Source organism: Micromys minutus (assembly GCF_963924665.1).
Source record: "Micromys minutus genome assembly, chromosome: 11".
In the NCBI taxonomy this organism is placed as follows: Eukaryota; Metazoa; Chordata; class Mammalia; order Rodentia; family Muridae; genus Micromys; species Micromys minutus.
The window spans coordinates 24,264,197-24,408,375 of record NC_137980.1 but is presented as its reverse complement, the minus strand read 5'-3'; the positions used below and the strand labels follow the sequence as shown (position 1 = coordinate 24,408,375).

Sequence of the window (144,179 nt, the reverse complement as noted above, 5' to 3'; positions counted from 1 at the left end):
ATATTTGTGTGTGTGTGTGTGTGTGTGTGTGTGTGTGTGTGGCTATTGTGAAAGGTTTTGTTTCCCTGATTTTTTTCTCAGGCCATTTGTCATTGGTGTATAGGAGGGCTACTGATTTCTGTGTGTTAATTTTGAATCTTGCTACTTTGCTAAAAGTGTTAATAGACTTCCTGGCAGAGTTTTAGGGTCATTTATGTATAAAATCATATTATTCACAAATAAGCATACATTTATTCCTTCTTTTCCTGTTTGTATTCCCTTAATCTCCTCAGTTGTCTAACTGTTCTAGCTAAGACTTCCTGCACTGTATTGATTAGGTATGTAGAGAGTAGACAGCCTGTGTTCCTGATTTTAGTAGAACTGCTTTAAGATTAAGTCCCTTTGGGTCGATGTTGGCTGTATACTTGCTGTAAATCTCTCCTCTATTATATTGAAGTATATTCCTTGTATTCCCAGTCTCTCCTCTTTTTTGAAACTCTTGGAACTGAAAGTGTTTTGAATTTCACATTTGGAAATATTTGCATATCATATAATGAGATGTCTTCAGCTAGAAACATTAAATTCCTTTATGTTCTATGTATGAACAATGTATATACATATTCACAAATACAGTTTTATACAGTATTTTAGTGCGTTTGTATTTTGCCACATTCTGTTCCCATAAAGTCAGACACAGAATTTTCCAGGTATAGTGTCAGGTTGAGGCTCAAACTTTCCAGATTCTGGAGCATTCAGTCCCTACAATGATGCTCAACCTGAGGCAGTGAGTGCGCAGTAGAATAGTGGATAATGTGTGGGCTGGGACCTGGGTTTGGTGCTTTTTTAGAATGTGACTGTGAATCTAGGTGGAAAGAGCATCTCAGGCCTGACTCTGTTAGCTCAGAGCCTGGACAACCAAGAAATTAGTGAAAGATATTGCTAGTCCAAAGAGACAGAATAGGGAAAGAAAATGAGGTTGAAGGATCAATAATCTGGCCCTGGAAGTATTTGGAACAATTTAGTAACTGTGAAGTGTGTGAGTGTGAGTGTGAGTGTGTGTGTGTGTGTGTGTGTGTGTGTGTGTGTGTACACTTGTGTACCCATGCATGTAGAGAACAGAGGGAAACCCTGGGTATAATCTTTATGAATACTATCCACCTTGAGATAGGATCTCTCATTGGCCTGGAGATCACCAGTTAGGCTAGAGCAGGTGTGCAGAGAAGCCCAGGAATCTTGCTTTGTTCACTTCCCCAGCACTAAGATTACAAGCAGGCTCCTTTCACCTCCCACTGCTTTTTAATGACAATATTTGTATGGCAAAGCACTTAACTGATTGAGCTATCTCCTCAGTCCCTACAATTTGATTTCTTCCTTTTTAATGACGATTTAATTTTAATTTAATTTTATTTTTATTTATGTATGTGTATGTATAACTTGAGCACAGGTACCCACACAGTCCAGAAAAGGATATTGGATGCCACGGAGCTGGAGTTATGTTGTGAGCCACCCAATGCCAGTGTGAGGAACTGAACTCAGGTCCTCTGGAAAAGCAATACATACTCTTAGTGACTGAGCCATTTCTCCAGCTCCTATACTTTCTTATAATAAATGTTCTGTGTCTCCATTGTCTGATGGATAGCCACCAACCATATGTAGCCAGATGTTAGGCAGTTAGAGGTAGCTAATAATATGTATGATCATTTATAGTACCCTATCAGTCATCAACACATCAATTTAGGATTGTGTGTGTGTCTCTGTATTGATGGGAATATACATCAGGAGCTCACATGCAAGGTAAGTGCTCTACCACTATGCTCGTACTTCAGCTCCTGATACAGGTTTGAATGGAAATAGAGATAGATTTATTTTTAAGAGAAGTTGATAAAAGGACTTTTAAAATAGATTTATTAATATAAGAACTTGGGGCTGGTGAGGTGGCTCAGAAGGTAAAGACACTTGCTGTTAAACCTGCTGATCAGGATTAAGCTTCCAGAATCCACATGATGGGAAGAGAGAACTGGCTAGAGGTTGTCCTCTGACCTGCACAAGCGTGTATACATGTATACTTGCACAGTCATGCATATGCTCATATAGTAATAAATCACTTTTAAAGCTGGTTGTCTAGGCTTCCTTCTCATTGATACTTGAAAGTGTACATTTTGAATTTAACACTTTGCAAGGGGTCATATTTCCCCTAAGAGACTGCTTCTGCTCACCTTGTATTGTAAATAGATAAATGCACTTCACAAAAAAGCAGCTTCCATTCCTCTACAAACACCAGTAAGAGTACCAGAAGGCTCAGGCCTGTCAGCCCAGTACTTAGGAGGCTGAACAGAGGATTGCTTTGAGTTTGAGGCTTGTTTGGGCTTCAGTTAGACCCCATCTGAAAGGAAGAAAAAGAGAGGGGGGAGGGAAGAAGGAAGGAACGAATTAAATAGATGGCAATTGGAGGGTAGAAACAGAAAAATTAGGACTTCAAAACCATCCTAGACTATGTACTAAGCTTGAGGTAAGCTGGGACACGTAAGCCTCTTCCCCCTCAACCCCCTTCCCAACCCACAAAGCTAAGTTTGGTGGTATTTGCCCATGGTCCAAACTCTTGAGAGGTAGAAGCCTTAAGACTGTAGGATCAGGAGTTCTGGGTTTGCCTCAGCTTTATGAGGCTACGTTGAGCTACATAAAACCTTGTCTCAAAACGGAAAAAAAAAAAGAAAGAACCCATATATCAAGAGAGACTGTGATATTTGCATACTAGAAGATAATTGCAATACATAACAACAAGAGCTTTGTGTGCAAGATCTGTGATGATAGCGACCGACAGCACGGTGGAAGTGTGGCTACAGTACCTCACATGTGCTTGGTGGGCAATACCCATGTAGCCAGTAAACCATGGGAGCTTCCCATGGGTCAGGGAAACCCCAGTTAACACCCACCTCACTCTAGCCTCTGTGCGCGTACCAGTGGCTGATGCGGAAACAGAATCAGACGCTACTGTGGAGATGAAGTGGCTAGAGATTGGTTTGCACAGTATAGAAAACAGGTGGTATCTCCTTAGGTTGAATTCCTGCATATGATTTAGTAGCCTCACTTTTGAACACACATGGCATGTACATATGACTTGGTGATGTCACGTCTGGGTTCATACATGGCATAAGTATTCATACATTACATGTTTTTGACAAAAGTGTCAAACGACCCTAACGTTTCCAATAAAATGAATGAGGTGGATGTGAACGGGACATGCTATAATAAATAACAGCTATACTTAGGATGCTGAGGCAGGAGACTTTCTGCAAGTTTGAGGATGGTCCTGGTCTACACGGTGAGACCTTGCTCAAGGAAAACTAAAACAGGAAAGAAAAGAAAATTTCTCCTGTAGTGAATTAGTTTAAGTGAGCAAAGCAATTCCTGAATAAGCCTTATAAACATAGTAGTGAGGGAAGCCAGGTGAACTACAGTTCTTAGTAAGTGGTGCTGTGTCCCTCCAGGCTTGAAGCGCTTCCGGTTGTAAGACTGATATGACCTGAAGTTAACTCATTTCAGCAGAGTGGTATTCCATCTCACTGTGCTTCAGAAATACAGGGAACTTTCAAAAACTAAAGCTGATTCTCATACACTCGAAAGAAAGAAAAGATATATGGTTATCATGTGATCGAGCCATCCTCCTGGGGCACTGAGCTTATATGTCTCTGTTGATAGCATAAATATCCATGTGTGCACTGAGCACTGTGTACAGTGCCCAAAAGGCAGAAGCAGCTTGCATGATGCTGATGGTGAAGGTAATATGCAGTGCCCACAATGGAATATCATGTAGCTTTAAAAAGGAAGAAGGGGCTAGAGAGATGGCACAGTGCTTAGGAGCTCTTGGTGCTTTCAGAGTTCAATTCCAAGTACCCATTTTGAATGTCTCATCATCTGCCTCATCCTGGTATCATCTAATGCCTTCTGGCCCTTGTCTGGCCACTGAAGACACCTGTACATGTAACTATTTATCAAACACACACATACCTAATAAGTGATCTAAAAATTAGAAATGTTTCAAGGAAGGAAATGGAGGCTGGGGTCACATGTAGGTCAGAGAATGTTTCTTACCAGCTAGAACATTGTCCTGAGGTCAGTCTACAGCACCACAAAAGGGTGTGGGGGTGGGGTGTTGGCTGGTACACACCTGTGATCCCAGTCCTCAGGAATCTGAAACAGAAAGCTTGCAAATTCCAGGCTGACCCTGGCTACATGGCAAAGGAAAGAGGAGGAAAAAAATATGACATATTCTGCAAACATGGATAAACCTTGAGGATTTTGAATTAAGTAAAATAAGCCATTTATTTAAAAAGATAATGTGCTCACAAGATGGCTGAACAGGTAAATGTGTTAGCTCCCAAGCCTGGGACCAACATGGTGAAGAGAAATGATTTCTACAAGTTGTCCTCTGACCTCCACATGCATGTGCATTTGTGTGTGTGTATGCGCGCGCTCGCACGAGTGCATTTTGTAATGAGAAAATAAGGTGAATGCTGTGTGATCCCACATGAAACGTCTGGAGCGGTGCATTTCACAGAAACAGCCAGCACTGGGCCTTGTGCTGCAGGCTGTAGCCCCAGCTCTCAAGTTCAAGGCTCTTCTGAGCCTAGTGAGAGCGACCTGGCTCCTGGAATTACAACAGCGGCAGAAATACAAGTTGTGGATGCCAAGGGTGGGATCGGGATTGTTCCTCGGATGTAGAATTTGAGTTCTGTGAGATGAAGAGACAGCAGACTGGCTTCAGGAAAACATGAATCTATGCAATTATAGTGAACTAAGGACTTACACAGTTATGATAGTCTATGAGTGGATTTTACACGAGTCAAATGGAAGCAATTACTGGAAGCACTGATGTCATATAAATGGCTCCTGGCTTAGCCTCAGCACACACTGCCACTTCTTATCTTGCTGACTGACTGGAGGGACTGTATCCCCATTCCTAGAGTCTGAGCTCTTCATATCTGCAATAATGCCATCTAAGCACCTCAGACACAGCAGTGTCACCAAGGAGCAAGACCACAGCACTCGGTTCTCTTTCTGTCTTCATTTTACTTATTTTAGTTATTACTGCTGTTGGTGTTGAGGCTTGGAATAGGTCCTAGGCCTACATTGCTGCGGCTGAGGTATGCTGCTAGGACAAATTGTGGGTGTTGATGAATTGGAATTTTAAATAAATTACTTTATTTAAATCACAAGAAAATTTCCAGCGGTTTGGGGGGGATTAGCCAAAAACTCCTTCAGTCTTCCCCTGTGTTGAGTGAACAACTATGGGACACCTAGACCTTTAACCTTCCTGGTGCTTCTTTTTCTTAGGAATTTGTAGACTTTCCCTGCTAAGACCTCAATTTGTATTTTTGAAGAACAGAAAGAAATTCTGTGAAGTGTTGAAATAATTTAAACCATCTAAGACCAAGACATACACAATGAAACAATGTATACTATTTGTATAAAAAAGGTTAGTATTTGTTTAAAAATTTGTTGTTTGTCCTTTTTGTTCCTAGCCCAAGATGTGATGGATTTTTAGAGAAGGGGATGGTTTTGTTTTTGAGATAGGCTTTCACTGGGTAGCCTTGGTTGGCCTGGAACTCTATATATAGACCAGTCTGGCCTTGAATTTACAGAGATTTACTTGTTTCTGCTTCCTGAGTGCTAGACTAAAGGTGTTCACCACCACGCCTGGACTTCTGTAAATGATCATTTAAATAAAATGTGCAGTTCCTTAGCTGTGTGCCTATAATCCTAACACTCAGGAGGTCAAAGCAAGAAAGTCTTATCTGAGGTGGGCCTGGACTAAATACATAGTAAGATGTGAGACTCCTCAAAACAGTAGCAACATAAAGCCAGGCTTGGTGGTATACTACTTTAGTGAGCTCCAGGCCAGCCCAGAAACATAGTGAGACCCCGTTGAGAAAACAAAGAAACAAAAGCTACTTTTTCTTCTTGAATAAAAACTGTTTGGGTTCTTATAAACAGCTATTTTAAGGTTCTCAGTTTTGTTTTGTTTTGTTTTTCCAGGACATGTCCTGGTAGACAACTTTAAAATACCAGGATCTGAAGTGGTTGAGAATGTCTCTGCCAAGTCGACAAACAGCCATTGTTAACCCCCCTCCACCAGAGTACATAAACGTTAGGAAAAATGGGCGGTTGACAAATCAGCTGCAGTTCCTACAGAGAGTTGTCCTGAAGGCTCTGTGGAAGCACAGTTTCTCCTGGCCTTTCCAACAGCCCGTGGATGCTGTGAAACTAAAGCTGCCCGTAAGCACTTTATGACACATTAATTTTAAAATAACTTTATTTTTTAATTCATGTATGTATGTGTATGTAGACATGTGTGTGCGTGCATGTGTGTGTGCGCGCGCGCACGCAAGCATGCGCACATTTTAAGATACCTGTGTATGTCAGAGGACAGCTTGTTTGGGGGGGCATCAATTCTTTCCCTCTACCCTGGGTTCCAGGGACTGAGTTCAGGTTGTAACACCCATGGGTTAGTACTTTCCCCACTAAGCCATCACTGGCCCAGATCTCAGGTGCTTGAATCTAGGCAAAAGGGAAACCTTCTAAGGAGCCCTTAAACCACATGGTAGTGGACCAAAAGGAGCAAACTCAGTATCCGGATTCAACCTATGGAGACTTAGTATATTTTTACATAAAGCACCTCAATTAGGAATGGGCATCTGATGAAACTGTCACCAAGATGCAGGAGCCAAATTCAGCTCCAGCACCTGCAGGTGTCAGAGCCCCCAGCCTGCACGGTCTCGTGTGGAAAGTGGGAGATGGGGGTCATGGAAGATGCTACGTTCAAGCCTTTCTCAGATAATACTGGGAAGTGCAGGCTGATAAATCCCTTCAGAGAGAAGCTTTGGAGAAAGCAATTTTAAATTGTAAAAATCATATTGAAAAGCACAAGCATTTACCACATGCTATGGTGTATGTGTGCAGGTCAGAGGTCAGCGGTCAACTTTCAGGACTTAGCTCTGGTCTTCCACCTTACTGTCTGTGGCTGAACCCTCTGGGCTAGCTGGCATTCTCTGCCTCCCACTTCTCCATGGAGTCCTGGGATTGCAGATGTGTACCTCCACATCTGGTCTTTTGTGTGGCTCCAGGGGTACAGCTCAGGCCCCTGTCCACAGTGTGACATCATTTACTTCTTCAGCTGAGCCGGCTCCCTGGTCCACAATCTGTGACATCATTGATTATCTGCTTGGGTGTTTTACATGTCAATTTTAAAGAGAAACTCCTACACGTGTCTATAAGAAAAGATTAGTTGGGGCTGGAGAGACGGCTCAGTTTTAAGAGCAATGATGCTCTCCCAGAGGACCTGGAGCGGTTCCCATCACCCACATGGTAGCATACCCTGTCTGCAACTCAGTTCCAGAAATCCAATGAGACCTGAAGGAGATTCAGGAGGAATGTCAGGGGTCCAGTACCCTGTCTGTGCCCGTAGGCACCAAGCACACATACACTTCACAAGATTTACATGCAGGCAAAGCAGTCATACATATAAGATGTTTAACTTACTAATATTGTAAAATATACATAATTACATACTTGATTGATTATTCAGGACCCCGGAAGACTTCCCTAAGAGATCTCTCCTTCACTCACTCCCCAAAATGAAACTTAGAGTTCTGTATGTTGATATTCTCGTTGGACAGTTCAAGATGAATCATGTGCGGTTTCTTGTTATAACATGCCATGGCAGCCTTCTGATGAAGAGCAATGGCCCAGTTTACCTCCTCTATGCAGGCATTTTGTGTCACACATCACATTCGACTTGAAGTTTTTAATCATATAGTAACAGAATAATTTATGACACAGTCAATGAATCAGGGAACTGGGATATTCCCCTGAGTCTGCCAGGTTCTATAAATACTGCCCCCTCCTTAGTACCTTCCTTTTATATTTTTTCAAAAACATATAATTTAAAATCTTGGTTTTTGCCAATATTCTTAGTCTTTTTCATTATTTATTTGCATGTGTGCAGAGATGCACCAAGACAGGAACATGGAAATTGGAGGACAGCTTTGGGAATCCGTTCTCTCTTTCTACCATGCAGGTCCTGCAGTGCCAGGTCAGGTGGTTAGGCTTAGTGGTGAGCACCTTTATGGTCTGAGCAACCTGTCAGCACCTCCTGCCTTGCAGTCTTTAGAAGCTTTCCCTTTTCTCTGAAGAGTAAGGTTGTTGACAACCAGCCTGGGCTTTAGCCTGGCTTTTGTTACTAAAGGCTCTGGCTTCCAGGCTATTGGCAAAGGTGAGAGTTTGAACTCCCTAGATAGAAGTGTACAGTTTTTATAAATGGTTTAAATCAATAGTTGTAGAGAATTTCATTTTTACATGTAACGGTACTATACTGAATAAAAGACCTCAAAGCATACTAAACAAGCATGCATACTACTGAACTATATCTCCAGTCTGCCTTTAAAAATATTAATTTATAGTGGTGCTGAGGATGGAGCCCAAGATCTTGTGTATGTTATATGAGCTCTCTATCTCTGAACTACACCCTCAGCCTCATTCTAATAATAAACTCATTCAAACCTACAGGACTATTATACCATCATAAAAACCCCAATGGATTTAAATACAATTAAGAGGCGGTTGGAAAATAAGTATTACGAGAAGGCTTCCGAATGCATAGAAGACTTCAACACAATGTTTTCAAACTGCTACTTATACAACAAGGTATGGAGCTGTATCACACTGCCTCTTCTGCACTGTTGTGTGTAACAAGTATGACTTCAGAGTCCAGGTTCTGATTACAAGTGCTTCAGTGTTGGTTTTGAGGGAAGTGGGGAGTGGCAGTTTGAAACATGGTTTCCATATGCTGACCTCAAACTTGAGATCCTCCTGCCCCAGCCTCTAGAGTGCTTGACTTATAGGCATGCCCATCATATTTGACTTACATATTTATATTGCATATGCTGGTTTTGTAATGTTTTATTATTTTTCTCTTAGCGTGTGAACATGTATAGAGGTCAGAGAGCAGTTTTTAGGAGTTGGTTTTCTCCTGTAGTGGGTTATGGGGTGCGACTTAGGCTATTAGGCCCATATGGCAAGTGTTTTTACCAATTCTGAGCCATCTCACTAACCCTAATCTGCATATTTTAAGAAAAGTGTTCTTACTGGATTTCATAATTTTCATAATTAATCTATTTGCTCAACTTGTTTTTCAGCCTGTTGGCTGTATTTTGCCTAAATAGCTGAAATGGGCCAAAGAAAAAAATGAAATACCAAAGCCAGACTGTAACCCAGGAGGCTGAGGCAGAAGGATTTTGTGAGTTTAAGGACAGTTTGGGTACAGTGTGAGATACTGTTTCAAGAAGAAAAAGAAGAAGCACTGGTTGGCTGGCTCTCTGTGGCCACTGTTCAGGGTTTCCTCTGTCCTCTTGATGTCTTCTTAGTCATGGCTGAGCACTGATGACAATTAATCTTGGTTAATTTTTCTAGCTATAGCCTAAGTCAGAAACTTAATGACACATCTTGTGGTGCTGAGGATGGAATTTATTGGACATTCATCTTCGTATCTATGGTAGAAATGCTTCAATGTCAGACTGCAGCATTCACCTTACTTAGAAGTGCTTTGTTTTTCCTTGGCAGTACAGTAAAGCTAGGGCTCACTATAGGGAGTACAGGCTGTGTAGAGCCATTGACTCCCTCAGAAGAGTGTTGCTCAGCAGTGCTAGCCTATTCAAGAGTAGAAATTTTAACTGCAGGCTCCTTTTTGTATTGCTGGGTTGGTTAGATCACTTTTCTTTGGTGTTCAGAAATATTTTTGAAAGGTGGGGTATTGGATGCTAGAACCTAAGTTCTTTCCTGCTATACTACCTTCTAAATAGAAGAGTGCTATGGTATATTCTACAAAGAAATGGGGTGCAGCAACCGCTCTATGTATTCTTAGCATATTTTTTACATGTTTTCTAGCCTGGAGATGACATTGTTGTTATGGCCCAAGCTCTAGAGAAGCTATTTATGCAGAAAGTATCTCAGATGCCACAAGAAGAGCAAGTTGTGGGTGGTAAGGAGAGAATAAAGAAAGGTAAGGACAGAGTGTATTGTTGTCTGTGCACCTGTGTGTGCATGCATGTGTTAGAACAAAACATAAATAAAATTTAAAAAATAGAATTCTTCAAAAGACATGTAATTTCCTTTTGCTGTCTAATTGCTCTGGCCAGGACTTCCAGTACTATGTTGAATAGGTAGGGGGAGAGTGGGCAGCCTTGTCTAGTCCCTGATTTTAGTGAGATTGCTTCAAGTTTCAAACTGTTTAGTTTGATGTTGGCTATTGGTTTGCTGTATAAAATGCTTTTATTATGTTTAGGTATGGGCCTTGGATTCCTGCTCTTTCCAAGACTTTTAACATGAAGGGGTGTTGAATTTTCTCAAATGCTTTCTCAGCATCTAGTGAGATGACCGTGTGATTTTTTTTGTTTGAGTTTGTTTATATGGTGGATTATGTTGATGTATTTCCATATATTAAACTATCCCTGCATCTCAGGGATGAAGCCTACTTGATCATGGTGAATGATTGTTTTGTTGTGTTCTTGGATTCGGTTTGCAAGAATTTTGTTGAGTATTTTTGCATCAGTGTTTATAAGGGAGGTTGGTCTGAAGTTCTTTCCTTGTAGGGTCTTTGTGTGGTTTAGGAATAAGGGTTAGTGTGACTTCAAAGAATGAGCTGGGTAGTATTCTGTCTGACTTTATTCTGTGGAATAGTTTGGAGAGTACTGGTACTAGGTCATCAATAAATGTCTGATAGAATTCTGCACTGACCTATCTGGCCCTGGGCTTTTTTTGGTTGGGAGGCTTTTGATGACTGCTTCAATTTCTTTAGGTGCTATGGGATTATTTAGATGGTTTATCTGGTCCTGGTTTAATTTTGGTTTCTGGTATCTGTTTAGGAATATAATTATCCATTTCCTCCAGATTTTCCAGTTTTTTTGAGTATAGGCTTTTATAGTGGGATCTAATGGTTTCTTTAATTTCCTCAGTTTCAGTTGTTATGTCTTCACTTTCATTCCTGATTTTGTTAATTTGGATACACTCTCTTTGCCCTCTAGTTAGTCTGGCTAAGGGTTTATCAATCTGGTTAATTTTCTCAAAGAACCAGCTCTTGGTTTTGTTGATTCTTTGAATGGTTCTTTTTGTTTCTACTTGGTTTTGTTTATTCTTTGAATGGTTCTTTTTGTTTCTACTTGGTTGATTTCTGTGCTGAGTTTGATTATGTCCTGCCTTCTACTCCTCTTGGGTATATCTGCTTCTTTTGTTCTAGATCTTTCAACTTTGCTGTCTAGTTGCTAGTGTATTCTCTCTCCAGTTTTTTTTTGGAAGCACTCAGAGCTATGAGTTTTCCTCTTAGTACTGCTTTCATTGCATCCCACAGGTTTGGGTATGTTGTGCTTTCATTTTCATTAAATTCTAGAAAATCCTTAATTTCTTTCTTTATTTCTTCTTTGACCATGCTATTGTTGAGTAGAGCATTGTTCAGCTTCCATGTGTATGTAGGCCTTTTGTTGTCTTTTTTGTTATTAAAGACCAGCCTTAGTCCACGGTGATCTGATAGGATGCATGGGAGTATTTCAATCTTCTTATATCTATTGAGGCATATTTTGTGACAGACTATATGGTCAATTTTGGAAAAGGTGCTGTGAGGTGCTGAGAAGAAGGTTTATTATTTTGTTTTAGGATGGAATGTTCTGTAGATGTCTGTTAATTCCAATTGGTTCATAACCTCTGCTAGTTTCACTGCATCCCTGTTTAGTTTTTGTTTCCATGATCTGTCCATTGATGAGAGTGGTGTGTTGAAGTCTCCCACTATTATTGTGTGTGGTGCAATGTATGTAGGGTTTCTTTTATAAATATGGGTGCTCTTGTATTTGGAGCATATATGTTAAGGATTGAAAATTCATCCTGATAAATTTTCCCTGTAATGAGTACAAAGTGTCCTTCCTTATCTTTTTTGATAACTTTTGGTTGAAAATCTACATTATTTGATATTAGAATGGCTACTCCAGCTTGTTTCTTGGGGTTGTTTGCTTGGAAGGTTTTTTCCTAGCCTTTTACTCTGAGATAGTGTCTGTCTTTGTCTCTGAGATGAATTTCCTGTATGCAGCAAAACGCTGGATTCTGTTTATGTCTCCAGTCTGATAGTCTATGTCTCTTTATTGGAGAATTGAGTCCATTTATGTTAACAGATATTAAGGAATAGTGAATGCTGTTTCCTGCTATTTTGTCTGTGTGTCTTTCTTCTTTTTGTTTTCTTGCTTAGTTATTTTCTTGCTTTTTCTAGGATGTAGTTTCCCTCCTTGTATTGGTTTTTTCATCAATTATTCTTTGTAGGGTTGGATTTGTGTTCAGATATTGTATAAATTTAGTTTTGTCCTGGAATATCTTGGTCTCTCCATCTATGGTGATTGAGAGTTTTGCTAGATATAGTAACCTGGGCTGACATTTGTGTTCTCTTAGTGTCTGTATGATGTCTGTCTAGGACCTTCTAGCTTTCATAGTCTCTGTTGAGAAGTCGGGTATAATTCTGATTGGTCTGCCTTTATATGTTACATGTCCTTTTTCCCTTACTGCTTTTAGTATTCTTTCTTTGTTTTGATTATTATGTGTCAGGAAGAGTTTCTTTTCTGGTCCAATCTGTTTGGGGTTCTGTAGGCTTTTTTTTGTGCTCATGGTCATCTTCTTCTTAAGGGTAGGAAAGTTTTCTTCCATGATTTTGTTGAAGATATTTACTGTGCCTCTTAGTTGATATTCTTCGCCCTCTTCTATTCCTATTATCCTTAGGTTTGGTCTTCTCATTGTGTCCTGGATCTCCTGTACGTTTTGTGTTAGGAACTTTTTTGGTTTTTGCATCTTTTCTGACAATTCCTTCATCTGTTTGGTTGTGTTTTCCTATAGTTCTTTGAGTGATTTTTGTGTTTCCTCTTTAAAAGCTTCTATGTGTTTATGTGTGTCCTCCTGTGATTGTTTAAGGGAGTTATTCACGCACTTCTTGAAGAACTCCATCATCATCTTGAAGTATGATTTTAAGTCTGAGTCTTCTTTTTCTGGAGTGTTTGGCAATCCACTACTTGCTGTGGTGGGAGAGCTGGGTTCTGATGTTGCCAGGTTGTCTTGGTTTCTGTTGCTTAAGTTCTTTCATTTCCCCTTGCCATCTTGTTATCTGTGATTATACATGGTCTTGTTGTCAGTGACTGGCACCTGTCTCTCCTGTGGATCTGAGGGCCGATGGGCTCAGGAAGAAAATTGCTTCTGAGTGTTCGGCTTTTAGTGGGCAAGCAGTGAGTTCTGGTAGCAGTGACTCAGCTCTGTTTTTGTGGGCTCAGGTGTAGAAGTTCTTGTGAGGCTGTTCTGGGAGCTCAGCCCTCTGCCACAGGTCTTGAGTACTACTGGCAGGGATCTGGCACTTTCTCTAGGCCAAAACAGACCCTTTTCCAGATAGCACAGTACTTTCTGCTCTCTGAGAACTCCCAGTGTGCTCTCCCTGGGCCTATGTGCCAGGCTCCCCTCTGGTCCAGGTGTATGAGGGCCTGTAGAGCTGAATTTCAAGCACTGCCTTTCCAGGGCAGACCCCGGTTTCCACTAGCAAAGGCCTGTGCCTTACTATGGGCCTGTGCGTTTAGTCTGAGATCACGGGCTTTCCAGGTGAATCCCAAGTCCCTCTGCCAGAGGCCCAGCCCTTACTGTGGGCCACAGGGGCACATTTTCCATGAGCTCTGCCTAGCCCTCTGTACTTTGGTTACTCACAGCTCAATCTCACCAGGCGGTGTCCCCAGATCTCTGATGTTGTAGGTGGCAAAGGGCCTATGGAAAGTGCGCATAGGCTTTCTGGGCAGATCCCGACTCCCTCTGCCAGAGCTGCACTCCCTTTCTTAATTTATATTTTGAGATAGGGTTTCTCTAAGTTGTTCAGGCTGGCCTTCAACATGTGGTCCTTCTGCCTCTTGATTGGCCAGGATTACCAGCCTGCAACACCATCTCTGGCTATACTAAAATTTTTTAGATATGATCATATTATTTATACAAAAACACTTAAAGTTAATCTTAATATTAAAATAGGTTACTATAGAGCATCATCAAGTGTTGATTGATTTTTGTATCATTAAAAATATTTATCTTTTGTGTTTTACAAATGTTATATAATGTATATATGCTATATAAGTTATATGGCTAGAATACAGGAGATTATAGTGGGTCTTGCTAGGCGTTATTTTTATTAATGGTACTATGTACCTTTTATTGTTGACATATTTTAAGATGGATTATGCCTACTTGTAAGGGTTTTCTTGATCAGTCATGCATGATACTCACTATAATCTCCTGTATTCCATTTATTTAACTATAAATTGTATAATATTTGAACTGAAAAGACACTTTTCAAGAAAGGAAATATGAGGTACCACATGTGTGCATGTCCATGGAGACCAGAAGAGGTGTCAGGTCCCCTGGGCATGGAGTTGCAGATGGTTGCGAGCCACACCTGGGCACACAGGGGATCATATAGTGGTTTCAGTCATTAACCATAGCTCCAACTCCTACATATTTAATTTTTTTCCACTCTCCATTCATCCCTCCCTCTTTTCCTTTTTTTCTGTTTTTGAAGCAGAATGTCATATAGCCCAGGCTAGCTTCAAGCTGACACTCCCTGTTGGGGAGAATGGCCATGAGCATCCAGTTTTCTGGCCTCCACTTCCAGTGTGGGTATAAAAAACATCATGGCAGCTCTTACATGTCACCGTCTTTTCCTTCCTCTTTCCTTTCTTAAGATTTATTTATGTATTGTGGTGGCATATGCAGGTACCTTCAGAGGCCAGAAGAGCTAAAGTTGCAAGCAGTTGTAAGTTGCCAGATGTAGGTGCTGGGAACTCAAGCTTTAGTCCTCTACAAGAACAGGAAATACTCCTAACAACTAAGCTACTTCCCCAGCCCCTTGAATGTTTTTTTAAAGAAGCATTTAATTTTTTTTCTTTTTCCAAGAGTCAGGATTGAAGCCAAGGTCTTGTGTACGCTAAGTCTTGTGTATCACCAAGCTATATCCCAAATCCTTTTGGTTTTTCATCTTGAGACAGGATCTCATTAAGTTGCCCAGGCTAGCCTCAAATTCACACACCTGTGTCAGCCTCCTTTTTAGGTGGGATTACTGGCATATTACAAGTTCACTCAGTAAGATTTTGTTCTTTTCCTGGTTATGGCATGTTAATTGTGCAGTGTCTGATGTCTCTGCTTATAGCCCCTTCCTCCTTACTCCATCTCCCCACATCCCTAATGGTTGTCCTCTCACTCCATGGCCTGCCCCCAACCCTCAGCAACATGGTAGTTCTATTTTTAGCTTTTTGAGGAAGTGTTGAGTGGATTTTGAGGTAGACATGCTAATTAATATTCCAGTAGCAGGCACAGGGGCTCCTCTCTTCCTCATGGTCATTTCTGCTCATGCTCTTGGTGACAGCCATTCTGGCTATGGCTGTCCTTGAGCTCCTGATACTCCTGCCTCAGCCTTGCCCAGAGTTGATGGCAGGCATGCATCATCGTTCCCAGCTCTTTCTTTTAAACATGTAATTGTGATTGTCATTTTTCTTTCTAACCTTTATGTATATATGTTTAGGTCTGTATTTCAGTGTACACACATGCATTCAGTGCCGGTGGAGGCCAGAAGCATGCATTAGATCTCCTAGAGCTAGACATGCAGACACATGTGAGTTGTCCAGTAGGGGTGCTGGAACTCAGTCTCAGTCCTCTGCAAGAGCAGCAGGTGTTCTTAACCCCAAGGCCCAACTCTAGCCCCTGATTTGCATTTTCTTGATGGCTAGATATTGAACAACTTTTCTTGTATTTGCTAGCCTCATATTTCCATTCTTGACAAGTGGCTTTCAGTCCATCTCTCTATTTATAGCTGAATTATTCGTGTTAGTTCTTAAAATATTTTTAAAATATTTATTAAAAGCTATCTGTGTGAGTGTGTGCACTTATGTGTATGCTTCTGTGTGCCGTGTGTTTTGGTATCTCTCTTTAGAATTAGATGACTGTACCTATGTAGTTTATTTCTGGATCCTTTATCTTATTTTTTGTTGTTCTTTAGGTTTTATTGTTACTTGCTTGGCCTTCAACACACCTGGCTTAAATTTAACTTTCCCCAAATTCTACTTTAGAGATTTTGATATTGGGGTTTTTTCAACTTTTAGCCTTTTTTTTTTTTCTTTTTAATCTTTTGGGGATTCAGTGTCTTGGACATATTCTTTTGGGAATTATGACCATGTTGTCAGCAACAGTGTGCTGGGCTTACTTTGCCAACGGAATTAAATTAGAATAGGAAATGAAAAAATGGTGTTTTATACTTATCAGGAATTTGACTCTGGTTCATATTTCACTAGATATCCAACAAAAGATAGCAGTTTCTTCTGCTAAGGAACAAACTTCCTCCAAAGCATCAGAGAATGTGTTTAAGCAGCAAGAGATTCCTTCTGGGTTTCCTGACATCTCTCTCTCTCCCTTAAACATGGCACAAGAAGCTCCCCCGGCCTGTGACTCACAAACTCTGGTCCAAGTAAGTTTGTATGTGTGTGTGTTGTATGTTGTATATGCACAGGTGTGAAGTGTGTGAGCCTATTGATGCCCAGGCAGACCCTTTTTCCTAGAGACAGTCTTCCATGGAGTCTGGAGCTCGGCTGGCAGCCAGCAGTCCCAGCAATCCTCCAGCTCCTTCCCTCAGTGCTGCAACAGTGTGTGTTGCCGTGCCTGGTTTTGACATGAGTGCTGGGCGTAGTCGGGTCTTTCTGTATGCAGAGCAAGCATTGTGAGCTCCTCAGCTTCACTTTGTTTTACTTCTAAAATGTTTATACTTTCAAAAAGTTAATATGAGAATTGGTTATCATCATGGAGTCATTTGAAATATTTTGTGTTTTTACTTTTGTGCATGTGTGTGTTTACGAATGTGTGTCTGTATGTAAGTCACATGTGTATGGGTCACTTGGAGGACAGAAGAGGGTACAAAATCCCTGAAGTGGAAATTACAGGGGGTTGTGAGCCTGTTCTGGGTCACCATGTCTGCCCATCTACTTGCTTGTCCTGGATAGCAACCTAGGATATTAACCAAATAATAGAGATTTCTTAAGTAGAACTTGGACCATTTTACTATCTCGATGGTATTGCTATCAAAAGCTGTTCACATGGCAGAAGGATCACCACTTGGAGAACTGTCTGGAATACATTTGAGAGAGCAGCCTGGGCCACAGAGTAAAACAAAGCAAAACAAGTTGTCCATAGTTACATTGGAGAGGTTTTTTTTTTTTTTAATGTAGCAATTATAATAGTTTCTTTGTTTTGTAACATCATGGTCCATGCCACCACTTCTGAAATCTATCTTTTACACTTTAAGAGTGTCCATCAGCTAATTTCATGTTCTCAGAAATGTAGTTGGTATAAACATCACTTTGATTTTCCACCTTTCATTGTCTTTAAGATTTGTACAAGATTTTGGGGCCTGTGGGAAGAGAACATCAAAGCTATTTGTTCTGTCTGTAAAAGAGGAATTAACATTTACTAGTATTTACTACATGAGTGTGAAATCCTCTCATTTAACTTGGTGTTGGTAATTGTTTCTTTTGTTTTATTAATGTATGGTGCCTCCTTGAGTGTGCTTCTTGTTGAACTGTTGTTTAGATTACAAAGGGTGTGAAGAGGAGAGCAGATACAACAACTCCTACCACTTCCATAGCTAAAGCAAGTAATGAATCTTCCACGCTCAGAGAAATGAAGCCAGTGAATCTGCCAGTAAAGGAGAACACAGTAAAGAATGTTTTGCCAGACTCTCAGCAACAACACAGAGTTTTAAAAACAGTCAAAGTAACGGAGCAATTAAAGCACTGCAGCGAGATTCTTAGAGAGATGCTTGCCAAGAAACACTTGCCATACGCCTGGCCTTTCTATAACCCTGTGGATGCTGATGCGTTGGGACTCCACAACTACTATGACATTGTCAAAAATCCCATGGATCTCGGAACGATCAAGGTAAATACTGCCTGAGTGGGAAGAGCTTTCTTTTCTTATCTTGATTGTCAAGTATTCCACCATTGCAAAGAAGTGGATCTAATGTCCAGGAAATTGTGAAGAGAATTACATCTCCAGAATACTAACACCTGAAGAGGACCGCTGGGACATCTTAACACATCTTCTTGTTTTTCCTGTAAACATATCCTGGCAGGCTAGTGGAGATTGAAGTAGGGTCCTCAGTCTTACACAGCATCTCCTCGGCCCGGGCTCTCTTTTACAGCACAGTTTTGTTTCATTATTTTTAGCAATATAGTAAAGTTTGTTAACATGTTACTAAACTTTGTGTTTGCCCTCATTTCTTGTATTGTGCTGTCTCCCTCCAGGTTTGTTCTGTTAGTTAAAATTCAAAAATTCAGTGGTTACTTTTTATGGATTTATAGATAGTAAACTCAGCTTATATATAGAAGTATCTTGAATGATTCTTTAAACATAGAATTCAAAACATCAGTCATTTTCTCTCAATACTTGGATGACATTCCAGCATCTCTTTGCTGTCAAGCAACGTGTCATTCATTTGTATATAACTTGTCTTCCTCTCTCTAGCTTGGTATTTATGTCCATCTTATACTGGACTCAGTCTGAGCGTCCATGTCATCGGTTTTTCATTGTTATATATTATAATAGTACTGTTTTATTTTCCAATGCATGCAAACTGAGACCCAAAGGTTAAAGAGTACCATTTGGCCAGGCAGCGGTGGTGCATGCCTTTAATCCTGACACATGAAAGGCAGAGGCAGGCAGATCTCTGAGTTTGCAGCCAGCCTTGTCTACAGAGCAACTTCTAGGATAGCCAGAACTACACAGAGAACCCCTGTCTCAAAGGCCCCCCTCCCCAGAGAGAGAGAGACAGAGACAGACAGACAGAGACAGAGAGACAGAATATCATCTTAAATAGCTATATGTTAAGAGAGGTAAATAAGAGTTTGTATTTATAGTGTATTTCAAAGAGAGAAAGTAACTTGTAGAATAGCCATAAAGTAAAGAAAACAATTCATAACAGTATCTTAGCATATAATTAAAACATAAGAAGGATGTGATGGAAAGGAGAGCAGGTCTTAAGAAAGCTGCTGCAGAGAAGCAAGATCTCTGTTAAACATGAGAGTCTCAGCCTTAACTCAGGATTTGTGGTATTTTCTCTGGGAACTGGGTACACACCAGTTAAGAAGCTGTTAAAGAGTTCCTGGAACAGGAAGATGTCCACTTTAATTCAGGTCTGAAATCATTCTCAGTTGTCACTGATGTGACTGTTAGAAATTACACTCTTGAGACAGAGTGATGCCTCAGTGCTTAAAAGCACTGTCTGCTCTTGTAGGGGACCTGGGTTCAATTCCCAGCACCCACACAGTGGCTGGCAGCTGTCTTTCCTGAAAAGTTTCAAAATACTCATTCCCTCTGTCTGGCCTCTTTGGATATCAGGAGGCATATATCCACAGGGTGGATATCTATGAGTTCAAGACCATCCTGGTCTACATAGTAAATTCCAGAGAAACCCTGTCTCAAATAAAAACAAAACAAAATGATGGCTATGTTCTGCATCATCTCAAGTTTTGCATTTTCTGCCCCTGCCTGGCTCAGGATTCACCCTCATGATCCACTGGCCCAGGGTCCATGCCTGGTGGATGCTGGGGTTATAGGCTTGCACAATTACACCTGACCTTGCATTTCTTTAATTTAAAACGAGCCTCATGTAATTCACCTGTTTGTTGGTCTGTGGATTGTAACTCACCCCCTTTACTTGTAGCTTTTAAAATCTTTTCAGTGTTCTCTTGCTGTAGAATTTCCATGTCAGTCTGGAAGCACTTCTCTGTCTGTTTTACCCATAATGCTCCTTTCACTCTCTTTACCTGTAAATGCTCATTGGTTTCTTTTGTACGTGTAAGATTTGATAAATATAGAACAATGTTTAATATTTGTTTAAAAATGTATGTAGTGATGTTCCTCACTCCCTCCCGTTTATTTTCTTTCTGGTTGCACACAAAGAAGTGGGTTCCTGTGACTCTCTTTCCTTTGTTTCCCTTTATTTGTTTGTTGAGCCAGGGTCTCATGTAGCCCAGGCTGACCTCAGACTTACTCTGTAAGTGAGGAGGGCCTTGACTCCTGATCTTCCTGCTGGGACCTCCACAAAGCTGGGTTACAGACATGCACATGTGTTGGCCATGGCCTCTCCATACATGTACATCACTGCACTTTGTTCTTGTCTGCCACCCCCATGACTCCTTCTGTTTTGTTCATGCCCTTTATTCCCATAAATAGGACCCTTTTTCCTTTCATAACATATATTCTGTTGTTCTCTTTGCCTTCTCTCTTTACTGCTCTGTCTACTTTCATACTGTACATATATCTTTACATATATGTACATACTACATATATATACATATATGTGTGCAAAAATTTAAATCTAGATTCCTCACATAAAAGAAAACATATTTGTTTTTCCAAGTCTGTCTTATTTCTCTTAACATAATCTCAGTTCTGTTTTCCTTCAAAACTTAGTTTCATTCCTCCCTAGAGCTGAATAAAATGTCATTGTGCGTGTGGCACATCTTCATTAGTCATCTGATGGTGAGCATCTTAGCTGGCTTCACATCTTGTCTGCCATGCACTGAAACAGCAGTAATCATGAACATGCGACTGTCTGATATGCTGATTGAGAGCCCTTTGTGGACTTAGGTGCTGGACCCCATGTGGTAGTTCTGACATCTTTAAAGGACACCCACACTGATTTCCAGAGAGCCTTTACCGATTTGCATTCTCACCAGCAATGTATGAGTACCACTGTCCTATATCTTTCCCAGTATATGCTGGTTCCCCTCTCTTGATATTAGCTATTCTGACTGCGGTAAAATAGAAAAATCTATGTAGTTTTTATTTTTGCATCTTAAGAAAGATAAGAATATTGAACACGTTTAACTATCTATTTTTCTCCCTTTAAGAACTGCTTATTAAATTCACTCGCCCATTTTAAATGGTGTGAGGTCTGTTCTGTATGTGTACATATATGTGACAGCTCTCTATGGTTTCTAACCCTGATCCTCTTCTTGAGGTCTAGTGTATGGTCAGCCTAGACTCCCTTTCGTTCCATAGGCCATTTCTTTATTCTGCTGATGGTTTCTTTTTTTGCTACATAAAGTTTTTAATACCAAACAATACAACTTATCAATGCTTGTTTTTTATTTACTGAGCTGTTGGAATACTTTTTTTCAGAATGCTTTTTATGGTTATGTTTTGAAGTGGGGCTTCCCTCCACACACACACACACACACACACACACACACACACAATTCCCCTTCATCATTGGTGTGCTAGAAAAGTTAGTTTTGTATGTTGCTTCTGTATCGTTTACTGTGTTTGTCAGCCCCGAAGGTTTTCTAGTAGATTTTTAGGGTCTTCTGTGTACAAAGGCAGGTTTTGTACAAGCAGGGGAACCCGACTGTCCCTTCCCTTGTGCTGTCTTCATTTCTTTCTGTGTTCTCACTACTCTAGCTGGATTGGATAGGAGTGAAGAGAGGGTTCCTTAGTCTCACTCCTGATTTTAATGGAAATTCATGTCCCCCATGTAGCACAGAGCTGGTTGTGCATTTGTTGTATATGCATCTTAAATGCTGGGGTGTCATCTCTTTATTCTTAGTCCATGGATTTTACCATGAAAATGTCGGGCTTTGTCCAAGGCCTTTCTCTATCTCTCAAAATGGTGTGGCCTCCTCATCCTCTCTACTTTTCCTCAGTTGCTAGCTATCCTCTCCAGGTCTGTGGTCCACTTCTTTCCCTCACTCTCCTGGTTTTAAATCTGTAAGGTCACTGATCACTTTTACTGGTACACCTTTGAAATCTTACAACGTTTAACTCCATTCCATGTCTTTGAATTCAATAGCTAAGGAAAGTTGTGCTCTTTTTGGAGGAGTCACCTTGCTTTCTTATGGTTTTGGGAGAGTGTGTGTTTCTGTGTGTTGTGATGTGTATATCTGTTTGTTTGATATAACCCTGGCTTAATTTGATTTTTATTTTTCTTAATGAATAGTTTACTCTTTAGACCTTAATTCCACTAAATGAACACAACTAAAACAGAACACAACTTTTAAACATGATATAAAGAAGTATAGTGAAAATTGATTAAAGCTCACTAATATACATTCATAGCCAGAAAACAGAAAATGGCATAGTGCCAAAGTTTAGAAGGATGATTAACTGTGAAGCCAGCTGATGAATAAAGCTATGGCAGGAAGTAGAGAAAGAGGGAAAATAGAAAGAAGCCAGGATAGAAAAAGAGAAACAGGAAAGGAAAAGAATGTTCTGAAGGACAAAATACATATTAGTGGGAAAATAAACATGAAAAAAATTATAACAAAGAAAATGTAATATAATGTTATATAATGTGAGGAGATCAGAAAATGAGAACATTTGAGTTGGGACTTTTTAAATACATAAATCAGGTAAGATCAGTCTCATTGGAAGCAGAATAGGAAAATGTCAAAAGGGAGACTAAAAGAAAACAAAATAGATTATTGAAAATAAATTTAAAAATGAAAGCTTTTCTTGACAATTGAAGAAATTATAGGCATAGAAAGGTGGCTGTTGGGTCACTCATATTCAGACCTTACAACCTGAGTTTGGCCCTGGAACCTGAGTGGGAGACAGAGAAAGCTCACTTCTGTGGCTGTCCTCTGACCTCCATAAGAGATTCACTGCACACATGCACATGCACAGGCTGGGGAGGGGCAGGGTAAGAAGACAAAGTCTGGACTTCTTTTTTGACTCTTCAAAACTGGAGATGGCCACCGACATGCACAGGTCAGTTGAATGGATGCTGGGCTGGCACCAGAGCCGCCTCCACTTTAGCTTTGCTCAGCTTGTATATAGGAGTCTATGGACTGGACATGTTCTCCTGTTCTCTGGAAGATCCCTAGTTCCTGGCCCCTGGAAGAGCTAATGTTCTGACCAGAGTTTCTTCCAAATACAACGGGAGAAGGCAAAGCAACCAAAGTGCTAAAATCTGCCAAGGCAGACCTGTCTTTAGTTTCAAAGTCCACGAGAATTAGTCACTGCAGGGGGATGTGGCTGCAGGCATCAGGTATGTCTGTTGCAGCTGCAGAAGTCTTGGACCAGATGCATGAACCTCCTGGCAGATAGGTGGATCTACCTATTGACCTCAGGCTTGGGGTGTCCGCTCCAGTTAGTTGGTTGATGAGGCCATCTCCAGGACCCTAGGGTGTTTTCTACCCTTATGGCCTAGGCAAGACTCCTGTCTCTTTGGTTTGTCAGGATCTTGATTGCCTATTTGCTTCCTCACATTGTGTCTGTGATAGACTTAATTCAGGCTCAAAAGGGACCCAGGCCACAGCTCTCTGAGCCAGGAGCTCACCTTCTGCTTAAAAGGTCACTGTTCCAGCAAGGGCCACAGCTGCATTTGAGGTTTGTGAGAAGTGTGGGTTTGTCCTGTGGGTAGAACCACCTGTATCTTTCTCACTGGAGCTGCTGGCTTGTCTTTTGGATGTAGATTCTACTTCTTCCTCAAGTAGGAAACCATAATGCTGGTCCTGTGTCTGGCTTCAGGCTCTTTTTGCTCTTTCCCATCTTGTTGCCTACCTGTTTCTCCATATTTCTAAGCTGCCCTTTAAGTCCATTTCTGAATCTTCAAAATTCTTCCTTTCTTTGGAATGAAGTCTTTTTAAGAATTTGTTTTAAATCTCCCAACATGCACAGAAGCAAATGTCTAGGCTAACATCTTACCCAGATGTTGAAATATTTTCTCTGTGCTATTCATTTCCCAGTACATGTAAATTGTTTCATGTGAATTGACTTTAGTTGTTTGTGAATCCTTCGAATTTTTCCTTAACTCAGGGGAAAATGGACAATCAAGAATACAAGGATGCATATGAATTTGCTGCAGATGTCAGATTGATGTTTATGAACTGCTACAAGTATAATCCTCCTGATCATGAAGTTGTCGCGATGGCTAGGATGCTTCAGGTGAGGTTTTACTCACTCCTGAGCGCTCATCTTTCCATAGTATATATGTATATATAATATTTCTGAACCATAACTCAAGAGACAACTGTTAACCTTTGTTCTTAATAGTGCTAAACAATGTATATACCTATTACTGAGGGGTTTACTTAAATAATATGTATACGTATTACTGAGGGGTTTACCTAAGTAATATGTATACGTATTACCGAGGGGTTTACCTAAGTAATGTATATACGTATTACCGAGGGGTTATCCTTTTGGCTGTAAACTTTAGCAGCACAGGTTTTAGAGGAAGCTGCCTACTGTGTGAGAGAAATGGATGAATTGTTAGTGAGAAGAGGGTAAGAGGTCCCTGGTGGGACTGACTGAACCCCGTCCTGCTTCAGGAGAGGGCCCAGTCTTGAGTCACTGAAAGTTAGAATTGTACATGACATGGCTGACCTTAACTACCCTGCCCTTGAACAGAGGTTGACCCTGCCAAAAGACATAGCAGAAGTGTGCTGAGGCCCACAATGTGTGCAGACAGAAATATCATGTTATACTTCTTCTGGTGTGTCTTAAAGAAGTCTGCCCAGACGTGTCCATGTGTACTTTTAAAGTTGTTCTTGTTGCATTAAATCAGAAACGGAGAAAATCAAACCAGGTGGTGCATGCCTACAACCCCAGCACTCTGGATGTGGGCAGGAGGATTTCAGGTTCCAGGGCAGCCTGGGCTACATGGTACACTCCAGGCCAGCCTGGACATGGTAAAACTCTGTCTCAAAATAAACCAAAAAATGTGAACAGGTTAATTTTCCATTATAGGATGTTTTTGAAATGCATTTTGCCAAGATTCCTGATGAACCTGTTGAGAGTATGCATGCGTGTCACCTTACAACAAACAGTGCAAAAGCCCTCCGTAGAGAGAGCAGCAGCGAGGCCTCCTCGGGGGACTGCTCTTCTGAAGACTCTGAGGATGAACGAGTACAGCATCTTGCCAAGCTTCAGGAGCAGGTGGCCGTATATGACGCAAGTGTTGATGGTCCCCAAGCTGCTAGTCTGATGAAATTCTTGCAGATTTACAGCTGTTATATTTACAGCACCTAATGTGTCTAGCCTTAGTCACATCACCTAATGTCTATAGCTTTAGTTACTTTTTGACATATTTGCCATGTTTAATATTTCCTACCTAAATATCTATATGCTTTGTAAGTCTAGAGCACTATAACCTCCTCTCCCTCCTCTTTTTCCTCTTTCTCCTCCTCTTCTCCCTCCTCCTTTTCCTCCTCCTCTTCCTCCTTCTCTTCCTTTTCTTCCTCCTTCTCTAACTCCTCCTCTCCCTCCTTCTTCTCTTTGAAACTGACTCATATACCTGCCTTGTCATGAATTTCTGCTCCTTCTGCCTCCACCTCTCGAGTGCTGGAATTGTTGGTGTGCACCATGATGCCTGGGAATTATTTACAATTCTATTTGCATTTCTAGTCTGAGTACTTGATTCTTATTGAAGTGATTTATGGTATAATGTGGAATATTTTAAAAACGAGGTCACTTGCTACTTTCTGTGATAAAAAAGTAACTTTTCTGAGGTCGTGTCTGAAGACTAGGGCTGGAGAGATGAACTATCTCTCCAGCAGTGATGAGCACTGGCTGTTCTTCCAGAGTCCTGAGTTCAGTTCCTAGTGTGTCAAGCTATTCACAACCACCTGTAACTCCAGCTCCACAGGCATCTGTGCATATGTGAACACACACACACACAGATACACACACACACACACACACACACATATATATATATATAATGCATCTTATATAATATATTATATATATCCTTTGAAAGAAACTTTAACACTGAGAAATGTTAAATATTCTTGGGCTGTATTGATATTATTTCTATACTATATTATACTACACAGTTTGCTTATTTTTTTTATTTGTATGTCCTTCAAAACACTGAACTTCCAAAATAAAGCAAAATCCTGAAGGAAACAGAACAGGAAATGAGTTTCACAAAGGGTGGCGTGACTTTGGAGTGACATGTTTTCCTGGTGTCTTTAGTGCTTTAGATACATAAATGTTTAAAGGCTTTTGTTTATTTTTTTCCTTTCCCAGCTTAATGCTGTTCATCAGCAACTACAAGTTCTGTCCCAAGTTCCATTGCGTAAGTTGAAGAAAAAGAATGAGAAGTCTAAAAGGGCACCCAAAAGGAAAAAGGTTAATAACAGAGATGAGAACCCAAAGAAAAAACCTAAACAAATGAAGCAAAAGGAGAAGGCCAAGAGCAGGTAAGCATGCTCAGTGAATGGGTCTACCTAGAAGGCGAGCTCAGTGAAGGACCACACATTTAGTCTATGTAAGGTCCTGGTTCTTTCGCCCTGCCTAGACTAATCAATTGATTAAGATAAAACTAATGCCTGTGTGGTGAGGGTTCATTGTATAAAATTCCCACATCAATAAAAATATGTTTTAAAAATAGGAAACAAATATATAATTTTGTTACAGTCAACCAAAGAAGAAGAAGCCACTTTTGAAATTGGAAGAAGAAGACAATGCGAAGCCTATGAACTATGATGAGAAAAGGCAGCTGAGTTTGGACATAAACAAACTGCCTGGAGACAAGCTTGGTCGAATAGTTCATATAATACAGTCAAGGGAGCCTTCCCTGAGAAACTCCAACCCTGACGAGATCGAGATCGACTTTGAGACTCTGAAGGCATCCACACTTAGAGAACTGGAGAAGTATGTCCTGGCCTGTCTCAGGAAGAGGTCGCTGAAGCCCCACGGTAGGCCAGGCCCCGCCCAGTCTCTAGGTCCCACCCCACTTTGCCTCTAGGCCCCGCCCCACCTCCAGGCCCCTCCCTGCACTCACGGTTGCTCCTCCTCTCACAGCAAAGAAGGTTGTCAGGTCTAAAGAGGAGCTCCATTCTGAAAAAAAGCTGGAGCTGGAGAGGCGGTTGCTGGACGTCAACAATCAGCTGAATTGTAGGAAACGGCAAACGAAACGTCCAGCAAAAGGTAGGTGGCGGTTTCTCCCGCCCACCCGTGAGCCCTGACCGCTGTTAACGCTCCCTCTTTTGCAGTGGAGAAGCCTCCGCCGCCCCCGCCCCCGCCGCCGCCCCCGGAGCTGGTGAGTGGATCCCGTCTGAGCGACAGCAGCAGCAGTGGCAGCGGCAGTTGCAGTAGCAGCAGCAGTAGTAGCAGCAGCAGCAGCTCGGGGTCCGCGAGCAGCAGCAGTGACTCTAGCTCCTCCGACAGCAGCGATTCGGAACCAGGTTAGCTGGCTCATAGGTGTCGCCGTGGTGGGGGGAGTGGCCTTTTCCTGTTGAGAATGTTTAGAGGAGGACCTGTGCTTTAGAAGCTAGCATCCTTAGTAAAATGCACCAAGAGCCTCACTCTTTCCTTAAAAGAGATACCATGTTGAAAGGACGTGATTGGGCCTGCTTGGGAGGTCTCTTAGGAGATGTAGGAGATTGAGATAGAAAAGCAGTGAGTGCTGCTTTCACTTCTTAATGAAAACATTATTTGGGACATCTCAGTGTGTTTGTTCCCAGTGTACTTTGGGTCACTCTGATGTGAAGTATGTCCTGTTTGGACACTGCTTTCTAAGTTGAACTGTCTTATTAAGAAGCCACTCACCCCAAAATTTGTATAGAGTATTTTTTAAATTTATGTTTCTTAACTATAGATCATCACCTTTCATATAGAAAAACATAGAAGTACCACATTTTCTTGTGCAGTTTGTCAGTTGTATTAAACAAGGTGGCTCATGTTTTCTTTGGTTTTCCATTACTAGTTGTATAGCCGCCGTGCGGTCGTGTGCACGCCATCACTGGTGCTCCATTTTAACCAAGCAGCAAATGCAGAGCACGGGGCAGTTTGTTTTATTGTTAATGGGATGTTTCTTGTGAGGTTAAGTTCTTTTTAATTAAAAAGAACCCCACAGAAACTCCCGTGTAAAGTTTTTTTTTTTTTTTTTTTTCAGTTTGTAGTCACAGTCTGCTTCCAGTAATTCTGGTTTCCTTTGGTTTAGTTTTATTTATTTATTTACTTATTTTTTTTTTTTATTTATTTATTTTGTGGAGCTAGTCACTGCATTTGGTTTTCACATTTCTGAGTATGTAGTGTGAACAATTTTGTAAAATTTTAAAGAATTTTTACTTTGGTTAGAATTTGTTATTTTAATACATTTAAAAATCATTTTAGAGTTCTTACTATAAAGTATTTCTTATATTTGACTTCTAAGCATAAAACAATACTGGAAAATATCCAAGTTGCATTTAGTATTCTAAATTGTAATTAACCATTGTAATTTCATCTAATAAAGCATTTGTGGCCTAATAAGTTACAGCACCTTGTCTTTTATTTGTAGGATAAAACTATTACTCTATTAGTTGAATTTAACCTTAACAATTTTAATAAATGCTTTGAGTGTTAGAAAAAATACCACATAGAGATTTTTGGTATAGCACCTTCTTTCCTTCCTTCATTCCTTCATTCCTTTGTTCCTTCTTTCCTTCCTCTTCACTGACTGTCTTTGGTTACTGTGTAGCCTGACCTCACATTGTAGGCCAGAGTGGACTTGAACTCAGCAATCCTTCTGCTTCTGCCTTCCAACAGGTGTGCTGTTCCACACCAACTCTTGATATAACATTCTAGTATATTACTTGAAGAGAACAAAATGTTTATCATCGTCTATATGTTCTTAAAATGGTACAGCTCAAACTCAGAATTCTAATCCTAAAAACATTGCTGAATTTGTATCTGAAGACCAGCATTCATGGTTAGTGTCATGTTTTCCAGAGAGCTTTGCTCTGGTTCTGTGGTGGCAGGACTAAGACACCCGTGCATTCCAGCACCGAGCCATGTCCTCACTGGGTTTCCTGGGTTGGTCTGGCACTTGTGCTTTAGCCTAAGCCATTCTTGAACTTGCAGAACAATTTTGTAAAGTTCAACAGAAGGTTTGTTTTGGTTAGGATTTGTCATTCTGATATGTTTTTAAAGACATCGGGAGCTTTATTATAAAGTATTTCTTATATTTGACTTCTGAGCATAAAAGAGTACTGGAAAAATTCCAAGTTACATTTATGACCCTCAAGCAATAGGTTGTAAGCCTGCACATGTAGATTACTCTAGAAACTTTAAAAATATATAGTTAAAATAAAAGCAACAAAGTGTATCCTCTCTCTTGGCACTGTAGTGTGAACCCAGGTTTTATACAATATACAAGGAAATCTATTCAACCACCCAGGTACATGTGCTCCTCAACTCTGTTTGTTTGCTTGTGTGTCTGTTTTGACCATCTTACAAATCATTTGTGACTTCTTACACTGAGATCAGTTTGTCTTCACAGTAGGCACTGAAATTGTCTTTTGCTTTTGAGATGGAATCTCACTGTGTAGCCCTGGATAGACTCAAACTCCTGTTCTTTTAATACTTTAATATTAAACTGATATCTAATAACTACTTCACTAATACTAAATACTTTAAAATGCCATACAACTTATTAATTTCTAATGTATAAACTAAGAACATTTTTACTTCCCTGAAAATAACAATAATTTTAAGTAGGATTATAAGTTAGAGAGAAAAGATAAGTCAGACCCCCATTAATGCAATATTTTTGTAAAAAATAATGAAAGCACCTCTGTCCTTGATAGTGTATACAGCAGTTTCGAGTAGTAGATGACAAACATGTTGCCAACTTTTATTGTTTGGTGGAAATGGGTTATTTACCCCCTCAGAAAGTGAAAATTGGGTATATTAACAAAACATCAAATAAGAATAAAGCCAGGTTTAGTGGCAGGTACTTGTAACCCCAGCATTCAGGGAGCTGAGGCCAGCACGAACAAGTGATAAAACCTTGTTTCGATAAAACAGAAATTAACTGAAAGTGTCAGTAAGATGCTGACTTTATAATTGATAGTAATTTGTTCAGAATGGATGCAGGTGGGTATCATGATCCTGAGAGTCTAGGTAATAATAGAAGTCAATTTTCTGAAAGCTTTGGGGACAATATATACTTTTTTATTAAACAGCTAATTATATTTTTAATTTATCTACATTTTAATGCTTGTTATACTGGGTTTGTTAACATTTTATTGGCATATGTTAATTCTATTTAACAATGGTTTATTTTGATATTTTTCTACATGCACATATTTTGATAATACTCACCTGTGTCCCCTTCACTTCTGTTCATTCCCTTTCTTTTTCCAACCGCTGCCCCTTCTTTCTATCTCTCTCTCTCTCTCTCTCTCTCCCTCTCTCTCTCCCTCTCTCTCTCCCTCTCTCTCTCTCTCTCTCTGTGTGTGTGTATGCTTGCATGTGAGTATGCATGAGTGTGCTTGTGCATGTATGCTTGAGTGTGAGCTTGTGCGTGTGTCCCAGTGAGTGCCATTGAGGATGAAAGCTGGTGGTTACCCACTGAGGAATGTTTCTTCCCATGTACCAACTGCTAACTGCCTGTCCATTCTCAGTTCAAGGTGGGCCCACAGCTTCCCCCTCCCTGGCAGTATAAAGGTATCAACAGCTCAGTCCTACAGCAGTTTTTCCCTGGATAATTTTGGCTACTAGACTATAGCAATTTTGTTTTTGTTTCCTTTAGTCCAAACCTTTTAGATGTTGGGTATCAGAACAGGCAAGGGCAGATTCCTCTTGTTAAGTGTCTGTTCTTGCTGTATTGTGGGTTGGTTTCTCTGAAATAGTGCTCTATTTAGGTGTGGCAAGATTTTTAAAAATGATGTCCTAGTTAGGGTTTTGATTGCTGTGGTAAAAACACCGGCACCAAAGCAGTTGGAGAGGAAGGGTTTATTTGGTGCACACTGCCACATGGAAGGGAATCAGGACAGGAACTCAACCAGAGCAGGAACCTGGAGGCAGGAATAGCTTAGTCAGCCTGCTTTATTATAGAAAATAATAATAATGACCAGGGGTGGCACCACCCACAGTGGGCTGGGCCCTTTCCCATCAGCCACTAATTAAAAAACACTCTCTATAGGCTTGGCTGCAGCCTGATTTTAATAGGGGGTGTTTTCTTAGTTGACTTCTCTCCAGTAACTGTAGCTTGGTCAAACTAACATAAAGCTAGCCAGCACAGGCACTACTGAAATCACATGAGTGTTTTATGTAGCTTCAGGGCTGTTTGTTCTGAACCACCCAAAGAGCTACTGCCCATTACATTGAAACTTCCTTTGTACATTTAAAAAAAAAAAATGCTCATTTTCACTTGGCTAAGAAGTACTAATTACACAGTACAGATTTCCAAGGAAAGTCTTGCTAAAAAAATCTAGGAAAGTCATTTAATTATCATTCCAAGCAAGATATTTTATTTGTCTCAAGAAAAAAAGTTGCAAATGAAATCCCAAATCTTTCTAAAATAAATATGAGAACCTGCAGACCAGACTGCAAATTTTATTGCAAATTTCCATGCAATTTGATCATTTAAATTTTTTTGACTGACATCAACATCTGCAAACAGTCATGTACAGATAAATCAAGAACATTTATTAAACATTGGTACAAATATAAAACCTTTAAGTTCATTTTTTATGTCTGTCAAAGTACCAACTGTAAGATTCATGATATGGATGAGACTTCAAAATAAAATTAATTCTGGCATAGCTTGTTTGGCTGCCCTAGTGCTCAGGTAGGGGCTGTTCAGACAGTTGTGACATTCATCATGCTTGGGTGACATGATAAAGCGGAATATATTTGAGTTATTGAGATAACCCTATGGCTCACTGGCCTTAGCACTTTATCTAATAGTACAGAATAGTTTATTTAGGGCATGTGGGAGGGGAATTGAGGAAGTAGAGACAGAGGGAGGGAAAGGAGGAGAGGCCAGCCATGAACAGATGGAGAGAGGTGGGGGAGGGGACGGGGAAAGGGACAGAGAGGGAAAGGGACAGAGAGGGAAGAGGAGGGAAAGACGAGCAAGAGGGCCTCAGCCCTTTTATCCAGGCCTATTTCACTTCTGATTTGCACACTCAGATTGTGACGGCAGGCGGTCATCCTTGAACAAGTTCTAGGCCAGCCCAAACTGCATAATATGTCCTGACCAGGAACATTAGAATGGACTAAAAGCTTTTTATAATACTATGTCTAAATCTGGATTTGAATGGGCAGGGTGACAGGCATGATTGATGCTCTTTAAAATATACCAGGAATTGGAGGTGATACAGCCACAGAATGGTTCAACAGTTTCAACAGTTGAGAGCCCTGAATGTTCTTCCAGAGGACCTGGGTTCAGTTCTCATCACCCACATGTGGCTCATACCCATCTGTAACTCTGGGATCTGATGTCCTCTTCTGGCTTCTGCAGACACCAGGCTCACATGTCACACATATGTATATACTGGCAAATAGTCATATGTAGGAAGTAACCAATATTTAAGGCTTCTAAGGTGCTTATTATATTTGAGAATAACTGTAGTTGTTTGTTGTTTTGTGGCTTTCCCTTTTCTGACTCAAGTTGAAATCTTTGTAGAAGGAGCAAGTTTTATGACTAGTTTGTTCTTAATGTTAAAGAACTACTAAACACAAGGAAAATGGCTAAACGTTCTTTAAAGGAACCAAATTGCTTAGTAGGACTGGTTGTCAGTGTTTGTAAACCACTAGAATGTGATATGGACAAGTCCCTCCATTCCTCAAGGCCTGCTGTCTCTGTGGAGTGAGATGCAGCTGCATTCCAACAATTCAGCCCTTCATTTCTGCAGACGTTTAGAATGGATCTGATTCGCTGCTCTAATATCAGAGATGTTGCTAACTATCTCTTCTGTGTGTGACGTCATACTCTGGCTTTGCGTTGTGGTGCCTCTTGGGATTTTACTCCAAACTGGCTTGCTAGTGACATTTGGTGTCTCTGGTGCATTGGCATTACCTATCAGTACCTTGATAGTTAAATGGGTGCTTTTTACCTTTTAACTGACTCCTCACCAATTTCAGCTTTTTTTTTTTCAACTCTAGTAAGCTTTTTGTGTAGTTCAGAATAGAAACTTTGTAACAAAAATTTTAAATTAAGTTTTTGAGAGATGTGAAATTCAAACACAACATGTATCATACGCGTTTGATTCATGATTTATGTTCATTACTAGATGTGAGTTTCTTAATGTAGGCATAGATATAGTCAGAGAAATTAGTGTTAATAGATAATGTCTCCCAAATCTGGTAGATCTTTATTATTAAATGAAATATGTTAAGCTTAATAGTGAAAATGTGCATATATGTTTTAATTCCTAAAACCAGAAATGCAGTTTACTTCGCCATGGTCCAGGGAACTAATTGCCAAGATTAAAATCAGAAGCCAAGTACTGAACCATAGGCTCTCCTCACTTACTTGCTTATGTGTGAATAAAGCTTTCAAGTATTAAACCGCTGTAGTGCAGTGCTAAGCACGCTGTATGAATGAGGTAATGTTGAAAGTCTTGCTAGTGTCTTCAGATCTCGAGGTTCGAATTTTTATAAGCCTAAGTGTTAGTTTTATGTGTCATAAAACTAAGGAAGATATCCTTCAGCTTTTCTCAGCAGAACACCAATATACCATGTCATTTTTATTTCACCAAGGTGTTTGTGTTGTCGGACATTGTAGTTTAGGTGCATGCTTGAATAAGATATGTTAATGAATATGTATGTTATTATATTAATGAATGTGCTTTTGTTTTTTGTTCAAAGCTGAAACTGTAGTTTCTCCTTTAAGTGTGAAGGAGTCCTGGATCTCTGCCCTGTGTGTTCAGTCTCTCCCCATGACCCATCTACCCAACCCCAACACTAAAATCAGTCTTGGCTGAGTGATACTGGTTCATGTCATTTTAAATACTTGAATTCTTTAAATTAAAGCGCAGCTTTGAGTGCCATTTAGCAATGTTAACAGTGTCGAGCATCACATATTTTAAGAGAGGAAAGAACAGTAGCACATCCAGTGGAGACTGATGGCATTTCAGAAGGCAGAAGGTAATTATTAAATTAGAATGCTTTAAGTTTGAATAACATTTGATGTTGACCAGCCTTGGTACCCTTGAACCTGAACCAAATACTGTTCGTGGTTCATGACAGCCGGCTTGGAGTGGTGGGTCCAGTCTTCTGCGTCACCGCCTGGCATCAGCCTGTGCTGGGGAGGTTGGCACAGTAAACAGAAGGAATCCTGCCGTGCTACGACGGGCTTCTTATATTTGCCTCTACTTCCAATGTCAGCTGCACAGATATTTTGGGGGTAGAGGAGGCCCTGAGAAACACTGGTTGTCTGGGGGCCTGCAGGTGATAGAGAAGGCTGCGCACAGATTGAGCCGCTCACACAGACCATGCTCAGCTACGTAGTGAGTTTGAGGCCACCCTGGGCTATGAGACACTGTGAAAACAAACAAAGAGAAGACCTATCTGTTGTCATCTAGTTCAGACTGCCAAGGATGTTTCAGGCAGATGGTCATTATCGTAGGGATCTTGGAGTTCAGTAAGGACATCAGATGTTTCACATATAAGAAATGCACCACTGTGCCCTGGCATATAATAACTAACGTGAATTTCTCTTGTGGTCAGTTCTCCGTGATTTTACCTAAGCCTTATGGGGCTTCACTTACGGCTCATTCGATGGTGTAGTTAATTGGTGCCATGTCTAAAACTTTGAGCTCTGTTTGTGACTTTCTTTTCAAATGCTCCCGGAGCTCCTTACAGTCAAAGAGCACACTTGGATTTTTGACTGAACATAACCCAAAGTGAAATTTCTGAATGGGTGTTTATTTCATTCTGAACAAAGAAGTTTGGAGAAATAACTTTTCCCATTTAAACAAAAGTAGGCTAATTTAAATAGGGCAGAATCTGTGACTTTAAGAATTTTGTATTAAAGACATTCTTTTGAAATAAGCTTTTTCTTTTCCCCCCACTAGCCTCAGTGATATTTTCTTCTTTTTTCTTGGAAAATAATAAAAAGGATTATGATTTTGATGTATGTATGCATCTTTCAATCACATCAACATTTATATTTATCACTATATATTTTCTGTGTTGAAAACACTTAAAAGCTACTATGTTAGCAGTTTTCAAATATGTATTATATTACCAACTATAGTCACGTTGTCACAGAGCTCCTGAACTTGGTCTCTTGTCTACTTGAAAGCTTTACCTGTGATTGATGTCTGCTGACTGGGGGTCATTCTGGTGGGTTCTTAGTTTCATGTTGCTTTAATTCTAATACAGAAAAACTAACTTGGTAGGGCTTTTCTTTTAAGCTTAAAAATGTTGAAATAATTATCTATATATGTTTTCAGAAATATTTCCTAAATTTACTGGAGTAAAACAGAATGATTTACCTCCAAAAGAAAGTACAAAGGTAAGTTGAGTCTTTATTCTTAGCAGTAAAACTGGGTGTGTGTTGTAATAGCCAGTGTAGTAGTCAACTTTCTTTACAGTGTCTTTTTCAAGGTTGGTAAGTGTGGTTTTGCACATAAATAGTGTCCCCACTGAGGAAGCAGAGGAAGGAGGAACACAGATTTAGGCTAACCTGAGCTATATAGCAAGAGACTAAAAATAAAAGGGAAATAAAACATTTCTTATTTTGTTTCTATTAAAAAGTCATTGTTTTCAGTCATTAGCTAGGTGTTCAAAGACTTCCTCCCAAAGGCCATTGACTATAGACATGACTTGGCTTCCTATAAGTCAAGCAGTTTAGTAAAGTAAGTTTTAGAAACTTCAGCTCAGCCTAAGGCTGTGAATGTAGAGGAACTTCCTTGGTATAAATACTGGGTTGTGAAGGGTCCTGTGTAAAACTTCTAGACAAAAACTAAGAAGAAGGCAACCCCCAGGGCTCTGGAGATCCAAGATCATAGGCATCCAGCAAGGAATTTATTCCTCCTAGACCTTGCCCTTCTCATCTACAGGGTCTGCCCTAGCAGAACTGTGTGACTTCAGGTGTAATGCATTTTCTAAAGGTACCATGAAAACATCGTTGGTCTGCTGCTTGTGTCTTGTGTTCCAGTTCTCTAAATTATGCCTTTGTGTGGTTAGAGTCTAAAGGAGAACTTGATCTTTGTCTAGCAGTTACAGTCTTCTGTGCAAGGCATAGCCTCTGCTGAAGCTCCCCTTGCTCAGCAGAGCTCAGCGCCATGTGGAGCTCCGGGGAAGCACTCCCAGCAGATGCTTGGTAGCCAAGTGTCACAGCATCTGCAGGCCACGGAGAACACTGCATCTGTGCAGACTCAGCCTCTTTCAGGTAAGAAACACAAGTCAGCCTTTTGGGCTGAAAATGGACTCTGGAGGCCATGTGTGGGGACACAGTGGTGACGTCAGAGTTAGACACCCAAGGATCACTGGATGAGCCAGGTCCAGGAAATGCTTTATATGCATAAGCTCTCACAATTATGCAAGCTATGCGAAATTTGGTGTGGGTGTATAGAAAAATCTTTCCCTCCCCAAGCATAACCATATTTTAGCTACTTTGGTAAACACTGCTCTCCCGCGTGGAAAGCAGGCTGCAGTGGAGTGGGGGCATAAAGCAGGTTTTCTGTTTTCCTTTTTGTCAGAGGCAAACACACTCCAGCCTCTCCTTGACCTCAGTGTGTACCCAGGGATGGCCTTGAACCCCAGCCTGGGAGGAGCACAGAGGTCTCGATTCTCTTGTTGCTTCTGGTGCGAGATTCCATGCTGCTCTGTTTTGTCTGTAACTCAAATTATAGCTCATTCTTGAGGAGAAAAAAATGGAAATCAAGAAAAACATGGATTGAGTACCATGCTTGTAGCTCAGTGGTAGAGTGTATCAGCATATATGAGGTCTCTAGTTCAATTCCCAGTTCCCCACCCCCAGAATGCAAAAGACCCTACAAACTGAGTCAACCATAAACCAGAGAGAACGAGGCAGATTGGTGGACCAGCTAAGGCAGGTGGAGTGTGTCATAGGACGAGCATTTACCTCCTGTGAGAAGAATGAGAACGTAGGGCTTTTCTGGGTCACCATTTCTTTCAGACTACCATAGCATTTTGACTTTTAATTTTTATGCAACAAGGAACTTCAAACAGAAACGTGACAAAAAAAAAAAAAAAAAAAAAAAAAAAAAGAAAAAAAAGAAAAAAAAAAAAAAAAAAAGATCAAGAAACCCACAGGCGTGCATGAGCCTGAGGTTCAGTTCCTAGCACTGGGGAAAGAGCCGATAAAAAATTTATTTAAAAAAAAAAAAAATTTGCTGCTTACTAAATAGTGGGTTAAGTTGGAGATATTCTGATTAGTCAGTACCAGGTAAGAAAGCTGAGTTTGTAGTCTAAGTCAAGGTTGCTACAACCAAAACTAATGCTGTGAGCATAGGAAGGTGGTTTTGTAGCAGGAGGTATGAGACTTGAGTTGACCTGACGCACAATCTAACAGCTGGCAGAAGTTGAGGTAGAGCTCATCTAGCTTTCCAGCTGGAACCAGAAAAATCAGATGTGGGCATCTGGGGTTAAAGAGTCTAACATCATTTAAGTGTTGCCACAAGTAATGAAGATAAATTGGTTGTAATTTAGGAAGCTATAGGAAGGGAAGGAAGGAAGGCAGGCAGGCAGGCAGGAAGGAAGGAAGGAAGGAAGGAAGGAAGGAAGGAAGGCAGGCAGGAAGGAAGGAAGGAAGGAAGGCAAGCAGGCAGGAAGGAAGGAAGGCAAGCAGGCAGGCAGGAAGGAAGGCAGGCAGGTGCAGCATGTAATACTAAAAACAACCTACCCTACTGATGGCTAGGTGGTGGCTGGCAGCTCCGTCTGTTCCCAACTGGTTCCCTGACCTGGAATTGAACCTGGGCTGTGGCAGTGAGAGTGCCAGATCTGTAAAGGGAAGCTAGGGGTAGGTCTTGAGAGCAGAAGGGGAGACAATGAGATGTTTCAGTGAGTGCTCAAAAGAAAGGAAAAGTAAAAGGTGGAAAGACACCTCTCAGGCAAGCTGAGCACTGCACCATGAGGCACTGTGTTGGTTATGGTAGGTGGTCAGCATGGGCTCACAGACAGGAAGCACACAGGAACAGAGGTGAGGGTTCCAGAGAAAGGAGAGTCATCACTTTCATGACAGTGTTGCTCCCAGATGGACCCTCACTGCCATTCGAGGTTTCAGTGACCCTGTTCTCTTCATCATCCCGCTTCTCTGAATGTTTCCTGCAGTTACCTTTGCTATGACTGCCTTTAGATACCATTGATTGATAGCCTTAACTTGTGGGGTTTTTTTTTTTTTTTTTTTTTGAGACAGGTTTGTACTGTGTATGTAGCCCACATTATTCTCACACTCACAGTCTGCCTACCTCAGTGTCCCAAGTGCTGGGAAAACAGGTGTGTGCCTCTGGTATGGGCCAGCTGCTCCCTTTCTATTTAAGTACAGAGCATTCCTCTCAGACTTGCTGGCCTTCCGTGGTGTGCTGACCACAGCCGCCCTGCTTACCCACCTGTGATTCTCTAGATAGACGGAAAGGCTGAGTGACAACCTGCTGGAGATTGCATCTGGGAAATCTTTGGGGTTTTGTTGTTGTTTGCACAATTCAAATATATCTAACCCCATGTATGTTTATAAAACGCTAGTGAGATCTTTATTTAAACATCACATAACCACTGCAAATCATGTAAAAACAAATTCCTGCTTTTCAATCCCCAGATTTTAAAAAGGGCTTTATTTACTATTTAATTCTTATGTTGTATGTGTGTCTTTCTGTATGTTTGTCTGTGTACCATGTACATGCCTAATGCCCACAGAGCCTGGAAGACAGGGTCATAGTCCCTAGAACTAGAGTTATAGATATGTATATAAAGTTATATACATCACTGTGTGGGTGATGAGAACTGGGCCCCAATCATCTGGAAGAACAGCCAGTGCTTTTAACAGCTGAGCCATCTGCAGCCTTCCAACATCCAGATTTTAATCTTTCCCTTTTATTTAGTGATAACGATAACCACACTGTTATCGTTATAGTTGAGAATCATTCTAGAATTTTTACTTTCTACACACACTCTACTTCCTAAGTCTGGTGGCAGCTCAGAAGGAATGTAGTTCTGCACTTTCCTTTCCCATCCCACCTGAGCTTAAGAAGTGCATGTGTGTCGGATGTCCAGGGTCGTGTGAAGTTCTCATGTGTTGGGTGTCCAGGGTCTAAACATAAGGTCTTGAACCCTTACCTCCTCTGACAGTGTCACATTATCTTTGTGTTCTGTTTCTAGCTCTCATCAAACCTCATCAGATCTGTCCTGTCACACCTCCTCCAATTCACTTGAACCTCTCCCTGCATGTCTCCTCCCAATTTCATATCTTCCTCTTCTAAATTGACAGAGTCCGGTCAGTGCTGACTGCTGTGGGGTGCACACTGACAGATGGCACCCATCAGTAGCCACATCACCAAACAATGACTCTACAGCAGCGGCTATCAACTGCCCATAGCTCCTCTGCTAGGGGTGGGGCTTGTGAGCTCCTGTTCTCTATGCTGAATGCTGACCAGCTTGATCTTGTGCAGGTCTTGTTCAGATAACCATTGTGAGCTTGTGAATGCAGCTTCTGAGTCATGTCTAGAAGACAGTTGTCCACTGTGCTCCTACCCATCCCTGTCACTACCTCTTCCATGCCACTCCCTGAGAAGGAAATTGGCATATAATCCATTTAGAGCTGAGCGCTCAGAGTCGTGTATTCTCTGCACTTTGAAGAATTATATGTCTTTCTGCATTGCTGCCCACTACAGAAAGACTTCCTGACCAAAGTTGAGAGCACATATCTATATGTATAAACATAAATAATGAGAAGACATTATGACCGTTTAACACGATATCTGTAGGTTCTCCTCTATGGTCTTCGTTATTCCCAACCATGAATTTTTGACCAAGTTTACACTGCAAGATATGAACAGACATTAGATAACAGAGAGCTGCTGGTCGCCCCCGTGACAGCCACAGCACCAGTTGGCACATTCTGCCTGGTAGGTTGGTAGTATAGTATCCATTGTCCTAGGCTCTCTATTGGCTGCCGAGATAGTGTCATGTCCTGCCTCTCTGGAAGCCTTTCATTGGCTTACCAGGGGGAAAGCAGAATTTTTATGGCTAGTTTAGCCTCTGGAAGTGAAACCAGCCTACAAACTGGAGAGCTCCTTATCATGAAAACAGGCCTGCTCAACATCATAGTATGCCAACCCTTCATGGTCCCAAAACAACAACAATGACAAAAAATCCAAGGTCACTTCAAGTGAGAAATGCTTACTTTTATACTATAACCCAACAGATAACATAACAAAGGCATATTGAAGCTTAGTTATTTTACTTAGTCCACATATACATATATATGTAGATAGACATATGTGTGTCTGTGTGTGTATGTGTGTGTGTGTCTCCTTATTTTGTTCTCTTTTTCTTTTTTCTTAATCAGGATCTTATAAGTAGTACAAGCAGACCTTGAACTTATGGCCCTCCTGCCTCAGCCTCCTGGCTATTGGGATCAAAGGCGTATGCCACTATATCTGGCTATTTTATTTTTATGATGTCTGACGTGGAAGGAAAAGAGAATTAAACTCCAGATCAGTACCCTGAAGTACTTGTATTATTCCTTTCTAAAGAGTATGTGCTTCTAGGTGATTGCAAACGAGTATTGAATGGCTCCCCTGTGGTGCACACCTCTGCTGAGAGTCACACAGTGCCGGAGCCAGACTGGCATGCTCCTGTGCAGAAGGTAAAATAGCGTGATTGTTCGAAAATGTTGAGAGGACTTGGGATTTAATGAGATCGTCAAATACTAACTTAAATAAGATTAGATCCCTACGCAGAACTTCTGCTTGTGTATCTCAAGCCGCTGTAATCAGTATCTTCCTTTGAGTGTGGCTGTGCCATCAAACTGTCTTTTAGTTTGCATAAGAGACCATTCTCCAGTTATAAGGAATATTAAGTTGAAAGTCACAATTTAGTTTCTGGAAACAGAAAATTTTTACTAATTTCTCAGTGTTTTGGGGACATTTACTTGGTAAAGCATTAAGAAAGGGGCAGAATAGAGAAATGTGTACAGACTTCAGACTACAAATACAGAGAGATTTATCTGACTTGTCAAAGTTGAATAAAGTGGCAAAAATGTGCCAGTCTCATATTTAAAAAGAGAGAGAGAGAGAGAGAGAAAGACCATTCTCCTTCAAAGCACACACTGGCAGCTCTCGACTTTTAGATGTGTGGGACTCTTTAACTGTGAGGTCCTGTTCCAGGCCTTAGAGACTAATTTTTAAACTTTGAATACACTGCATCTTTTCTTCTTCCTCTGTACTCAGAGCAGAAGCCTCGGCTTTACTTTTTCTTTTTAAAGGTTTATTTTATGTGTGTGAGTACACTGTCACTGTCTTCAGACACACCAGAAGAAGACATCAGATCCCATTACAGATGGTTGTGAGCCACCCTGTGTTTGCTGGGATTTGAACTCAGGACCTCTGGAAGAGCAGTCAGTGCTCTTAACTGCTGAGCCATCTCTCCAGCCCCAGCTTTACTTTTTCTTAAGATAATTGTCTGGGCAAATTATCTAGCAGTTTAGCCTGTTAACATGCAGAAGTAAACTACATTGAAATCGTTTGTAACCTTGTTATTTTAGTTTGACCTTAGATAGAGTTTAAATATCTGTTTTTCCCAACTAAAGTTAAAGTCCATGAAGACTTTTACAACCTTAGCCTGCTCTATTACCAAGTCAGAAGATAACATTTACCTTCCAAAATCCGATTGACATCTAACATAAGCTGAATCAATATTTGTCATTTTAGGATATAAAGATTAAGAATGCAGACTCTTGGAAAAGTTTAGGAAAGCCCGTGAAAGCATCAAGTGTACTGAAATCTTCAGATGAGCTTTTCAACCAGTTTAGAAAAGCTGCCATAGAAAAGGAAGTAAAGGCTCGGACACAGGAGCAAATGCGGAAACACCTGGAACATAATGCAAAGGACCCAAAAGCATCTCAAGAAGATCAGAGGTCTGTGGCTTACTGGTGTTGGTGAGGCCTTGGGGGGCAAGGGAATGTACTTGCCTTTTGTCAACTTAGTGTGGTTTAGTTGCCTAGTAGAACACACAACAGATTGTTGTTACAAAAAGTATATCTTATATTTCTTTAAATTATTGTATCTACTTAGTAGAAGACAGAAATAGCAAAGAAATCAAGCTAGTAAAGATGTAAATGTTACCAAATTATAATGGCCTTATTTCCCAGAACTGTCTTTCAAGTTTTTCCATTCTACTGTTGGAAGACAATGCTGTGTTGTGTGCAGGGTTTTCTAAACCTTTCCCTTTTGTTGTTAATATATTCTAACCCATGTAAAACCTGTCATTCAGAAGTAAAGTTCAGGGCTTTAGAGATGTATATAGTTCAGTTAGTGTAATGTTCACTAACGTGGCCGAGGTCCTAGATTTGATTCCCAGTGTGGTACTCGACTGTAATCCCAGCAAGGGGAAGGCAGGAAGATCAGAAGTTCAAGGTCATCCTTAGCTACATAGGGGCCACATAAGATCCTGTCAAAAAAGGAGGAAAAAGAGAAGGAAGAAAGGGAAAACAAGAAGGATGCCTAGACAGTCGGGAACCCAGGACATGGATTTCTGTTGTTTAATTGTGTCTTTATGATAAAAATTGTAAGGATTTTGAAACCTACTTTCAGCCATCCTATTTCTTTAAGGGAGCTTGGAAGTGGATTGACTCTAGAATCTTTGTCAAATAAAGTGCAAGGCAAGTCTCACGGAGAAGAGCAGAATGAACAGCAGCCACCATCACCATCGGAAGCTCAAGACATAAGCAAGCCATGGCTTCTCAAAGACCGGAACTTAGCAAGGGAGAAAGAGCAGGAGCGTCGGAGAAGAGAAGCGGTGAGTGCATGCTAGCTCGCTAAGCCTAAGAAAGGAAGGGCACATCCACCCCTCATTTCTACAGTGAGCACATAAAGGAAGCAACTGGCTTGTACAGGAGGCTCATGGTTACTACCCTAAGAAACCGCAGACCCATCAGACAGGGCATGCCTTCCTGGTCAGTGTTTCTCTAGGGGACAGCACATAGCATACAACTCTCCTCAACAGCAAGGACTCGGGTGATTCAGCTTCAGAGGCTGTCATTCACAGGCTCAGTGCAACTGCACTTGGCACTGTCATGGTCCTACTGTGTCAAGTGTTGCATGACATGTCTGTTTCCTCCCGTCTGAAAACACCATTCCAGGCAAATCTTGCTTGATGAACCCATGAGTGTAACTGGAATTGTTCACAGAAGCAGGCGTGGGTGAGGGTCATGTATAGGAAAATGGCAGCTTTTGGGCATCTGTATACTTCATTCTCATCTCCAACAGTTAACTGCTTCTGTATCCCCAGAAAGGGGAAGTATCTCATTCACCTTTGAGCCTTCTCCCCTTCCATAAGGAAGTGCCCAATCTTGTGAGGGTCCCATGTGTATAATGCTGCTGCTCTGATTTTAAAGGGCAGTCTGCCATGCCTAGAGGAGACAGACTTCAACAGCAGTATCAGCACCAGCATGTCACTGTAACCCTGAGTTCCCTAAGGCCATAGTGTGGGGCTGGAGAGATGGCTCAGTGGGTAAAGCACGCACTTGCTGTGCAACGAGTGCAGATCCCAAGAACCAACCTAAATGCAGGGTGAGCATCTCCACAGTCTCCTACAATCTCCACACTGGAAGGTTTGAGACAAGAATCAGCAGAGAAAGTGGCTAGCTAGACACGCAGAACCAATAATGAGCTCTGGATTCTAGAGAGACCAATCTCAATAGAGTAGATGGAGGGCAAAGCCTTTCCCACAAACCTGTCAAGTAGTTTCCCTTTTATTTTCATGACTTTCACAAAAATTGAGTTTCCGCACAATCCATTCTTTGTTTTCAGAGTCTGGTGTTTGCTGAACATGATGGTTTCCAGTTCTATTGGCTTTCCTGCCCACACAGGAATCCACTCTTCTAGTAGCTGAGGGATACTCCACTGTAGATATTGACAAATGTTGTCTATTCATCTGTTAATGAGCACTTAGCTACTGTGAATAGTGCTCCAGACTGTGGTGGATGTTCATGTGTCCGTTATCTAGTGATGCTGATTCCTCTGGGCATATGCTCAGGAGGGCCAGGACTGTAGGCTTATTTTTTTTTCTTTTTTAAGAACATCCAGACTAATTTCCATAATGTTGTTACTAATTTATATTCTCAGCATTCCTTAGGGCTCTCTACATACCTGCGATCTTGCTGATTGCCATATGACTATGGTGAGATGGAATGTCAGTGTAGTGTTGGCTCCACAGTGGTAGAAGAGGCTGAGCGTTGGTTCTGCATTTGTTGCCATTCAGTCTTGTTTCATCTTCTCCTTTATGGGTTAGATGGGCTTTCCTCATTCGCACATTCAATTATTTGTCCTTTTAGTGTTTGATCTGTCTGTTCTGAGTGGCAGTCCCTCATCAGATAAATAGCTGGCAGGTTTCGACATTCTGTAGACTGTCTCTCCACTCTCATTCCCTGTGCTTACTGATGTTCAGTTGTTGGTTTAAAGCAATTGTGTTTGCCAGGCCTTGCCAGAATTCCCAGGCTATAATCCTGAACAGTCACTGTCCTGTGCTTAAATCTTGAAGCGTTCTGTTTGCTATGATACTCTCAAGTTCTTAAGTCTGTTCATTTTCTTCTCATTCTAGACTTTGTGTTAACTCACTGATCATTTGAAAGTGAATTGTTCAGTCTGCACGTGTTTGTGCAATTTCTCTTGCTACTCACTTTTAGTTTTAGTCCATTATGATCTGATTAAACACAAGAGATTATTCCATGGTTTGGTATTTGTTAAAATTTTCTTGGTGGCCTAAAATGTGATCTGGTTTGGAAAAGCCAGTTAAATGAGCAGGTATGAAAAAGAGCACATTTTCTGTTGCTACTGGATGGAGTGTTCTGTAGATCCCGAGTTCATTTGATCCACCTCACAGTTTCACTCTGAAGTTTATGAATATTTGTCTGAAGGATCTATTGATGGAGTTACAACTGTAATTGTGCATACCTATGTTTAAATGTTTCTTCTTAGTTGTGGTATTTATTACATGTTAACTTCCTAGGAAACAACAAATGAAAATCTGCCTACCTTGCTCTCTCCTTTCTTTCTTCTCAGAGAGGACCTCAGCTATGTAACCTAAGTTGTCCTGGAACTTCCCGTGCTCCTGCCTCAGCTTAAATACTAGGATTAGAAGCCTTGGCCTCAATCAGAGATGACCGACATTAAACAGTGGTTGCTTTACTCTTTATAGTGCTTTGGATCAAGCCAGACTTTTACACCTGTTATGAGTGTGACCCACATCTTCTGTTCAGTTTATTGTAGAACACTGCCTTGGTAGAACTTCTGCCAGGGTAGACATGTTCTGTTGTTTGTTTTCAAATATTTGTGGGATTTGAAGAGAAAGTTTTGGGATGTATCATGTAATAGAGACTCACATGGTATCTTGTTGAGGCAGACTTATGTGGTGTTTTGCTGGGGCAAGACCCATGGGAGGAAACATGGTGTTTGGAGAGAGTATCAGTAGAACTCAGTAGACAGTGATTAGAAACCTGCAGTTCTAGCCTTGCAGTGCTTCACTGGTCTTGAGTCTTCAGTGATTGTTTCTTCATTGAGAGGAACATGGCAGAGAACCGCTAGTTCTGGTTTTTCCCAGACCCATGCTGATTAGGTGAAGGCCTGGCTGTTTCTGCTGGATCATGTCACCGCTGTTGATTTGTGTTTGGTATCCTGGCATCACTAACTAGACTGTTGGTATTCTGACAAATGGAAATTAAAGTCACCTCACAAAATTACCTCTAAACAGGTCCACATCTCCTTGTCCTGTTTACCATCTTTTCTCCCCTTTCTTTGGATGGTGGGCTGGAAGGGTGGGGGTCAAAATGTTTAAGAACACTTATTAGAAGTAGGTTTTAAAAAATCTAAGCCTACAGGGATTGTTTTTCTTTTGGAAAGGTAAATGGGGAACTTTTTATTAAAAATTCTTGAGTCCTCTTGTTAAGATTTACAAAGTCCGGACTTTCGTCACCTTCTAGTACTTTTCCTAGAGTTCAGTGTCCCCTAATAACCCAGCTTGGCCTGATGGCATTGCCAATATCCTAAATTCTTCTCAGGACATTTAGCAGCACCCCAAAGTCCACATCACGTCAGTCTCCATCATCAGCCCTGTAGTCTTCCTACACAGCCAACAAAAACTCCAGTTCACATCCAAGAAGCCAAATGACTAGCTACTAGGGCTTTTACATCTCACTGACCTATGACTGTTCGGAGGGACAGAACCCTTTTACATTTTCCTGTTTGCCATTACCTGTGATAGAGAACCTTGAAGGCTGTCATTGGAAGTGTGTTCCCTTGCTAGTGCATCCCCACTGCCCTTCACATGTCACTCATTCCCGTGTACAAAGCTTGTGCTAAATCTATACCAAATACTGAAGCTTTCTCTCAATGAATTCCAGAGTTGCACGACAAGAGAAGTATAAGAATATAGCAACCACACTTCCAGTGATTGACCATGTTTTCTCATGTTAGCTCATTTCTCAAAGATAGCTAATATGTAAATGAGCACTGTTCCTAGTACTGTCCTGCAGTGTGAGCATATTCACATGAAGCATGTTCATGAAGAACACACTTGGGTAGAATGTATTACAATTAGTGCCAGAATCAGTGAAAGCTCATAGCTTTTAGATTTATATATTATGGTTCTCTCACAGGGATTGTATTGCTTAGGATTACATTAAACTTTAAAAATATTTGTTTTATTTATTTATTTATGTGTGTGATGCACATGAGTACATGTATGTTTACAAGTGTGTACGTGTGTGTGTGTGTGTGTGTGTGTGTGTGTGTATGTGTGTGTGTGTGCCAAGAGTCCAGATGAGTCAATCTGCCTGGCTAGAGTTACAGGCAGTTGTGACCCATCTGACACGGGTGCTGAGAATTCGGGTCTTTTGTCTGTGCAGTGCACACCCTTAACCACTGAGCAATCATTCCAACCTGGTTAAAGCAATTTACTGTGTCTAGTGCCTAGTGCCTCCTAGATTACAGGATTAAGCAAGGCAGCGTACTCGAACCAAGGCTGGCCTTGAACTGAAGATCTGCCTGCCTCTGCCTTCCAAGGGCATTTGCCATCCCCACCAGCTTCAGCTTGCAATCTTAGCAACACTCCCTAAGTACTGAGAGAGAGGCTCTTAGTGGAGAATTGAACTTCATATTCACTTTCTTGTGGCATTTTATCACATGGATAATATATTTAAAGGAATCATCTATATTTTTAATTAAAAATTATAGATAAGGTCATTAAGTTAGTTATTTATATTTTGCATGAACCTTTTTCAAATATATAACTATGTGTATATAGCTGTAATAAAGTCATAAATCTTAAACTAATTAGAATCTTTTCTTTTCTACAGATGGCGGGTACCATTGATATGACTCTTCAAAGCGACATTATGACAATGTTTGAAAATAACTTTGATTAAAACTCAGTTTGTAAATTAACTATCAACTTTAAATGAAAGGTAAAAATGTTTGCAGTGCGTGTGCTACAGTGATTACTCAACACAAGAATGTCAATCACAAACTGTGCTCTGACTGCCCTAAGATAATTAAATATTTTTCATTTACATTTTTAAGAAATATATTCTTTTAATGACATAATTTATAAAAAGTTTTGTAATTTTGACCTCTAAAAGTGGATAGATTTTATTCATTCTAAAGAGGACTGTCAGTGATGTATTATAGTCCTGATCTAAGTCTAAAAGGGATCATCTGATTGAAGAAAAAGGAAGAATATATAAAAGTATATAAAACAGGTTTTGTTGAATTTTTAACTTTTGCTGTTTGTGTAAACCTGTTTGTTGGTTTGTGTCCTTGTTTGAGACAGTGTCTCATATACACAGGCTGGCTTTGGTGAACTCAGCAGTGTTGCCAAGGCTGGCCTTGATCTCCTGATTCTCCTGCCCTTAGCTCTCACGTGCTGGACTCCAGAAGTGTGTCATTATGCCTGACTGAGTTTTTTACTTTTCAAAGAGATATGTGTCTGCTGTCAGAATTCTAACAGAGCTTCTAACAAGTAATATTTGGTTTCCATGTGAGTCATGATGTGTCAGATTCTCTGCTGGTTCCATCCAAAAGCATTTCATACTGCCTTTTGTTTTAAAGTAATATTAGCTATGATTTGAAAGGTATTAAATTTTAAACAAAATAATAGTAAATATTGTATATGCAAGCTTCTGTAGGAATGTGTCAGACATTTCTTAAAATGTGTAGGTGATAGCAATGAATATTTGCCTAGTTAGGAGAATTATAGCCTGTGGAACATTGATGTTTTGTCATTTTTCAAACTGCATTAATGTCTAAGCCATGTGTCTTCTCTTTTAAAAGTTTAAACCTTTGAACATTTGAAATATAGCCTGATTAAGGCAATACTGTGATATGATCTAGAATACAAATTCAAAGTGTGTCCAGACAGGGCAGTGTGCACCTGCTGTGACCCCAGTACTTGGGGTGGGGGGCTGAGGCAGAGAAGGAGGCACTGCTGATAGCTCAAGGCCAGCCTGGTTCACATAGCAAGCTTCAGATTCTGGTCATAGCCAGACCTTGATCAAGAAGAATCAAGAGACAGAGACAGAGAATAAGATGGTATTGCTTTCATGAAACAGCCAGAATTAAAGTGATAGCTATTTTATTGTACCTATTTTCTACTTTTTAATTAAAATTTTTATACAATATATTCTGATCACAGTTTTCCTGTGCTCAACTCCTCCCAGATGTTCCCGCCCACATAACTACACTTTCTCTCTCACCGGAAAACCGGCAAACAAACCATAATGTAAATAAATAACAAAGAGAAAGCACAAGAAACATACACACACACAAAATGATAAAAATACAAAATCAGAAACCATAATATAAAAGTAAAGGACCAGGGAAAACCCAAACAGACAATATCAGACAAAAAGCCAAGGTCATTTTGCATTGTCCACTGACTGCTGGGTCTCGGTCTCTCTTTAAGAGTGGTTAATATGCCCAGCAAGACTTCACTGAAGAAACTAATTTTTTCCTTTACAAGCAGATGTCATTTGCAGCTAATTTCTTGGTTATGGGCAGGATCTGTGTCCACTCACCCCTCTCAGTAGTAGGACCCCATCAGACCTTAACCAGTGAGTTTATACATGTCAGTCCTGTTGTAACCAGAGGACACTGCTTCCTGTGGTCATCCATCACCCCTGGCTCTTACAATCTTGCTGCCTTCTCTTCCATAGGTCTCCTTGAACCTTGAGGAGAGGGGTTTGATGAAACATCCCACTTAGGACTGAGTATTCCAAAGTCTCTCCCTCTCCACACATAGTCCAGTCGTGGATCTTTGTTAGTTTCTGTCTACTCCAGGAAGAAGTTTCTCATGTGATGGCTGAGAGAGACACTAATCTATGAGTATAACAGAATATCACTAGGAGTCAGTTTATTGCCATGTTCCCTTAGCAAAACAGCACTGTGGTTTTCTCTTAAGCTCATGGCCTATCTAGTCTTAGGCCAAGCATGGGTTCCATTTCCAGGATGGGACTTAAATCTAATTAGAGAATGATTGCTGTTGTGATTTGTATGTGCTTGGCCCAGAGAGTGGCACTATTAGGAGGTGTGTCACTGTGGGCATGGGCTTTTAAGACCCCCGTCCTAGCTTCCTAGAAGCCAGGCTTTTAGCAGCGTTCAGATGTCTGCCTGGATGCTGCCATGCTCCTGCCTTGATGATAATGGACTGAATCTCTGAACCTGTGAGGCCCAATTAAATGTCATTCTTATGAGTTGACTTGATTATGGTATCTGATCACAGCAGTAAAACCTTAACACAAATAATTGCTCACAGCATATGTTTATTTTATTGCACCAGAATATCATGCAGGGATTCTATTATTGCAGATCACTATCCCAAGCTCTGTCCTGTCCACTGAGTCTGGGGTTTATCCTGCACAATGTCAGGAACATGTGTGGTCTCAGGAACATGAGTGGGTTGGCACTTCCCAAAGGAGCCATATTGGGAACAGGGTGTGTTGTAGGATGCCTAAACCAAATGAAGGAAACATCTCTGTAATCAGTAGAAGGCACAGAAACAACCCAAAACTAAAGTTTGATTTATTTATGTATACTAGGCTTTTGTGCATGGTCTTTGTACCACTGGCATGCCTGGTACCCATGGAGAACAGAAGAGGGTTACAGATCCCCCAGAACTGGAGTTATGTATGATTCTAAGTTTCTGTGTAGGTGCTGAGAACTGCCCAAGTTCTCAGTAAGTGCTCCTAACTGACAGGACATCTCTCCAACATCAACAACCTATAATTAGATATTAAAGAAGTATCAAGAGGGGAAAAAAAAGACAAGGCCAAATGCTATGAGTGTTCCAACCAAATGTTCTGAGAATAAAATAAGAGGCTATCCAACACTCAGCTCACAATGGACTACAGACTACAAAGGGAGATGTGTGCCTCAGCAAATCACCAACATTTACCCAGGAGACCATATATATGTGTGGTGCCTGCTGCTGATACCACCGATGAAGGTGCATCACTGCAGTAGGAGGAAAAGGTTCCCAAAAGAAGGCAAAAGAGTCAACTCATTGAACATGGAAAAGTTGAGCTGCTGTCTTCACCCTTCCTTCTAGTGTCTTTGATGCAGAAAGATACTGCTACCAAAAGAGAAACATAGACACCAGCCCAGCCACAAAAACCTTTCATCTGCAGTGTTACCCTGCCTGCAAGATGTGCTAGGGCAATGGTGGCACAAAGGTTGTGGGAGTAACCAACCAATATCTGATTGACTTAAGACCCACTCCATGGGGCTGGTGAGATGGCTCAGCGTTTAAGAGCACTGACAGCTCTTCCAGAGGTCATGAATTCAATTCCCAGCAACCACATGGTGGCTCACAACCATCTGTAATGGGATCTGATGCCCTTTTCTGGTATGTCTGAAGATAGCTACAGTGTACTTATATGTAATAAATAAATACATAAATCTTAAAAAACAAATAAAAAGACCCACTTCATGAGATGGAACTAGACATTGCTTGTATGACCAAGAACCTGTGACTAGGTATCTTAGGGGCCTAGAGGAAACCCACGTATACTCTTTTGGAGGGGGTAAAGTGCACCATCCACAGGGCTCTTCACGTTACATGTGAAAAATGTTACAAAAATCACAGCCATGTCTCAAAAGGCTTAAGAAATCACTTACTCTGAGCCAAATACAAGTGATCAAGGCTAAGAACATGGATTCAAGTTACCCTAATTAAGATTCTGCCAACATGAAAGCCGTCATCGCTCTCTCACAGTCACCAAAAAAAGCAACCTCAGGTCAAGGCTTTCCTCAGTGTGTCAGCATGAACTTGGTCACATAGCTTGCAGTGTGAGGGGCACTCTGTTACAGGTTCAGGATTTACGTCATTCTCTGTCACTGGTTCAAGTCTTACGTCATTATCTTGTGGCTGGTCTTGTCAATACAGTCCAAAGGTTTTTTACCTGGTAGTTGAAAGGATTTTAGGTCAGGTACAGAAATGGGCAATGAATGCCTTTTAAAGTAAACTGAGGTCTTCCAAGATAATTTGTTTATGGATCTTCAACATTCTAACTATTCATAATAAAAAATTCTACCTAGAGCATCAAGCCTCCCTCTCCTCCCATTGATGTCAGATAAGGCCATTCAATGCTACATATGTGTCTGGAGTCCTGGCTCCCTCCGTGTATACTCTGGTTGGTAGTTTAATCCCTGGGAGCCCTGGTTTAATCCAGTTGATACTGTTCTTTATATGGTGCTGCAATCCTCTTCAGCTCCTTCAGCCCTTCCCCTAGCTCTTCCATTGGGGGAGAGGGAGGATGGGATGGGGTGTTGTAGAAGGGTAACCAGGAAGAGGAGTATCATTTGAACTGTAAACAAATAAAATGATTAATAAAACTTTTAAAAAGAAATTATTCTACTTAGCCAGTCATCCTGGTAGGAACTTTTGAATTTCATGAGCATCCTAGAAGTGCAATGCAGTGCGCTACCCACTGTACCTCAGAGCCATCTGTATCATGACAATGTACTACTCATTATATCTCAGAGCCATCTATCTGTATCATGAAAGGATTTTAACATATGTGGCTTCAGTCTGAATGATTAAAGAGCAAAGCAAAACAACACATACCCTAAGCCCCTGCCTGGTAAATAGACCCCAACTATATGTCAAAATTTTTTAAAGGTCTTATTTGATTGGTTATTTTAAGACACTTTTGCTTATCATAAGCTTGTGTTAGGTTATTGTGACTATTCCCTGGCCTTCTTCTCAACCCTGTTGGTTGCATCATTTGACTAATCTCAAACCTTCATGAAGTTTGTTCTGCACCAACAACACTGCAATTAAGAGCACTGACTGCTCTTCCAGAGGTCCTGAGTTCAATTCCCAGCAACCACATGGTGGTTCACAACCATCTGTAAATGGGATTTGATACCCTCTTCTGGTGTGTCTGAAGATAGCTACAGTGTACTCATATAAATAAATTTTAAAGAAAATTTGCAATATTATAATTGCTGCCTCTTTACATTTCTGACTATACACTCAGATGAGCCTTCCTGTGGCCACAAGTCTGAATTTTTATGATTTGTTCATTGTCTCTGGACTGTCAGCTGTACTTCACACCTCCACTCCCTTCAGGGGAACCACACAACACCCACCACCACAGAAACTCTGTGCCACTTACTTCTTTCTGCTGTAGCACTGAGATAGCCAGAGTCACCTTGGGAGAGTTTCAGAAAGAGGGGAGGACCACAGCTGCAAGGGGAAGACCACAGCTGCAGGGGAGGATCACAGCTGCAAGGGGAGCATCACAGCTGCAGGGGAGGATCACAGCTGCAAGAGGAGCATCACAGCTGCAGGAGAAACATCACAGCTGCAGGGGAGGACCACAGCTGCAAGGGGAGGACCACGGCTGCAGGAGAAACAGCACAGCTGCAGGGGAGCAGCACAGCTGCAGGGGAGCAGCACAGTCGAGGGAGGGGCATCACAGCTGCAGGTATCATTGTGTGCCCTGCTGCTTCTTTTTCCTCCATTGCCAAAGTCCTTCCCGGGGTTAATTACCAGCATATGAGTTGGTTTTTCTGAAGATGAAGGAGTAAAAATTACCATTTCCTTTTTTGTGTTGGTTTCTCACTTTTTTGGTCCTTTTAAAACTTTTTTTCTTTAGAACATTTTTTAAGTTATTAAGACAGGTCTGAAATTGTAGCTCATCAGTGAAGTGCCTAACGTACAAACCCCAGGGTATATAGAGACAGAACTCTCCCCTTAAAGCTTAAAATTCAGAAATTTCTAGTGCAGTCACTATAGGAAAAATAGACTATTATCTGTAATTCTCTGTTTTATTATACATACATTTACATTTTATGTTACAAACTTTTTTCTGTATCACATTAGTTTGTGTATAATTACGTAGAGGTAAGTAGCTAAAAATTTACTAAATCTGAAATCATAAGTTTATACATGAATAGAGTCACCTCGGGAGATGGCTCTCTCTCTCTCTCTCTCTCTCTATATATATATATATATATATAGAGAGAGAGAGAGATAGATAGATAGATAGATAGATATAGATATAGATATAGATAGATAGATATAGATATATAGATATAGATATATCCAAGTATAAAGTTTATTCCCTTTTTAATAAAAATATTTTAGAAATGACTTAAATATAAAATGTAGAGACATTAGGAAAGTTTATCTCCTTGTATCCCAGTTATAGGAGAAAAAAGTTAATGTACTGTCTGGTGAGATTATAAACCTCATTCAAATATGGAAGCACGGGGATCTGATTGGCTCTATTTTACAAATACAGTGATTTTGCTGTGTCATGACTGCCACGTAAAAACATAGCTTTTGCCTTAGGTATAAGAGATGGTTTGTTCTAGAGCCCAATATGAATCTCATGACCAGGGAACTTGCCCAAATGTCATGTCCCAACATGGAAACAGTATCTGAAGTGTTCATATTAACAAAGTCATAAATCAAAGAATCTTTCAAATATACTGTTGAGAACATCAGATGGCTCCAGCAAAGCAGGAAAATCTCTGCTGGCCTCAGATGCCATGTGCTGACAAGCTTTGGGCTTCTGGAACCTCTACCTCCCAAGAAGGCTTTCGACTGATAGTCACAGGTAGATCAAACACAAAGGCAGCAATTAAAGGTTCTATAAAACCTAAGGAGTACCTGATCCTCCTGCCTCTGCCTCCCAGGTGCTGGCCTAGCAGGTGTTCGCCACCACACCTGGCTTCATGTACTTTTGTACACTTAAATTCTACATGTGCTTTTATGTAAAATTTCATTCCTATTAATCCATTCTGTCTCTGGTATGAGGTAGACAGACATTTGCATTCCTCTCTTCCAAATCACTTGTCCTTGATGGGGCCACAGCATTTGTTAAACTTCTGTGTTGAGTGACTGCTATTACCTAAGACTTGTGGTCACTTTATCTGGCATGTAGTAGTCAGATGAATGGAAACACATTGGGATTTTAAATCAGAGTAGATTAGAATTAAGTTTAGAGACTTGCCAACTTTCTTTTCAGTCTTATATGCACACCCTGCCTTGTAACTCTTCTTCATTTCCTTGAGGATTTTGTCTTAAAAGAGGCAAAGGAGTTGTCACTGGTGAGATGCTGGAGAAACCGGCATCCTCTTGGGGTTCTTAGACTCATTCTGAAGCACAAGGGCAGTTTATTAGAGTTTACAACAAAAGCTCAGAGCAGGAAAGCTCTCAACCTGCCTCCTATTTATATACGTATCAGGTTTATACAAACATACTCACGAGGAGGAAAGGTACATGGGTATGAAGAAGCCACAAGCTGGGAGAAGAGTTTTGGGAAAGTAGTAAGGAAGCCATACTTAGGCACTGGCAGCATCCAAAAGAAAAGAGAAGGAAATAGTTCCGACCTCATTGCTACTGGTAAGGAGTTGAGAATTCTGGAGTGAAGAGTACATTCTCATTTGAAGGTAGACCTGCCTTCCCAGGAGCTGTCCCTTAACCAAGTCTCAGGCAGGCCACACTGGAGGAGGCCAGGGCCTACCTTCCAGATAGCTTCTTATAAAATTAGGTGCTTGGAGTCCAGGTCTCCCAGAGGCTGAGGCATGGTCACCACTGATTAAGATCCAGAACTTTCCACCACTGCAGATGAATGACAACTTAAAAAACAAAAAGCTATAAAGAGAAACAAAGTATAATTTGTGCCCCCTCTTCCACCCACTACCCCTTATCCCCTCACCCCAATACCTACTCCTCCCATCCCCAGTACATTAGTAGAACATTGATTTGTAAAGTGTTTAAAAGAACAAGACCTTTTGGGCAGGAAATGGACAGTTTGGGAAAGGAAACAGACTTTTAAAATTGACTTTATTATATCTTTTTGGCAAAACAACTAAAAGCATCTCCTTAAACTTTCTATCAATTACTCTAACTTCCTCAAAGTATTTGAATCAAATCAAGAATTTTATAGTCATTAATTTATCTAAACAACATATCATGAAAGTTCCTCTTCATGTTGATCTATAGGAAGTTTGCCCAATAGAGTGGGCTGATACCTGGAATTGATCATAACAGACTGTAGGCAGAAAGGGTCTTTCTTTACCCAGCCAAACTATGTCAGAAAAATGACATATACAGCAATGACAAACATGAGAAGGCATAGCAGCAGCAGCAAGTAGCAATTCTGGGATGAAGCCTCTGGGGTTGTGACTTCAGGGTTCACCCACCACAGCCATGCAAAAAGTGGGCCGTCTCAGGAAGCTCACTTGCCCAAGGCAACTCCTTCTTCATGGTGTCTGCCAGGGGAGGATGGAAGAAAAGAAAGTTTATCGGAGCACAGCTTCATGCACTTACTTATACTCTCAGGTTGCTTTTGTGTTTAATGATGAAGTTGGCTCAGTAGGCGTCTTAGTTGGGGTTCGCTGCTGGGAAGAGACACCATGACCATGGCAACTCTTACAAAGGACAACATTTAATTCTGGCTGGTTTACTGTTTCAGTGAGAAACTACAGAGGGTGGGAAGCATAGTGGTATGCAAGCAGACGTGGTGCTGGAAGATTTGTGAGTTCCACATCTGTACCCACAGACAGTAGGGAATTGTGCCACACTGGGCATAGCTTGAGCATAGACTTCAAAGCTCACCCCACAGTGACACACTTCCCCCAATAATGACATTCTTCCTGATAATGCTGCTCCCTATGGGTCAAGCATTCAAACACACACGTCTGGGGGAGGCCTTATTCAGACCTATTCCTCTTCACAGTAGGAAACACTGCTTGCTACCTAGCCTGACCTCGGAGTTTGATTCCCAGGTCAAGATGTGGGAAGAGAAGACATACTACCTCAAGTTGTTCCTGACATCCTCACAGATGCCTACAGACACACTATGTAATTAAAAAAAAAAAAAAAACAAAATGTTTACTATCCCACCTTTTACTGTGTTAGAATGTGTTAAAAATTTTGCCATCCACTGGTCTAAAGGACAGAGCTAAAAAACCTAACACACATTTAATGAGAATCCCTGATAACAACCAGGAATAAGAAAAGTCTTTTTTTTTTTTTTTTTTTTTGAGCAAACAGCAATTAAATTTTCTTAAAATTGAGAAAAAAATTGAATTCTTGTAGACATCTTTATATGTGTGATATGTTTTTTGTTTTTGCTTTGCTTTGTGCATGCAGGTTGTGTGTGTGTGTGTGTGTGTGTGGTATGTATGTGTGAGGTGGTATGGGGGTATATTCATGGTGTGTTTTGTGTCTAGTGTGTATGTATGATGTATATATGTGGTATGTATGGTGTTTGTATGTGGTGTGTGTATGTGTGTGTGTGATGTTTGGTGTATGTGGGTGTGTGAGGTGGTGTAGGGGTGTATTGTGGTATGTGTGTTTGTTATCTGGTGTATATGTGTGTGTGTGCATGTGTAGGGTAGAGATGTGTGGTGTATATCCTCTCTTGATCCTCTTGAGTCAACCCAATGGTCCCACGTCAAGCTCAGGGTGCTGGGATTGAAGGTGTGAGTAACCACGCCGGGTGGAATTTTTCTATTTTAACATTTCAATGTTATAACATTCTGAAACTGTGAACAATAAAACCACATCTGAGACATTTTTCAGTGGCCATCACAATGCCATAAACAAAATTTTGTAATCAAGCATGGAAAATGGCTTCTTAAGAGATAGTATTTTAATTTAACCAAATAAAAATGAGTTATCAGCAGCAGTAACACTAGAACAGAGAAATTCACACTTCAACATTTGGGAAAAAGTAAAAAAGTCCATCAGCCTGAAATGTGGAGGTTTTTGAGAGGTCGTTTTTTCCAGCACCAAAGCCTGTGCTTCTCTGGTTCTGTTTCTCATTGTTTACCTGAGCACGGCTCCTCCTCCAGACAGCATCCTTAGGGTACATCGTTACCAGTAAGGTATGCTAATCACGGCTGCTGTCCCCGATGATTGACAGTTGGTGCTGCCTGCTATGGTTTCTTTCTGCCCTGTTCTGAACTGTCTGTCACAGGACAGTATGCACTGACAAGGCCTAAGTGTCAGATTTTAGTTTTTGCATGAGGGGAGGAAAAGCTGTGTGCAGTTCACGGCTGACTTGTGGTTTCTTCCACACTGCAATCATAGTTCTCTGAGTATATAGTAAGGATGACAGGCCTCTGCTGGAAAATGAAAGGTGGAAGTGTGTGTCAGCTTGGGATGGTGAATTTAGTAATAGCATCAAAACGACAACGGAACGCAGGCCCCATCTGTGATGGAATCTCCTGCTCTTGAGATGTATGCCACAGTGCATCAGATGATCAAACAATTATTTTGTTTTGTGTCATAGCAGAGTAAACACAGATTTTTTTTTAATTTTTATTTTTTAAAGAAAAGTGGGAGGCCAAGCATGATGTCATATCCCTTTAATCTAAGCACTCAGGAGGCAGAGGAAGGCAGATCTCTGAGTTCAAAGCAGGTGGATCTCTTGAGTTCCAATCTGGTCTGGTCTACAACTCAAGTTTCCAAACAGCCAGGGCTATACAAAGAAACCCTATCTCAAAAAACCAAAACAACAACAATAATGAAATAAGAAAGAAAAGAGGAAAGTGGGAAAGAACTCTGAAGAGTGAGAACAGCTCCAAGAGAGGAATCCCCTTCTCTTCTCCAATTGCTGTGATTACAGAAGAGCTTATTGGGGGGGGGGGGATTCCAGTTTCAGAGGCAGGCAGGCATGTCACTGGAGCAGTAGCTGAGAGCTTACATCTTGATCCACAAGCATGAGACAGAGAGACCTAGGAATGATGTGAGATTTTGAAACCTTAAATCGCACCCCCAGTGACACACCTCCAACAAGGCTACACCCCCCTAACCCTTCCGAAACAGTTCCACTGACCGAGAACAAAGCATTCAAGCATCAGCCTATGGGGGCTGTTCTCACTCAAACCACCACACCCCTTATGGGAAGGTTTTTAGTCACACTCACAACCCTCTAACCACAACCCATTCTCTTGGCTACACCTGCCCAGATGCCTGGAGAATTGAGAGCAGCAATACACAGGCATTGCTAATTCTGAGCCAGATGCAGGCTGCAGGAGATTCACGTGGATAATGAACATCGAGAGGCGCCCAGCTTCTTTGGTATTGAAGGAAATTACACTGAAGTGTGGCAGTGATCTTAACTCGCTAATTTAGCTAAAATATTTCTATCAGCATGCATTGGAAAGAATTAGGGGGAAGTCACGCACCACCAGGCCAGACTGAATACACATTGTAAAATATCCCTTTTCATAAAATCAAATAGTTGTATGATAAACTTTCTGTTAGGTTTGTAGCAGTTCCTGCTAAGCATGTGCTCCCAAAGAAACCACTAACACTAGGAGATATGTACATGAACATAAAGAATGCATACAAACATGGATCATAAAAAGAGAGAAAGAGAGGAAAAGACAAGACACAATCCCAGTACTATAGGGACTGTCCAATGGGAATGCCTGGAGTGGACACCCCCACAATGGAGCCAGAGAGCCATGGCAAAGAGAAAGAAGGGGAACAGGAAGGGGAAGAAGGGAAGACTAAGAAAGAGTGAATGTTTCTTAACTGGGGTGGGGGGGCTGGGATGATAAAACTATTGTGGAGTCTATGCCAGTGGAGACAAGAAGAGAGAGAGGAAGAGGAAGGTTAAAAAGAAGATAGGGGTGCGTTTGCTTCGGTCTAAAGTGCCTTTTTGCTTTTGCTGGGCTGTTTGGTAACTTTGAACCCAGTTAAGGAACAATTAACGCCCGTAAGAGACTGTCAGGGGTGCCCATCTGAAGAAATAATTACCCCAGTTGGGTACAAAAGTCCCTGCTGCCCACCGAACGTCCGGGAAAAGGTCTGCAGCTTCTGGGACCCAGGGCGCTGAGACCTGTTTAGAGCCAGGTGCTTCAGCGGGACCCCGGGATGGCCTTCGGCGTCGCCTTCATGTCTCTCAGCTCCAGCGACACTGCACGGGAGGACAGCCCGGGCCTCGCCCTGCGCGGTCCCCGAGGCCCGGGCGCGCGGCGTGTGCGGGGCGAGCGGGCGGGCGGGCGCGGGAGGGACGCCGCAGCTTGGCTCCCGCAGGCGCCCATGGCCCCGCCGCGCCCGCCCCGCCTGCTGCCCGCGCTGCGCGCCCTGCTCTACTGGTCCCTGGTGTACGGCTACTGCGGGCTGTGCGCCTCCGTCCACCTGCTCAAACTTTTGTGGAGCATCGGTAGGGCTCCGGCGCAGACCTTCCGCCGGCCGGCCCGAGCCACCCCTCCCGCGTGCCTGAACGACCCCTCTTTGGGGACCCACTGCTACGTGCGCATCAAGGTGAAGGCAAGCGTGGGCCTGGAGACGGGGGAGGGAGAGGGACGCGGGTGGAAGCTGTGGAAGCCCCGGTGCCTAGGGCGCCGGGCCGATTATTCGGAGATGCGTCCCCAACAGCTGCGGGCACCCGGAGGACCCCGGGGGGGGGGGGGGGGGAAGAACCTGGCCAGGGGTTGTTCCGCCGCCGGTCAGGATCGTGGCTTTCGGCTTTCGACTCCCTCCTTAACCTGTGTGTGTTGGGGGTGGGGGGCGTATTTCAGAATGTTGAATTTCTCTAACCGGATCCTCCTGCTGAAGCAACTCAGTAATTCTGCTCCCTTTCCGACTGCAAGGAGAAGCTGTCTCCTGTCACCTTTTTTTGCCTTTTAGGGCTCAGATCAGCTGCACAGTAATGCTCCTGGCGATGCCCTGCTGTACAGATTTTTGAGATGGAGCGAATGGACAGTTCTTTGGAAAGTCATTTCTAATCTCAGATGACCTAGGCAGCACTAAACGATAAGAAACGGTTTGTGTTTGTGAGGAAGGAAGCAGGTGCAAGAAGTCAGGAATAAAAGAAAATGGAACACAAAGTAGGTGACCACTTCCTAATAGCTTTATTCGCCGTGCTTTTAAATAAGTGTCAACCATGCCAACAGATTTTCGTTGTCCGTGCTCGTCCCAGCTTCTGTCACAGCCCACAGACGTTCTATTTCCTGATGCCAGGTGGTGGAGTGATACAGTCTCCGTGACGACCTACAGTCTGACTCACAAGCCTTTCAAAGGCAGCATACAAGGAGATATTTGTGTTACTGAGTCCTGACGTTTTTATCAGCAGCTAAACTCACCAGCAACTGGGATTCAGAAAGGCAAGAGGAGCCTGAAAGTGATGTAAGAATTAAGTACGTTCATGTTTTGAGAAGAATTAAAAGGAGGAGGAGGAGAGAAAGAGGAAGAAGAAGGAAAAAGAAGAAGAAGAAAAAAGAAGAAAAAGAACAAGAACAAGAAGAAGAACAAGAAGAAACCACAAAGGAAAAGAAAACACAGGTCAACAGACTTATAATTTAGTATATCATACTAATTATCAGCCTGGCATATACCCAGTGCGGTAAAATCTTTATTAAATCCAGTCTGTTGACCGTAGCATTTCATTTCCCAAGATTCACCATCACTAAAATAATTTTTAAAAAGATAACAGCAAAGTCACATTTGTTGACTCTGTCCAACTCAAGGATGAAACACAGCTTATGACTCTTTCCGAGTTCCTCAGAATGCCTTTTTCTCCCCAGCAGTGGAAGGAAAAAAAAACACACAGTGGTGACTCCGGTCACCTGGATACATCATTCCGCTTAACATCTGTTTATTTAGTTATATGGAGGTCGCACTGGCCACACCAGGCAAGGGCTCTACCACTGAGTTACATCCTTAGCTCTCCCAAGGACCTTCATGATTTAGATGACTTACTTGGGCCTCATTCCGGGGAAGGGATTGCAGCGCTGGGAATGAAGCTCAGGTCTCAAGCCTGAAAGGCAAGCACTTTGCCGCTGCTCTGCAGCCTCAGCCCTTGGGCCCATTTTCTCAAGTCAGGTGATGGAGTCGAGGGGAATGACATGCCAGACGCTCACATCTGAAGGCCAGAGACAAAGTCCATGCTCAGCTCTGACTTGTACTGTCTTTCATACTTCCGGGGATCTTGCTTTTCTCTCTTCCTTTCTTGCCTGTGTTCCCAAAGCCTTGGTGTCTGCAGTATTCTTTCTCTTGTTCCAGTTCTCTCCTTTTCCGGGGAGAATCATCTCCAGAATGCAGCTCTGGCACACTCCACTGTTAGAAATGCAGGTGTGATGGAGGGAACAGGCAGCAGAGAAGAGCATGTATGAAACACTTGAGATCGCAGTGTGGGAAGATGCCTAAAAATAAGAGAAGAGAAGGGGGTGTGAATTACACAAGTGATACCGCAGCTCTTGACGGGGTGACTGAGGGAAAAATGTGAGATAGACTTAGCAACACTGAAATTCAGATCAGAATTATTTATGTATCCTGCAGGGGATGAAATGTGACACCTCACTAAGACAAAAGCTACTTTGTAACATTGCTTCAGAAGCTCAAACTAGTCACATGGGCCTTGTCACATGGGCCTTGTAGCAGAGCAAGTAAGAGGGGTATTCTCAAGGGAATACCCACAGGGTGAATTGGTCTGTTTATCCTATTGATAATATGGTAAGTTAATATTTAGTGATTAAGTTAATACTTAGAATGTGTTTAGTGACAGGGCAGTACTAAATGTCTTAGTTTTGAGATGCCTGTTATCACATCTCCATCTCCTTCCAATGTCAGGACTCAGGGTTGAGATTTCACTATGTCGCTGCTGGAGAAAGAGGCAAACCCCTCATGCTGCTGCTTCACGGATTTCCAGAATTCTGGTAAACTTACCAACTAACTTGTTTCTTTTAACAGTTAGCATTCTGGCTTAGTTCGTTTGATGCTTCTGTAAGGAACAGGGTTTTTTTGTTGTTGTTGGTTGTGGTGGTGCTGGTGGTGTTTTTGTTGTTGTTTGTTTTTGGTTTTGTTTTGCTTTTGTTTTTTTGTTTTTGTTTTTGTTTTTGTTTTGTTTTGCTTAGTTCTGGAGGCTGGGAGGTCCAAGATCAAAATCTGGTGTGAGCTGCCATGTTGAATTATCACAAGATGGATGGTAGAAAGGCAGCAAACAACAGAGGGTAAATTTGAGGTTAATCCCATGAGGTCAGATTACTCATGACCTAACTCTATTATAACTGCTGTTAAATGTCATAGTTTTACAGGGGAAACATTCTAAGTATAGAACACATCATAGAATCCCTTTCTCAAAATGGCAGATCATTCCGCAGGGTGATAACTCCTGAAGTCACAGCAATACTTTCTCTCCTAATCTAAAAATATACACACATATATAATCATCCTAATTTTTTGAGACTGGCTGTTGCTGTGTAGCTCAGGCTAGCTGTCTTAGTTTGGGTTTTGTAGCTGTGAAGAGACACCATTACCAAGGCAACTCTTATCAAGAACATTTCATCGGAACTGGTTTGCAATTTCAGAGGTTTAGTCCATTATCATCTTGGTGGGAAGCATGGCAGAATCCATAGTGTTGGAAGAGCCACAGACAGCAGAAAAGGCTGTGTGTTACACTGGGCTTAGCGCCAAAGCCCACCTTCATAGTGTCACACTTCTTCCAGCAAGGCCACATTTCCTAATAGTGGCCAAGCATTCAAACACAAGAGTCTATGGGGGCCATACTATTCAAACCACCACACTGGTCTTGACCTCATAGCCCAGTCCTTCAGTCTCCCAAGTGCTAAACTTACAGGTGTGCACCACCACCCCTAACTCTGCTTTTTCCTCTGAAGATTAAAAAGGTCTTCTAATGTTTTAATTTTCCGAAATTCCGAGTTATAAAACATCTCCCGCAGAGTAACTGCTGTGGATAGAAGACAATCCTGGGGGAGGGAGAGAGACTGAACAAACTGTGGTCTTGGAGTATGTGGCAGGGAGCTTTAGTGTCAATTGTCATGGAGCAAAGAGAGGGAGCCCATACCCATTAGTGCATATGTATGTAGGCTCTATCAAAGGCATAGTTCTTTTTTTTTGTTGTTTTTGTTTTTGTTTTTTTAAGTAAAAAGAAAGCCTATAGCAAGACATTCTCAGATAGTGGTTACTATCTGAGCTTATTTGTGTGGTTAGGATAAAATACCAGAACAGAAATTTCCTTTCCACATTCTAGAGGCAAAGATGCTGAAGGCTGAGCCCTTGGAGATTCCATGTCTGTAAGGGCCTAGGACCTGACTTTAAAATGCTGTCTGGTTGCTTTGTCCTTCAGAGGGCCTACTGTCATATCCTTGTGTGATAGAAGGAAGAACAGGGAGAAGGGATTGCTTAACTCTCTTGAGTCCTTTGCTGGGTTTCGTTGTTAGTATCATACAGGAGAGCTCTGACCTCATGACACCCTTTAAAAGCCTTTGTCTTGATACTGTCATTTTGGCAAATTGCTTCAGTACATGAATTAAAAGATATTTACCCAGGCAATTGCAATTATGGAGGGAAACATTGCCGGTTTTCTGTCGATCCCAAAGGACCCGAGTGGAAATAGATGAAAGTAACATCCAATTATTAAGAAGATGTAGCATATATAAAAGAGATAGAAGATGCTGTGGTGAAAAGAGTTTTTTTTTTTTTTTCCATGGCAGATGATGTTAGGGAATAGATAAAAAAAATTCTCTGGGTGACTCAAATTGGCTAATGTTTGAATCTAGAGTTTGACTATTACAAGTCCTCACCTTCTTTGGAGCCTTAAAGACTTGTGTCCCCCAAAGTCCTGATTTTAAAATGCAGCTAACTCTGCAAGCTCTGGAGGTTCTAGTAAGAAAGCACAGCTTCCCTTATACTACTGACTGAGGAAAAGCCCTCCTCCAGGGCTTGTCTCTTCCACCCAGCATGAAGCTTCTGGAGCGAAGAAGGAAGAAGTAGATAGATACCACCCCACCCCACCCCACCCCACCCCACCCCACCCCAGCCAAGCATTCCAGCCACATCAATGCTAGTGACAAAAGAGGTGAGGTCTGTCACAGCCAGACTGCTCTCACAACCTCAAATGCATCTAGCTCTGTGATGAATATAAGGAATATCACCTTCACACAATTTAGTCATTATTTTATAAATGAAAGCAACTCTGTGGACAAGTGTCTTGAGAGTGTTGTTGTCCAAGAGAGATTGGCATGGAAGAAAAGAACTCGGGATGGCAAAGTGCTATCCACTACTTAATTCTGATAGTGCAAGAAACCTATAGATGAGAAGACTTTCCTACTTAAGGATTTCCACCCTGCTCTAGATTTAGCTGCCTGGATAAACATTTTCATCTGTTCTTCCATCTGGAGACAACCTAATTAAGAAGGAGGAAAAACTCCCAGTGCAATTTGCAACATGTATAGAGACTCAACCTCATGGAGTACATGATAGGGCCACTTACTATTATATGTTATTCCAAAGCATTCATCACATTTGCCCAGAGTAGCAAAGAGTGAATCCACTTATGACTGAAGGAATGTCCTGGTTGGTATCGTCAACTCAAAGAGAGAGCCTGAACTCAAGAATTGTTAAGATCAAATTACCCTCACATGTCGGTAAGGGATTTTCTTGATTGCTAATTGAGATAGGGAGGAGGTCCCAGCCCACTGTGGGCGGCACCATCATTAGGCCGATGGGCCTAGGCTAGATAAAGCCAGTTGACTATGTGAGAGGGAGTGAGCCTTTCTCCAAGGTTTCTGCTTCAGTTCCTGCCCTGACTTTCCTCAGTGGTAGACTGTTACCCGGAACCATAAGATGAAATAAACCATTTCCTCCCCCAAGTTGCTATGGTCAAAATGTTTTTATCACAATGAAAGAAAAGCCAAGTAGAATAAGAACCCTGTGTATCACTCACAATATTCCTGCAGAGACATTGTGAGAATAGAATCAAAGACCCTTTGTATGGCCTCAGAAAATACTCAAAAATCTGTCCCTGAGGGGCCTGGGAAGATGCTCAGGTATGAGGGCCGGGGGATCCAGCATCTCTCTGATCTCTGCAGGCACCTACACTTACATTGCAGACAGCTACACAGACACGAAAGTAAAGAAAAAAGAACACTTTACAGTTACTTTTAAAGCCCAGAAGCACCACGTAGTGTAATCTGTTGTCTAGATTTACCGCTGTCCCCCGAGACAGCTGAGAAGCTGTCTAGATTTACCGCTGTCCCCCGAGACAGCTGAGAAGCTGCAGTAGTTAACGTGCACTATCGGACGGGGCACAAAAGCAGTAGAGTCTGCATCTGCCGCCTTGAATCCAAAGGAAACATTAGGAACGATAATGCGCATTTGTGGGAACTTTAGCTAAATCAGCCCAAAATATGGCTGTTTGTCAAAGGATGTTTTTTCTCTCTCTCTCTCCCTCTACCTCAATTTGCATCTCTTTTAAAAATATTTCCAGCTGACCCAGGCAGTTTCTGTGAGTCACCTCTATCTCCAGCTGCCTGGAATGTTTGTGTCAACACTCACAGGCAGAGGCTCCTCTCGGCCTGAGCTCAGCACAGAGGGTGTAGTACTGTCACCAGTCCAGAGGACAGACAGGATGCCCCACACCTCAAAGTGCTGTGCCTGGGACACCAGGATCCTGAACTGTTTTAACAGAAATAATAATGGAAGAGGTTGTCTTGATGTTTGTTTTTCTGCATGATCTCTGCTATTGTCTGAAACTGTCCGAAAAGCTAGGTGTGATGACATGTGCCTGAGATCCCAGGGTGGGGGTGGGGGAACCGGGGGAGGGACAGGCCAAGACCTTTAAAGGAACCTGAGACCAGCTGGGTCTACAAGGTAGTACCAAAGAAAGAAAGTTAAGAGCACTGACTGCTCTTCCAGAGGTCCAGAGTTCAGTTCCCAGCAACCACATGGTGGCTCACAACCATCTGTAATGGGATCTGATGCCTTCTGGTGTGTCTCAGGATAGCAACAGTGTACTCATATACATAAATAAAATAAACAAATATTTTAAGAGGAAGAATGAAAGAAAGAAACAAAACAAACAAAACCACACTTCTTGTTTCAGTGTGTAAGGACTGTTTCTCTGATGTGTGACAGGGGCTATTTTTGTTTTGTTACTGAAGCCATTTCTGTTTTAGTTTATGGCTGAACTGTGAGTCAAATGAGTTACTATGTATGGACTGTAGAAAAGGAATCATTTAAAATTGTTCTTTAGGGACTGGGAGAGGCTGAGTAGGTGCTTTCTTTGTGAGCATGAAACCCTGAGTTCATGCTCTAGGATTGATGTAAAAGAGCCAGAACTACACTTAAAACACCAGCCATGCAGAGACAGACACCGGTCACATGGGATTCAATGACTATCCAGCCCAGCTAGTGGGAGACCCTGTCTCCAAATAAACAAACCAAGGTAGGGGCCACAGAGATGGCTCAGCAGTTCAGTGCTTTTGCTGCTCCTTCAGAGGACCTGAGTTTAGTTCCCATCACACATATTAGAGCACTCATAAGGACCTGTAACTCCAGCTCTAAGGGATCTGAAACCCTCTTCTAGACTTCACAAACACCTTAACTCATATGCACAATCCCCTAAACACACACACTCACACACACACTCACATACACTTATACACATACTCAATTTAAAGTAAATCTTTAAGCTATGTGTATACATGCATGCATATATATATATACTTACACACACATATATTTATGTACATACACATATATGTGTAAATATAGGTGCATGTATGCAAGTAAGCATGAATACTTGTGGAGTAGATGAAACAGGTGGCTAAGCCCATCTAAAATGTGAGCGTGTTAATGTATAAACAAGAGGGTTAATGAAAATGTAAATGTGTATGAATGTATCTGTGTACATATTGTTTGTGTAAAAGTTTTTCTTCTTTGAGTGTGACTTTCTTTTCTTGGTTCAATAAAAGTTAATCGCTCCAAACCTCCCTCTCACCTGCCCACAGAGAGGTAAGGTTTCTCAGCAAGAGAGAAAGTAAATCCTCTACTGAATTCACCACTGCTATACAGCATATGGAGGATGTACGTATATACGTATATGTCAGATGATACTGATTTGCTTAGGCAGTCTGCCAAACTGATGACATGTGGCATGCTCCAGGGCCCTGGAATGAGGGAGATGTTCCAGTCCCAGAAGTTTGGAGGGAAGAGTCCAACTTCCAAATTTAGATTAGAGAATTGATCTCGCTGGGGCCTCCAAATGTTAATTCCACAGATGGGAGGTGAAAGACTACCAATACAAGTCATGCCTAAATTACTTAAAGCAAGCTTTTCCTTTTATTCATGTACATGGGCTGTTTCTCCCAAGGTGAGGCTCAAGGGATCAGCGTTGGATATGGAGAAGATACGGTATTTTATATTGCAGAATTAGAAAGTTTCCAAATGGGGATTTGGCAGGCAACTAGGGGACATACTAGGAGCAGAATATAAACAGAATATGTCGGCCATAACAATCTCCTGAAACAAACACATGGTACAAGGTGGTCATAGTAAAGTAATCTTAACAAGGTGGTCAGATCAAGTTTTTTAAACAAAGGCAGGGTTGCCAGTTCCTGGAACAGGCATTTCAGAATAAGCTGGAGGCATGATTATTCAAACACCAAAGAGGCAGAACTTTATTGAGAATAATGAATGATAAAGAGGGGTGAATTTGGCTTCAGATACAAAGCCAAGACATTATACATTAAAAATTGTAAAGCTAGAGCTCAGAAGAGCCGCTGCCCACACCCCTTCCTTTCTAGCCTCTGCTTCAGACCCTGCAGCCCCCACAATGTTGATACCTAAGAAGAATCAGATTGCCATCTATGAACTCCTTTTTAGGGAAGGTGTGATGGTTGCCAAAAAAGATGCCCAAACACCCCGAGCTGGCAGACAAGAGTGTGCTCAACCTTCAAGTCATGGAGGCCATGCAGTCTCTCAAGTCTTGAGGCTACGTGAAGGAGCAGTTTGCTTGGAGACATTTCTGCTGGTACCTTACGAATGAGAGTAACTGATAATGTCTCTGAGATTACCTGCACCTACCTCTGGAGATCATGTCTACCACCCTGCTCTGCAGCCATCCTCAGACTGAAGACTGAGGGGCCTGGGCCCAAAGGTTCAGAGAATGAGCCTCCCGCAAGATTCACAAGAGTGGAGGCAGACAGAGATACCTACTGAAAGAGTGCTGTGGCCCCTGGAGCTGACAAGAAAGTTGAGGCTGGGGCTGGCTCAGCAACCGAATTCCAGTTTAGAGGTGGCTTTAGTCATGGATGTGGTCAGCCACCTCAGTGAAGTTGGATATTATGTTGTATTGAATAAACTTTAAAGAAAAACAAAAACAAACAAAAATTTGTAAAGCTGACACCTTCCTGTGGCGTCACACCCTTGTTTTAAGGCACTGTCAATCCACATTGGAAGGTCCTTCCCTCTGCTGAGTGACAATCTGATCTGACACCCCTGTGTATGCCCTACCTCCGCAGTCCAAATATGTTTGCAGATGATAATTTCTCATTGGGTGTGTGTCAGCTAATGTTGCAGTACCTGCAGATGCTTTTTTTGGAGTCCTACAATACAAGTCAGTCACCCTGAAAATTTGGTATCTTCCTGTGTTATACCAAAAATAGCTTTGCTTCTTTGAGGAAGAAAAATACCTAAGTCTCTGTGTTTTTAATTAGTTACGTGGCTTTCTTATTAAGAGTGAGGGCTGGCTGGGATATCATAACCCCTGGAGCTAGAGTTACAGACAGTTGCCAGCTGCCCAGTGTGGGGCTGGGAACCAGACGTGTACCCTGCAAGAGCTGCTACTGTTCTCAGAGGCTGAGCTCTTTCTCCAACCCTCACACACTTGTCTTACATCATTATTTTATTGGATTCATTCAGTTTTAGTTGCGATCTTCAGACTCGTCCAAACCAGAATCTCAGCTGCTGAAATTACTAAAAACAAGATGCTGAGCTCTTTGAATGACCCCTTGTTGTGAATTCTGGAGACAGGATGGAGATGAGCTCCTAATGGTGATGGTCAGAGGCACTTCCTCACTGGGCTCTTTTTCCAGTCATAGCATACAACCATATTATATAATGAGATATAATGAGAAAATCTCTTAATAAGAGATTTTCCACTGTTGCTTTAATTTTTGAGACAGGGATTCAGGTAACCAGAGTTCACTATGTAGCTGAGGGTGACTACGAACTTCTTTTTTTAAAAATACTTTATTTATTTAATTTTATGTGTATAGATATACATTGGTGAAATATGTTTGCACTGCCTGCAGAAGCCAGAAGGGGGGGTCAGACTTCCTGGACCTGCACCCACAAGCAGTTTTTTAATATAAAATTAATTTATATGTATGGCTGTTTTGCCTGCACACATACACACACATATGAGCACCTGATGTTAGATTCCCTGGAATGAGAGTTAAGAGCCACCATACGGGTGCAGAGAACAACACCCAGGACCTCTAGAAGAGCAACCCATGATTTAACCACTGAGCCATCTCTCCAGCCCTGTCACTTCTTTAACAAGTAATTTCTGATAGTTTTCCACTTAGGAAGCCTTAACTGTCCAGGTTTGCTAGTTGGTTTATGAGGAGGCATGTCACTATGTTGACCCATCAGAATGGCCTCAAATCTCTGAGTAAGCTGGTTCCTGTCAGTGTCTGAGGAGTGCAGTGCCTTTCTCCATGCCTTTTAATGCCATTCTTGATATGAGTTAACATTTATTTATGTATGTTTGTGTGCATGTGTGTGACATGGTACATGCATGGAGGGGAGAGAAAAAATATGACAATGGGTGTCTCTTCTTGCCACATATGTTCTCAGGATCAACCTCGGTTAGTTAGGCTTGCTGTGGAAAGCAGTTCTAACCACTGAGATATCTCCCTAGGCCAATGTTCTTAATGTTTGTTTTTCCCTTGAGGTATTCTTGGCGTCATCAACTGAGAGAATTTAAAAGTGAATACAGAGTCGTTGCACTGGATTTGAGAGGTTATGGAGAGTCCGATGCCCCTACTCATCAAGAGAGTTACAAGCTGGACTGTCTAATCGCAGACATAAAGGATGTTTTGGACTCTTTAGGTAGATTTGTCTTTTTAAAAAGTGTGTGTGTGTGTGTGTGTGTGTGTGTGTGTGTGTGTGTGTGTGTGTGTGTGTGTGGTGTATGAATGTATGTACAAATATGTATGGAGGTACCTGCAGAGTTCAGAAGAAATCATTGCCTTCTCCCAGCAGCCAGCTCCTCCCCATCACTATCTATCAGTTGCTAGTAGCTCTTCATAATGGATACAGCCACATTGGCCACTCCATCCAAAGTACTTTTGTTGGGTGGACTGTGTGCAGGCACCCACAGCTGCAGTGTTCATAAGTGCAGTGGCTGTGCCACGTCTAGAGGGCAGTATTCTACCGGGTGGCTCTCCATCCTCCAGCATTCATACTCTTTCAGTCCCTCTTCCTTGATATTTCCTGAGCCCTGGGAGAAGAGGGATTGACATAAAAGTCCCATTTAGCACTGAGTACTCAACAGTCACCTATTCTCAGTGCTTGGCACAGCATCTAAAGTACAAACAAGAAGTAACGGACTAAATAGCTTGTTTTTTTTCTTGAGACAATATCTTATGTAAGCCAGGCTGGCTTTGGACTCCTGCTTCTGTCATCCAAGTACTGGGATTATAAATTTGAGCTACAGGCCCTGTTCAATAAATATTTTTAAAGTGTATAACTTATCAGGGATATCTGGTAAGATAGTGATAAATAGTTTTAGAAATGTAACTGTTTTATGTGAGATAATGACTTCACCTGTTTCTTTACAATGACATCAATGTGTTTTTCTTGGTTATAGGATATAGCAAATGTGTCCTGATTGGCCATGACTGGGGAGGCATGATTGCCTGGTTAATTGCTGTCTGCTACCCTGAGATGATAATGAAGCTCATTGTTATTAACTTCCCACATCCAAGTGTGTTTACAGGTGAGTCTAAACTTTTACTAAGCCACTTCTGCCAATGTTATAATTCTTTTAAGCCCAGATCTCAGGGTCCCTATAGACCACCAAAGACCACCAGAAATTTAACTCATATGCAAAAGCAAATAGTTTTTATTCAGGCTTGAGCTCAGACCCTTCAACCTCTCCAACACAGTGGATCCCAAAATAGAAGGTACTGAGTTGGTACAAGCCTTCCCTTTTTATCATGGTTGCAGCATAGTAAAGGACTTTTCAACTTGACATATTTGGTTGACCTTTGCTTGGTATATCTCTACTGGTTCATAATGATTTCAGCTTAGTATGAACAATAGTTGCTAGCTTAATCAATCTATTTTGAGACATTAGGTACTTTTCCCTAAGAACTGATTGGTTGTTGCTAAGGGTATAGTAGCTATTTGTTTAGCAGGATTGTGGTTGTTGCCAGGGGGACATGATTCCTGGGACAAATTGGAGGTTTTCCAGTAGCTGAATTCATTCTAAGGGCAAGTTAATCATAAAATGGAATCTGAAAGCAAAATGTGATTTGCAATGTTAAGTTGAGTCCTTCAAATTTACCATCACCATTGACACTTTGGATTCAAACCAGCAAAATTTGGTTAGCACAATCTTTTAAAAGTTAAATAAAATCTTGGTATGGTCAGTGGTCATATCTGTAGTCTGAGTACTTGGAAGGTCAAACAGGAGAGTTGGGAGTTCAAAGCCAACCTGAGCTCCACAGTGAGACTGGGACTCAAGAATAGTTGGATAGATAGATAGATAAATAGATAGATAGATAGATAATAAATAAATGTAACCAATTAAACAAAGATAGTACATGATACATAGTGTTAGATAGCTTAATTTGTTGGGTTTTTTTTTTTTTTTTTTTTTTTGATAGTGCCTTACTTTGTAGCCCAGGCTAACCGGAGCTTTCAATATTCCTGCCTCATCCTCCCAAGTGCTAGGATTGAAGGCAATTTCCATCAAGCCCAGGCCTTACTGTGTGTGTTTATGTATATGTGCTAATAATGTGTGTGAATGTGTATGTGTATGTGAATATGCTCATGCATGTGTGTAATTGTGCGTATGTGTATGTGTTCTGTGTGTGTGTGTGTGTGTGTGTGTGTGTGTGTGTGTGTGTTGTGAATTAATCCCGTTCTCTATAATTGCTAGTGAGGCACTCTACCACTGAGCCACACACTACCAGCCTAATACTTTGATTTTAAAACTTCCTGAAGAAAAAAAAAACTAAGAAAATTTAGCTTCATATTTGGTTATGTAATTTTATTCTTTTTTGGACACATTTCACTTAACTTGGATAGGGAGAAGAGGGAGGAAATCTGGTGGTAGTGCTTTGAAAATTATAAATTCTGGCAGAAATTAATTCTCTTCTTTTCTGAGACCTTTAGCTATTGAACACAATAGTAGTCTTTAGAGCAGTAATCCTCAACTCTTTGAACTCAGGAATTCTTTATGCTCTTAAAATTATTAAAGACCCTGAGGAGACTTGATTATATATGTTATACCTATAAGTAATCATGACTTAGGAAATTAAAATTGGGATATTTTAAATATATTTATATGTATCCATTCATTTTAAAAACCTATTACATGTTCACAATAACACTGAATTTTGATGAAAACTAACTAGAATAAACAAAAGTATTAACTGCACTAAATCAGTTTTAGTAAAAAGGAATATTTCACATTTTATAAATCTCTCATTCTGGCATAGCAAAAGGCAGCTGGGTTCTTCTCTCTGCTTTTGCCTTCAATCTGTCGCAATACGTTCTTAAAACAGGAGTGTGAGAAGAGATCTGGCCTCACACGAATCTGTCTTAGGAAAAGGACGAGTATTTTCATATTCCTATCTTTCCCCTCTACCCAGCCAGGGACCACGCCCACGCCCAAGTTCATGACCAGTTCTTCTTTATTGGTTGTTGTTACACATACATGTGAATGAATAAATATATAAACACAAGCACTGAGTCTGTTGAGTGTTGCCATGTATATGTTTCTAGGGCTGACTAGTTGGCGTTAGATCATGGGACTTATCCCCAGAGAAAATTAACTCTCTCTGAGCAGTTGTAGCTCTTCATTGAAGGGTGAGGCCCCATGAGATTTCTCCTAACTAAACTGGGATGGCAACTGTTGGAATTGTTCAGGTCTTGTGAGGTTCGCATATTGTTGAGATCTCATGGGTGTAGCTTCCCTGTCATAGCTTGAAGGTAGAACATCACAGCAGACCTCCTGATACTCTCTCTGGCTCTCAAAAAACTTTCTATCCACCACTCTGCCTTCCCTAACATCTCTTGAGCCTTAGGTGCAGGAGCTGTATTGTAGATGTTATTACTTGGGACTGAGCATCTCAAGGTCTATTTGTTCTCTGCGTTTTGACTAGTTGAGGCCTTTTGTAATGGTCTCCATCTTTGATGAGGTAAGAAGTGAGCCCTGTGCTTGTCTGTGGGTAAAAAGAATGCAGTTAGGAATTTCACTGGGTTGGGAAAGTGGCAGCGGTAGGCTCTCCTCTAAGATCCACAACCTCACTAGCCATGTGTATTTGGCTAGAAAAACTAGAGTGCTTTAATAACTAGCAGAGTAATCCAGGCTTCCTGCTCCCCAAGAAGTGAAATCTTCAAAGAGGGAAATTTTCTGTTCATTTGAAATACTATACATTTTCTAAACACTGGAAATACTGACCAAAATAAAAGAAAGGGGGTATATGGAAGCCTTGCTTGTGGGTTCTTTAATGGGATTGTCTAAAAGGGAAATGGGTGTAAGAAATTCTCTCAATAGTAACTACAGCTCTTGGATAATGTCTAACATAGCGCTTTGATTTCAGAGTACATACTGAGGCACCCTGCCCAGCTGTTGAGATCTAGCTTTTATTACTTCTTCCAAATACCACGATTCCCAGAATTTATGTTCTCAATTAATGATTTCAAGGTAAGTAATAATAATAATAATAATAATAATAATAATAATAATAATTCTTTATGATAAATATTTTAATGATAATCCATCTTTAAGAATGAAAAATGAAATAAAATAGTAAAACTTTAATTAGTAGGTTTAGTTATTGTTCAATTGTTGTGAGGAGACACCATGACTAAGGCAACTTATTGTTGAAGAATATTTGATTATACTGTGAGCCATGAAATTGTGTTATTAATAGGCAAAACCTGTTTTTACTTGTGATGTGGCTCAGCCCTTGCACACACATTTAATCCAACACCTTCCTGTTTATTGTAAACTGGATTAAAGTCAACCAACCATAGTTCAAAAAGGTGGAATAAGCAGCCAGTTGACAGGAAGTGATCATAGGAAAACAACATAGTAAGAAGAAGTCAGGAGGATGGATAGAGAGATGCACAGGAAGTAGAAGGGACGGAACATTCAGTTTGTAGGGTTTTTTGAGCCTGTGTGGGGAAGGAGGTTTACTCCATTTGGGATGTCAGCTGTAGAGAAAGGTCAGCTGGGTGCTTTCTTTGCCTCTGAACTAGCATGCTTTTCCCCAGAATATGGCTCCCAAGTCTTTATTAGCAAAATTGGACATTTGAGATTTTGTTTTTTAAAAAAAAAAAGTATAAAATACAGCATTGAATTGGGGACTCTTACAGCTTCAGAAACTCAGTCCATTGTCATCACAGCAGGGAGTAAGTGGCAGCAGGCAGGCAGGCTTGGTGCTGGAGCAATAGCTGAGAGCTTATATCTGATCCATAAGTTTCAGGCAGTGGGGTGGGGGCTGGTGTGGGCTTTTGAAACTTTAAAGCCCACCACACAATGGCACCTATTCCAACAAGGCCACACCTCCTAATCCTTCCCAAACAGTTCCACCAACTGGGCACCAAGCATTCAAACACATGAAGGTATAGAAGCCATTCTCATTCAAACCACATAGCAGGTTTAAAAGACCTTTTACCAGGCCTTTATCTTTGTATCTCATTGATATGTTTGAAAGCCTAGTTGTTTAGCTTTGTAGCTTGTTGTTACCATCTAGAATTTGAATCCAGTAACTTTCTCCTTTTGTTAAAGAATTAAAAAGCAGGGGGAAAAACTTTTGACAAGACAGGCATCAACAGAGAAATCAAACTCAGCAATCAAGAGCAAACATTAGCCCCTGAAGGTATTTATTGGGAATGAGGAAACACACACACAGCAGGAATACAGAGGGGAAAAAAAGACAGCTTGGGAAACCAAAACCCCCATCTTTCTGGAATGTTGGGGTTATTTAAGTCTCTGAAAGGTCTCCCTTCCATAATTTAGGGTAGGTCAGTTTGAAGACAGGCAGAATGACTGGTTGGCCCACATCTGGTGTTTTTAGCTGCTAGGTTTTTGTGTCCAGGCCGCAAGGTAAGAAGCAGCTAGCTAGCTTGGAAGTTCTGTTGTAAATATGTTGAGCAGGTCCATCAGCAAGGCAGGAGAAAAAGCCCTCAATTTAAACTTGATTTTTAAGACAAGTGGAGGGGGAGGGGGGATGGGAGCGGGATGGGGGATGGGAGCGGGATGGGGGAAGGGGATAACATCTCAAATGTAAATACAGAGAGTATCTAATAAAATAAAAGAAAAAGAAAAAAAAGAGTGACACAGAGGTATTGCAATAAAAAAAAGAAAGGAAAATAGTATTTTGCAAAAATAAAAATAAGCTTAATTTTTAAAATTTAAGTTTAATTTTTCAGGCTGTTTTAAATTTCTGGGCTCAAAAAAACCTTCTGCCTCATCCTCTGGGGAGCTAAGACTGGGGAGTCCTACCAACACACTGGACTGTTAAAATTTTTAAAAATTGGTTCAAATCTCTTGTTTCTTTGCTTTTCTTTTAAAAGGGGGCACAGTGGCACATAGCTGTAATCCCAGCACTCAGGAGGCAGAGGCAGAAAGATTTCCACAAACCTGAGCCCAGCCTGGCCTACACACCGAGTGCCAGACTAGCCAGATGCTGTCTTGATAAACAAACAAGCAAATAAAATTGAAGCAATTAAGTTGCCTCCTCTGAGAGAGGACACACTCCCTCCCTAGCTGCTTCAGTGTGGTACCAGGCTTTCCCTGTGTTAGAGATGCTGGTCTAGAGGCTGTTCAGGTTTTAACTTGACGAAGATTTTTCAAAGGAGATCGTGTGTATTTCCTCATGTGTCCTCTCAGTTAAATCGGTTGTGTCTGGCTGTCTCCATTCTAGTGACATTGGGCTCCTGAGCTGTTAGTCCAGCCACCGTTTCCTGTCACTATGTCAGGTTTATGTTGTTATATAAGGTTCATTATTTTAGCACAGTCTGCAAAAAAATGGTGGTTTTCTAATAACGTCATTCTTTCTGCTTTTGATCAACTGGGATTTTTTTTTTTTTTTTTTTTTTTTTGCACACCTTCTTTTTTGGTGGTTAAGTACAAAATGACAGTATAATTGTTTTGTGTGATGAGTATATATTTGATATGACAATATAAAGCAGTCATTATTGTTTTTGAGGCCCCCATTATTCCATACCAGCCAAGTGGGAGCCCCTGCAGCTTGGCTTCTGTTTTGTTGTTGTGTAATCCTTTAAAATGATAATATTTAGTGTTTTACTTGTGAACCTGTTACTTCCTGTCCCGCTCTGGAAGCATTCATTTATTCAAGGAACTCACTTATCTTAGTGGGAAAGGGTGTTTAGAGACCACAGTTTGAATGTCAAGGTGATCATTGTTATGGGGTTTCTAGATGCTTCCATCATACACAATCTGTATACAGTTTTTAGAAAGAATAAATGATTCGTGAACTCTTACTTGTATTTCCAAAACAGGCTTAAGGCAGGATTAACTTCTTTGATATTATATAAAACATTTGTAGCATTCCATATCAGGACTTAAACAGAGCATACTCAGAGCAAGACTGAGTCTGTCTGGTCTGTCTGTCTGTCCACCCTCTGCCCTCCCTCTCTCATAGGAGACCATTTTACTTACTGTCGTTTATCTCTCTCTCTCTCTTTTTTTTTTTTGTAAAACACAACGTAGCCTGTAATGTGTACATGTGTCTGTGTAAACAGTTGTAAACTTGTATATGATGTAGCATTTCAAGAGGAGACCAACTGTTTTTGACTTAAATTATATGGTAGATCATTTGTATTGATTAATGTATGTTGAAGCAACCCTGACACTTTTGGATGAATCCAAAGGGATGGATAATCTTTTGGATGTGTTGCTAAAATTCTGTTTAAAAATATTTATTCTTTTTGAGCCTGTGTTAGTAATATTGGCTTATAATTATCTTTATCTCAGGACTTTGTCAGGTTTTGATATAAATAAAATATAATAAATGAAAGTAAAAAAAAAAGAGGAGATCAAGGGTAAGATCACAAGGAAATACAGGGAAAGGACTCAGCACTCACAAACAGGATATAAAGTTAATTGTTTCTCTAATTTCAACCAAGTCATAGGGGTCTTTTTTTCTTGAGATGATAATTTAATAATATTTCTCCCTTCTCTCTCCTCACTGAAAAATCTTCCCATATACTTCTCCCCACTCTTCTTGAAATCCTTAGCCTCTTTTTTCACTATTATGTGTGTATATACATATATATTCCTACATATAACCTATTCACTACATATAATATTATTGTTCGTATGTATTCAGGGCTAACTATTGGCACTGGATAACCAATTCATGTGCTTTTCCTCAGGGACAGCCACCTCTCCTGTCCCCACCTTTCCTCTGATGCCTAGAGTTCTTTTTGTAGTTGAGGCCCCGTGGATTTTTCTCCATCTGCTGTGCTGTGCCCATCAGGGTTAGCCTGGGTGCTGTGCCCATTGGTGTTAGCCTGGTTCAGCTCATGTTCTGGAGATTATGTTGGTGAGACTTATGGGTGCAGCTTCCGACATTACTGGGAGACACAGTCTCGCAGTAAACTCCCTGATCCTCTGGCCCCTAAAATCTTTCTGCCCCCTCTTCCGAACTGTCCTTGTCACTGAGCCTTGGATGTGGAAATATTTTGTAGATGTGTCCACTGGGACTGGGCTCCATAATTCTGCATTTTGATTGGTTGTAACTTTCTGCAGTGGTTTCCATCTGTTGCAAAGAGAAATTTCCTTTAAGGCATGAAGACTATACTTACCTGCAGGCATAAGGACAAATATTTATATATTGTTGTTAGGGACTATGCTGGTTTAATAAAGTAGAAGTTATAGATTCTCCTCTAACAGCCATGACTTCACCAGCACTGAGTTAGCTAGGTTTCCAGTCCCAGCCATGGTATCCCTCTTGTTGAACCCATCTTAAGTCCACTTGGAGAGCAGTTGGTGACCAGCAAGCAGGGTGTGAGTGACATTATTGGGCCCTTACTTAGTATTAGCTTGTCACCCTGATCCTTTGTGTGCTTCATAGGTATCATTGCTGGGTTGGACTGTTGGTGGCTTCCCTCCTTTGGAAGCTTGCATGGTACCAGAAGGCATCATGCAAGCTCATCCTCAAGGAAGGGCATTTGGGTCAGGTTCTGGCCTAGGGATCTCTGAATCCTGTTTCTGAAGTACTGGTGTCTTCTGCACTAAAGATTTACCTTTCATCCTCTGGGGCAACCAATAGCCTGAGTAATTTGGGGATCTCTTAGAGAACCTTGGGCAACAATTTGAAAGTGGGCTTCTTGCATCTGGTATTAGGATTTTTGTGAGGTGGTTGGTCCTTGACCCTTAGAGGGAGCATTGTCAATTCAAATCCAAGTATATGTATGTGTATTTATACGAAGGATTATATGTACTATGGGGTTTTTGGTGTTTGGGCATCTTTTCCAAACATCCTTATTGTTGTTTGATCCACCTCCTTCTTCTGTACTGACCTCCCTTCCTCTCCCTAAAAAACACCTCCTGTTTCATTTCCCAGTCAGATCACACATACCCTGCCATTCCCTTCTCTATTGCTCAGTGACTCCCCTATCCCAGCGATGGTCCTGTTTTCTTCCCCTTGTTTCTACAGCTACTACACCATATACATTCACACCCGATGATTTGGAGCTAGGAGCTTCCAATAAGAGAACATGAGATGTTTGTTTTTCAGGGTCTGAGTTACCTCGCTCAATATTACTTTTCTTTTTCTAGTTCTGTTGGCTCCCCCCACCCTGTGTGTGTGTGTGTGTGTTTGTGTGTGTGTGTGTGTGTGTGTGTGTGTGTGTTGAAAAAGTACATAAAAATTCAATTGATAATGGGCATCTAAAACCTTAACCAAAGCTCCAGGGCTTCAGAATGTCCATTGTAACTATGTAGAAGTTCACCAAAATACATAGTTTGAGGAGGAAAGAGTGCTTGTAGTGGCTTCCTTAATCTAGCTGGTGATCCTTTTATTTTTGCGTTTATTACAATAAAGTGATTCCTTACCCTTATACCCAGTGGGCAGTAGACAGTAGACACTAATATCTACCCTAGTGTTCTGTTCCTTTTGTTCTTTTTTTCACCCAGTAATGTAGCCTAACAATCGCTTCAGGTAAGCATATAGAAATAGTCTCTATTTTTACATGTGGTACTCAGGGCACTTTGTACAGCCAAGTGTGACTGAGCTGGAATGTATTCAGTAAGCACTCAGTTGATGGGCACCGGTCATTTTCAGTTACAAACACTATAATTAGTCACCTCATGTTTATGCCATTTCACATTCTTGCACATGTATTTTTGTGTAGAAGGACTCACGTGTGAAAAGCCACTCCATGTTTATTAGTTGTGTGTAGGGTGGTGTGAAAGTGAAAGAAGAATTTTCACTGGTCAGCTCTCTTCCTATATCAGATGTGTCCTGGGACTCGAACCAAGGTCCTTGTGTTTGGCAGCAAGTGCCTTTACCTCTGAACTACCTCAGGAGCCTCTAGGACTCACATTGTAAACACATAGGACAATGGCTCTGAACAGGTTGTCTGTGTGTTGGGAAATGATGGTGTAGAGCAATGCTCTATGAAACAAGGACGGAACACGGGGCAATTTAAAAGCTCGAGGTGGGGATTTTAAAGCCAAGGAACAAAACCGACTGGAAAACACCGGCAGAAGTGGTAAGGGCACTAACAGCTGTCTCCCCCATACTCCCACCTCTCTTAGGAGACTTCTGGGAACCGAGGTATGAACTGGGCTGGGAAGTGAAGTGTGTGCGGCTATGGTTTGAATAACTTTGGAAAAAGGATTTTTCTGGTCACTAAATAGTAGCTGAAATGTGAAAGAAGGGTTTGGCAGGGGAAACTACCTGGTAGGGTCTTAGAGACTGCAAATCAACTACCATATTCCCCACGTCAGCTACCATAGTCCCACATCAGCTACCATATCCCCACATTAACTACTATACCATCCTCCCCCATGATCTGAAACAAGGCTCATGAAATCCAGCATGACCTTGACTGAACTGGGGTGTAAAAAAGATGATCTTGGCTTCTGATCCTCTTGACTTTACTTCCAAAGTGCTGGGATGACAGGCATGTGCTACCCTGCTCAGTTTAAACATTAGGCTTCAAACCACAGTTTTGTGTGTGCTAGTTTTGTGTGTGCTCCAACTGTCAGCGTCCAGCTTCCTTTAAAGTGAGTTTACTATCAGATAGCTGCAATTTTAAATTATCCTCTTTTGCTTACTAGGCCTTGAAACACCTGTTTACCAGTCGGAGCACTGGCATTGGAAGGAAAGGACGCCAGCTGACAACAGAAGACCTAGAAGCTTATGTTTATGTCTTTTCTCAGCCTGGAGCACTAAGTGGTCCAATTAACCATTATCGAAACATCTTCAGGTCAGTATAGTTTCTGTTGGTCAAGTAAAATACTTCAATCTAAAGAGGCAATACCTTGTTATTTTAAATTAAGTTTATCACTTATTTAGAATGTCACACACCTCTCCCCCCAGACTCATCATATTCTGTGTGTTCATGCACATATGTGTATGTGTGCATGTGTTTTGTGCATGTGCATATATGCATGTGTGTATGCATGCCTCTGTGTGTGCATATGCATTTGTGTGTATGAGTGTTTCTATATGTGTTTGTACATATACATGTGTGCTTGTGTGTATGTGCATGTATGTGCATCTGTGCCTGTATATCTCTGTGGATGTCTCTGTGTGGGTGTATCTGTGTGCATGTGCATCTGTCTGTATGTGTGTGCATGTGTGTGTGTCTGTGTGTGCACACAAATGTGTATGTGTGTGTCTCTGTATCCGTGTGCACACATATGTGCATATGTGTGTGTCTATGTGTGTCTCTGTCTGTGTGTCTGCATGTGTGCCTGCATGTGTGTGTGTCCTTGTGTCTGTGTGTGTGTTTGTGTGTGTGGCGATGTGCCCATACTACACAGTGCCTATGTGGCAGTCAGAGAGGACAACTTGGTGTCAAGCCTTCACTTTCTAGCACTTTGTGTAAAGCAAAGTCTCTTTTGTTTTTCTGCTACACGCCCCAGATTAACTGACCGGCAAGCTTCCAGGGGCTGTCCTGTTTCTGCCTCCCATCTCTCAGGAGTGCTGGGACTATAAATATTTACACTCCTTGTGTGCCTTTGCATGAGTTCCGTAAGACTCGAACTCAGGTCCTCATAGTCGTGTAGCCAGCACGGAGCCATCTTCCAGATCCAATCTTAATAAGTTTCTTTCATAGAAAATTTAAAACATAAACATTGGAGAATACAAGGTCCCCATGTGACCACCGCATGTTTTATCCATAATTCTAGTCTCTTATTCTTTCCTTTTGAGTAGATTAATTTTTATTATATTGTAATGATCATGTATTAACTCAAGACACATGCTTAAGAACATCACATGTCCTGGATTGCCAGCACTCAAGGTACAGTGCTGGGCAAAACAAGACAAGGATCCTGATCTCATAAACCTTGGCAGAGGAAACAGACATTAAGTTAATAACCGGTCATTAATCCATGGTTACAAACCTACAGAGAGGCTTTGGAAGAAACAGCAGGCCAGGGAGAGTGGACAGGAACGGGAAATGGCAGGGACTAAAGCTGTGTGGGAAGATGGGGGTGTGACTTCATGCTGCACAGTTAAGGCTGGTGTGGCAGAAGTCTGGGTTGGGAAGACAGGAAAAGTGTGGCACTAGGGGGAAAAGATTCGAATATTTTTAGTATCTTTAAACCAGTATGCAGAATAAAATTTAAAAGGACCAATTCAAAAGGAGTCAGAGAAAGAGGGGAAAGGCAAAGAAACGGAAATGAACAAAGACAATGGTAGCAGCCAGGGATAGTGATGCCAGCAATGGGAAGACCAAGGAATGAGGATCACGAATTCAAGGCCAACCTGGGCTCCACAGTAAAATCCTGCCTAAACAAACGAACCATTCACTAAGTCAGTGTCTTGGTTTCTTTACTGCTGTGTGATTCAACACTCATGCACGCCATTTAAGGGGAAAGGGTTTGTCTTAGCTCACAGTCACAGGTTATAGAGATGATAATCACGACCAGAAAGTCAAGGATTCAAGATCCCACCCCCACCCCAAGAAAAGTGTGTTTTAAGTGGCTGTAGGAGGAAAAGCAAATTTACCTTTCTGCCCCTTCTGAAGGTTTTTGCTTTGTTTTTAACTCTACTTGTTCACTAGGAATACTTGCACCTCCAGAAGAAAACACTGTGAACTCCCAGAGACACACAGTCAGCGAATGCCAAATTCCCTTGAACAAACTTCAGTTTTGTAAAGGCTAAATACAATTGGGTTTGTGTGTGCTGTAGGTGTGTGTGGGTGTGAGTGAGTGAGTGTGGAGGACTACACAGGGTGCTGCTCCCAGCAGCCATGCACCTTGCTTACTGAGGTGTTTCTTACCGGGAAGCAGGGGCTTGATGATTACACCAGGCTGGCCGGTCAGGAGACCCAAGAGACCTTCCTGCCCTGGCTCTGCAGACTCTAGTGCAGGCTACCCCCCTCTGCTTTTCACCTGGTGCTAGAGATCCAAGTTGGTTCTTTATTGAAAATGGCTGTGACATGGTAATTTCAATGAAGAGTTGCCTTGGGTCTGGTTAGAGCAGAATTATCAGGTTCCTTTATTGTTTTCCTCCTTTAGGTGCTTATTCATTTTTTTTTAGATGGGGGTCTCAATTTTTGGCCCCTGCTGTCCTGAAATTCTGTGCAGCCCAGGCTAGCCTGGACCCTGCAGTGATGGCCTGCCATTACATCTCGAGTTCTGTTCACTAACACACTCAGAATGTTGGAACAGTTTTAGTGCCCAATGCAGCACTTCACAATTAGTTTTCATTTCCACTTCCCAAGGGAGCTTCTCAAACATTTCCTCCAGATTCACCCTCCCAAGAACCAAGTTCCAGCCCTTTAAGCAGAGATAGCATTATCTTCTGTGAGGAATGCACACCCTCCACTGAACGTTATGAAGAACAAGACTCAGATTTTCCCAGTGCTTTTCAAGCCTCTGTGTTTTGGTTTTACAGCTGCCTGCCTCTGAAGCATCACATGGTGACGACGCCGACCCTTCTTCTGTGGGGAGAGGAAGATGCGTTTATGGAGGTCGAGATGGCTGAGGTCACAAAGAGTTATGTTAAAAACTATTTCAGACTCACTATTTTGTCAGAAGGTAGCCACTGGCTTCAGCAAGACCAGCCTGATATAGTAAACAGACTGATTTGGGCATTCCTGAGGGAAGAAACAAGGAGAGACTGACTTTATCTCCTCCCAGGAGTCTTTCATGGAATCTCCAAAAGCCTCCTAAAAACCTGTTCATCAACTTATGTTTTACTAGAAAAAAAAATACAGGTTTTAATATGCTTGATTATAAATAAATATAGTGACACGTGGTACTGAAAAACTCTGTGTAATTCCTTTCCATTACATTTGCTCAGAAAAAAAATCTGCTTTAAAATGCACAATTGTACAAAAGGTACCTGGAGAAAATGGCTCATACTTGGTTCCTTGTTTTCTTTATCCTATTAACACATGGTATTACAAACACTCGTGATATGATCTGGGCCACGGTATAAAAGGTGGATCTGTGATAGCAAACATTTTAATTTCATTGCTAAAACATTGTTTCTACTATATTTTCTAGACATTAAAAATTCCTGCATCAACTCCTGTGGCTTTATAATCTATATCATAGATTATAATCTGAATAACTTGGCTAGATGAGTCTTTCTGGAAATGGATCTTAAATTCTATTTATGATGAATGATTAAACTCTATTTGAAACTGGTATATGCTACCTCAACCCAGTAGGAAAACATCTTTTTACCTCTTTGGTGCAGTAAGAAATTAATACTATAATTCATTTGAACACTAGAATCCAAGCTTTACAGGCAAGATTTTTTTTAAAGCTGATGTACATTGTTTAGAATAACAACCTGCTGTACTGTAGGTATGCAGACAATTCCTTATGAATAAATGTAGTCCCAAGACCCTTAGCGGACCCCAAACTGCAGATGACCCCAACCCTATATGATAGACACTTTTCCTGTCTTAACTAAGCCCGTACCATGTACTGTGGCTGTGATTCTTTTAGTCTGAGGTGTGAGGATCAAATTAGCACAAATCTCTTTTCCACTGTTTTCACAGCATACTTTTTTTTTTCATTCCTCATGGGAAATATCTACATTTTAATTAAAAGTAGTACTTATGGCTTCTCTGGCATTTTGAGGCCATTAGTGGGTGAGATTAAGTAACACTGAGCCATATGTGGATTTTCTTTTGCACAAGGGAAGCACATCAGGACAGTCAGTCTGAGAGCTTGAGTGGACAGAAGCACAATGTGCAAGCCCCGCCCACACGGCCTGCTCTCAAGCCCCGCCCACACGGCCTGCTCTCAGGCCCCGCCCACACGGCCTGCTCTCAGGCCCCTTCTCACGCCCTGCTCTCCTGGACAGAGATGATCTGCATCCGCAGGTGGAATGAAGCTGAACAGAGGGAGATTTCATCACACTGCTCAGAATACTGTACAACTTAAAACACTTATGCATAACACAGAACACTGTGATTTTTTTTTAAACCTCATATGTTTAAATCCTGGTGGACCACAGTAACTAAGACCATGGGTAAGGGTCAGGGACTGACTACTCTGCAATACAATGTTATAGTCAAGTATTATGCCACATCTGGCACATGGATATAAAAGAAAGATGGCATGAGATCTGTTTCTTAAGAAGCATCTACAGGATGCAACTAAGGAAAGCCAAAGGAATAGAAAAGTGTGATGTATAGTAACAAGCCGCAGAAGGGGAACAGTGCGTCTCCAGACACCACTGCCCACTGGCTCGGGATATTCTTGCTGGCAAGTCACATCTCCTTAGTGACATTTCCTCCATTACAGACAGTCCTCATCGTGACAGAAGAATGTGGAATGTCCTCAGAATTCTCATTGTGCCATAGTAACCTCTAGTTGCAATAAACTTCAATTGCTTACAAACCATATACTGGGGCCTCGTCTCAAACGTGCATGGTAGGAAGTGTCGCCAATCTAAAGATGTTAGAGCAAGTTTAACCTGTAACTTTGCAGATCCCCCCACCTTGCATAATGTCAGCACCTGGAAGGGACCTGCCACTGAGATCACCTTGCTTGTCAAGCTTTGGTACCCATAGCACTTCCTGTTGTGCGGCTAACCTGATACTCACCAATAATGTGAACTCAGGGACCTAAACAATCACTTTCATTCTGGAGAGAGGAAGTCAGATTACTGATTAGTAAGCACAGCAGGAATCCTCGATGCAGCCTAGCCTGGACTGTGAGTGCTTCCAGATCTAGCAGACAGCCTCCATCACACTAACTGGGCTCTGTGACTTCCCAAGGACAGACTGTGCTGACACAGTAAAGTACGTCTTGTTTTAGTCAAGTTTTTTTTTTTTTTTTTTTTTTTTTTTTTTTTCAGTTTAGAGTATTGACTGGCTCATGTAGACTAACCTTAAAAATATAAACCCCACATGGCATAGTCAACTCTGGCCTATTAGAATTAACACACCCTGATTTTTTCTTTTGAAATGTTTGATTTTGTAAGGGGTGGATTTCACTATGATGTTTCACACGTGCACATGCTCTCTTCTGATTTCTCCCCCTCCTCCGCTGCTCTCTCCCATCCTCTTTGCCTTTCCTGCCGCTCTTGCTGGTTCCCATCCTTCCCTCCACATTTCTTCTCCTCTCCAGTCCCAGAGCCCATTACCCTCTCTTCCCACTCTTCCTCTCTCACAATCTATCCCTCGGGGAATGTCTATGCAGGGAAAGGTGCTCATAAAACAGGTTCTTAAGGTGCCCTTCCTTACACTTCTTAGCATAAAGAGAATGAAATCAGCAGTCCGTCCAACAGGGGACAAATTAGCCCTCCCAGCAGTTCACAGCAAACTTTACTGCCTTTATCACTTATGTTTGAAAGTTGCAACTGATACTTATTCATTCAAATTCATATCTCCTCAGTAAGTACATATGAGTAATATAATACCAGAGATTGTTATGTGAAAATTTATTAACCATATATGACCCAAAACAACAACACACTATAATTGTTCTCTTGATGAGATTCTAATTCTCCCGTGGATTTTTTTTTCCTTCTAATTTTAAAGGTAGCACGTCATTTCGTATTAACCAACAATTAGCTGGAAGGGTGCTCATTAAAACAGAAATAGCCATACACTGAGCGGCAGGCTTCATGGCTCATCTGACCCAGCGCAGAGAGACCGGTGACACCATGACCGAGGTGGAGGTGTGGGACAGCAGGACTGCACAGGAAGTGAATAAATCATTATATCCCCCAGCGGTGACCAACCCGTTCACTCACCACACGCACCTGAGCGCTTGGCGCTGGGTCTACAGCATCTTCCTGGGGTCTGTGCTGGTACTTGTGCGGGTGTCCTGTATTGTCTTCCTCGTAATCCTGCTCTGGCCAGTGACCATACTCTCTACCATTAACTTGCCTACTCAACCTACCAAACCCATGAAGAGTTGGAGGAAATATTTGATAAAGCCGGCCCTCGTGTTCTTGCTTCGTTTGGCGTTCTTTTTTGGGGGATTCCTGGTTAAGGTCAAAGGGAAAAAGGCCACCAGAGAGGAGGCCCCCATCTTCGTCACCGCACCACACTCCACCTTCTTTGACGCAATCGCCCCTGTTGTGGCAGGGCTCCCTTCGGTGGTCTCTGATAGTCAGCATGTGAGCATCCCATTGGCTGGGAAATGCATCCTGCTAACCCAGCCTGTGCTTGTGCAGCGAGAGGACCCGAATTCTAGAAAGAGTACCCGGAATGAAATCCTGACACGAGTGAAATCTAAATTGAAGTGGCCGCAGATTCTGATCTTTCCAGAAGGATTGTGCACCAACCGCTCCTGTCTTGTCACTTTTAAACTAGGAGCCTTCTCCCCAGGTGTCCCCGTGCAGCCAGTGCTGCTTAGGTACCCCAACACCCTGGACACAGTGACCTGGACATGGCATGGTTTTTCAGGCTTCCAGGTATGTATGCTCACTCTGAGTCAGCCCTTCACCAGAGTGGAGGTCGAGTTTATGCCTGTTTATATTCCAAGTGAAGAAGAAAAGAAAGACCCCATCCTCTTTGCCAACGCAGTTCGAATCAGCATGGCAAATGCTTTGAAACTGCCTATAACGGATCACAGTTTCGAAGACTGCAAGCTGATGATTTCTGCTGGCACACTTCAACTGCCCATGGAAGCTGGCTTGGTGGAATTCACGAAAATCAGCCAGAAATTGAAATTAGATTGGGACAATATCCACAAACACCTGGACAAATACGCTTCTGTTGCAGTCTCCTCAAAAGGAGGCAAGATTGGAATCGAAGAGTTCTCGAGTTATTTAAAACTCCCAATTTCAGAGCCCCTGAGACAGCTTTTCTCTCTCTTCGACAGAAATCAGGATGGCACCATAGACTTCCGAGAGTATGTGATCGGTCTAACAGTCCTGTGTAACCCAGCCAACACGGAGAAGATTCTGCAAACGTCATTTAAGCTTTTCGATCTTGATGAGGATGGTTATATAACAGAACAAGAATTGACCACGATGCTTCGGGCAGCTTTCGGAGTGCCAGACCTAGATGTTTCCATGCTCTTTCAGCAGATGGCTGGCAAGGATTCAGCTCAGATTTCATACAGGACTTTTAGGAGGTTTGCCCTGAAGCATCCAGCATATGCCAAATTATTTCATTCATACATGGACCTCCAGGCAGCCTATATATACTCATTACCGGGAGAAGTATAAACATTTCCCTAATATTAAGATGTTCGAGACATCCTTGGAAACAAGGAAAGGACTTTTAGGTGGAAATGGCAAGCTAAATAAAAATTATCCTTTGATGGAAAAGCTCAGTGGTTTTTACTGTAAGTAGCATGAATACAGTCTTGGGAAGCAGCTTGGGGAGGAAAGGAGCTGAGGAAAGCCAGGACAAACACTCACGAGAAGCAGAGATAGGAACCAAACATGGAGGGGTGCTGCTGACTGGCTTGCTCCCCATGGCTCACTCAGCATACCTGCCCAGAAAAGGCACCATTCATGGTGGGCTGGGTCCTCCCACATCCATCAATATCCAAGAAAATGTACCACAGACTTGTCCACAGGCTGGTCTGATGAAGATAATTTTTCAATTGAGGTCCTCTCTTCTCAAACTGCCCTATTTCGTGTCATGTTGACAGAAACTAACCAGCCCAGATATTATATTTAAAATATGCTTGAGGAATTATAATCCCTTTCCCTCTCTTAAGATAATGTTCGTTGGGCACAATGGTAGATGCTTGTAGTCCTGTCCACTCAGAAAATAAGAAGCAGAATCATAGCTTTACAACCTAGCAAATAGACTCAGACTTAAAAAAAAAGGTTTACAGCTTGCTCAGGGGGTTTCCTTTTAATTGATAATAAACTGTTTTCAAGCTCCTGTTTTCATTCTTAAATTGTTTTAATATGAGATTAAGAACTCCAACAAGGGGACCCTGATTTTCCAGGTATCATATAATGGCTCCCTACCTGGACTCCCTAGGATTTCTGGCAACATTTCTTTCTTGCTTTTTTAATAATTGAGAGAAAACATCTTTAGGAGGCATCAAAAAGATTCTATATTGTACTATAGAGATGCTTGCTCGACCATGTTTGGTGCTGCTCTATTCACAATAGGTATGAAACAGAATGAGTCTATATGTCCATCATTGGAAGAATAGCTAATGAAAATGTATTACATATACGTGTTAATGGGGGCATGGAAAAGAAACCACTGAGATGGTCACTACATGGCCGGGGGAAGGTTTTATTATGGTTAGGAAAGATAGAGCAAGCACAGACATCAGGAAAAGTCCAAAGCGGAGAGAATAAAAATAGTGGGTTAAGGGGGACAACCTTGCTTTTATAGAGAGAATAGATGGGTATCTGGGAGGAGAGAAGCCTGTGAGCTGCAGTATCCTGGAAGTACAGTGGAGGAAGAGAGGTTGTGAGGGGATGAGTCAGGCCCAGAGGCTGGCACTGACACTGAAATTTATACCAGGTACTTGTGAACAGAGAGCAGTAAGAATCTAGACGCTAGCATGGGTCTGGTAAGCTGATGGGGTGCCACAGGTGCATGTCAACTGAAAGCCACGTGTGTCACTTCTACCAGACACAATGGAAATGACTCCCTTTTTGGCAAACAAAAAGTCTGATTCACAGCTTCCCAAGAAATATTTAATCCAAGTGCCAGGAATATTTCTACAGCCCAGCTTGAGCTGAGCTTAGACTCAATTTTGGACCAAGTCAGGGGCCTGTCCTTTTGGGGTGTTTAGGGTGCCCTTTAGACCTGACAATACATAATGAAAATTTATTTAGATGTAAAGAAAAAATAAAGTGATTTCATTTGCATCTAAGTGCATGGAATTGGGAAAATACATACGAAGGTGAACACTTTATAAATTGATGGCATGGCATTGGTTAAGGGAAAGGTTTTTATTGCAGAAATGTGAGAGAGAACAGCCAGCAGCATCTGGAACAGTCTAGAGCAGAGAGAGAAAGTGGCAGCCTGAACATGATCAGCAGATGGGAAGATGGAAACTGGACTGGGGGTGGGAAAGAGAGAGAGAGAGAGAGAGAGAGAGAGAGAGAGAGAGAGAGAGAGAGAGAGAGAGAGAGAGAGAGAGAGAGAGAGCTCGCAGAGGGAAGGAAGAAGAAGGAAAGAAGGGAGTGGGGGAAGGAGGGAGGGGAGAGCATAGCTGAAATATATGAAGGGCAGCATGTTAACATGAACTCTGAAATGTGTAGCAGGTACTTGTGATAATGAGGGAGCCTTGAGCCTAGCATGAACTTTGGTATGACAACACACACCACAAGTAGCTCCCTTGGTAGAAGGGAACTGGCTTCACAAATTTTGGAGGAGTGCTGGATTCTTGTCTAGCAATCAGAATTTGGAGAGATGGAATTTCATTTGGACCCGACACACTGCACATTTACATCAATAAAAGCAGATCCTAGCTTATAGTCTTCAGAGTCACATGTTTGACTGAGAATGCCTGTAAAAGCCTTACAACTTAAGGACTATTGGGGTGAGGAAAACCGCAAACATGGTGGGTAATAGTTGTGATATCAAACCAGATGGGGCAGGGGAGTTAAGCAGGCATGAAAGCAGGGAGCTGTGGATAGAGAAAGTGTTAACCCTCAGGTTTTCTTACTCAAAATCATTTATTCCACCTGATAACCAGAACTCAGTGGCATCACTTAACCAGACACAGGCCTAGAACCCCATGGCGCCAGGAGACAGTACATAAACAGAGACTAAGAGCAATGCTCTGCTCTGCACTTCTGGAGAGATGTCACTTGATCTGCCCTGTGGCTGGAGGGTCTCTCCCAGGATCCTGACCCTCAAATCAAAGATTACTGTTAGAGTAGTCTGAGACAGATCAACTTTGTGACAGGCGTCAAATTGGCAGTCCAGGAGACCAGGCCTAGGAAAAACAAAACAACAACAACAAAATCCCAGGCTTTGGGCAGCTAGTCAAGAAACTGCCCTGCCACCTGGACTGAAGCAAGGGAAATGGGTCAGCAACAGTTTCCAGTCCCCACACAATTGTAATGGGGAATGTCCTTAGAGATGGAACAAGGATCACCTACCCCAGAATCTCCTAATGTGATTTGCATCAGGCATGTGAGCTCACTTGATTGTCTCTTTTGGTAATGGAAAACCCCAGAAAGCTGGACTTCAGCAGAATAAAACATTTTTTGTGTTTACATACTATCTGAGTCCTGGGTATCATTCATCGGCGAATCATCATGAACCCCTACAAAAGTTTCAGCTCAGATACATCACCCAGTTAAGGAGCCTTGGGGAAATGCTCTTAGGACCACAGAAATTTAGAGTGTGAACCTTGTGTGATGACCCTCAGCATACTAAAGTATAACTTGTGCTATACCAACTATGCCTATATACCTCCTTGCTCACAACACTAATACTCACTACTGGAAAATTCTGGAGACACCACCAGTCCCCCACGTCCCCCATCTTTCATAAAGAGGCAGAGGATGTAGACACTCCAGGAAGAACACATACAAACACTATTCGCAATGATTTCAAGTCACTCTTCAATAACACCTATTAAACGGTTGACTAACACCAATCAGTAAGAAGAAAGAACTGATTAAAACTCTAGGGACGTTCCAGTTCAGAGAGATTAGGAGGGAGCGAGCAGGCCGATGTAAACAGAGCGAGTGCGCCTGCGCAGCAGCGCCTGGTCACGTGGCTGCGGGTTTTGATTCCTAGGCGCCTGGTACCGGGTCCGCCGCGTTTACGGACCGGTTGTAAACTGGGAGGGTCGGGAACTTTCCTTCCGGGGCGGACTCCGCAGCGGGCTGCTGGGCTCGGGAACGCCCCCGTCCCAGTCCCGCGCTGCTTGGCACCCGGGCTCTGCGGCCGACATGGCCCACGGTGGAACTGGCGGCACGGCCCCGGCGGGCCTTCAGAGGTCCCCGGGGCTTGGCAGAAAGGGGCAGCCCAGGAAGGGGCCCGGGGAGCGGCGCCGGCTGAAGGCGGAGGTGTCGGAGCAACTCAGCCGCGACATGCTCAGGTAGGAGGCGGGAGCAGCTCTGCCCACTCCCTTCCCGCCTCCCTCCGAAGGAGGCTCTGTGGACCCAAGGAACCAGTCTCTGTGCACTCAGAAAAATTAGACCTACACGATGAGTAGCAACCAGTTTTCCTAGGATTCACACACCGGCAGTGGCTGTTGATGAGTTCGGGCTACATCCAGACCCTGAAACGCACACCATGTCTTTAAAAAGTTGTAAGAAAAACGATTCAGTTAGGAAAACGAGCGTTTGCTTGAAATAAAGGACAGAACAGTATGCCTCTAACGGGGTAGCATTTAGTTCTGGTCTGTCATTAAGTCCCTTATGCTCTTAGCAGGGAAAGCATAATTCTGACAGGTGGGCAAGATGGACCTGGCTGTCAACTAGTGGGGGGAAACCATATTGATGTAGTGGGAATAAAATATACAATGGCAATATCTCTGCTGTGCAAACACCATTTTCAGACTTGCAGACTCCTGTCTCTTGTTTAAATTGTTCAAAGTGCAGACTGGGGCTGAACTCGATTTAAGGATGACAGGGTATATCAAATTGCATATCCTAAGATGTGTATAAGTTAGTAAAAATTTATTCAAAGCCAGCTCTTCCTTAGGCATTAATTAGCCATTCCCAGACTCATGATAAGTGTGGGAGTGATTTCTTACTGGGAATGCATATTATTTCTATAATAGTGTAGGTGAAGAGAACCAAACTCAGGTCCTCTGCAAGAGCAGTATGTACTAATAACCTCCGGATCATTTATCTTGACTCTTCATGTACAAAACTTTCTTTTGTTTATTCTGGTTTTGTTGCTTTTGGGGGGGGGTTGTTTTTTCACAATGTATTCCTGGATGTCCTGAAACTCAGTCTGTAGATCAGGATCACAGATCAGCCTGCCTCTGTCATTAGAGGCATACCCCACCACACCTGGCTTTACTCTATAAATCTTACTATGAACAACTGGAAATTTGGGGATCTTCACATTGGGCTTACATGTTTATTGGAAAAACTGAGGTTCTCTTCTTTATAGTCTTCATAGCCTCATTAATAAAATAATCCAAACACAAACTCAATAGGCAATCTAGGTATCTTGGTAGTTGCCTGGAAGCTTGGGGAAGAGAAAGCCATGCCTTTTATATCATGGCATAGTAGGCTTTTCGCGGGGGGGAGGGGGCGGCAGGTGCTGTGTGAGGTATTTCCAAAGAACAGTGAGAAAGTCCAGAGTGTGTGGGCCAGTGTCTAGAAGAAAAGGATGGAAAGAAGGAAAAGAAAAACGTATGCTTTGAGTTAAGACTTGGAAAAGCAGGCAAGAGGAACACTTGCCAGATATGACTACTCAGACAGTACACTGAGGTATCACTTGCTACCTGGATTATCATACAGTTTCTCTGCAGAAGTTACCTTGCTTAACTAGCACGTGAAGTTAACTTCAGCTTGGTACACAATCCAGTTAGATGAGATTAAAGTATTGGGTTATATGGTTAAAAAAAACCAAGGTCATATAAATAGATTTGACTCTGTCTTTGTTAGTTTTATGTCAACCGGACACAAGCTACAGCATCATAGGAAAGAAACTCAGTTGAGAAAATGCCTCCCTAAGACCCAGTTGTAAACATTTTCTTACTTAGTGATTGGTGTGAGGGGGGTCCAGCCCATTGTGGGTGGTGCCACCCTGAGTTGGTGGTCCTGGGCTTGATCAGAAAGGCTAAGCAAACCTGCAAGCAGCTTCCCTCCACGGCCTCTGCATCAGCCCTGTCCCCCAGGTTCCTGTCCTGGTTGAGTTCCTGTGCTTTTTAATCCATGGAACTGAGTGAAACATCCCCTTTCCAGGTTGCTTTGGTCATAGTGTTCCATCACAGCAACAGTAGTCCTAAGACAGATTGTTTTACCTTGGAGGTTATTTGTGGTAATGGCAGACAAAATGATAGCATGTGAGGGGTGGATAGGTTAAAACTGTAGATTATAATAGGGCATTCTTTCTCTAAACAGTCAGAATTAACATCTAGATCTTGACTTTGGGAAAAGAGAAGTTAGAAATGAAGAAGTCAGGCAAGAGATTTTATGGTAGCTGAGGGTTACATGCTAGCAGTGGAAACGGAAAAGTTACAGGGTTGTTGAGTGAATATATGTGGACCAGCTGAGACAGGGAAGAACAGGAAATGGCACCAAATCTTAGGACAGTTGAAAAGGAAGTACATAATGACTATTCAGGAGGCTGTATCCTGAAGACAACTAGTCATGCATCTGGGCTGAAGAGAGCTCAGACGAGCAAGTACAGACGAAAGCATCCCAGTTATCTCTCCAGGCCACCCTGACCTCCCACATCCACCAACTCTAGTTCCTGTCTTCACATGTTTTCATTTCCTCCTCTGTCATCACTGACCCCACCAGGCTCAGGCTCTGGGCATCTGTCAGTGCTGTAAGGTGGTTTGTCCTCCTCCCTTCAAGTCCCACTCTCTCTCTCTACCCAGCTAATGGCTGAGAGCTGAAAGACCAATGTGCTTGTGTCTCAGTTTGTTAACTTCCTCTTACAGGGTCTGCGTAAGTCCTTTGCCTCTTATTCAACTTCATGTCTGCAACTGCAGAGTCAGGTACCAGGATGTGGCATTTGCCTTTAAAAGCCCCATGCTCTGTACCACACCCAAAGCACCCGATAGATCAGTTGGTACTTTGTTGTAAGGAGCAAAGCTAGGAACTCCCTTCCACTTTGTTTTTGTTGCCAACGCTAAAACGTCATTAAAGATCACATTTAGTTAACATTTTTAAATTTAATTTTATTCACGTTACATCCTGCTTACTGCCCCCTCCTGGTCACCCCCTCCCACAATCCTTCCCCCATCTACCCCCCTTCTCCTCTGAGCTGGTGGAGGCTTGCTGCTTATACACCACACAGGCATTTCAAGTCTCTGCAAGGCTAGGTGCTTCCAATCCCACTGAGGCCACACAAGGTAGCCCAGCTCGAAGAACATATCCTGCGTATAGGCAGCAGCTTTTTGGATAGCCCCTGCTCCAGTTGTTCAGGACCTGAAGACCAAGCCTGCACATCTGTTACATATGTTACCTACATACATAGAGGCCTAGGTCCAGCTTCTGTGTGCTCTTTGGTTGGTGGTTCCGATTCTGAGAGCCCCAAGATCTAGGTTAGTTGACTCTGTTGGTCTTCCTGTGGAGTTCCTGTCCCCTTTGGGGCCCACAATCCTCCTTCCTATTCTTCCTTAAGAGTCCCTAAGAGCCATCCACTGTTTGGCTGTGGGTGTCTCTATCTGTCTGAGTCAGCTGCTGGGTAGAGCCTCTCAGAGGACAGCATGCTCCTGTCTGGTCACCCAACATATCTTGTGGTCTTGCGTGGTGTCTGTTTGGGGTGGTTGGGGCTCAGGGTCAGGAGTGTATTTGCTGTTGAATGCATCATGCCTTTTTATTTTCAAACCTGTCTTTTTCTACTGTGCTTAAAACTCCAGGGGGCAAGTGTTATGTATTAGCCTTTAATGGTCTTTGTGTTCTTAGTACATCGTTCATACTTACAAAATGCTTAGTAACTAAACCTCAGTAGGACTCTGAAGTGCTTTATATAGGTTATGCTATGGTTTGAATGTTTGTCCTTTTCAAAGTACAAGTTGGAATTTTTAATTGTCATTGGCTTGTTATTGTCAGTATGTCCTTAAATAGTGATTAGGCCTTGAATGATCCATTCTTGTGTGTGAAGCTGGCTCCCTAATTAAAGAGTGAATTTGGGGCTAGGGAGATGACTCAGTCAGTAAAGTGCTTGCTGTTGAAGCATGAAGGTCAGAATTCAGTACCCCAGAACCTCCATAAAAGCTGGGCATGGTGGCATACACTGTAATCGCAGGACTTGGAAGGCAGACAGGATGATTCTTGGAGTTTGTTGGCCAGCCAGCCTAACCGAATGAGGCAGTTCGGGTTCAGTGGAAGATCCTGTCCTAAAGTAAAAATGTATAGGGCTATTAAGGAAGACCTTTGACATCAGACTTTGACCTGCATGGATGGCTGCACATAGAATAGTATATGTATTCTATTTTATTGTAGATAATATGCCTAATGTATAAATCAAAATTTATGGCATGTATGTATGTTTAGAGAAAATAGCCAGGTTTGGTGCTGTCTGGTATGGAGTGGCCTCATAACGTATTTATGCAGATAAGAAGGTTCTTCTGTAAAAGTTACCTAAACATCAGATTTTTCTTCTCCTGGGAACTTGCCACATTAGAAAATTCAGGCCTTGACCTAGGCATTGGCGGTATACACCTTTATCCCAGCACTCAGGAGGCAGAGGTAGGCAGATCTGTGAGTTCCAAGATCGACTGAGTTCCAGGGCAGCCAGGACTACATAGAGAAATCTCAATAAAACAACAAAACAAAAAGACCGGCCTCAGCTTGAGCCTCCAGAGTAGGAAGTCTGTATCCACACATTGAGCAGCACAACACTGTGTAACTCTAAGTTAGTTACCTAAAACTTTAATATAGTTACCTTCAAAAACAATTCACGAAAGAAAAAAAAAATACAAAGACAAATTGAGTTTTCAAGGTTTCAAAAGCTGCCCTCTGAAGCATTTGTTTTCTTTAGCATTAAATGGTTCTGTGGACAAGCAGATAGTCTTTCTGTACTAATGACACATCGCTCTGCCCTGTGGGAATTCATTATCTAGTGAGGAGATGCATAGAAATAATGATGCAGTGACAGAAATGCTGTAACAGAGGCGTGGACTGAGAGGAGCCATTAGCCTGCCCGAGGGGAGTCTGAGTGTCACGGGCAGCTTGCCAAGCTTTCACGGTAATGGATGTCTTTACCAGTACACGATCCTCCCGTGGTACATGGGTGTGATTGCCAATTATATCCGGCCATACAGAAATCCTCCGAGAATCCATACCTTGATGATACTGGTGATTTGGCATAGAGAAATAAAATATTTTAACTAGGTAGAGAACAGAAATACATAGTACATACAAAGAAGCAAATAAATAGATTATGAAAATTTCTGTTATTTTCTATTTTTCAGTTTATATAAACGGTAACCAGTGGGCTTTGTCATAACTACATATATACACTGGGGACAGGCTCCCGAGTCTGTCATTTTGAATAATAGATCAGAACATGATTAATTCTGTTGGGTAGGAATGTGAAAAGTTAAAAAAAAAATCACATTTTTGACATCCAAGGCTGCATTTTAGACTTGGTCATTAACAGAACAAAGTTACTTGTTTCTAATTTGGATTGTCTGATGCTATGTCTGCTTTGTCCGGGTTGACTGTTTAGTTTTGGATCAGTTTTAGTATGATTTTTGAACAATTGGTTCATTAGTAGAACTCAAGAAGTACATTTTAAAGAAAAATCAATGAGAGTAGCTGTCTTAGTCAGGGTTTCTGTCGCTGCAGTGGAACACCATGACCGAAAAGCAAGCTGGGGAGGAAAGGGTTTATTTGGCTCACACTTCCATATTGTGTTCCAACACTGAAGGAAGCCAGGACAGGAACTCACACAGGGCAGGGACTTGGAGGCAGGAGCTGATGCAGAGGTTGTGGAGGGTGCTGTTTCCTGGCTTACTGACCATGGTTTGCTCACCTGCTTTCTTATAGAACCCAGGACCGCAGCCCACCACAATGGGCTGGGCCCTCCCCCATCAATCTGATGGAGGCATTTTCTCATCTGAGGTTCCTTCTTTCAGATCACTCTAGTGTGTGTCAAGTTAACATAAAACTAGCCAGAACAGTACAGAAAATAAGTTTTATTACTAGAATTAAGAAAATATTTAAAATGTTTTTACTTCTTTCATGAAATGATCTTTGTTTTGACGGCATTTCTAAGCATGTAGGTTGTTTTAAACCTGTTACCTACTTTTAGCATCTCTAACCCAATTGTAATCCTTTTCCCTAACAGGCTTTTAAAGGAAGAAATCCACACAGACACCATTCTCTCTGTCAGTGGCTCGCTGTTCAAAGTGCACAGGGCAGTCTTGTTAGCCAGAGCTCCTGACTTTTATTCCCACATCATTGGAAACGCATCAAGTGATCTAACAAATGAGCTTGTTCCTGTGGACAGTGTTGAAGCTTCAGAATTTACAGCATTTTTGCAGTAAGTGCCCCATCTTGATTCTTTTTACATTCGAATATGATAAACAGTTGACTTTTTAAAAATGTGTGTGCAAATTCTCATTGTGTGCATAATTTAATAAAAATCTAAACATTTAAGTAGTTTTGTTAATATTAAAGACTTAGTATTGTCAGAGGCAAACTCAAGACTGATCCACAGCTGGATGTGGTTTATGTGCCTGTGATTCAGCATCAGAAGGCTGAGGCAGGAGGATCACAAGTTTGAGGCCAGTCTGGATTGCATACAAAGACTCTGTGATTCATTCGTTCATTCGTTCATTCATTCATTCATTCATGAGTCCCTGTCTTGGTGAAGGGATACATGAATAGGAACAATTGATCCTGGGCTAGACGTATAGCTGAGAGGTCACATGTATGTGAAGCATGTGCCAGGCTTTAATCCTCAGTACCAGAAAGCAAAGGGGAAAGGAAAACCAGTCCTGAGGGAGACACGAATTCTACATTTCCTAGTGGCTTCCTTTTTCCACCCTGCCCCCTCTGCCTCTCTCCTTCCCTTCCCCTCCCTCCCTCTCTCCCTTCCTCTCCCTCTCTCCCTACCCCTCTCCCCCTAGCTCTCCTGCACACACCAGCAGACCAGCTTTGCTGTGGGAGTTCTCTCCTTTTATCATGTGGGTTCCAGACACCAGACAGGTTGTCAGGCTTGATGGTAGGCACCTGTTTCCACTGGGCTGTTTGCTGCTGGCCCTTCATTTTAAGCTCTAACAATTGTGAGAGTTTTTGTTTTCTTTTGGTTTGTTTTTGTTTGTTTGTTGTTTCATTTATTTATTTATTTATTTATTTTTGGCCAGCTTATCATTGAGTTCAAATACCAATTGTAAAAATATATGCCTTTCCCCTAGCACTGCAGAATTGTGGTTAGGACAGGCTTTGTAATCAAGCTGCATCTACCATTTTGAACTTGTACTGACCACTTATATTCCTTATCCAAAAAGCTCATATACTGATTTGTCTGTCTCTCATTGAATCATCTTGGGGTTTAAAGGACATAGGTATAATGCCCTTAACACACAGTGGTCTGACACACATTTTACTGGACATTATCCACAGCAGTAGACACTGTAAAATACAGCCGTGGACTGTACATTTAAAAGAAAATCCTTGGAAGCCAGGTGTGGTAGTGCATGCCTTTCCTCCCAGCTTTGGGGAGGCAGATCCAGGCAGATTTCTGCGAGTTCTAGGCTAGGTCTACTGAATGAGTTCCAGGACAGCTAAGGCCACACAGAGAAACTATGTTTCCAGGAGGTGAGAAGAACAGAAAGCAAGAAAGTGGGGGGGTGGGGGGGAGAAGGGAAGGGAGGAATGGAAAGGAAAGGATAGAAGGAAGGGAATGGATGGAAGAATGGATAGAGGAATTTTAATCCAGCAGTTTGGATGCTCTGGTTAGGGGATTATATCCACAGACCTTCTGGGTCTATATTATCTGGCCAGAATTCAGACACCCCCCTGGATTACAGTGTTATTTGTCTGGAATACAGTTTCGCTCTTAATACATACCTTTAATTTCTAACAATGAAAATAAGGAAATATATGAAAAAATAGTTTGTAGAAGGAAGCAGCCATGTTTGAAAGTGTTACCTAATTGAGGGACAGATAAAATGACGAGTTAGGGAAAGATTTGACAGAATGAGTCAGAGATAGGATGTGCTTAGCTCACAGAAGAACAGCACAGGGAAAGAGAGGCTGCTAGAGAGAGGCTGGGGGAGGTGGGGAGGCAAACAGGGAGGGAGGGAGAGATAAGGGAGGAATGGTGTGTGTGTGTGTGTGTGTGTGTGTGTGTAGCAGTTTTACTAGGACGGTTTTACAGACAGGCTGCAGAGAGAACAAGCTAGACACAGGTGAAGACAGAATGAGTCAGAGAATGAGAAGGAGCCAGAAGACTAGAACAGATTGTCAAAAGTAGTATGAGGCCAAGCAGAGCAATTCAGTGAAAAGCCAGGAGAAGCCAGATTGAATCAGTCATATTGGAAGATTAGACGGTACAGGGGCTATAAGCTTCCAGGCCTAGACCTAACAGTAGTTAGAGAAAAAAAAAGAAAGAAAGAAACAAACAAACAAAAAACACTCTGGGCTCAGCTTAAGCCATGTATCTGCACAGCTTGAGTATGGCTCTTATTCCATCATCTGAGACAACAAACTACAGAGACAGTTGCAAAGTGACATTTACAAGGAAGGATGGAAGGAAGGGAGGGAGGGGAAAGCCTGAGAGTAGGCTAAAGCTTACGCAATAGGGAAACAGAGAAAATTACATTAATATTAACTTTTATTTGTCATCATTAAAAGTGATAGGGAAGGGAGCTGGAGCTTGTGGCTCATGCAGAGGACCTGGGTTCAATACTAAGTACCCAAATGGTGGCTCACAACCATCCTAACTGGTTCCAGGGGATCTGGCACCATCTTCTGACTTCCATAAGTACCAGGTGCCCACATTGTATACAGACAAAACATTCATACATATAAAATAATATAGATAAATATATATTTTTAAAGGGGATAGAGAATTGACAAGCTGTGGTGGGTGGGACACACCTTTAATCCCAGTACTATGAGGCAGAGGCAGATAGGTCTTCGTGAGTTTGAGGCCAGTCTAGTCTGCATAGTGAGTTCTAGAATGACTCAGTGTATGGGAGTGTGAAGGAAGCTCTGCACTTGGGGAACAGGGATGGAGGAAGACATCTGCCTTCTACTGTGCATTGTCCTGTTGTGTAGTTGCTCTGAGCTTCAGTTTTCTCAGCTAGCATAGGAAGTTAGAGTAGCTGGTTCTGTGCTTTATCCCATAACCACACTGGTAATCTAAGTCGACATGGTGGGTCTGTGGCTATGCAAGCTCCTGGGACTTGGCATGTCTGATGATGTGTACTTACGAGCCACCTCACCTACTGCTTTGCATACAGAAAGTGCTTATGATGCATTGCCTCTATTCATTTGTTAGTAGATTACAATGAATTTTTTCATTAACATAAAGCTTAAAGGGCATATTATAATAGAAAACATTGAGTTAGATTTTTTCTTTTATATATTCTTTTCTTTTGAGACAGAGTCTCACTGTGTAGCCATGGTTGGCCTGGAATTTACTATGTAGATTCAAAGCTGGATTCAAACTCAGAGATTCATCTGTCTCTGCCTCCCAAGTGATGATGTTAAAAGCATGCACTACCATAGCTGGTCTGATTTAGACTTTTTAAAGAAGAAATTTGATAAAATAGCATTTTGAAGTTTTGAGACATGAAATCCAATCATCTGTAAGTTGCTTCACTTTATCTGTGAAGCTCCTAGAACTCTCTCCTGTGCCCCAGACTAGTCAGAGGTGGCGTGCACTCGAGTATAAAACAGACTTCTGGCACTCTACCTGACTCTACTGTTCGAAAACTGGGCTTGTGAATCATCTCAAGATAAAGTTCACCTTAAGACTGTAAAGTAATACTCTATTTTCCAAGAAGATTTAGTAGTGTGCTTATTGTGAGAGTGTGTGCATGCACGAGAAGGAGAAAGGAAAAGGACTTCGTGTTTTCTGTTTGGCTTCAGTTAGTGAGAACTGCTACCATGATGTCCCAGTCAGCCTAGGACAGGTGCTCCTCTTCTCTGCTAGGAGTGGGTAGTAGACTTGTTTAGCTGTGTTCTCTGCATTTGGTTGGTATTTAATCCAGGGCTCTGTTCATGCTCAGTATACATTCTACCACTGAGACGCATGCTCCAGCTATGTCTTTATTTTAATTAATTAATTTATTTATTGAGAGGCGGTCTTGTTGAGTTGCCCAGTCTGTCTTGAGCTCTTGGGATCAGTGGTCCTCTTGCCTGAGGTAGCACAGATGCTGCTCAGCTGTAGCCATGTATCCTTAAAAAAATATTTCTGAGATCATAATTACAACAGTTAGCCATGTATTTTTGATGCTTTGGAATCTGAAGTTTCACTGAGTTTCTTTCTGTCTCAGAGGAGACACTGCCCCTTCCAAGGTTAGCTGATTCCTAGATGCAGCAATGACTTGCCTGTGAACATGTCTTTGATTTGCAAACCAGCCAGTCAGGAGTCCATCTCCCCAGCAACATATCTTCTTTTCCCATGTGGTCCTTGCATTCTAACGTTCTCTGTACACCAGGCCAGGTAGCAGATGGCCAGATCAGCCCTTACTCATGTGCCCGCCCACACTGACTCCGAATCCTGCTCAGGTGCCGCCTCATCTTGCTCATCCCTCCCACAGAAACCACAAGACAGGTTTTTGTTTATGCTTTCTCATTTCCCTCCCTCCTGACCAACTCTGGCTTTCCCAGATGGCCCTGTGTGGCCTGCATGTGAGTGTGTGTGCATGCACCTGTGCCTGAGGGGGTCAGAGGGGCATGTGTTTCCCACTAGCGCTCCACCTTATTTGCTGGGGACAAATTAGAAGCTTGCCAGGTTGGCTAGGCTGGATCCCCAGCAAACTCCCAGGATGCAACTGTCTCCATCCCCAAATAGTTATAAAAATATGCAGCCATGCCCAGCTTTTTTTTTAAACAACTTTATTTTTAAAAACAGAGATAAATGCACATATTTTAAAAGCATTTTTGCATAAAACTGTATGAATATATTTTTGTTAGTACTTGATTTTTTTTAAAAAGATCTGATATTATGCATTGAAAACTTACTAGTTACAATGAGCATAAAGTACATATAAAACAAAGCGTAACATGGAAATAGTTGAAGTTTTCTTAGTGTGTAAAGATTAAACATAATGATTTTTAAATACCAAGGATTGCCACAAGGCTACATTCTTAGCTCTTGAATTATTAGTGATTTAAGGTGTAGGTGTACCACACTCTGAGAGGGTGCTCTACATTTATTTTCTTTTCCAAGAAGGACTGAGGCTTCCACATTTTGGCCTTTTTTTTTCTTTTCTTTCTTTTCTTTCTTTCTTTCTTTCTTTCTTTCTTTCTTTTTTTTTTTTTTTTTGAGCTTTATATGGTCTGAGAGTTGTTTTTTGGGTATTCATAGCTTTCTGGGGCTAGTATCCAATTATCAGTGACTGCATACATGTGTGTTCTCTTGTGACTGGGTTACCTCATTCAGAATGATAGTCTCTAGTTCCATCTATTTACTTAGAAATCTCATAAAGTCATTGTTTCTAATAGCTGAGTAGTAATCCATTGTGTAAATATACCACAACTTCTGTATCCATTCTTCTGTTGATGGTCATCTGGGTTCTTTCCAGCTTCTAGCTATTATAAATAAGGCTGCTATGAACATGAAGGAACATGTGTCCTTATTATATGTTGGAGCATCTTTGGGGTATATACCCAGAAGTGGAATAACTGGGTCTTCAGATAGTACTATATCCAATTTTCTGAGGAATCACCAGACTGATTTCCAGAGTGGTTGTATCAGCTTACAACCCCACCAACAGTAGAGGAGTGTTCCTTTCTCTGTATCCTTGCCAGCATCTGCTGTCATCTGAGTTTTTGATCTTAGCCATTCTGACTGGTGTGGGGAATCTCAAGGTTGTTGTGATTTGCATTTCCCTGATGACTAGGGATGTTGAGCATTTCCTTAGGTGCTTCTTGGCCCTTCGATGTTTCTCAGTTGATAATTCTTTTTTTAGCTCTGTACCCCATTTTTTAAAATGGGATTGTTTGTGTCTCTGGGGTCTAACTTCTTGAGTTCTTTGTATATATTGGATATTAGACCTCTATTAGATGTGGGATTGGTAAAGATCCTTCCTCAGTCTGTTGACTGCCATTTTGTTTTCTTGACAGTGTCCTTAGCCTTACAGAAACTTTGCAATCTCATGAAGTCCTATTTATCGATTCTTGATCTTAGAACATAAGCCATTGGTGTTCTGTTCAGGAAAATTTCCCCTGTGCCTATGTGTTCTAAGCTTTTCCCCACTTTTTTTTCTAATAGTTTTAGCATACCTGGTTTTATGTGGAGATATTTGATCCACTTGCACTTGAGCTTTGTACAAGAAGATAAGAAAGAATCGATTTGCATTCTTCTGCATGCTGGCTGCCAGTTGAACCAACACCATTTGTTGAAGAGGCTGTTCTTTTTTCCATTGAATGTTTATAGCTCCTTTGTCAAAGAACAAGTGACCATATGTGTGAGGGTTCACTTCTGGATCTTCTATTCTGTTTCATTGATCTACCTGCCTATCTCTGTACCAGTACCATGCAGTTTTTAACACAGTTGCTTTGTAATATAGCTTGAGGTCAGGGATGGTGATTCCTGTAGAAGTTTCTTGTTGAGAGTAGATTTCGCTATTCTAGGTTTTTTGTTATTCCAGATGAATTGGCAAATTGCTCTTTTCAACTCTATGAAGAACTGAGTTGGAATTTTGATGGGGATTGCATTTCATCTGTAGATTGCTTTTGTTTTGTTTGCAGGGCCTTGTGCATGTTAAGCAAGTGCTACATCCTCAGCAGTACATACACTGAATGTGGTGGCATACAGCCATGTCCCCAGTATGTGAGAGACAGACAAGAAGAGCAGAAGCTCAAAGGTCACTCTCTGCAACATAGCAAGTTCAAAATCAGTGTTGGATACAGGAGACCCTGGCTCAGAGTAAAAGACAAATAAAAAAATCACCTTTATTTCAATTAATGTTTTATATTTTGTCTTTTAGGGTTGTATATTCATCAAACAAAAGCATAAAAAACTATGAAGAGGAAATTCTTAAGAAAATGAAAGTGGGAAGTGCCATGCCAGCCAAGGGGCCGGACGCCAGCTTTCTCCAGTGCAGAGCTTCATCTGAGTGTTTGCTTGGGAAACATGAAATTCCAGAGCATATTACTGGTGGAGGTGACACTTCTACTTCCAAGGGTGAGACGTTTGTTGGGCTTTCCTAAAACTTGATAGCCACTTACTTAGATGTAGTCTGTAGTAGGGAAGGGCATGTGCTCGGCCAGGTCCTGTTTGTTTTTAGGAGCCTGGAGAAAGGGAAGCGTTACTGCAGTCAGCTTCCCTCCCATCTCTCTAGTCATTCATGCAAACACATTTACATGTAGTTCCTCATTGTCTTTCCCACTACCTCAGCCTCAGTATTGCTGCCTCCTGTTGATCTGTTGCATGCAGTAAGAGAAGTTGTGGCAACCAGAGACCTAGTTCTAATGCAACGTTCATGTTCCTGAAACTACCAGGAAACACAGAAGTTGCCATAGCATGACAACTGTCTCGAGGCATTTAAAAAAAGACTATAACCTTATCAAAATGATGATCAGTTTTACTGGTTAAGTGGTTAAAAAACACATAAATTGTTTATAATGTTCATTGTACATAAATACTAAAGTGTATGTGGTATTGCATCTTGAAAATGACTGTTTTCTTGTGGAAATTGGTGTCAGAATGCTTGCAGATTGAGAGTTAATTATTAATTGACAGAAAATGGGGATTAATTAGATAGGTAGACATTCCAACAGGAACCTGAGGCCTTTGGATCAGACAGTAAACCTTATATTATTCATGGGCCACCTTGGTGCCATTTAATTGCCATTAAATCTATGAGACACTGTAGTGAGGCCTCATGTTACCCTGCTTGTGCAGTGAAATTGCATTACAGAAAAAAATAATAACCCCCACCAAATTAAGAAATGCTGAGGGTTTATGCATAGGACATGATTATGTAATATCTTACTAGTAGTGTTTTATGAGGAGTAACAGCCAAATAATCATAGTACCTAATTATGAATAAGTGAGTAGGTAGTCTTGGTTTTGAAGTAGGCCTGTTCCTATGTTTAATCTCATTTAGACTTTCAAAACCCTAAAAAGCCATTACAAACTGACTTTGTTATTTTATACCCAGAGATCATAAGGGACAAAAGCCACCCAGAAGAGTGGACAAGTTAGTGTCTAATAGCTAATTGTCCTGTCTGCCAAGGCCACACAGGAGTTCTTTACCATGCCAGTGACCCTACGTGGAGAAGACCCATTTACTACTGAACCACTTTCTCCACTGTGGCAGGGGAAACCCTATAACCCCCTACACTCCGAGTTATAGTCCCGTTAATTACTTGATGTTTTCCCCCAAAGAAGCGTGCTCTGCCACTGTGTCTTCTATACTAGCTTCTTACTCCTGAGGCGCCATTCCAGGCATCTATGACAGTTTTTCATTGGGGACCTACTTGTGTTACATTTAAACATATAAAAGTGAAGAGACAGGGGTCCTTCCCTGAGTCTAGTTGGAGATAGTCAGGCGAGTGTGGTACAGGTTATTCAGAGAATACAGATGGAGCACATATAACGTGAACTTACACTTCCAGAGAAAGTTCCATGGTGCAGGCAACTGCTGTGGTTTTGTTTTATTCTGGGGATCAAAATTAGTTTACACTGTTAAGCAAGTAGTCTAAGCTGAGTATCTCCCCAGTCTTATTCACCAAGTTGCCTGGCCTTGAGCTGACCCTGAAGCCCATGCAAGCCCTATGCTTGCCTTCTTCCTGCCTTAGCAGGAATCACTGGCCTATGCAAGCCTGCACCATCAGGCTCTGCCGGAATACACTTTCATTGAATCCCAAAGAAAAACAAATTAATGCAGCAAAACCACCTAAGGGAAGGATAGTCCAGGAAAAATACAGGACTGCCTGCCTGGAAGCAGAGGGAAAGTGGCTTATTTATTTATAATGGGAACAGGGAGGGTTAAGGAACAGGGAGGATGCAATTAGAGACTTGAGCTTGTGAGAGTCATACAGAAAGAGTAGCTGTGTTTGTCCACAGTAGAGTAGTTTTGAGAAAGCAAGAGGCCTGCTGGAAATGTATTTATATCTTGCTATTCACAGAAGACTGGTTCCAGGGCCTTTTCTCACCCAGGACACCACAGCCTGTTGAGGTTTACAGCCACTGTGAAGAGCATAGATGTGTGTACAGTGTCTGCATCTCTTGTAGGCTTATATTTCCAGGTCACTGAGAATACCTAACAATAAACAGCTCTAACGCTGTGCTTGTTCAGCTCACATGGAGCCGAGCTGGCCTCAACTGTAGTTTGCTAATGCGAATATGCAAATGAGTGCTGGAGACACTGAAGACCTGTGAACCGCTGGGAGGCCTCATTTGCATGGGGTCAGGGTACTGCTTATTAGTTGACAAATCCACGTGTCCCTGTTGAAACCTTTCTGGAATTCTGGTATTTGTTTGTTCATGTGTATACATGTATGTGTGCATGCATGTGTGCAGAAGAAGCCAGAAGGGGTGTGAGACCCACTGGAGTTAGAAGAGGCTGTGAACTGCATGATGAGGCTGCTGGGAACTAACCCTGGTCTGCAGTAGCCATAGTGCTCTCCTCTGCAAGCATATTTAAGTCACGTGGTTTCCTTCCTTTTTTCCTTTCATTATGAGCTGTGTATGTTTATTTGTTTTGGGGGATTGTGGTTCTAGAGAATGAGTCCAGGACCTTCCTTTCTTCATGAGTTTTATTTTCATTTTCTCTGTTCGGGCAGTGTTCTGCTTCTGAGCTGTGTCTGTGTGGGTGTGTCTGTGTGGGTGTGCCTGTATAGCTTTGCCTGTGTGGGTGTGCCTGTATAGCTCTGCCTGTGTAGGTGTGCCTGTGTGGGTGTGCCTGTGTGGATGTGCCTGTATAGCTCTGCCTGTGTAGGTGTGCCTGTGTGGGTGTGCCTGTGTAGGTGTGCCTGTGTAGGTGTGCCTGTATAGCTCTGCCTGTGTAGGTGTGCCTGTGTAGGTGTGCCTGTGTGGGTGTGCCTGTGTAGGTGTGCCTGTGTAGGTGTGCCTGTATAGCTCTGCCTGTGTAGGTGTGCCTGTATAGCTCTGCCTGTGTGGGTGTGCCTGTGTAGGTGTGCCTGTGTAGCTACAAGCCCCACAGCACCTGACTCCTCACACCTTTCTGATCAGTTGGCAGAGGGACAGACGACCTTGCATGCAAGAAATCCTGGGCTTAATTCCAGTGCCACATAAACCAGACCTAGTGATGCAATCCTGTAATCCTAGCAGACTGGAAGTCAGAGGCAGGAGAATTATGAATGAATTCCGTTTATAGCTATGTAGACAGTTTGAGGCAGGGTCTGACGATTCATTTCAGGTGACAGAAGCACTTCGCATGTTTCCCACCCTGTCAGTGGCCATGCTATCTCCAATAGAATCACAGCGTATTCTAGGCCTTCTACAAATGGACCTGGAGAGGTCAGTCTGTCCAAGCTCTAGCTTAGGAGGCAGAAAACAGTTAGGAAGGAATCAGTGCTGCAGAAGTATCTCTTGCCTGTTCAGTTAGTCATGAAGTTTATTCTTGATACATAGAACTGACATATTTGAATATAACCATGTCAAGGTCTGTCTAATTAATACATATTTCAAAATAGGAAGTAGAAGTGATTAAAAGTTTTTACTTTATTTTGACTTTGCTGCTTAAATATTCTAGCTAACTGAGAAAATTATGAATAAAACCTCTTGCAAGCATTAGTAAACAAACTTTGGGGATGTCTGATATTAAAGAAGCTGCTTTTTTGTTTTCTCTTTTAAAGATGATTATGAGCTGGAACCTGCGTCTGAATTAGGAGAAGATTTGTTGAAACTTTACATGAATCAGTATTATCCTGACATTGATATTTGTGTTGATGGGAAAAGTTTCAAAGCTCACAGGTAGGAGACTGATTTGGTATTTTGGCATTGACTTAGAGAAGAGTGGGTGGTTTTTGAGCCATAGTTCCTGCAGACACAGGGCTCCACAGCGGCTGTTCAGGGTTAGAGGCTGGCAGAGGGGAAGCTGGCCACCAGGCAGGGCTTCATGTCTGCAGATTCACAGTGCACAAGTTTCAGTCTGAGCAAACCTCAAATCCACATGAACCTAAGATTTCATCAGAAGCAAGTGCACTGCCTAAATAGGCTTAAAATTCATGGTAGCAGAAAGTGTAGTTGAATGCAGGTTTTAGTTTTATGGGCATTATAGTAATGTTCATACTAATATAATAATAAAAGTATAATAAAATAATTTCTATGTGAATAGCATATATTGTATTGAATGTACTTTCCCTCAAATTTTGTGATTCTGAATAGAGGATGTTTATGAATAGCATTGATTAGGAGATCTGATGTTACATTGTACTATAAAAAAACATTTTGTGCTTTAGATTTAACTGGCTAGATAGCTTGGGCTTTTCAAATTTCAAAGTAAAGTCTACTCATTGTTTTGGACATGCTCTTTTGGTTGTTAAGTACCTAAAACCTGCTTAAAAGAAGAAAGAATTAACAAGAAACACAGAGTATTTGTTGGAACTCGGGGAAAAGAAACGTAGGCAGATCTCAATGGTGGATGAGAACCAGCCAGAAGTCTGAGGGGCCAGTTTTTCCTGCACACTTCAAATAGGAAGGTTGGAAGAAGTTCCTCTGTGTGCACCTACCTGTGTGCACCTACAGGGCATGAAACAGACTTTACAGTGGGGTGTGTGTGTGTATGTGTGTGTGTGTGTGTGTGTGTGTGTGTGTGCGCGCGTGCATGTAGGTATGCATGTTAGGCTACACATGTATGTGAGGGCAAAGGCCCATGCTGAGTTCAAGTGTCTTCCTTGATCACTTTCCATTCTTAGGCAGGGTTTTTGGCTGAACCCAAATATTGCCAGTTGTAGTCCTTAGGGCTCACCTACCTCTGCCTCAGAAGTGCTAGCATTAGAGACAGAATCCCTGGCTACTGGCTTCTATGGGGGATTAGGACACTTCAGTCCTTATCCTTGTATGGTAAGAACTTTATCCACTAAGCAGTCTCAGCCCAGGAAGCAATGTTGAAGACTCCATAGCAATAGTGTTAGAATACAGAAATGCCTCTAAACTCAAAATCTGTGACTTTTCAGTTAATTGACAACAGTGCACTGATGAGACTGTTTACTGCTCAGAATCTGGTGATATAGGTACATACATATAAATATCCTCCTAAGCTATATCATTCATCATCATCATCGTCGTCATTTTATCATCATCCGTATCTTTAAAGTTTAACTACATAGTTCTGGCTGGCCCCAAACTCACAATTCTCTCATCTCAGTCTCCTGAGTGCTGGCCTGACAGACATACATAACTACACTTAGCACTTTCTCAATTCTTATGAAATTTTCATTATTATACCAAGATGCAGAACTTAGTAAAGATTAGACAGTATGTTTTACATGTCATGGGTATATATTTCCTAAACCGTGAGGGGTAAGGGGTGTGTGTGTGTGTGTGTGTGTGTGTGTGTGCGTGTGTGTGTGTGTGTGTGTGTCTGTCTGTCTGTCTGCCTGCCTGCCTGTCTGTATTTTGCCAACATTATTAAAATTTTACTTCATTTTGTATCCAGTTGCTCTAAGGTGTACAAATGGGTCATGACCCTCAGATTGAGAGCCATTAGATCTGCTTCTCATTTATGGTCAGTTTTCTTCACCTTGTGCTAAAAAAGGAAATCTGGATTAATAGAAAAGCAATTTTCTAAGGAGATATTTTAAAATATGACTTATTTTGCTACCTTGTTTTGATATTATGATAGTATTTGAACGTTTAGTTCATAGCAGTTCTGCTAAGTTCAAAGAATTGAGACAGAAGCTCAGAAAACACACATTGTGTGTGGGCCATATTTTATCTCTGTCCTTATTTATCCCCAGTCAGAAGTGAAGGGAGTTTTTACTCGGATGGAAGGCAGCAGTTAAGTTACTCGGGTTCTTTCTGACACTGTTCTCAGTGCTGAGCAGTACATAGCTGCTTATGGGGCTCAGGTGCATCAGTCTCCTGCCTCAACTCCACTTGATTGCCTGATGGATCCCGTCTACATAGTGAGCATTTGTTTGCTCCTATTTCCTCCTGGCACCCCAAGGTTACACCCAGCAGCTACCCCCAAACAGTCACTGTGTTGCTGGCCTCCCACGCTAAAATGCCATGTATTTTAATGTTTGGTAAGACAAATTGAATGTTACATTTTGAAGGTAATTTATTTTCTGAGTCACATTATTGATATTCTGTTATATTGCCTGTAATGTTGGCCAGTCCTTCCTTAGGATCAATCAGTTATACAGTATCAGAAGCTCGGTGAGCTTCTCTGTGACAGGCTGCTATCTGTGCATCTTTGGGTACAGTAGCTGAGGCCTTTCAGAAGCTGTAGGCTGTAGTGAGTTGGTCTTTCTCACTTTGTATTTTGATTGCAGCATTTATCAATAGCGGGAAGTTCTTTAATCTCTTGAGTCTCAACTTCTTCATTTGTAAAAGGAAAAACAATAGTAGTAAGTACAGAATAAGCTGCTGTGTGGATTGAACCAGATATTCATAAAAACATACTTCCGTGTGGCTAGCACATTGTAACACATTGAACCATATTAGTTGTTCTACGTACACACTGGATGTCTGGAGAAGTATGGTGTTGTCTGGGACACCTTCCTCACTACAGCAGACAACAGGTGTGAGGCAAGACAAAGAAGCTATAAAGCAGCTATAAGCCTAAGATATTTATCTGGCTCTTCACAGAACAAATTTGCTATTCCCTGTCTTTACAGGATTTATACTTAATGACATATTTATATATACTTAGTGAACTAATTGTAAGATTTCACATTACCATAAAAAAGAGGGTTATTAACATGTTAGCATTAACTATTTTATTAATGGTGGTTTGTCAACATGGTAGGTTTAAGATAATGCTAAGGTATTCAAGGAACAGAAAGAAAGAGGGAAAATCCTTGGTGCCACTAGCCTTTGAGGAGGTTGTGAAGTGGAAACTAAAAGCAAAAGGAGGCACTAGGTGTCAGAAACAAAGGTATGCAGACCAGAGACTGCTGAGCCCTGCTTCAGGCTCCCAGACGCTCTCTGGAAAACTTGCTGGCCACATTCAGCTTAATACTCCTGCCTAGCAGATGATTTTCTACTGAGCCCTACCTTTGTACCTTCCAAAATGTACTGGGGAATATTTCTACATACCCATCCCATTTGTGCAGGTTGATGTCATGGCGACACATGATTGGACAGTAGAGAGTGGAGCGGGAAAGAAGTCTGGAAAAGCTGAAGAGGAAGTGGGAGGCAGAGATTCTAGAGGAGGCAAGATGGAAGCAGACGTGGATGTTTCTCTCCATGTGTCTCTAGATTGATGCAGTTGTTATGGTTATTTCTAAGGGTTTCTATGGGTCTATTTATTTTATCTAGATGGGCAGTTTATATCTTTGTCCACTGGTTGTAAGCTTATTGTGTAGAGGGTTTGTGGATTGAGAATTGAACATAAAAACCTGCTCGATAAGTTAATGATTGTAGAGTCATGTTTATACAGGGTGGTGGAGGAAAGTGAATGAAAACATACAGAGACAGTGGAGTGAACTGCTCCTGAGATCTGAGAGCCACCAAGTTAGAGACCCTGTAGTGCCATGTGGCCCCATGGGTGCCAGCCCTACCGCAGGATAAAAGGTTGTCACATTTTTATACTTACTGCAACACATTTGGACTGTCATTTTGATGGCATAAGTTGTATATAATGTGTAGAATATAAAAAGTTGTCATTCCAGTGGCATCTGAGGTGGGTGCTTTGGAAAGATAATTAGGGATGGGGCAGTCAAACCTGTGCTGAGTTCAGTTAACAAGACAGGGTGTAATGAGAAGTGCAGAGATGCAGCCAGTACCACACTCAGATGAATTCACCAAGGTTTGAGCCCCTTTTTCATTTTAGAGAAACTTGAGCTGGAAATCCCGATGAGTACATGTATCATTCTTGCAAGAAAGAAGAGGCCTAATTAGTGAATCGTTTTTAACGAAAGGTTGGCTTCTTCATAGTGAGATGGAACACGTGAGGGCACTTTTCTTGAGGTGCTGTGGGTGGAACCCAGAGCTCCGACACTGGGGGACCTTCTCCACTCTGCACATCCATCTCATGGAATGTCTGGGATGTGATAGTCTGTGACCCTGATAGTTTTGATTAGTTTAGGTGTTTGAGTCAGGGTTTCTCAGTGTAGTCCAGGCTGTTCTGGAACTGGATCTGTAGAGCAGGCTGGCCTTGAACTCACAGAGATCTGCCTGCCTCTTCCTTCCCAGTGCTAGGATTAAAGACTTGTGCCACCACCGCTGGGCTAGTTTTGATTAATCAACTGTGAATTTGGCTATATTGTATCAGTAGATAGGACGTTTATTATACTTTACAGTTTAACTTCAAAAGGCTATTCCATAGAAGCTGCAATCAAAAGATATTCTCTAAAATATTTGTCACAACACAGAATAATAGTGATGCCTTCAGAAAACGTTTACACTCTTCTGGGTTTGAGCCTTAATCAGTTATGTGGAGCTAAATAAAGCAAGATCTACTTTTTTCCCACTTCCCTCTCTTAGCAGGAGTACTTAAGTTATCTCCTCAAGAGCCTTCCCAGTAATCCAGGCCATTGTTCCGCACGGAGTAGTGAATCTAGTTCAGCTGACTTAGGAGTGTGGACCAGCATTGTACTGAAGCAGCAGCGAGGGGAAATGAGGGCATCTGGATACAGCCGGGAGCAGCAGTGTCAGTTAAGATCAAATTTAGTCAAAAGAAGAAAATGGTTTTTGACATTTGGAAACTAAAAAGGATGTTTCAAAGATTCTTAACATACCATGCCATCTATGGCACTGGTTAACCGGAGGCATGTGTCCTAATTAAAAAGAAGTCTTTTCTAAGTTGCTGTTGTAAGGCCAGAGAAATCACTTAAGCCTTGGATGCTTTTAATGCTTTCTGCTGAAGAAAGCTAGCATGCTGTGAGAGTTCAACTCTTGTGATGCAGACGCAGGGTTTGTTAGATTGCAGGAGGTATGCAAAGTAAATATGAGAGAGCTGGGGGTTGTCGAACTCCAGTGCTGACCTGACCTTGGAAGGAGGAATGGCCCATGTGCTCCTTAGGCTGCTGTATGTGTCTGCACACATCACCACAAGGCTCTCAGAAAATGCCTAAGCCTGTCCCACAGACAGTTACAGGCCCCTTTCTCCTCCATGCTGTTCAGTTATGGCAAGAATGACTCAAGAGGACGTGAGCTTGGAATCAGTGTGCTTTAGACTTCACAGTGCTGTTACCTAAGTCAGTGGTCAGAGGCATTCTCATGACTGTCCACACGAAAGTCATGACATGCTGTGTATTTGTGTAACTCTACTGTTAAGCTTAGGCAGATAAATGGTGTCAGTAGAATATTAAAATTCTAATGGTATTGTTCATTAAGGCTTTTTGATGGTGGTGGGTTGGGCTTGGTGGGATATATGTAATTGCTGCACTCAGGTGGCTGAGGCATGAGGGTCAGGCCAGGTGTTTGTATCCCATCCCAACCAGCCAGTTGAAGAAAACCCTAAGAAAGTTAGTCAAACCTGTCTCAACTCTGTTCTGTAACAGTTGTTCGATGCACACTCATAGACTGTAAGTGCTGCTGAGACCGAGCTCATAAGGAATAAGGGTGATGCACACAGAGTAGAATGGTGCACACACATGCCGTGCAGTGCACTGCTGACCTCAGTCATCTCTATAGACTGGAGGCAAGGGAAAGGGGGCAAGTGAAGAACTTAAGACCCCATTTATTACACATCCTGCTGTAGGGAGGAATGACAAACCGTCACGTTTGCACTCTGTCCATGTCGACTCAGTCTTACTTTACAGACTCTACCCTTTCCTACCTTATGCTCTTTTCTGGTTTTGAGATAAAGTCCTGCTCTGTGATCCTGGCTGACTGATCTGAGTTCTCTATGCAGACTGGCCTCATCCTTGTTACTCTCTTCCTGTCTCTGCCTTCCCAATGGTGGGATTACAGGCATGTGGCCCATGCCTGGGGTGTGTGTGTGTGTGTGTGTGTGTGTGTGTGTGTGTGTGTGTGTGTGTGTGTGTGTGTGACTCTGCATGCACATGCCTGATTTTCCCCATTTTTTCTAGTTGCTGGCTGCTTTAGGCATCAGCCTCTATGAGCTGCTGTCTGAACTGACCTCCATCAGCCCTCCTAGTTAGCATCAGACCCCCGTCAGCTGCTATAAGAACTGATTTCAATTGCTGATGCCACACCTTGCTGCCTGACTCAGTTTACCTTGTGGGGTCAGAGCTGGCCCCTTTAACTCATGCTTATTTTCTTTTTCCCGAGTAGATACAAGTTTTGTAGAAAAGACAACTCTTTCCTACTTATTGTTCTCATGGGACTTTTAGAAGCAGCTAAAACCACCAACATGGAGCTTTCTGAAGCCTTCTGACAGCTCCCACGCTCAACCCTCATGTGCAGAACTTCAGGCTGGGGGCTGCTGATAGCTGCTAATGCAGCAGCAGCAACTGGAAAACAATACCAACAACCAAAAGAAAAGAAAGAAAGAAAAAAACCCACAAAAAAAAAAAAAAAAAAAAACTACCTAGCTGAGCTAAATATCTGCAAGACACTGAAGCATCAGGAAGCCAGGCAAGGTCTCCCTGGCAACCAGGAATAGGCAGACTTCTTGCAAGTCTCCCTACATTTGTGAGACAGACACCTGAAGACCTGTGATAAATTTACAGTCACCTTTAAAAGGCTTGGGCTTTCCCTTCCTCAGCCCCACTTTACAGCTCTTCCATAATTAGTCTCATTTTCTCACCTATTTCTCTATGTCATATGTCGGCCAGTTGGGCCCAGCTGGGCCCCGTGTGTGTGTGTGTGTGGGGGGGGGGGCTTCAGAACACAGGAGGCAGTAAAACTGCTTAAGGAGCAAAGAGCAAAAGAAAATAAAGGTTTAAAAATCCGGATCCTGGCCTCAGGAGCTCTCTTTGTGAAGAAAAGCCTGAAGTGAGGACTCCAGGCTTTGCCTCCTGGTGCTATTTTATTTGTTTGTTTGTTTGTTTGTTTGTTTGTTTTTATTGTTTTTTTAAACTTTTTTTAATGTTACCCCCTTTCCAGGCTTCCCCTCTGGAATCCCCCTACTCTATCCCCTTCCCCCTGCCTCTGTGAGGGTTTTCACCCACCCACCCCCCACACACTCCCATCTCCCTGCCCTGGCATTCCCTTACATTGGGGCATCTAGCCTTCACAGGACCAAGGACCTCTCCTCCCTTTGATGCCTAATAAGGCCATCCTCTGCTACATATGCTGCTGGAGCCATCTTTTTCTTGTTGATGTTTCTGCAAGTTACTAAGTTACTCACTGCTGCATTTCAACAGTGATAGCAGCATGTTAGCAACAGATCCACCTTGAGCTCCTCTAACCCACAATCTGAGTACCTCTGGCTAAGTTGACTTGTATCCTCCTGCCTCAGCTTTCCAAGTGTAGGATTGCCAGTGTGTGTTATCACATCTAGCTTTTGAATTACTGTTTATACAGATCAAATGTGTAGCTATGACTATAATACAATATTTATTACAGCCATTCTATCAGTAATACAAACAAATGAGGTTGTGCTTAAAGAGGTGGGAATGAAAAAGTTTGTAATTCCTCCATTTGCACAGTATGGAAATGCTCACCTGTTTCCATCCCCTTTCCTTAGGGCCATTTTAAGCGCCAGGTCGAGTTACTTTGCTACAATGCTGAGTGGCTGCTGGGCCGAAAGCTCCCAAGAGTGTGTTACTCTTCAAGGGTAAGTAAGCACACTGAGTCAGCGTGACTGGACATGATCATAGATGATGCTCTCACACAGCATTCTTCCTGTGTGTTCAGTAGAACATGGCTGAGATGGCAGAATCCCGTCATGGAGGAGTGAATTGGGCACAAAGTCTCATCCCTTCCCAAGAAGCTTCCCACAAATGATAACTGCTGGAAAAAGCATAATCGATTTTCTCCAGTGGACTGACAGTGTATCAGCCACACTCCAGGGCAGGCCCATGCTCAGGAACAGTTGGACACATAGGTTACTTCATGGATTTTAGTGGCTTTCCTTTTGTGATTTTTGTTATTTTAAGAGGAAAAGAACATAAAATTGGGGAAGATCTGGGAGACCTAGGAAGATAGGACAAAATATGATAAAAATAAAAATATACAAAATTCTCAGAGTAAGAAAAATTCAAACATAAAACATTTAACTTATATAAAAATCCATAGGTTCTATGGCTATTTTTGTTGTTTTTAATTTTTTAGATTATATTACACACGCATGCACATACGCGTGCACGTGCTTGTGCTCTAACCATTAAGCAACTTCTCCAGCCCTTGTCCTTTTTTTGATTCAGGGTTTTATTCTGTAGCCCTGGCTGATTAGAAATTTGCTACATAGTCAAGGCATTTGACCTCGAAATCCTCCTGCCTCTTCTTCCCAGATGCTGTGTGTAAGGTGGGCACTACCATGCCCAGTCTCATTGCTGGTTCAAAATTAATGGTATACTACATGTTATCTGAAGACTAGAGGTTAGCACTTCAAGTTAATGGGGAAATAGAATGTGCCATTGATGTTAATTAAACCTGCACTGTTTCTGGATTTGAAAGTTACTTTTTTTTTTTGCAGTATAACCCATGGAGAAATGAATGTTATGATGCACTTTATATATGGAGGAACTTTGGATTTTCCAGAAAAGGCCAATGTTGGGTATGTATTACTTTTTGGTAAGTTTAAAAAATAAATTTGTGTGGGTTCTGTTTTGTTGAACTATTTTGCCAGGAGTCAATGAAGTAAACTCATTCACTTTTATTGTCAATTTTGATTATATTTGAGGAATATGTAAAAACAGTAAGTCTGAGGCTCCAGAAGTGGCTCAGTTCTCAGCACGCATATGGAGGCTCAACTGTTGTAACCCCAGTTCCAACAGATCTTCTGCCCCCTTCTGGCCTCCCAGGACATCAGCCATGCATGTGGTGCACAAACATTGAAGGCAAAGCCTCCTACACAGTGAACTGCCACAGCCTTTAGAGCACCTTCCTTTGTTGTGTATGCCTCTGAGAAGTGAGGGAGTGAGGCGGCCCCACAGCTTCCCGCCCTCCTCACCACAACCCTGATGCTGTGTCAGTGCTGACGACTCTCACCTAAGAGTGTAAAGCAGAACATTAGAGTTATAACTCAGCTTTTTGTTCTGGACATATCATCAAGAAAATTATTGTGTATTCTGTGATTTTCCATTTGAGAATTATCAGTTAATATCTGTTTATTTTAGTCAGATACTGATCGTGGCTGATATGTATGGACTGGAAGGACTAAGAGAAGTAGCAATCTATGTTTTAAGAAGAGATTACTGTAATTTCTTTCAGAAGGTAATTGCTAATTCTAACAGGTCACCAGCTAATATGTGTTAGATTTTGAACTTTGAATGCAATCATGCTTAAAATTGTCACAACTCAGCTAATAAGCACTCACACTAAAAATAACACAAGAAATACTTATAAAATCAGAAAATAAATGTAATGATTTTTTTTAAGAAAAGTCAAACTGATATGGGAATTTATTGACAGTATGTATAGAATCTTGTATGACTCAGAGAGAGAGAGAGAGAGAGAGAGAGAGAGAGAGAGAGAGAGAGAGAGAGAGAGAGAGAGAGAGAGAGAGAGAGCAGCTGTGATCAACTCCATTTGTCCAAGAGCCCCACAAGGGCTTTGTTGATTTTCTCCTTTCCCTCTGCCATGTCTGAGCACAGCCCTTGTCGGAAGGAGTTTGAGCATGTTTCAGTTTGCACTAATTTACTGTCTAAAGAAAGAGCCTTTGTACATTATTAGTCTTAGATTTGTCATTCTTTAATATACTTTATGAATGTTAGTTAATTTTGCAAATTTTCTATAATTCACTGAGCATATATTTACTTAACAATGAGCAAAAACTCTTAAAAGAATTGTTTATGTTGTACTTTTTCTTAGGTACTTGATGCAATATTACCCATTGCCTGACTTGTAACTTTGTTATTTTAATAACATTTAAATGTTTTTACATTGGATAGGACCGTCTCTGTCCCCTGAGTTAGAGTAATGTAAGGACAGCTCCCTACCTCTCAGTCCCTGCTTAAGCACAGAAGAAGCTCGTGGCCATGTGGGCTCCTTTCCTCAGGAATCAGGCCCAGAGAAGAGAAGAATGGGAGATTGAACCACACTCTGTCCCATTCTCCATCTCCACAGAGATGGCCACAGGCTTAGTCTGAGAGGGGGAAGGCTTGGGTCGGATATTTCAGAAGTATTAAAGCAGTATTCTACTAGGAAAAAAAAGATTCGACAGATGTGGTTAAAAGTAATAGTTGGGAAAAATGTTTTGTGTTAGTATCCATTCTGGGCTGAGATTCTTCAAGAAACAGGCTTACACCTGTCTACACGGTAAAAGTCTCTTCTATAAGTAATCCATACACACATGTGCCTCTATTTTTAATATGTTCCTAAGTGTTGAGTTAAATGCATCTCCTTGTATTATATTTTCAGTAATCCACTTGGTGTCTTGTTAATTGGACAGATCATTTGCCGACACTTTAATGGATTTAACGGCTGCACAGCCTGCATGTAATGTGAGAACCCAGCCATCGCACCGAGAACCACAAGATCAGCACTTTATAGTTTTAGTGGCTGAAAATGGGATTTAGGGTGGGGGTTTATTAAGACACGGGAAAACAGCTCCGTATTTGGCATGTCTCTCTGTGGGACATGCTTACTACATTTACTTTAAACTGGGCTGTTCTGATAATGAGTATTTGAGAAGATGATTTCTGCTTCTGCTGAGCTAATTCTCAAACATTACTGCTTTTATAGACTTTAATATATATTTTCGTAAGTGAAGCTTTGAATGTGTTATCATAAGTAAAAGGAAAAATGTCTTCATGTATGCATCACATGTATGCCTTTACAGTCCCCCCCCCACACACAGAGAAATAAATCAGTAAGCCCAGCTAGTGGTGGTACCATGACTTCAACCCCAGCACTCAGGAGGCAGAGGCAGGCAGATATGTGAGTTCAAAGTTCACTTAGTCTACAAAGTGAGTTCCAGGACAGCCAGAAAAACCCTGTCTTGAAAATTAGTAAATAACATTTCTGAAGAAAAGCATTAATATACAAAGCAAACTATGTACATTCAGTTGTTTATTAATTTCTGAGACAGGATTGTACGTATCCTGGGCTGAAGCTAAGAGTCACCTCCTGCTTTCACTTCCTTGGTGCTGGAGTTACAGGCATACACCAGCACACCATTTTATATAGTGCTAGGGTTTGAACCCCAGGCTTCATGCATTTTAGACAAGCTCTCTGCCAACCAAGCTACATCCCAAGCCCTACATTAGGTCCTTAAATACTAATGTAACACCTTCCAACAGCTGAACGATCAAGTTAACAGTAGTTCTTAATGTTAAAGTTTGAAATTGCTGACCTGATTAGAAGGAAACATTTTAAAAGAAGTTTTGATCTGCTTTTAGAGCAGAGAGTATTTAAAGGTATACTTCAGTGACAGATTACTAATCATCTTTAGTATCCTATAAACTCCCAGCTGCAGCTAGCAAATGAGTGTTGGTTTTCTCAGGTTGTTAGGCATAAGACAGGACACAGTGAAACTACCTAACCTCACCTCTCCTTGGACGAATTATTGGAAGGACAAAAGTGCCACATGGCTGTCTCTCGACAAGGGGAGTCCACAGTGCCGGCACGGCTGCCTGTCTGGGACAGAAGCAGCAAAAACCCAAGAAAAGCACTGCCTGCTATAAGGAGCCGACAGTTCTGCTACAGAGGAAGCTCTAAAATGGGGTTTTAGAGTTCAGCGTAGCCATGGCAGTGGGGAAGCGTTTGCAGGCCAGAGGAGCCTGGTTGCTTTGATGTGTGTGAGTGTGTCTGTCTGTGTGTATATTATGTGTTTATGTCTATGTGTCTGTGTCTGTGTGTATATTATGTGTTTATGTCTATGTGTCTGTGTCTGTATGGGTATATGTCTGTGTGTGTCTGTGTTTGTGTGTCAGTATGTATGTCTGTGGGTATATGTTATGTGTCTCTGTGTGTCTGTGTCTTTGTGTGTGCCTGTGTGTCTATGTGTGTGTTTTTCTTTCATAATTTATTTTATTCACATAACATCCCAATCATATACCCCTCCCTCCTCTCTTCCTCGTCCCACCCTTACAAATCCTTTCCCCATTATCCACTCCCTTTCTCCTAAGAGAAGTCAGCCTCCCCTATACTTGGGTTCCATCCCACCCTGGGACATCTAGTCTCAGCAGGACTAAGCACATCCTCTCCCACCAAGGCCCAGCTGGTAGGGAAGGGGATCCAGTGGCAGGCAACAGAGTCCGAGACAGCCCCACTGCACTTGTTAGGGGACCCACATGAAGACCACACTGCACATCTGCTTCAAATGTGTAGGGGCCTAGGTCCAGCTCCACCATGCTCTTTGGTTGGTGGTTCATTATCTCTGAGCCTCCATGGGCCCAGGCTGGTTGACTTGTAGGTTTTCTTGTGGTATCATTGACCCCTCTGGCTCACTCAATCGTATTCCCTACCCTTCCACAAGATTCCCTGAGCTCTTCCTGATTGGCTGTGGTCTCTGCTCTGTTTTCTTCTGCTGCTGGATAAAGCCTCTCAGAAAACAGTTTTGCTGGGCTCCTGTCAGCAAGCATAGCAGTATCATTAACAGTGTTAGGGGTTGGCTCTCTCCCATAGGATGGGGCTCAAGTCTCTGTTCCATCTTTATCCCTGCTCATCTTGTAAGCAAAACAGATTTGGGGCTGAAGGTTTTGTGGGTGGGTTGATGTTCCTCTCCTTCCTCTGGGAGTCCTGCCTGGATACAGGAGGTGGTTATGTTAATAGGACCCATGGAGCCTTAAGGTTATTGTGGTTTGATGTATCACAGTTATTTGCTAATAAAGAACTAGATGCCCCATTTGCCAAGTAGTTGGTGGCGGAGGAGGGGGGGGAAGAGACTCTCCTGGTAGCAAAGACTGGTTCCAGAGGTTTCTGAGGAATGCTGAGTGGAAGCTTTGGTCTATGTGTAGCAATCCTTCTGTTTACCCTGTTAGAGCACAGCCTGTGCTGAGCCTGGACTGTTAGTTTGGGGTGCAGTTAGGACATGCAGTTTTGGGGGTTTGGAGTTTGAGACCTAATAGGTGGTTGGAATCAGGCCTTACAGATTGGCTTTGTATTGACACCCCGTGATTATGTGCAGGTTTCTCTGACTAGTTTTCAGTGCTGAATGTACCATTGCAGATGTGCTACAGTTCACTCAATTTTGTCCCCAAAGTGTGACTAAAGCCTCTTTAAACTTCGATGTACAGTGTTTGCATGGAAAGGTTATTTTAAGAAGAAAATTAGATACTAACCAGAACATGGCAGCAAGTATATTTCTGGAATTAGTTAATTCCAGGCAAAGAATTAAGTGTAGGAAGTGAATATTTTTCAAAATGTGTCTTATAAATTAGCATTAGTGTTTGTTTTGATTTAAAAAAGAAACAAAACAACCTAAAAAATAGCCTGGGAGCTACCAGAGACTGAGCCACCCACCAAAGAGCACACAGGGCCAGTCGGAAGCCCTGGCACATAGGTAGCAGAGGACTGCCTGGGCTGACCTCTCTTGGGGAGGATGTCCCTAATCCTCCAGAGACTTCATCCCCCAGGAAGGAGGATGCAAGGGGGGGGGGAGCACCTTCTCAGAGGCAGAGGGGAGGGGGGTGTGGTGAAGAACTCTGTCTGGGAGGGAGAGTATGATGGGGCAAAGTTTGTGATGTAAATAAATAAAAATATTTAACAAGTTAAAAACAAATAAAAACCATCTTTCTTCTGCCCACTGCTCCCATCTTTACTTCCACTGTGGTCCTTTTCTTCACACCACACAGTCCCCCTCGGCCTTTATGCTGTGCACATCCCGCTGTGCTTCCTTGTCCCTTGTTGTCCTCCAGACCCCTTCATCTTTTCTCATAGTCCCCTTTCTATGGCGTGCTAGAGAAACGCACATGTATACACACACACACACACACACACACACATACACAGGTGTATATGAACTTTAAATTATATCTACATGTGAGAGAAAGCATGTAATACTTATTTTTCTGAATCTGGATTGTTTAATTTCACATCATGATCTCTAAAAAGTAAAATTTCAGGTTTATTAAATTTTGAATTGTATGTATTTGTTTAATGGTTTAAGTATATAAATCAGCATTTCTTTATGAACTTCCAACCTCTGTAAATTAAAAAGATTAAATATGATTTTTTAATCAATTTTAGCCTGTTCCCAGAATGTGGGCATCGATTCTAGAGTGCTTAATCATTGCTCATTCAGTCGGAGTGGAAAGCCTTTTTGCTGACTGCATGAAGTAAGTTACCTTCTGTCCTGCTGTTAGTGCATGTCCTTTATATACAGTACATATGCTTATATAATATACACTCTTACCCTCCAAAGTTTGTGGGCAATTGTAACCTTGATATGTGTTTTCAATAGAGTTCAGGGTGTTAGTTCTTAATTGTACCAATTGAGGAGGCGTTGGATTTAGATGTAACTTAAAATGTGTGGGGTCAGTTTTGTTGACAGTGAGCCATGGCCATGTAAAATGTGCACATAATCAGCATGGGTTTAAGTACCTGTCTCTGAGGACGAGCTATGCGTGAAGATGTGGGTGCGGTGTGGGTGTGGTGGGGGAGTCTTGCAAGCATCATGGCCAGCAAGGTGAGAATGAAAACTCAGTTAGGTCTGACTGGACCCGGTGGTTTACTGTCATAAACACAGTACTATGAGGAAACAGTTTCCAGGCAACAGTCATTCCGACTGCACACTAAAGCTTAAGGTGTGGCCACTTAAAAACTCCTTTACAAAGTACATGTGCTATAACCCTTAGGATGGGCTCTATTAACTGGAAAATAGGGAAGGAAAGTCCAGAGGACTTGGGTGAGGTCTGGCTCTAAGTATTGCAAAGGTCACCAGGTCATTAATAACATTCACTCCCAGACTTCTGGGTGGAAACACTTTTTCCTGCATGATTAACATCCAGTTTCTTCAATGGTTTTCTGTGAGCATGGTGACCTCATGCCCTCTATATTACATTTCTGAAAAGGAATATAATTAAGTCTTTCTTAGAGTCCATAAAATTAACTGAGAGTCAGTCACAATATGTAATACTGTTTATATGATTGAAAACAAAAATATTGACTTTAAAATTTTTCATTCCTCTAACTTGGATTGTTTTGTTTTAACAGCTTCATTATAAACCATTTTGCAAGATTTTGGTCGGAAAGAAGCTTTGCAAATGTTCCTCCTGAGATTCAGAAAACGTGTCTCAGTATGCAGATTCAGTCCTTAGTGAGTACAGTCTGAACATTGTGCTTATGTGCATCAGAACATGTATGAACGCTGTGCTCACGTGCACATCAGAAAGTTTACTCAGTCTGCGGTCCTCACAGTGATTTAAATGCAGAAATCGAATGTTAATGTTTCTGTAAAAGCAAGATGACAGTCACAATATCTCAGGACCAAATTGGAGATCCCCACCCTAAGATCGTGTCGGTCTGAGGCCACCCTCAGTGCTTACCTCACTAGTCTGGGGTTCAGTCAGATAGGGTCACCTACTATGAGGTAGATGTTTATGAACATAAGGGTTTCAGAAAGGAAGGTTGTGAATTGGTTCAGCAGTCTAGGAAAACAGATTACCAAGGTGATTCAGAACACCACACTGGACCATCTCAGTGGCACCATCTCCCAAGGGACTCGGCTGCCCACCTGGTGGCAGGTTAATCTGCATTAGGCCACTTCCTTCGTGGAAGAGATACATTTGTATTCGTTATAATAGGCATTCTCTGGACACGGATTTGCCTCCCTGTTTCTGGTATTCTACACAGTACAACAAAGACTAATAAATTCACTCACAGAAACTAAAAACAGCAGCAGGCTCCCGTTTGTATCTCATTGAACTATGTATTTCCCTATTATTCTGAAACTACTAGTCTGCTAGAACAGAGCAGGACCCTTAGATGATAAGTGCAGTGCCATACAGGTGGCAGTGCCTTCCAAGACTGAGGCACCGTCTTCTAAGATGCACTGTGCACCTAAGTCAGCCTTGGATTCAAGGTGCTGTTTTTCTTGTAGTGGAAATTTCTATATCTAGAAATCAAGATGGGTAACTGGGAATGGCCCCACACAGAATTGCTCCTGGTGACTCGTTAGCAAAGATTTGCCTCCCTTCAGGGCAACTTTGGGCTCTGCTTTTGTAGCAACCTTAGCAGCAGAGAGAAGAATGCATCTGTCTGGGAGCGGATGCAGCAACGACTCCATTGAGCTGGCAGCCGAGACAGCCTTCCTCTGGCTGGTTTGTAAGCCACTTATGAAGATGTGGAAGTGATGAGCTTGACTGTAGGGGAGCCTGGGCGGCAGCTCTCCCCTGGGCATCAGGCAAACCACATCTGGACATAGTTGCAGTGTTGCACCGGGTACTATGCATAAAATCAGTAGGAAACTATAACAACGTAATTTATGAGCATTGCCAATAGCGGCCCAGGTTATTTAGCAACAATAGTTCGGCCCATTCTTCCAGATCAGGAGCCATACACAGCAGAGGCAGCTGCCAAAATCACAGGGACTGTAGAATCAGGAGTGTAAAGTGACATTGCATAAACATCGATGACCGTGAGTGTGTGTCTGACGACTAGTCAGATGTCTTAATTTTCATGTGTGACCTTGTTGTCCTACCATCCAAGACATGCTGCCGCCAGCTTACTTTGCCCCGAGGACTGAGTCTGTTGGAAGAGTGGTGAGGATCACACAGTGTGGGAAACCCAGAACAAGGAAAGGGTTAGCATGCTGTACAGTGATATCTGTCACTTTAGGAAGCAGCATGACTTACTCTTTCCACTGGGAACAATGCACAGCGCAGTTCTATTCCAGTGCCAAGCTGACAGGAGGAGACTGACCAGACTGTTGTAACATGTTTGTTGCCTGGCTATGATAAAATGTCCTTCTGTGTCTATTTCCAGTTAGTTACCACACAATCAGCATCATGACCAAAACCAACTTACGGGGACCCTTCCAGACATCAGTCCGTTACCACAGGAAGTCAGGACAGGAACCCAAAGCAAGAGCTGCTGCAGACGTCATGGAGGAGAAAGGCTTACTGGCTTGCTCCCCATGGCTCGCTCAGCCTCTTCTTACAGCACCAGGAAGAACTACCAACCCAGAGGTAGCACTGCAAGTTGAGCTGGCCCTCCCACACATACCGTTATCAATCAAGAAAGTGTTCATAAACTCTTTCACATCATTATCAATCAAAGTGTTCATAGGCTAATCTGATCTGGGAGTTTACTCAGTTGACATTTTCTCTTCTGGATTTTCTGTGGCCTTCAAACTACAGCATCTATTCTCTCTCTCTCTCTCTCTCTCTCTCTCTCTCTCTCTCTCTCTCTCTCTCATATATATATACATATATATATATGCACATACATACATATATATACATATATATACATACACACACACACACACACACACACACACACATATATCTTTCCTTTTCTCTATCTCTGTGACTCTCTCCCTCCCCCTCTATCGCTATGTCTCCCTCCCCACCCCACCCCCACCTCTCTTTCATACAGTCCTAATCAGCCCTGTCTTTCTGACTAAACCGTGGGAAGTGACATGAGGTGCCTCTTCCCAGGAAGGGCTCTGTCACCTACTGTTTTGTATTAGTGTTCCTCATTACTGAGTGGTTACTCCTGCTCTTGAAGGGGTTATAGCTGTAATTTGGTTCAGTAGAAGCATTATTTACTATACTAGTGGTACCCATAAGTCACGGTGTTTTATCAGACAGGTACAGTTTATATCTCACTCATTATTTTTGTGAAATTTAATATGACAGGTACTGCCTTTATTTCATAGACAGAGAAGAAAGGCTGGATGTTAACGACAAAGTTAACCAGGTTTAAAATGCATTGCCGCCATTCTGAAGACATTGGTGTTTGGGGCCATGTCAGTTTTGTTTGTAATCTAGCACCGTCTGCCCAGGTGGCACTGCCTGAAGTAAGGTGGGCCTTCCCAATCAGTCATTGATTAAGAAATGGCCACAGGCCAGGCCGGTGGAGACAGTCCCTCAGTTGAGTTTTCTTCTTTCCAGGTGACTCTAGCTTGTTTCAGGTTGACAAAAACAGAACAACAACAAAACAAAGGACAACTGACCAGGGAGACTAACCAGGGAGACTAACCAGGGAGACTAACCAGGGAGACTAACTAGGGCAGCTTCTCCTCATAGTACCTTATATGCACTTTGAATTTTGAATCATATTAACCTGAATTAAAATATTGTGTTTGGTCTAGAAGTATTACATTTTTACTTTGTACTTGAAGGTATTTAACATTTAGTGTTTATCAGATATTCAGATCGGTATGGAAGGAGTCTGTACCATCTGCTATCACTTTAGCGTGTCCATATTTTAGTTTCCTAATGGATTCCAAGCTAAGCTATCTTAGTGTCAAGTAAGTCTGATAGGCTTATACTATGCTCAGTGTTATTGCCGTTGAATGTAGCAGTCATACATGGTAAGCAGTTGGGAGCTGGCTGCCAGGCTCATTCGCATACCTGCATGTGTCTGGCTCCACTGTAACGCCTGCAGTAGAGTAAATCAGGCCATTACCCCAGCTCGGTGCGCGCAGCTGCTCAGGAGGTCGTCACAGGAGGAAATGGTAAGTGGACCTTAAAAGCAAAACGAGAGCTGAGGATGGCTGCACAGTTCCAGCACCAGCTGCTCTTCCAGAGGACCCAGCTTCAGTTCCCAGCACCTGCCACTCCAGTTCTGGGGGTTCTGATGCCCTCTTCTGGTCTCCAGGGGCACTACATGTTGTGATGGAGAGTCCTAATATAGGAAAATAGCCATACACATAAAATAAAACAGGAGTAAATAAGTAAAAAAACATGTACATGTGTGCACGCGTGCATGTGTTGCCTGTGATGATCAGAAGATGGTGTCCGCCTTTGGAACTGGAGTTGTAGATATTCATGAACCAGCATATAGGGGCTGAACCAAGTCCTTTGCAAGAGGAACAAGTGCTCCTCACCACTGGGTCTTCTTTCCAGCCTAGCAGAGGGTGTTTCTTCTGTTAAGACAATTGAAACATTATACATTTTAATAAATTACTATTAAAAGGAATAAAATGTTAAGGTTTAATGTTTATGAGTTAAAGGCACAATGGCATAAAAATCTATTATATAGCCTCAGTGTCTTGTCATAGTAGAAATCCAATAATCAGAGTTTTTTTATTGACCCAATTTGGTAGTAGTCTCTATAGTACAATGGTGAGCAAAAGCACACATTGAACATACATATGTTATGTTCATGTTTTAATAATTTTGTCTGAGTTAAGAGCATAAAAGAAGGCGATAGGTTCAGAAAGAATGTGGTCTGTGTAAAGCTCAGACAAGGCAGTGCCTTGGTTAAGTTCTCAGTACTTGAGAGAGTTCCATGCTGAGTGCTCAGTCTTTCATTCCATTGCTGTGCAAGAAACCCACCCCACAACTGAGCAGCTTACAACTATAATCTGTTCTTTCTAAGACTGATGTGAGGTGACACTCTGGCCCTTTGCTGATACTCTCTAAGATGACTCCTGTTGCCACAAGGGCTGAGCTGCTGCTGGACTCACTCTAGCCCTCTGTCTGTCAGGTGACAGAGGTAATAGTTAACTGCAACTTTGTTTTTTATAGAAAACACACCAAAAACTCAAAAGGATTTGATCTGCTTAGAAAGTTACTCTATGAACAGTAATACCAGCTAATTTTTCCAAATATTTCTAACATTGTAGAATCATGGAAATGCTGCTTTTCTTCTGATGGAAAGTGACAAGCTAATCATGGGCTTACCCAGAGTCAAGTGGACAGAAACAGCCCTGTCGATGGCATCTCAGCTCCAAGAAAAGTGTGTGATGTTTATTGTAGAAAACTTCTCTCAGATCATTGAGAGTGAGAACTTCACTCTTCTCTTGCAGGTACTATGTCAAGACTGTATGCTCTGGTTGGTCCCATCTCTGTGTTTTGGTTTTAATTACATAAGCATTTTTAAAGTCAGGTTGCCTTTGATTTAATTATTCTGGCCTGAGTAAACTCCACAACAGATGGCATATTTGCAGCAGATTTGTAGCCGTGGTGGACAGGATGCTTTTGGCTCACAGAGGAGAAGGCAGGAGGGAGTGCTCTGGCAAGGCACACTGTCCCTTGGGCCAGCTCTAGCCCTCAGTCACCATGGCCACATTTTAGAGGCCTACGTTATAAAGATAATGTTTCTTGACAACTCCGTTGTCATAAGGAGCAACTTTCTCTAAAATTAGTCACTGAATAAAGATGCTGTCTTTATTTCTTGGCTCTATTATTACAGCTGTATTAGCTTTTGAAAACCCTGTGCACACATATGTGTGTTGTGTGCCTCTGTGTGTATGTGCATTTGAGTGTATGTACACGTGTGTGTGTGTGTGTGTGTGTGTGTGTGTGTGTGTGTGTGTGCGAGTCTGTGTGTGCATGGAGTGGGGAGTGACTGTGCCCATGCAGTTTTTCAGTAAGTAATTGAGTATTGCAGGTAAGGAAGAGTGGCTTCGGTTTCAGGTGATATCATGTAGCCCACGACAGCTGTGTTGCTGTCACATCAGATTCTGACACTTCTCGTGTGTTTTCCATGTATTTTATTAAATGTCAAATTCTCTGTTTTGTAGTCACAAGCAATGAGCAGCACAGCTCATCTGTTGGACAAAATTTTTAAAGCAATTGAAGACAATATTACTGCTGAAAATAGCTGCTCTCTCCTTATGGCTCTGGACGCATTGCTGAATTCTGAAAGCACAAAGGAAATGGTACTGAATGCAACAGAGTTCACTAAAATCATGGAATATGGAAATGGTTTAAGATTTTAAGTTGTACATGCAGTTTTAAATGTTGCACAGGTCATTGAAGTTAGGTACTGGACACCTTGGACTTCATACAGCTTCATATATATATATATATATATATATATATATGCACACACACACACACATATATATATATATACATACATATATATAAGCATAGCTTGGGACTTAGCAATTTTATCTAGCACAGTTTAACTTTGGTATTTTTCTCTGATAATTACAGTAACTTGTATGTATAAAGTGTATATTTTAGTGTCTTTAATCATTTTTATCATTTTATCATTTAATCATTTAGTGTCTTTTAATCATTTAGTGTCTTTTATAGTATTAATAATTTCTTTTTCTAAATAAATCTTATTTTTAAATTAGATTGAGTAGGAAAAGTAAAAATGTAAATATCATTTATTTTTAAATGCAGCTAATCAGTGACAGTAAGATAATTATGAATTATTGGCATTATTCTACTAGAATTATAATGCATTTCATTAAATTTATTATTATTACATAGAGTATTTGACCTTGTAATGTCATAGTTGATATGAAAAGGTTGTAGAGGAAAGTGTTCACAAAAAACCCATTAGTGTTTTAAAATAACATGTAGCTTAAAGAGTAGCATTTGGCTTCGTGTTCACTATAAAATTCTGTTAATGAGTAAGCCTTCATAAATAGCATGTACTCAGTGATCTTAGAAATGTAACTGATGACATCATTGATGTAGCTTAGGAGTAAGTAGATTGGGGAAGGAATAATGACTGGTTGCTATGGTGATGTGGCTCACCAGCTGCTGATTTGTTGCTGGAGCACAGGGCTTTACGTGCAGGATCCAAGCTGTGCGTGCAAAGCTGTGGACCTTCCTGGTCCAGTCTGTCTATGCTGTCCGTCACACAGAGAGCTGGAAACGGGTGCACATAGACGACCAGCAGAAAATCCAAGCAGGTATGTTGTTCTTTGAGGCTTTTATTCTCAGATGATCTCTGTGAGAGCAGAGTTTGAAGGCATTCTGAATGCTAGTTAATTAGCATTTGTGAGCTTCTGTTCAGCGATGGAGTGATATCCAAAACTAGCGATGTGTTAGGCAGCTTGGAGAAACCATGTTTCGTGTGCTGTTCTTAGAAAATGAAACTTATTTCCTTTGTATGTAATAATCAATTTTTAATCCTCCTGTATATTTGCTATAATATTCCAGCCACATTTGCCTAAAAAATAAATATAAGCATCTCTCTGGGAGCTTAAATCCTATAGTCAGACCACCAAGCACACTTTCTCCCTTTGAAGGCGCATTTTACTAGAGCTTTGCATCTTTTTCACAGAACCTCTCCTTGCGCTTTTGCCGAGATTAGATGGCTGTATTTCACAATTGATTGGTTCAGGGATGCAGTGTGCGCTACTGCAGAGGGTCCCTCAGGAGCCAAACAGTGATCTCTGACATTTGCTAGGAGCTGTTTGAAACATTAGCATTAAACAAAAGATGCATGTCCCTCAGAAAGTGTGTGTGCTTTAAAATATTGAAATAGGATTCTGAGGGTGTGGAGCTAAAATGGCTTCGTGACTATTTTTAGGTTAAAGCAGGTGTCTCAGAAATAACTGCCATGTTCAGCAGCTCTACTTTTTTAAACTAAAGGACTATATTTTATGTAATAAACATTTTAGTGCTCTAAAACATGGAAGCTATGTATGGTAAATTATACCTCAGCTATGTTAAATTCTTAAGTGGTTAGACCTGCTTAATAAAGCAACTAGAAGTTATTAATTTAAAGAACAGTTTTCAAAGATATTCCTTTTTCATGTAATAAAAATCATCAAATCTTCTGAAACTGCACACTTTCCCTGTGCTTTCCTTACTGGTGTTAGAACTAGCTCTTCTTTCAGAGTCTAGATGTGAAGAAGGAAAGGCCGGCATCCCTTCAGCAGGCAACATTTGAGCTTTCTTCTGATTGGCAGCAAACTTCGCTTTTCTCCTTTTTAGAGGGATTCACAACAAAGTTAAATTCCAGTGTTCTGTAATCTTTCATAATAGCAATTAGAAATCCGTATGTTTACACAGGCTGACACACCTGGACAAACTGTCAGGGTGATGTGGTTAGGCATTTTACGAGCTTCTCCTGTAGTGAGGCTGCATTAATGTAGTTCTCGAATTGCAAACGTGTTGAACGTAAGGAATCCTGACTTGTGCGTAATTATTGCCTTGGGTCACCTTTGTTCTAACATTCTGAGCTTCTTACTGAGTCACTGATGTGAGAATTTTTATTAATTCCTGTGTGTTCTTGTGTAGTGATCTGCAGCAAGTCTGTTCTTGCCATCACCAGGGTTTCGTACTCTGCCATACAGCATGTATCCTATGGGATGGAGATTGTAGGTGTTTGATAGCTGTTTTGCTAATGTGTGTGTGTGTGTGTGTGTGTACACTTGAGAAATTACATGCACAAATAAATTCCTTATTCAAAGTAAAACTTCAAAACTTAAAACCCTATAAACCTTGAAAATCTGAACTAGATTTTACCCTGCATCATATTACTTTATATATTTTTCTGGTACCATTCCAGTTCTTGTTTCAAAATAATAATCACAAGTTTTAGTAGTTTCCACATAAACTTACTTATGAAGTGAGTTTTGCTCCAGTGAGGGTAGCATGACCTGCTGTATTTCCAGGGAGAACATGTTTCTCTTCTCTTTCTGCAATCTTATAATCAGTCTATAAAACCAGGAAATATTTTTAATTTCATCAGAGTATATTTAAAGTAATTGGATATTTTTCATATTAAATTTATGTATAAAACATTGTTTTGACATTTAGAAACCCAATGAAACTAATTATTTAAAATTTTACAGCTTGTGAAAATTCTGGATTTTTTGAAGTGAGTGTATGTGATTTTACAGTTTTATTTATGAGCTTTAAGAACATGAACTTTTCTGGACCAGAAAATAAGACTGAAGTATCTTTATTCTAAAATGTGATGGTAAATAGTATGTTGCAGCTTTAGATTCATGTGTTTTGTTTGTTTGTTTAATTTTTATCAAAATATAGCATTTTCTTCTGGCTTTCTATTATCCTCTACATCTCTGCTAATAATAATGTTTCTTTTACTTTTGTTTGTTTCCAGCCGCACTTGACAAAGGTGATGACCGAAGGCTTGGCAGGAAGCCCGTGCTCACCAGCTCCCAGGTACGCTTCCCGCAGCTCCAGCTCCAGTGAGAAAGCCATGCAAACTTATTTTGCATTTCAAATTTAATTTTTCATTAATTAAAGCTATTTTAAGAGAAAGTAACAACTGAGCATTTAATATATACATTTTAAATAATGTAAATGTCCCATATTCATTTGATGTAGGAAATATATGCCTTTTTCATTTCCTTGAAATTCATTTTTGGCAGATAGCATATTGGCACTGTTCCAATAAGCAAGGAATTGTTAAGATGTCTAGAATTCAGTTCGGTGCCTGCTTTTAGTTAGCTAGCCTTGTCACAAGAGAAGGCTCATTGTTCCAGGTTTCTCTATTCAGGGTAAAAGAAAAAAAGCAGGTGGTGTTAAGAGCACAGTGTATTTTAAATTTACTTGGTATATATCCATATAGTGTCAAAGTAGTCAAGTACTTATAATTGGTAAGGACAGAAGCAATGGTCTGGGCTTGAGGGTATGGGGTCAGATACATGGAAATACTGCCTTCCAGTGATTTCAGCTACAACACAACAAGCTTCTCGGGTTCTAGATCCACCGTGTAATCAAGCCGTATAGTAACATTCTGCACTCCATTCCTAAAAAGATTAAGATGTTTATTCTGCTATTCTTCCTTTTTTTTCAATTCAATGACTTTATTATAGCCTGAAATGTATTTTCTTCCTCCCAAATGTTATTATACGGCTATTTATGTAATCAATAAAATATGTAAGTACAAAATATGCTAATCTATGCATATTCCAATGATACTGTGGACTCCGTCATTGAGTGTTCTGACTTAGAATGAAAAGAACATATTGCCCTTGAAAGTGTGGCTGGGAATCCTGTGTCCTTCCTCCTTATCACCCACTCGATAGAAACTACTACTTCTGCAGCCTGGAATAGCTCTCTTGCTTAAAGCAGGAAGCATCAGGCCCTCCATATTGCTGACTGGAAACCTGGACAATGGGGGTTTGTCAGCAAACCTAGGATGGTTTTCTGGAATGTTTCACAGTCCTCTTGTGCATCATGTCCTGAGTCCTTACACCATAAAGCATCTAATAAACTGAGAATCACAGGCCACACAGCCCTGAAGGCTGAGAGTGCAGCTTGCATGGACCGAGAATCACTGCTGTGAAGAACACGGTGCCTAGTGTGCTAGTGTAACCTGCAGTTGCAGCTCCTGGGTGCTGGGTCCAAGCCAGCCTTGGCTAGTGAAACCCTCCTTAAAACAACCTGCTTTTATATGTGCAAGTACGTGCGTGTGTGAGTATACGTGTGTGTGTGTGTGTGTGTGTGTGTGTGTGTGTGTGTGTGTGTGCTCGCGTGCATGCATGCGTGTATGCATGCACACATTTTCTTACTCTTCTTGACTGGGTTTCAATGTTGATCTGTTTTGTTTGCTTTGATGGGAACCCACCCCATGCTAAGCTAGGCATGGTCCTACTGCCAAGCCACCAGCCATGCCTGCTCTTCTTTCTGTTCAGCAAAACTGAACAAACTCTAAATGTTGTTTATTGGTTCAAAATAAAGTGGGGAGTGAGTGCAAACAAGACAGAATTGGCCCTGAGCTGGTAATTGTTAGTTCTGGACCCTGGGTACCTGGTGACTCATTACTGTGCTGTCTTCTGATTGCATGTATAAGTTCAGTGTGGTAGTGTACATCAGTAATCCCAACACTATGAAGCCAAGGCTGGAGGATTGTGAGCTCACGGCCAACTACAGTACATAGCATGAAGAACTCACTAAAACAGAGAGGGTTTCAAACAAACGTTGGTTCCTTTCAGAGGATTGGTCCTCTTTTCTCATTTTTGTAAATAGACTGAAGTGACCACTCGAACACACACACAGTTGGATGTGAATTAATAAGAAATGTGTATACACTCTGCAGATACAAGTCCAAGGCTGTCTAGAAATGTATATGCACCAAACCCTTATCATGCTGTATGGTTAATGTGAAGTTTCTAAAGCATATATTTATCTCATATAATACATAAATTGGTGCAACACATAATAGTTCAAAGTACACAAGGACACAGTGAGCTGAGTAAGATCAGTTTTAAGCACAGGAAGAGGCCTTACAGAGAAGCTTGCTAAGTTGTGTTAAAAAATGGGGAAATATTCCAGGTACTGGTGGTGTACACATTTAATCCAGCACTTGGGAGGCAGGTGGATCTCTGTGGTACTTAGGCTAGCCTGGTCTACACAGTGGGTTCCAAGACAGCCAAGGCTACACCTGTCTCAAAAACCAAAGGAGGCAGGGGACAGGGTAGGGGATTATGCCTCAAGTCAAGAAAATAAAACAACAGTAAAAAAGGCTGTTTGATATTTACAACATTTAGAATTCTGGAACACTGTTCTGAAGAAAAACATTTTTTTTCTTTCTTTCCTTCTTTTGTTTCTTTGTTTCTTTCTTTTTTTCTTAGCCAAAGAGACAAGGCTCTGATGTTGATGTTATAAAAATAAAACCTTGGACAGAAAATAACAAAAAACCGTGTCGGACATATTTCTCTACTAATCAGAAGATGAGATCTGATGGATTAGGAGCATCAGGGCATACATCGAGCACTAACAGAAACAGTATAAATAAAGCATCCAAGCATGGTGACAGTACAGAAATGTCCAAAGTTATGAAAGAGATAAAAACTGGGGGAAAACATGTCTCTGGCAAGTCTAAAACTACAATAAAGCCCCAAACAGAAAAAAATGGTCATACAAAGTTAGAAAGTGTATCATGCACAGTTGTGGGAAGACCAGCAAGAGTGGCAGCAGCTGGACGGAAGGACACAGTGCATGGAAAAGGAATCCAGAGCCAAGAAGGGGAGACCACAGGTGCCAGGCCCAAGGTGCTCACTGCAAACCTGAACATGCAAGCCAGAGCCAAGCCTTTGCAAACAGTGAAAGGCAAAGATTCTGCATGCCCCACCACTGTAGGGCCCTCCAGTAGATCTACAAATTCCAGCACAGAGCTTTTGGCTTCAACCAGCACTGTGGATAAGACAAAAGAAAACGGATCAGTAGAAGACAAGTCTTGTGATGAGAAGCCGTACTTTGGTGATTCCCCAGGACAGATGGTGAATAATGGAGTACTGTCAACTGTAGGTGGGTTTTAGCACTCTTTTATTTTGTTAACACGCTGGGGGGGGCGAGGGGCAGGGAGATGTGGCTCTACACATGCTAGACAGACAGACTACACTAGCAGCTCAGCACTGCAAGTTGGTTTGAGATAAGACCTCTCTACCAGCCCTTGCTAGCCTTAGACCTGCCTCATCCCTAGGACACTCTTAAACTTCTGATTCTCCCGTCTCTGCCTCCCAGGAGCTAAGATGTGCCCCATCATGACTGGTTTATGTAATGCTAGATGAAACCAAGCAAGCACTCTACTAAATAAGCTGTATCCTGTCCCTGAGGCCTTGATTTTTAGTAGCTCCTAGTACTTAAAAGTTCCTAGATGATCCTTGCATGCTTTGCTTGCTTTTAAATGCTGAAATGTGTTTTATATGGATATGTTCAAACTAAGAGCATGTGGTCTTTCCCATATCAGCACTTGATTCTAACCTGTATATTTATCCAATTTGTTATAGCAGTAAAGTCTCGACCAGTTTCAAGAGTTACTAATGGAACATCCAATAAAAAAAGCTTTATTCATGAACAAGACTCTCACGTGACTAACAGGTGGGACTCTATTCAGCTCAGTGTTTCACCCAACTGTCTCTGCAGGCTATTTATATTCTAATTTTTTAGCTAAATTATTTTAAAGATTTTTCTTTGTTTAAAGAATGTATTTATGAAGTTATATTCTAAACTTTCTTGTTTTCTATTTATATAAAATATAGCAATGTAGTAAAAATTTTCTTAGCTATACTTAATGGCCTGTGAACTTATGCACTGACTTATATGTAGTTACTCTGTTAACACTTGAAGGTTTGTGAATATAGGTTTCTCTATTTTCAGAAGAGACATGTTTCTATTTCTTGACAAAATATGTGCTTGTATGTTGTTGTGATGGTGCATAGGTGTTTGTAAGCTCATGTTTTTCGAATGTCACTATAATTCTAATCATTCTTCTTAGTGTAATAAAAAGGGGGAATGGCAAAGGACTTAACAATTCAGCACCACAGACAGCTTCGAAAAAAAGAGGGAGCAGCAATGGCTACACAGCAGCTCAGCCACGGACAAAGAGCGCCCCTCCCACCCTGGCTCAAACCCAAGGTAAAGCTGTGAGGGTTCTGGGACCTGTGTCAGCTAGACAAGCCAGGCTCCAGCCAGCCTGCCCTTGCACATAAGCAAGACAGGACATTACTTACTGTAATGGTTATTAGATAGATATTTTGGTGTTAGGGAGTGATTTAGGTTGTCCTATCCTCTGTGGAGATAAATTTAAAGGAGCCATTGACTGGTCTCTACTTCTGGTCCTTTTGTGAAGCATGCCTAGGTTTCTTAAAGGTTCCTTGATGATTAGAGGAAGTATGTTTGTGAATCCAGCACTGAAGAGTTGTTAAAGAAGGGCAGGAGCTCAGTGCTGCATGTGAAGAGGGAGTTCCTCAGAACCTGTCCCCATGCTGCCACTCCTCAGTGTTCCAAGAAAATAGAATTCTGGTTAGATTATGTAATTTGCATGAAACGGCCAGTTTTAACCTTACTTTCTTGGCTCAGTGGCACATGCCTGTAGTCCTTCCACTGGGGAGATAAAGGCGAAGTCGTCCTGGATCTGTATAGCGAGTTCAATCCAGTCCTGACTACATGAGACAGTGTCTCCAAATAAAGAAAAGGGGAGAGAAGGAGGAAAAGAAGGAAGAGGGCTTAGGGAATGGAGTTGTACATGAAGGTTAGGGGGAACCCAAGTGCAGTGGAGCACATTTAGAATCTCAGCACTGGGGAGGCAGAGGGATGAAAGTACCCCTGAGGCTCAGTCAGTCCTGCTAAGAGACTGTGTTTCAAAAGAACACTGTGTGGCTCCTGAGGAGTAACTAGTGAGATTGATCTCTGTCATGCACACATGCATATGTACATACGTCGTCACACAAGCATGCACACACATAAACTGATTGACCTCTGGCATGCTCACATGTGCATGTACACACATAGTCACACACCACAAGCGCACACATGTTTATTTTTATGTACTAAGCACTTATGTAGAAGAACAGTTTATAAAACCCAAAAAATAATCTTGATTTGCATGATGAGTTGATACTGAAAGTCAGATAAAATTACTCATATTTTAGTAACAGTTAGAAATGAGATATAAATGGTTTATAGGACTGGGGTATCTCAGTGGCAGAACATTTGCTTGTCATTCACAGGTCCTTGGTTTCAGTCTCTAAAATCCCCTGTGCCCCCAAACATACACAGAACAAAAACTTGGTAATTGGGGTTGGCAGATTTGAGTGCCCCAAATTTCATCTCTAAGCTTTTAAGCAAAACACATAAATGGAATTTTAATTCTGAGTCTCCTGTAGCCAATGATCTGGTCCTCACTGCAGATCTGGGTTGTTAGCCCTAATAAGCTATAACGATAATCATCCAGTATAAATTTATTCCAATTTGAAGAGAAACTAATAATGCCAACAAATGCCCAATTTGTTTTCAGGTTAGTTCTTCTTTTCAGCTGTCTTTTCTTTATTCTGCCTCCTCCCAAAAAAGAACACTTCAAAGAGGAGATCTTTCTTGTTGCTTTGATATGAGAAAATCAGATTTTCTGCTGTTGCATATTTATGTAAATCCAATTTTTGACACAACAATGAAGGTTTTTGGTGAAAAGAGATTCTCTTTAAAGGTTTTTAGTCACATCATCAAATAGTCTCTCTACATTTAAAATATTGGGTTTTTTTTAACTTTATCATTGTTTATTTTTTGACTGTCAATATTAAATGTTTCCTTTTGGTTGCTTTATTGATTTTGTTTTCTCTAACGTGATTTGAAAACATTAAATTTCACTTTGAATTTGAGAGTCCTTTGCATTTCTGAACTTTCTTAGGATCCCAAGGAGAGTCGCCGCACTCAGTGAAGTCTTCAGTCTCTACAAGGCAGTCTGATGAAAATGTGACAAGGTTGAGGCACGGGGCAGACAAGCAGATAGCTAAGAGAAAAACTGTCAAGCAAGGGCACACGACTCTGCAGAAGGTTAACGCAAAGCTGGTACCAATGCCTAAAAACCCAAGTCAGCCCAAGAAAGGTGGAACTGGGAACAGTAAAGATTCAAAACAAAAAGTGCTTCCTGGACAAGTTGTGCCACAAAGTCAGGCTTCCAAACGACCTTCCAAACCTGAGACAGCCACCACACAGAAAAGCGTGCTTCCTGCTGTGAGTGACAGCAGGAACCATGCCTTTAAACATCGGCCTCACGAGCCCATGGCTATCCTTGCTTGTGACACCAGTGGTCCTGACGCAGCCCAGTCACCCTGTAGACCTCAACCACAAAGCCCATTAAGCAGTCAAGAGGAAAAGAGACTGGAGCTAGACCACCAAGATAGGTCAACCCTGGGTGACTCAGTAAACCATAGGCTGAGGTCAGAACTGACTGGCACAGAGCAAAGTCACACATCAGCTTACAAAAACTCAAGTCAGTGCAGTGCGGATCCAGTCTGTGGGAGCATCACTGCTCTGAAATCTGTGATTTCAAATCCAAATGAAAACTTGATAAACTCTAACACAGTTTGTGATTCAGACTCAGCAAATGCAGACCAAGTCTATTTATCAGATAGAGAGAGACAAACAGGGAGAAAGAACACAGACGGTGAACCAGGTGTGGATTGTGTGCACAGGAAGGAAGCTTTCCTGTGTGTTCCTGAAGGGATAAGTAGCACCCTCAACTCTGCTCAAGATGACAGAAGACGAACATTTCATGGAGAAGAACTAGCAGCTCAAAGCCAGTTCCCTGACAACTGTGCCACGGAGGACAGTAAATGTGCTACAGTCACCTCAGCTGATCCTTCCAAATGTCTTTTGGGGCAGCCATCTGAAAAAAGTTGTAAGAATATGGAAACATCAGAAACCCCGGAGAGCCATGGAACTCCGGAAGCTCCATTCATGGGTCCCTGGGACCTGACCACCAGTGCCACACATCAAAGAGAGAGTCCGGAATCAGACACTGGCAGTGCTACCACATCCTCAGATGACATAAAGCCCCGCTCAGAGGACTATGACGCTGGGGGCTCTCAGGACGACGAGGGCTCACATGACAGAGGCATCTCCAAGTGCAGCACAGCACTGTGCCATGACTTCCTTGGGAGAAGCAGCAGCGACACCAGCACCCCCGAAGAGCTGAAGGTGCACGAAGGTGACCTCAGAACTGAAGTCAGAGTGAGGAAGCAGGGTGGGGGTGACCTCCAGATCCCCTCGGCAAGTGATGATGAGATCCCTAGGAAGAAGCCAGAGCCTTGGTCTCGATCTACAATAGTCCATCCCAGGGAGAAGGGAAGTGCTCCACGGGGCAGCATCCCATCTGCCCAGGAAGTGGACCAGGTTTCTTCTTCAGCAGATGAAACAGAAGATGAAAGATCTGAAGCAGAAAATGTTGGGGAAAATTTCTCCCCATCCAACTCAGGTACTCAGCACGTTCAGGGAATAATTAACTTAGCTTTTGAAGATGGAACTGAACATGAAAGTCGTGAGTTTTCGACAACTAAGAAGTTTAGAAGGTCAGTGCTGCTCTCGGTAGATGAGTGTGAAGAAGTGGGATCCGATGAAGGTGAAAGCCACACCCCCTTCCAGCCCTCCCTCGATTCTCTTTCACCTTCTGATGTTTTTGATGGTGTTTCCTATGAGCATCATGGAAGGACAGGCTACTCCAGATTTCTCAAAGAAAATGAAGCTACTACTGCAGAGCACACACACAGTAAAGGCAGTGATGGGTATCAAAATGAAAGCTTTCTCCTGGGTCCTAGGAGCAGAGACTTCTCAAGACAAGATAAGCAGTGTGTCTCCACACTTCAAGAGACCAGGTTAGACGTCCCGCCCAAAGGAAGCCCACAACCTTTCCCAGAAAATAAAGAAGTAACTAATAAACATGAGGTGGCTCCTGACTCTCCTGACACCAAGTCTCAAGAACGACCATGTCACTTGGAGCTCCATCAGAGAGAACCCAGCTCCAGCATACCAAAGATCAGCTCAACAAGATCTCTAGACTCCTGTCCCAGCCATGAAGGGCAAGTGAAAGACAGCCATCCCACGCCTCCCAAGAGAGCTAATAATGCTGTGTTTTCAGGTAATGTACAGAAATAGAAGTCTAAAGTTGTCTGTAGCCTGGATGCTATATTTTAGTAGAATGTTTAAGCTACAGTTTCAACTTTTGAATGAGAACTTAAATTTATTAATAATATGAAAATGAGCTAGCTATTCATTATTTATTGTTTGCCTACAATCTTAGTGAATAATTAATATGTAGTGGAAAACCTTGTTTATTATTACACACAGATAACATGCTAGATCTTACCTAGAAAAGACAAGGACTTAGTTTGGTGTCATTTCAATGATCATGTCTGACTTAATATAAGCATTGTTGACTGTGGGAAGTTTTACTCTAATTGGATATGATTTATGGACTTGTGGGTATAGATCTAAGAGGGTTGTGCAATAACCATAGTAATATTACCGAGAAGCACTAAACTATTTTAACTAGATTAATTATCACAATTTATATGCATTTTACAGAGACTAAAACTTTCTTAGGATCAATATAATTCTATTCTGAGATTTTCAAGTGAAGAGATGAGTTTCCTAAGCAATTATATATAGAAGCAATGACAGTATACAACAGAGCCCAGGCTTATTTCACATGCTCAGATAATTTATTGTCCAGCTGTTTTGTTTTTATGTCTTTCTTATTTCAGTCATTCAGATTAATGACTTAAAATATGCAATAGTAGCTGGTTGAGTATTATGTATCATAATTAAAAGATATTGACCAGAAATCCCTATTCAGTAAAATTATAAAAGTGGCAGATCTTCCAAAGTTGTATTTTTTTGTTTGTTTGTCCTGGGTCGCATCCTCCTTTGCATGTGCAATATACAAATAAGACATTAGATACAGTGTATTTTTCCCCCATGAAACCACGTTACTTTACAGATACCTTTAGATGACTGTCTTTTATTTTCTTCCTTGAGTTTCTATTGTAGTAAATTAGATTTGTGTGTGCTTTTATGTTTATGTTTTAAATAATTTGTTATTTTCTGTATTCTAAGTTTTCAAATTAAGATATGAAAAAGTATTGTTAGTTACTGACATTGATTTTGCTGCTAAACATTACCCTTGAATTTTTTTAACACAGAAAAATAAATGCCTCAAAAATTTTGTCAATTTTGTAAAAATGTTATTTTTCCATCTTGTGTTTTTCTGAGAGGAGCTAATACTGTTATATTATGTTAATATTGTTCTACAAAACTCTGAGGGGTGTCGACGTGCAATTTTTACATTGTATAGTATTGTGAATTATTTCAGGAGACATAGATGATTGTGATACAGTGGCACAAACCTCCATGTATGACCACCGGCCTTCAAAAACCCTCTCTCCAATATCTGAGATGTCTCTAACAGCAGCGTGTGAGCAGAAAGAGGAGTCAGAAACCCATGTCGCAGACAGGGCCTCTGAAGACGAGCAGCACTTTGCAAAGCAGGACTGGACGCTGCTGAAGCAGCTGCTTTCTGAACAGGATGCATACTTAAACGTCATAAGCTCTCTGCCTGAAGACCTAAGCTTAGCCCAGTATCTAATCAACCAGACACTCCTTTTAGCTCGAGATAGCTCGAAACCTCAGGGTTCAGCACACGCTGACACTTGGAACCGGTGGAGTGAACTGTCATCCCCACTTGATGATTCAGCAGCAAGTGCCACCACAGCTAGTGTTTCTTCCTCAGATTGTTCACCTCAAGGGGAGTGGACAATCCTGGAATTGGAAACCCAGCATTAGGAGTCTCAACAGTCGGGAGAGATTTAGACTATGCCATCCCTGTATTTTTTGATGCCTACTTTATATTTAAATTATTAATTTAGTTAGCCAAATATAGACTGCCCTTAATATTGATGGAGTCTTTTAATTTATTGAGGTAAATATAACTTATTTATTGATATGATGTCTCATATTTTGAAAACGTTTTCTTAAGTTTATAAGCATGTTTCTATATCAATTAGATCAGAAGACTGAAGAAAGTCTTCATGGCAGTTTTCTTCACTACCTAATAATTTGTTCATTTATTCAAGAATTTTCATGTCAGTATACAAGTAGATCAACTCCTTACTCTTGACTCTGCATATGGTACCATAGTAATTTAAAAATAAACTTGCTGTGTGAGCACGCACTATACAGAATCAGTCTGTGAATAGCATTTGGACTCAGGCTGAGTGGCAGCTGGGGTGACAGAGGAACCCCCAGCTTCCCCAGCATCTCAGGACATGGACAGGTGAGTATATCTTAGGCCTCAGCCATACTGCTAATAAACTGAGAAGCGGGGCTTTTCTGGATATGTAAGGAATAGGTATTTGCTCCCTTCAAAGGCGCATGAAAACTGTCTTGTCTGTGGCTCCAACGGTCACTTTGCACTGCATGCCATCTTGGAACTGGAGGAATATCTTGGAACTGAACTGAGCAGTAACCAAAATGAGTGCATGAGGCAGCTGACTGGGTCCTCATGTGGGCACATGCTTCCCCTTTTCTGTTTTCGACCTTTGTCAGACTTCTCTCAGGTCTATAGCTTTGTAGGAAAACAGATAATCAATGCTAGAAGAGTAAGCTATAGGATCTTAGATGCTAATGAGGATCCCTTTAAGGTAATGGGAACATAACAGCCAAGTTAATACAGAAATACTTGTCCCAAAACAATTATGTTTTCATTTAAGTACTAATCTATTATACCAAAAAACCTTGTCATGAGTTTTAAGAAAGGTTTTTAATTTTTTGCATTAATTTATTTTGTGGGTGTTTATGTGGGTAGGCGTGTGCTTGTATGTTTCAGCACACACATGGAAGTCAGTGGACAACATGTGAGAGTTGGTTCTCTCCTTTCACCACAGGAGTCCCAGGGATTGAACTCAGATCATCAGGCTTGGTGGCAAGTGCCTTTACCCACGGAGCCATCCCCCTCCCCCATCCTGGTTCTATGCCTTCTTTAAAAGCTAGGCACTCTTGCAGGGCTGCTCATTCACTGAGGCATAGTCA

The 144,179-nt window shown here is 41.7% G+C and overlaps 4 protein-coding genes and 1 pseudogene across 5 annotated transcripts; all 5 read left to right on the top strand.

Moving 5' to 3' along the window:
• Positions 1–6,066: 6,066 nt before the first annotated feature.
• On the top strand, positions 6,067–47,401 carry BRDT (bromodomain testis associated; the record flags this gene model as incomplete). The annotated part of the gene is made up of 17 exons (XM_080925732.1): positions 6,067–6,255; positions 8,545–8,682; positions 9,922–10,036; positions 16,371–16,543; positions 17,659–18,006; positions 23,887–24,015; positions 24,820–25,008; positions 26,104–26,276; positions 26,494–26,774; positions 26,881–27,006; positions 27,072–27,263; positions 35,250–35,311; positions 36,016–36,190; positions 40,530–40,627; positions 41,691–41,900; positions 42,595–42,777; positions 47,333–47,401. 17 exons carry the CDS (start codon positions 6,067–6,069, stop codon positions 47,399–47,401), a joined length of 2,850 nt encoding a protein of 949 aa, XP_080781858.1.
• Positions 47,402–59,544: 12,143 nt separating this feature from the next.
• EPHX4 (epoxide hydrolase 4) lies at positions 59,545–83,826 on the top strand (the record flags this gene model as incomplete). Its single annotated transcript, XM_080924874.1, has 7 exons — positions 59,545–59,769; positions 62,077–62,162; positions 70,205–70,362; positions 71,123–71,251; positions 74,088–74,191; positions 80,807–80,955; positions 83,598–83,826. 7 exons carry the CDS (start codon positions 59,545–59,547, stop codon positions 83,824–83,826), a joined length of 1,080 nt encoding a protein of 359 aa, XP_080781000.1.
• Positions 68,081–68,580, top strand: LOC308426900 (small ribosomal subunit protein eS10-like; annotated as a pseudogene). The gene has a single exon. The product of its transcript is annotated as a small ribosomal subunit protein eS10-like (transcript).
• Positions 83,827–86,831: 3,005 nt separating the features above from the next.
• LOC308427367 (lysophosphatidylcholine acyltransferase 2B) lies at positions 86,832–88,346 on the top strand (the record flags this gene model as incomplete). Its single annotated transcript, XM_080925515.1, has 1 exon — positions 86,832–88,346. One exon carries the CDS (start codon positions 86,832–86,834, stop codon positions 88,344–88,346), a length of 1,515 nt encoding a protein of 504 aa, XP_080781641.1.
• A 3,663-nt stretch (positions 88,347–92,009) lies between these two features.
• BTBD8 (BTB domain containing 8) lies at positions 92,010–143,702 on the top strand (the record flags this gene model as incomplete). The annotated part of the gene is made up of 18 exons (XM_080925702.1): positions 92,010–92,158; positions 98,047–98,241; positions 104,870–105,066; positions 108,708–108,825; positions 116,618–116,707; positions 117,569–117,649; positions 118,212–118,308; positions 123,226–123,314; positions 124,192–124,294; positions 128,774–128,956; positions 129,674–129,811; positions 130,675–130,804; positions 132,970–133,031; positions 135,449–136,124; positions 136,607–136,697; positions 137,095–137,234; positions 139,003–141,231; positions 142,465–143,702. The coding sequence occupies 18 exons, from the start codon at positions 92,010–92,012 to the stop codon at positions 142,932–142,934; spliced, it is 5,238 nt and encodes a 1,745-aa protein (XP_080781828.1). The 3' UTR covers positions 142,935–143,702.
• Between the last annotated feature and the right edge of the window lie 477 nt (positions 143,703–144,179).